The 140,242-nt window shown below is 40.6% G+C and overlaps 6 protein-coding genes and 1 long non-coding RNA gene across 9 annotated transcripts; 3 read left to right on the top strand and 4 right to left on the bottom strand.

Moving 5' to 3' along the window:
• Positions 1 to 2,174: 2,174 nt before the first annotated feature.
• gh1 (growth hormone 1) lies at positions 2,175 to 4,331 on the bottom strand. The gene is made up of 6 exons (XM_026351247.1): positions 4,211 to 4,331; positions 3,613 to 3,746; positions 3,255 to 3,371; positions 2,787 to 2,930; positions 2,553 to 2,699; positions 2,175 to 2,467 (listed from the first exon to the last, which is right to left on the bottom strand). The coding sequence occupies exons 1-6, from the start codon at positions 4,218 to 4,220 to the stop codon at positions 2,405 to 2,407; spliced, it is 615 nt and encodes a 204-aa protein (XP_026207032.1). The 5' UTR covers positions 4,221 to 4,331; the 3' UTR covers positions 2,175 to 2,404.
• A 2,134-nt stretch (positions 4,332 to 6,465) lies between these two features.
• Positions 6,466 to 27,253, bottom strand: scn4ab (sodium channel, voltage-gated, type IV, alpha, b). 2 transcript variants are annotated; one of them, XM_026351235.1, is made up of 27 exons: positions 26,726 to 27,253; positions 26,316 to 26,444; positions 25,329 to 25,420; positions 24,966 to 25,220; positions 24,828 to 24,891; positions 24,614 to 24,755; positions 23,001 to 23,201; positions 22,828 to 22,921; positions 21,683 to 21,921; positions 19,448 to 19,519; positions 19,252 to 19,353; positions 18,800 to 19,156; positions 18,204 to 18,402; positions 17,707 to 17,969; positions 17,159 to 17,267; positions 16,804 to 16,958; positions 15,838 to 16,011; positions 15,584 to 15,706; positions 14,030 to 14,314; positions 13,819 to 13,872; positions 13,431 to 13,568; positions 13,237 to 13,341; positions 12,873 to 13,143; positions 12,100 to 12,721; positions 11,767 to 11,911; positions 11,602 to 11,679; positions 6,466 to 8,374 (listed from the first exon to the last, which is right to left on the bottom strand). In XM_026351235.1, exons 1-27 carry the CDS (start codon positions 26,821 to 26,823, stop codon positions 8,000 to 8,002), a joined length of 4,941 nt encoding a protein of 1,646 aa, XP_026207020.1. In that variant the 5' UTR covers positions 26,824 to 27,253; the 3' UTR covers positions 6,466 to 7,999. The 2 variants fall into 2 exon arrangements, with proteins under 2 accessions (XP_026207020.1, XP_026207010.1); XM_026351225.1 differs by having other exon boundaries at positions 8,000 to 8,374; positions 22,828 to 22,924.
• Positions 27,254 to 41,626: 14,373 nt separating this feature from the next.
• Positions 41,627 to 44,703, top strand: myl4 (myosin, light chain 4, alkali; atrial, embryonic). The gene is made up of 7 exons (XM_026355005.1): positions 41,627 to 41,773; positions 41,969 to 41,996; positions 42,086 to 42,235; positions 42,327 to 42,400; positions 42,480 to 42,579; positions 44,414 to 44,491; positions 44,570 to 44,703. The coding sequence occupies exons 1-7, from the start codon at positions 41,675 to 41,677 to the stop codon at positions 44,596 to 44,598; spliced, it is 558 nt and encodes a 185-aa protein (XP_026210790.1). The 5' UTR covers positions 41,627 to 41,674; the 3' UTR covers positions 44,599 to 44,703.
• A 4,804-nt stretch (positions 44,704 to 49,507) lies between these two features.
• On the bottom strand, positions 49,508 to 81,392 carry crhr1 (corticotropin releasing hormone receptor 1). 2 transcript variants are annotated; one of them, XM_026369151.1, is made up of 15 exons: positions 81,062 to 81,392; positions 70,824 to 70,914; positions 70,650 to 70,700; positions 68,777 to 68,896; positions 66,203 to 66,285; positions 60,087 to 60,193; positions 58,518 to 58,638; positions 57,850 to 58,003; positions 57,704 to 57,764; positions 57,533 to 57,605; positions 57,358 to 57,443; positions 56,601 to 56,739; positions 54,172 to 54,213; positions 53,953 to 54,054; positions 49,508 to 51,006 (listed from the first exon to the last, which is right to left on the bottom strand). In XM_026369151.1, exons 1-15 carry the CDS (start codon positions 81,095 to 81,097, stop codon positions 50,974 to 50,976), a joined length of 1,299 nt encoding a protein of 432 aa, XP_026224936.1. In that variant the 5' UTR covers positions 81,098 to 81,392; the 3' UTR covers positions 49,508 to 50,973. The 2 variants fall into 2 exon arrangements, with proteins under 2 accessions (XP_026224936.1, XP_026224882.1); XM_026369097.1 differs by lacking the exon at positions 49,508 to 51,006 and having other exon boundaries at positions 51,397 to 54,054.
• A 6,659-nt stretch (positions 81,393 to 88,051) lies between these two features.
• Positions 88,052 to 96,368, top strand: LOC113152023 (secretory phospholipase A2 receptor-like). The gene is made up of 7 exons (XM_026344936.1): positions 88,052 to 88,336; positions 88,882 to 88,953; positions 89,994 to 90,058; positions 90,404 to 90,784; positions 91,118 to 91,462; positions 91,578 to 91,669; positions 95,661 to 96,368. Exons 3-7 carry the CDS (start codon positions 90,022 to 90,024, stop codon positions 95,790 to 95,792), a joined length of 987 nt encoding a protein of 328 aa, XP_026200721.1. The 5' UTR covers positions 88,052 to 88,336; positions 88,882 to 88,953; positions 89,994 to 90,021; the 3' UTR covers positions 95,793 to 96,368.
• A 4,547-nt stretch (positions 96,369 to 100,915) lies between these two features.
• On the bottom strand, positions 100,916 to 101,289 carry LOC113161880. Its single transcript, XR_003298781.2, has 2 exons — positions 101,074 to 101,289; positions 100,916 to 101,003 (listed from the first exon to the last, which is right to left on the bottom strand). It is a non-coding gene; the product is annotated as an uncharacterized LOC113161880 (long non-coding RNA).
• Positions 101,290 to 133,360: 32,071 nt separating this feature from the next.
• syngr1a (synaptogyrin 1a) lies at positions 133,361 to 136,329 on the top strand. Its single transcript, XM_026346563.1, has 4 exons — positions 133,361 to 133,529; positions 135,111 to 135,348; positions 135,468 to 135,613; positions 136,106 to 136,329. The coding sequence occupies exons 1-4, from the start codon at positions 133,428 to 133,430 to the stop codon at positions 136,193 to 136,195; spliced, it is 576 nt and encodes a 191-aa protein (XP_026202348.1). The 5' UTR covers positions 133,361 to 133,427; the 3' UTR covers positions 136,196 to 136,329.
• The last annotated feature ends 3,913 nt before the right edge of the window (positions 136,330 to 140,242 follow it).

Genomic DNA, 140,242 nt, shown 5'->3' with positions numbered 1-140,242 from the left:
ATTATTATGACCAATCAGAGAAGTGTGGAGGGGAATCAACAACTTCACTAGCTACAAAAATAGAACAAATGAGCCCCAGTTGGTGATGTTTCTGACATTTAGTGGTCACAGTGGAGTTTAGTGCTGGGAGCTGGTTGTTCTAATCTCAGCAGAGTCTCAGCGTTAGAAAGACAGGGGGCAGGTTTTATTTTGAGGATGAATATAATAATGCCACCAGCTCCAGATCCATTATGAATATGCAGTATAATGTGCCAATTGGTCAGAGGTATTGAATATTAATGTTTATTAATAAATGTTCAGAGAAGTTGTCACTGTTTTAGAAGTTATAGTGTAGATGTAAATGTAGAAAATGACTATCAAGGTTGGAAACAGCTGTTTATAGAATTGTTTTTGGAGTTGTACAAATACATTTAAAACTAATCATTAGAAAACCATTTTTCAATTATGTCAGCACAGTCAAAAAATGTTAGTAAAACTGGTCTTATTTAGACTAGTTGAGTATCAGCTTTTGTGGGTTCTACTACAGACACAAAATGTCAAGAAACAAATAACATTGTCCTGAACTTCAGACTGTTCTGTTCTGAGAAACAAAGAAACAAGGAGACCATATGATCAATACTGTATTCTCCTCCTTTCACAGCCTAGCACCAAGTGGCTATGATCCGATAAAAAGGAGTGTGAGGCCGAGGAGTGTACAACTGAGCAAGAGGACCTGAACTTCCAGGCAGAGTTGCAAAGAAAAAGCCAAATCTCAGACCGACCAAAAAAACAACAACAACAAAAAAAAAAGATAGACAAAAGAGCGCATACACTGGACAGAGGAAGAGGGGAACAATCCTGGAGGCTGACAATGTCCTCTCTTCACAGCAGTCAGGCTTTAGACCTGCTCATAGCACAGTAACAGCTTTGGCTTCTGTTGTCGATGACAGAGTTACCTCACTTGATAAAATACACCTCTTTCTACATCTGTCTTAGGCTTTTGATACTGTTGATCATTATGTTTTGTTAAATCAGTTATTTAGTATGGCTTTTGACATTTCTGCTCTTGTTGCTGATGGGTTCAAATTTAGTTCGGAGATAGTTGGTAAAGGTTCCTCAAGGATACATTTTAGGCCAACCGATTTTTACACTCCATATAAATAATTATTCACAAAACCCATCATGAATTCCTTGCATAAAAACTTAAAATAAATTTTCTCTTTTGAAAGCAGTAAAAAATATTATACAACCCACCAAACTGTCCACACTTGGTTAGGGAGATATGCTGTCTCCTCAAGCTGCCACTCTTACTCCCACGTAATGATGTCTCTCACAGAGCTGTTCAGTTTATTACTGCTGACAGCTGTTGTGCTCGCCACTGGGAGGGTATGAATGTCATAAAACATAGCTAACTTAGCAACGTGTGTTGTGTTCAATACAATCTATTTTAATTCTTGTTGTATTTGGTGTTTTCAGTCCTCCACATTATCTCACACTTCAGCTTATCAGTTCCTTATTTTGACAAACTAATCAGGAGAACTGGTTTTGTTCTGGGGCGGAGCTGGGCCCTCTACATGTTGTAGCTGAGAGAAGGATGCTGTCCAAACTCCTCTTAAACCTGGACCATACCTCCAATCCACTACAAAGTGTGCTGCTGGACAGAGGAGCATGTTCAGCCAGAATCTGATCAACATCAAGTGCTCCACAGAGAACCACAGGGGATCCTTTCTACCTGTAACCATCAAACTGTACAACTCCTCCCCCTCTGTAAGAGAGAGGGAAGCTGACTCATGGTATCACTCTGTTGGATTTTGTTGAACAACAGAAAAACTACACTCTGTAAGACTTGTTAAAGAGACCTCTGCCTTGGTGTTCGGGGGTCTTGACCTTGAATCTGTAATTTGGTCAGACTTAAATAATTAATTTAAATTGTTATTTCCATTGTGTTATGGATTAATATCAAAGTTTTTATGAGCCACAAATCTCTAATGAACCAAAAGTTTGTCCTGTGTTTACCTTCATGGAAAACTGATCTTTGTGGTTTTAGATGGTGGGTCTACAACGCCACTGTTGTTTTACAGACAAAATGTTGTTTAACTGTTTAAAGAACTGATGACCAAAAAATCCAGAACCACAACCTGGATTTTGAACAAAAAACTGATGAAAAGAAACAGAAATAAAGAGCACAGATGTGATTGTTGAGCAAAAGTTCATTTGTCAGCTTTAATGTTTATTAGACATTATCTGGATGTTAAATGGACAGCTTCAGAATCAAATCAACTGTATTTCACATGCCGACATTATAACATATTCATGTTCAGCCTGAGGCGACACACAACCAAAAAGAGGCTAATGCTAATGCTAGTTAACAGGGTGAGGGGCAGGGCTACAGAACACACAGAATGATGTCTTAGTCGAGAGATGGCTACAGAGTGCAGTTTGCCTCTGGAGAGAGTCGACATTTAGCCACCGTCAGGTACGTCTCCACCTGTCAACACAAATGTCATCATTATTCATTCATTGCCTTACTTCATCTTTACCAATACATCATCATTACATCATCACCTCCTCACCTTGTGCATGTCCTTCTTGAAGCATGCCAGGAGTTCGTAGCTGCGTCTCAGCGACTCATCTTCTCCCAGACTCTGGTAGTAGTTTCCATATGGTGCAAGCTGTGGAACCACGCCATCAGAGAACATCTCCGCTCCGTCCTGATTGGCCTGCATGGTCAGGCGGCCCATCAGACAGTACTCTGATTGGTCCGATCATATACTATGTGTGTGAGGTATATATATGTGTGTTCTCACCTTAATCAACAACTGGATTCCCCTCATCAGCTCTGATAGTTTGGGAGAAATTTGGTATCTTTGAGCAGAACCTCCATAGAGAGACCGACTGGGGAACTCCCAGGACTCGATCAACCGGTAGGAGATCGATAACAGTTTCAGAACCTGAAACAAATGAATCAATAACTGTGATGATGTTTCACTGTGCTGTTTTTTTCACATTATACACAACAGTATGATGCTACTTTGACCTGAGTGTTTCTCATATTAAACTACTTCAATCTCAGTTATCCAGGTCATGGTTCTGATGAGTGGGAGCTAGACTGGTTGGAGATCCTGGGGATGATTCAGGTTTAATACCCGGCTCTGTCAACCAGTCTGAACTGATGAACTCTTTGAGGTCTTCATTGACCTCAAACAAATCAAGATGCCACTGATACAGCACTGTTGTGATGCAGTGCAGTAGTACACTGCAGTAGTAGTACTTACAGAGCTGCGTTGGGTCTCATGCTTGTCGATGGGGCTTATTATATAATCTGAGTTACAAAAATCCTGCAGGAAGATTTTGTTGAGTTGTCGCTGCTCCTCAGTCTGCAGAGAGCTCTCCTGACAACAAACAGTAATACTTTGTAATGTTTGGTAACACACAGTAATATATAGTAACACTCAGTAATGCTTAGCAATGCACAATATTATTCAGTAGTACTCACTTTGAAATACACAATGATATTCAGTAATAGTCAATAATACACACATTAATATGTAAATGAAAGGGAGTAATAAACAGTAGTAGTCTGTAACACACTGATGAATACTGTAAGAAGTACACAGATGTGGTTGAACCTACAAAGTCAGAAAAGAGTCTCTGGGCCAGCAGGTGCAGGTGTTGGACTCTGCTCACAGCTATGGAGAATAGACGTTGGCTGTCTGTGACTGATTGAGAGGAGACGCCCAAAGATAGGACAGACAGCAGAACTACAACTGACAGACAGTTGAGAGAGACAAACAGATCAATAACCTGATCATGTATTCAGATGAAACTCTGTCCCTCTGGTTTTCCTCGTACATCATCAAACAGCTACGAGAAGACACAGACTGGCAGGACACTGTGCTTCAGTTTCAGGTCTTCAGCAGGTGAACAGAGCTGCTGTTAGTTTGTTCCTGCCGATGTTAATGTAGTCATATTGAATACAGCTGCTCAGAATGAGACTGTCTGATATGTAGAGAAACCAACAGTAACATGAAGATGTTAGAATCATACAGAGATTTGAATCATCATGTTCTGTGCCACATCAGATCTTGAATGAGTCCGTAAACTGACAGAAGTCACAGAACAGCAATGTAATAAATGTAAAATATGATATGATGACCCAAAACTGTCCTAAATCCTAAGGGTCTACTGATATAAAAAATGACTGAATAAACCTTGAGTCTTCACATCTCACCTTTTTCCATAACTTTTCTTCGGATCCAGTTCAGGTTCAGGTTCAGGTTCAGTTCTGATGTCTACACCTGAGAGTTTAGTGGTTTTATAGCATTAAAGGTGATGATTAAATTCATCAACAGAAACGTAAAACCAACAAACAACCACAGACCACAGTTTAATAAGCATATTTATAGAGCTGACACGTTTACACCTGTTAAAGGTTAAATGTTCTGTTAGTCGGGAAATGACACCATCGCATTTACACAAGTGAAAGCAATTAGAGACTGGAGCAGGAACCATGGAGGACATGGAGGATCCATGTTGTTGTACAGCAAATACTGATACCTCAGTTGTAAAAGCAGAATGTAGAAGTACTCTGATAGTATAAACAGAGTCAAAGTACAGTGAGAACTAAGTAAAATCATCAGGGAAACATTAATTAATTTATGCCCAAATGTATTCATTCTTTTATTCAGAGTCACAGGAAAGTGAATTTATTCAGCACAGCTGACACTGACACCTGGAGCCAACAGACGGGTCAACCTGGTTACACACAACAACAATCTTTTCTCTGATTTAACTTGTTAACAGGTAAATAGTGATGAGATGGTTAACTAATTCCATCACATCACTAGTCAGTAATATTTTCTGTGATGTGTTAACAGGCTATTGATATGTTGTTTAGTTAATCTTCTCTTAACTAGTTAAGAAGTACACCGGTCAGTCATAACATTAAATCATAACTACCTGGTGGTTTGATGTTGTGGCTTATTTTGTAGTTAACTAGTTTAACTCTACAGACTCTAACTTTACTGCAAATGTTGATTAAAATGTTTGTGTCCTTTCTTTGTCTCGTTCCCTGTGAACAGTCTTTAGGTCTGAGCTGTGACTGGGACCCGTGTGATCACTGAGACTGGTCTCGAAGCCCATGCAGTGTTGTCTCCACTGTCATTCCTCTGCCACCCCCTCATTCAAAGCTGGGAGAATGACAAATATAAGTCTAATTAATAAGAACGTGTCGTGTTTGATTCTGTTGTTGTTTGTTGTGATTATGTAGAAAAGTTGAATAAGTGAAGGAGTCCGATCGTTGTCTGAAGCTGTTTGTCTGTTTCTGCTGTAATATGGACATGTTGTTGTGTTAATAATAAGACACAGTGTCACTAACCCTAACCCTGACCTGTGTGTGTCATGATCTACCTGTTGTTGTTGTTGTGTATTAATGATGTGTGATAATCTGACCTTCTCTTGGTATAAATATTCACACTGTGACAGCACAAACACACCCTTCATTGTAACACACCTCCATCAGCTCTCCACCCACAGACACACACACACACACACACACACACACACACACACACACACACACACACACACACATAGACAATTCTAAGGTCTGTTAGGTAAAACAATATTATGTTTTAAATAATTTGACACCAGTGAATATGCCATAAATCATGAAGACATCGTTGGGGACATGCAGTATAAAGATAAAGATAAAGATAAACTTTATTGTCATTGCAACATCGTACGAGATTAAGGTGCCAACCAGTCCGTGCCATATATATAAATATATATAAAATGAAAAGGAATAAAAAACAAAAAAACAGAATAAATAATCAGAGACAGTCAAAAAGACAAAATAAGACACAAACAACCATCAAGTAATCAAAGAACATCACACTGTGCTCCGGACCAGCTCTCACTCCAACAAGTGAGCATACTGTCACAGTTACTGTACTAGTTTCTATAGTCCGTTCTTTACAGTGTTTAATGTAGTTATTGCTATGGGATAAAAGCTTTTCTTAAATCTGTCAGTTCTAGTTTTGATGGACCTGAACCTTCTCCCTGATGACAACAGTTCAAAGAGAGTTTGTTCAGGGTGTGTAGTGTCCTTGAGAATGGTTTGAGCTTTTTTGAGGCAGCGGGAACTGTGAAGTTCTTCTAGAGGGAGGAGTATGTTATTATGTCATTTGGAAAGGGTTAATAATATGCAGCATCTACAGGAAGCCAGTGCAGAGATCTGAAAAGTGGTGTAACTTTTTAAACATCAGTTTGGTGGAGGTAAGGTCATGGTCTGAAAGCCAGCTTCTGGAACAGACTTACTGATCTTTAATGATGATTTAAATCATGATGGAAGCAGCATGATGAATTATAAGACAAAAATACTCTCTCATTAGGAGGTAGCCAACAAATAAACTGGGCTGATCATGAGTTTACATGTTGATATACAGGACATTGTCTGTTTAAATAGCAAGAGAAGATGCACCCAGCTTCTTAATTCTGCCTCTCTAATGGGATCGAATAACTGAAAAACCAGATAACCTTATTCAGCATTACAACATCCATCATTTGATCCTGAATTTGTTTAGTGACATACAGAGAACAGATGTAAACATGTGAAGAACAACCAAGAAAACTGTTTCATGAGTTTGAAACTTTAATCACTTTGCTTTCACTACAGGTCACAGCAGGCATTCATCATCATCCTCAAACATTAAAATCAATCAATCAGCTGATGGTTTTGACAGTCATCCACCAGTCAAATAAAGCAATGATTTCTTATTAACAACAAGAAGCCACCTCTAAACAAAGTCCAATATTAGTTTAATAATACTGGTAAACCAGACTCCATACAAAAAAATTATTAAATAAAAACGGAGCTCAAGAGAGACAAAAACTAAATGTGCTGAGTGAGAATTATGTACATTAACATGTGTTAAAAATATATGTTAATGATGAGAGTTTCTGTCAAAGGCTCACTGAAGCATGGCAGAACCCGATTTACAAAATAAAATCTAGAAATCTATTGGCCTACGTGTTTACCTGTTTACATCACAGCTATGGCTTGTTCTTATTGGATGAATTCATTATCAGGCACCTGTTGCTCCCATGATCAGGTATTGAAACTGAAACTGCGGAGAAGAGTCTTTTTTAAATCAACAGATTTGTTGATTTAAAAAAGACTCTCCTTCATTTTGAATTGACCAATAAAAATTAAAATGACTGAGTGACTAAGAGTGGATCTCTGGTGTAAATAGATTAAATTCAATTTATAGGTATAGCGCCATATCACAGCAGCGTCATCTCAAATCCAACTAACAACTTATCTATTTATCACAACTCAAAGATTTCTGATACAGAATTAATCAATCAATAAATTTATTGTCCCCACAGGGCAATTATTTTTGTAGCAGCCCAGCAGAAACCACTTTTGGAACTCTGTTGATAATTTAAAATCTTTGAAGGTTTAACAATTTATTTAAATGAAATGAGTCAAAAGTTTCAGAATCAACTAAAAGAAAGAGATTTTACAGGACAGAAACCAAAAAGTCTTAAAATAATTTTTTATGATGTATTTTCTCAGTGAATTATGTTCGTGCTAGTAACTACTTAAAATACAATATTTCCCTCTAAAATGAAGGAGTAACATCAAATAAAAATACTCAAGTAAAATATAGGAACAAAAAAACTGTACTTGAGTAGATCTTTTTAGTTACTTTCCCACACACTGTCTTCTCTGTCAGTGACCACTGAAGCTTTACTGAGGAACCAGTGAGAAAACGTCCATTTGAATAAAGATTTCAATGAATTTTAGTTCCATGTGTAAAGTCAAAAGAAAAACTAAGTTCACATAAGCAGATTTTAGGCCCAGGAAGTCGTTTGCATCACTTCTGCTTTGTTTGCTTTAATTTTGAATTGTCTGCTGTGAACTGTCACTGCTCTTTACAGAAGCTGGAGCCAACAGATGTTTGCCTCCTGCTCACAAACAGGTAACACTCCAAAGGTGAGCTCACACAGGCCACTATCACACAATGGACTCTCTCAGCCTCTCCTCTTGCTGGACGTCAAGGGCATTGAGGGGAGGAGCGGCATGGAGGATAAATTCGGTCTGAAGCTCCACTCGGGCAGGTGGAGGTCTGTCCTCACCTGAAACACCTGAGCTGGTCTGCTCTACATCCCTCCCGTCTCCATACAGCTGACTAATGTGTTTATAGAGAAGTCCCTCTGTCTCTGGCGGTGACTCCTCATCTTGCCGTCCCTGTGTCTTTTCACGGTATTTGTAGGATGCCAGTTTGACCGTCCGCTGCAGGAGGTGTCTCCTATACGCTCGCTGGATCACCATCGCTGCTACCTCCTCCTGTTTTCTCCGTAGGGTGCTGCTAATTGGTTCATATGACACCTGGAAGGACCAATGTTTCTGTCACTCCATGTGTTGAATTGAAAATGTAATGACAGCACATATTGAAATAAAGAAATGTTTTAAAAGCTCATATAAGCAAAAAGGACATAAAATAAAAACATTTTGTTTTGTGGAGATGTTTTTGTTAAAAATGTAATAACTTAACAATAAATACTAATTCAGTGCTTCAAGCATATTCCCAACACAACCATTTCAGTGGGCGGAAGTGACTGAGGAGATAGAGGGGTTGTCCTCCAGTTGTGGAATCGGTGGTTCAATTCCCGGTTTCCTCTAGTTATAAATTGAAGTGTCCTAGAGCAAGACTCTGAACCTGAAGTGTGTTTGTGTGTGTGTGTGTGTGAATGGAAGCAGTTTTGAGTACCAATAAGATAGAAAATAACTATATAATAGTATAATAATTTTTCATCCAACTCTCACATCATGTCATGATCCAGATTTAAATTGTGCCCCAACTATTTTCAAGTTTAGAGACAACATGCAAATAAAAACCACAAGAAAAACTGTAAATTTCCCATATTTGTGCTGCATTCAAGTTGTCATATACTGAAAGTCTAAGATTGTACGTAAATATCTCAGAATGTAAAATTAGAGTAGACATCTACTTGTCCTTTTTTTTTCCTGTTGTTGCTCTTGTTTTTCTCTTTGGGTATTTTAGTGCTTCTGGGCTGAAATGGTTGGAAAAGTTTGGCAATTATGAATAGTAAGACTGCAAAACTGACATTTATTTATAATATTAATGAATATGTCACTTAGAGAGTATAATCATGTCATTAGGTTAAAATGTATTAATGTGGTAAAATGTTTGGGTTTACCCATTGTTACTGCAACAGAACAAAGAAGTTCTGTAAGCAGATTCATTTTTTCACCACAAGGTGTCATAAGTTTTTTTGCAGAAACTCTCTCTCTCTCTTTATATGTGTGTGTGAATAAAATATGTGAACCATTTGGAATTTTGTGGTTTTCTCTATTTATTGCCATAAAATGTGATCTGATCTTCATCTAAGTCAAGAGTATTAACAAATATAATGTGCCTAAAATAATAAAACAGAAAATTCTGATCTTTCAAGTCTTTTATTGAGATCAACCATATAAAACCTCATTGTGTAGTGTGTGGCTCTCTTCAAGTCATTCCATAGGACATCTATTAGGTTGAGGTCTGACCTGGCCACTCCAAAACGTGGATTTTGTTTTTCTGAAGTCATTCTGTTGTGTGTTTTGGGTCATTGTCCTGTTGCATCACCCAACACAGAGTTTCAGCTGTTCACCACAACCAGTCAAGGCAGATGGCCACCCACCCTAAGTCTGGTTCTGCTGGGGGTTTCATCCTCTAAAGGGAGTTTTTCCTCTCCACTGTCTAAAGCTTGCTTAAATGGGATTGTTGGGTTTTCTATAAAATTCTGTATACAATTAAACTTTGTAAAGTCTCGAACACTGTAAAGTGCCTTGAGATGACTTCTGCAGTGATTTAGTGCTCTACAAATAAAATTGAACTGAATTTAATTTGACGTTCAGACATTCTGACATTATCCTGAAGAATTTTCTGATACTTTAGGGAATTCATCTTTCCACCTAGTCACTACAAACTGGACAGGCCCTGATGCAGTAAAGCAGGCCCAAATCATGATGTTTCCTCCACCACATTTTATGACTGGGATGATGTTTTCATGATGATATGCAGTGCCCTTTTTACACCAGATGTAGTGCTGTGTGTTCTTTCCAAATAGTTAAATCTTAGTATCATCAGTCCACAAAACATTTTGCCAATAGTGCTGTGAAGTGTCAGCGTGCTCTATGGCATTCAGCAATGTTCTTTTTAGTAAGCAGGAGCTTCCTTTGTGGTGTCCTGCCATAGACACGCTGCTTGTTCAATGTTTTACCTACTGTAGGCTCATGAACATAGATGTTAGCCAGTTCCAATGATATCTTCAAATCTTTGGCTGTGTTTTTTGTGCTCTTGGGGACATTCTGACTGGCAGCCCACGTCTTGGTAAAGTAGCAGTCCCAAAGTGTCTGCATTTGTAGATGTTGTTTACCTAACTGTAGACTGGTGAATTTCTAAAATCTTTGACATAACTTTTTACCCTTTCCCAGCTTTATCTAAATCAACAATTCTTAACTGTAGATTCTGTATTATTACAGTATTATTCTTGTGTGAAGGAAACTCAAAAAGAGTGCTTTTTGTCAGTCAAAGTAGTTTCTAGTCCATACCTCCAAACTAATTTTCTCAACAAGACTCCAGGTATGCTAGCACCTGAGTAATAAGCTTTTTTGAGGTTACTATTTCAAGGGTTGGCATATTTTTTCCAATAGCTATGAGGTGTTTATGGTTGTTCTCAATAAATACATGAAAAATGGTTTTTAAAAGTTTCTTTTAATTATTATTTTAGGCTCATCATATTTGTTACTACTACTGCTAATACTCTTGACTTTGATGAAGATCAAATCACATTTTATGACAAATTGTCATAACTCAACTCAACTTAAAATTAGATTTTTTATTGACAGAAGTCGGAAACATTAGTTGTCCTGCCTTGAAGTCTTAGCTCACAATTTAATAATACATTTTTTATATTCACACCAGTTTAAACTATGTGAACCATGAAAGAAGTGGGGGTCGGATTCAGTCCCTACAACAGTATAGTTGTCACTTTTTAAAACCACATGGCAGAGCTTAACTGATTGTTATGTCATCATTAAGGATCATTCAGCAGAAGCCAGAATGTCATGTTACCTGCAGTACCTTGGTTGTAAAGAGTTATTTCTTCAAAGTAACTGACAACATTTTAGAGGTTGTTTAAGTTAACAAAATTGGGATTATTGTAAATATATTATATCTTTACATTAGCTGATTATTTCATTGCCAGTTTTTATGACTTTTTAGTATGTTATGTGCAGTGATTACATTATCAGTTTCTCCAGATAATGTGAATGGACAGACCATTGGATGAAGTCTTAATAATCTGTGATACCAGTTGTTTCCACATTTTGACCAACACTTATCATTGTGTTTTCTTCATGAACAAATGAAGGTAACAAAAAAAAGAAAACTGATAAATGTCTGAAGGTTTTTGTTTTCCCTGATGCACCTGATAATCTCATTTATAACAGTGGTCAAAATGGAAAACTGACTGAAAATGCTCTTTGTATGCAAACAGATACCGTGAGAACAAAATAAAACGCAACAGGAAAAAACATAATGATTTAACCTTAGATGGGTTGTTGGCCATGAATTTCTCCTCCATACTGGCTTTGAGAGAATCCATCGCTCCTGTATCTCCCAGCACCTGAACACCAAAATAATATAATATAATATAATACAATATAATATAATATTTCCTGACATGACGTGATACATAAACCGGTGATGCCACCTGAGCAGTGAGAGCCAGCAGAATGTCCAGACAGTGAATCTTGTCCCCAGGAACCAGAGGCAGATCCATGTGGATCAGTCTAATAGTGTTAGGTTTGGGAATCCTCAGAGGATCCTGTAGCGTGTCACAGAAGTCTGACAGCTGACTGCAGAAGACAGAAAAATCCAGTGACAGATCACTTCTAGTTACTAGAATTACCCAGATTAATGCCCAGAAAAAAACAACTTATTTAATAATAATAATAATAATAATAATAATAATAATAATAATAATAATAATAATAATAATGAATATTTTATACTTTATATATTCTTTGGTGCAAGTGGGACTCACCTGTACTGTATAAACTGAGAGGCATCTGGGTCAAACTTCTCCCAGGTTTCATAGAACATCTCAAAGTCATCCTCACACAGAGGATCGCTGCTTTCCTCTGTGGCCACATTAAAATTCTCAAGGATGATGGCGATATACATGTTGACCACCACGAGGAAGGACATGATGATGTAGGAGGTGAAGAAGACCATGCCCACAGCTGAGTTGCCACAGTTACCTCTGACCATGGATCCTGGGTTCTCAAATTCTGGATCACAGTCTGGTGGTGAATTCATGATAGGACTCAGCAAACCATCCCATCCAGCTGATGTAGTGATCATAAACAAACATATCATGCTGTTCCCAAAGTTCTCAAAGTTAAACATATCATCTATCATGGCCTCCTTCTTCACGTAGGCAAAGTTTGACATGCCAAAGATGGAGAAGATGAACATGATAAGGAAGAGGAGGAGGCCAATGTTGAAGAGGGCAGGAAGTGACATCATCAGGGCAAACAGCAGTGTCCGGATCCCCTTTGCTCCACGAATGAGACGAAGGACTCGTCCAATACGAGCCAATCGGATCACACGAAAGAGCGTGGGGGAAACAAAGTACTTCTCTATAATGTCAGCAAGGAGGAGACCTGAAGTGAGGCAACAATGGAGGAATGAGGAAAGCAGAGAGAAATGGAGGGAGTTAATGGCATTTTAAACATTGTTCTTTTCTAGGTTTAAGGGAAACAAAATAGAAAAACGTTATTTTTAATCGTGTTCTTTTCCTAGATGGCAACTGACCTACGATGGACAGGATGACGACCACAAAGTCAAAGATGTTCCAGCCGACGGCGAAGTAGTGCTGCCTGAGCGCAATAATCTTAAGAGAGCATTCAGTGGTAAAGATAATGATGAAGACGAGGTTGACCCAGTACAGGATGATTTCCTTTTCCCTGCTCTGCTCGTCCGTCTCCACCATCATGGTCACCATGTTGAGACAGATCAGCACCATGATAGAGATGTCGAAAAACTGTTTGGTTACCAGGTCGAAGACCAGACCCTGGAACTTGTTCTACAGAGCCAAGAAGTAAGAAACACCTGTAAACGCACACCTGTATTTACTGTGGGAATTTATTCTGGTCAAACAGGAAGAAAGTGAACAGACCTCAGGTCGAGGAACAGGTTTTTGAGGTTTCTTGGAGCCCAGTTTCTTCATGGCATTGTAATATTTCTTCTGCTCCTCTGTCATGAAAATATCTGTTCCTCCCAAGTAAAGACCACAAAGAACAAACAGTTAACTCACTGATAAACAGCATATTTTAACCTGACCAAGTGTGACGATGATGGGTGAAAACATATCTTGGCTTTCTGCTGGTTGAAGTTGTCGATAATGACGCCGATAAAGAGGTTGAGGGTGAAGAAGGAGCCAAAGATGATGAAGCAGACAAAGTACAGGTACATGTACAGGTTGTCCTCATACTTTGGCTGAGACTCCACCTACACAGTTGGACAGCCATAGTAACAGGAGACATTTAAAGTTACTTTGCCCAAAATGTCCCAAAATCATAGATTTTCTATACATTGTCAGAGCCTTGATGCCAGTCTGATCTTCTAGTTCTGTATTTTTATAATGGGGAAAAATGTTAACTTTCTCTCAGTGCCACTACCAGCACCAGTGCCAGTGGACAGTAGCTGTATCAACTCCAGTACTAGGAGCAGTATGTGAGATAGCAGCAGTTGTACTGACCTCTCTGGAGTCCACAGCTGCATACATTATGTCCATCCAACCTTTAAAAGTGGCCTGAAACAGACAAAACACATTTTTAACAACTGCAAACAAAGTCTAGTCATCTGCAAACAGTCAAAACTACATGAATACAGCACTGTACTGAAATTAGATTTGATTGATCCTCTGGTGTATTGATTTTGGGTTTACTAGTTGATCTTCATAGACTGACCACTTGCAGCAGTGACAGGTAGCCCATGCCCACGTTGTCATAGTTGACCTTAATGTTCTTCCAGCGAACCTCAGTGAAATTCTCCTGTATCAAAGATAAACACTGTGTCTTGTTGTCAACCTCGTCGGGGTCGAACATCTCTTCTGAGGTCTCATTGAAACAGTAATAAAATTTTCCAGCAAACAGATTGACTCCCATGATGCTAAAGATCAACCAGAAGATCAGACACACCAGCAGCACGTTAAAGATTGATGGGATTGCTCCGACCAGAGCATTAACCACCACCTGCACAAAAAGAGACAGGATGAAGGCAGGAAGATGTGGAGACAGTATAATCATATCAAACTAACTCACTCGTGTATGTATATAAGAGGGAGAATCAAAAAGTGAAAGCGAAATACATTTAATGACTTTGAAAGAAGTAACTGAGCAATTGAACATTTCACTTTGCATACAGTCCCTGATGTAATGCTGCACATTGCATGTTTATATGTATTTCACAGCAATGCACAGTAAGTTACACTGTTCACTGGTTTCCTATGTGCTTGGAAATGCACCAGAATAGGCCCCTTTCATGCCCCAAAAGAATGTCAACAGGATTTCCTTGGTGGGGGATACTGACTTTTAAATTTGTTCTTCACTGGAGGAGAATAATGTCTCCACTCTTCCCTTTGCCTTTTACTATCTGGGTTGTAATGATGCACCCATATCTTGTCATTGGTGACAGTTCTCTCCAGAATACTTTGTTCTTATTCATCCTGTCTGGAATTGGGTTGCAACCTCCCCACCACACACTGTTACTTGAGAAGATCAGTAAGCTGTTGAGGAACACATTGTGCATTGACCTTCCTGTATTCTGTGTCCTTTCCAAATGATAATGATAATGACATACTTTGTTGATCCCTTTGGGGAACTTGGGCAGCTGCCAGACATATTGTGCGCTGCTACTACTACTACTACCTCTACTATTACTACTACTACTCTTGTCTAAGGACACCTCAACAGATAGTCTGGAGGAACCAGGTTCATAGACAACTGCTCTACCACCTAAGCTACTGCTGTCCCCAAATGTGCAGCCAATTGAGAGCCCATTACCTGTCAGTCTTCTCTTATCAAAGCAACCACCCTGTTGATGTGGTCTTGTATGTGCAATGTTGATGTGCAGCTAGAACAACCTCTGTTGGTTACATTTGTTTTTACTGCTATAAAAATTTCTACCCAATTATAAACCTTTTGTTAATTGATGGTGGATGTTCATACAGTGTCAACATCTTATGGTGAATTTCCACAGGTTACGCTCCCTCCACCCAAAGACGTTGCATCCTGGTACAATCTTGCAATGAAGTGTCTGTGTTTCTGGCTGCTACTTGACTAAACACTGAGAATTGTACTGGATGTAATCAAACTATCTGACAGCAAATTAAATCTGCTGCATTGCACTAGATTCTCTCTGTTACAGTTACAACATATGTTCAAAAGTTCCTGTGCTTTTTGATTCTCCCTTGTAGATGCACCAGTTGTGTTGTTATATCTCTGTTAAAGTGCCTGTCTCACCCGCATGCCCTCAAAGCGAGACAGGGCCCTCAGGGGCCTCAAAGCCCTCAGAGTCCTCAGAGACTTGATGGCTCCCAGTTCAGAGTATCCCAGGATGTTTGCTGTTAGAGATACTAGAGAGACCTGCAAGACATAGCACACTTGTGATGACATCACATCACAGGTGATGACAAGCCTAACAGTTTAAAAAATCGTCCCCTGTGTTTTACAGCCAGACATGAAGTTGATTTACTGTTACTGATTGGTGTTCTTACATCTACAATGAGGAAGTCAAGCCAGCACCAGGCATTGGTGAAGTAGGTCTTGAATCCATAAGCGATCCACTTGAGAATCATCTCTACCACAAACACGTATGTGAACACCTGGTCTGCATACTCCAAGACTATCTTTATAACCCGACGCTGCTCCAGGTAAATGTCCTCAAAAGCCTGTTTACATAGAGACTAAAGTTAGTACCTGCACAGATGTTGTTTGTATGATAGTATCAGGCCGCAGAAGTTTTGATAACTGATGATCATAAAAAGTTTGACATAACCATTTTGTATTTTCTTTGTGGCTCACTCTGACAATCCTGTGGTTCAGGTTAGTTCAGGTACATGCGGTAAAACCTCTTGTTGAGAAATGAGTCAGGAAATCAAATAATGGCTGCACATGGTTCTTACATTGTTCTTTGCCAATAAAGACGTGGGACTGTGCTGTAAAAGACTTGAAGGTTGCTCTTGTATATCCTCATGTATCTCTCCTCAAACATAGCTCCTCAATCCTTGCTACTCACAGCTAAATAAAAGGCTTTAGAATTGAGGACTATAACAACTTCTAGAGCATTTGAGGATCAAAGAATGATTAGTTAAGGGAAATGGGATGCACCAACAGTGTCTCTATGATCAGAGTTAGATAAAGTTCCTCTCACCTGCCATGTTAGTAGCCAGAATGTCAGTCATTTTTTTAGTCCACTGTTAGCTGTCAGCCATGTTGTGTCCACAGGTTAGTAATAATACTGCACACATGCCAGGGATCCAGTTAGATTTGGCCTGCTCAATCACATGGTCAGATCAACAGACTAGCCAGGAACCACGATTATTTAACAGCAGTCAGAGTTTTAATCAAATATTACAATATTAATCAAACATTTAAGTAAAAAAGGTAAAATTAAACCTTAAATAGTGAGATAACTCACAGTTCATGACTGAACCACTGTGAGTGATTAAAGGCATGTTTACCAGAGCTCCACTACTCAGCAGGATCATAAAGATGATGAATGTCTCAAAGTAGTTGTGTTCAACAATGGAGAAACATGTTCTCCTGAAGTTAGACCAGTCCCTCCCTCTGCCCTGGGATGTGTCTATGTCCAGGAATGGACAACGATGATAACACTCTAAAATAATTACACAAAGAAATATTTTATTGGGATTCAACTCGTACAATTATATCACAAGGATTCAAATCAGACATGAAGGGTGGTGGCTGAAGGACATGTGAGCATGCAAAGCTGGTAAACATCACAGAAACATTTGTCGTCCAATCTTCATCAGAAATAACGTGTGTGTGTGTGTGTGTGTGTGTATGTGTTCATACTGTTAGTGTAGCAGTCCTCAGGTGTGTTTTCTTCATGATCTTCATCTTCTTCATCCTTCTTAATGTCAGCAAGCTTCTGTATAGTGCTGCAGACCGACGACTCATCACACTAAGCAAACAGATTATAAATATTTTACACTAAAACCAGTGGCTACTACTACTACTACTAGTACTACTACTACTCATTATTTATCATTGAGTATTATCTACTAAAACCGAGCCTAACTCTGCTTCATACGTTTATGTTCAGATGCTCTGTTTAGAGACTGAACATCAGTCATTATCCTATCATAGCTTATGTGAAAACAAATTCCCAAAAAATGCTTAATGGTTCCTTCTGGTATTAAAATAATGGGAACACATTTTTTAATATTGTTTCATTAAAAGATTTAAGGTAAGAACTTGTTGAATCAGTCAGTGTGTTATTGGCATCTGGTGATTGTCATAAAACAGTAAATGCACCTTTGCACCCACTTTCGACATGGAATAGAAAAAACTATAAAAAACAAAAAAACAAAAAAAGCAGAAGATAATACATTAGACTTTACTTGCGAGTGATTTTCATTATTCTCATCCTCTTCATCCACCTCATCCTCTTCATCATGCTCCTCTTCTTCTTCATCTTCAGGTGTCTCGAAGTCAGACTCTGCCTCAGCAATGGGGACCCTGAGAAAGGTGATGTTGTGGTAGTTGCTGGTCAGGTTGTCATGGTTATAACTGAGAGATATGACCTCTGATACTGGTTGGTCAGAGGTCACAGTGGTCAAAGCCATAATCTCCTTTGTTGTCTTGTCTTCCTCAGTGTTGATCTCTAACGATGGAACAGGAAGAATTAAAATATTTCAATCAGACATCAGTCTAACAAAAGCTGAGCTGATCTGAAGTTGTAATGAATCTAAGCAATAAAAACCACTAAACCTGGAAACAACCTGGAACACTGAATTAAAACATAGAGTAAAATAATACAAAGAAAATCACACAAAACACCCCATACTGAGTTGATAAATACATTTAATCCCTGCTATAGCTGTAGGTCTGATCCTACCTGTGGTGTCTTGATTGTCACAGTTCTTCTTGCCCAGCAAAGCCCCAGTATGTTCCAAGACCCAGGACTTGATCCAGGCCACAGCCCTGTTGATTCGGTTTATGGCGATCTGCAAATTGTTTTCTCCTTCCTCTTCTGGAGCTGCCAGATTATCACCACTGAAAGAGCTCAGCAACAACGCCAGGAACAAATTCAGGACCTGAAAAGATTTAGTTCCTGTACTTTGATTGTATTAAACAGAAACACCTTTATTTGTCATTTGTCCTCCTTGAAATTTGTCCTCTGCATTTAACCCATCCCCCTGGGGGGAGCAGTGTGCAGGGCCCGGGGAGCTAGTGTGGAGTGTCTTGCTCAAGGACACGCCTGGTGTCTGTGACAGGGTTTGAACCCCAAACCTTCTGTATCTCAGCCCAATGATCTATTCATTGAGCCACCAGGCCACTGATAAAGATATATATACAGTATATGTGTGTGTGTGTGTGTATGTATTGCATATGTATTGTATTATATAAATGCATATACTCACACATACTATATTACATATATATATATATATATATACAGTTTCTAGTCAGTGTTCACATGCAGAAACTCACCACCAGGTTTCCAATGACCAGGACCATCATAAAGATGATCAAACACATGGCCTGACCTGAGACCTCCATGCAGTCCCACATAGTCTCAATCCATTCTCCACACAAGATCCTGAAGATGATGAGGAACGAGTGGAAGAAGTCGTTCATGTGCCATCGTGGAAGCTCGCAGTCCTCTGCAATACGACAGACACAGTCTTTGTAGTTCTTCCCAAACAGCTGCATGCCAACTACAGCGAAGATGAAGACAATGATGGCCAGAACCAGAGTCAGGTTCCCTAGAGCCCCCACTGAGTTCCCAATGATCTTTATCAGCATGTTGAGGGTTGGCCATGACTTGGCCAACTTAAAGACTCGCATCTGCACACACGACAAGCGATTTACAGTTAGACAGAGAGACAGAAGGAGTGAGACAGACAGTAATATCATTCTGCTGTTGATGATATCTCACTGACCAATCGGAATGACCGCAGCACAGACAGACCCTGGACATTGGCCAGTCCCAGCTCCACGAGACTCATGGTGACAATGATGCTGTCAAAGATGTTCCAGCCCACCTGTAACCATAGCAACAGGACAGAGATATGTTACCATGGGAGCAGTGGTCAGTCATTATCACCAAGCTGGTAATAAACAAACAGTTAGTTTGACCTGGAAGTAGTAATATGGATCCATGGCCAGAAGTTTGAGGACCATCTCAGCTGTGAAGATCCCGGTAAAGACCTGCAGAAGGGGTCAAATATTAGATTAGTACCAAGAACTGACCATGTGTTTAAACTGTGCTGTAACTACTTCATGTCAAAGGTTTCTCAGTGGTTTAGTTATTGTCAGTTTTCACAGACATGGTCACTTTTACTACCAGCTGCCAGTCCTGCTATAAGCTCCACTAATTTTTGTAGTGTCTATTTTCATTAACCTGGTACTGGCACAGATCACAGATTGCAGTATCGTGTATCCTGCCTGGGCTTCAGGATTCGTGCTTAATGGCCTGACTGAAATACCCTTCACACATGCTGCTTATGTCAATGTTGCCAGTAGACCTGGGAAGTGCCTATGGATTTTTAAAACTCTGTGTAATGGCTTATGATTGGCTCATTGGTTGGAAAAATCGTTGAGGATACTATCCCCAGAAAGACCATCCGAGTTTTCCCTAACCAGAAGCTGTGGATGAATAAATCTATTCGTGATGCTTTACGTTTCCGCACCGCAGCCTCCAGGACTGCTACTGGAAACATGGAGGAATATAAAGCTGCCTCTTACAAGGTACGTAGAGCAGTTAAAGCGGCTAAACTCCAGTACGGCCATAGTCTGGAGGACTGGCTGAACCAAGCTAAACCTAGGTAACTATGGCAGGGTTTACGTGCCACACACACACCTAGCGAGTGTTGATTCCTTCCTGCCTGACGGGTTAGGGTTAGGGTTTTTCGCACGCTTTGAGTCTGGAAACCGACCACATGCTGTGTTTCCAACTGGAAGTGAGGAGGAACTCACTGTGACGGAGCACGATGTGAGGAGGGTGTTGAAATGCGTAAACACCAGGAAAGCAGCTGGGCCAAACGGCATCAGTGCTCGGGTCCTTAAAACCTGTACTGATCAGCTGGCACCTCTGTTCACAGAGATATTTAAACTTTCTTTAAAACAGTTTGTGATACCAAGTTGTTTCAGGAAGTCCATTATTATCCCTGCCCACGACTTCAGGCCCATTGTCCTCACATCCGTAGTGATGAAATGTTTTGAGAAGCTTATCAAAACATTCATCACCATTTCCTTGCCCAACACTCTGGACCCATTACAATTTGCATACAGACCAGGGAGATCCACAGAAGATGCTGTGGCCCTACATCTCCATAAGACCCTCTCCCATGTAGATACTGGCAAGGGGAACTACGTAAGATGGCTGTTTGTTGACTATAGCTTAGCATTTAATACCATAGTCCCCACCAGACTGGTCTCCACTGGTCTGAATCCATCCCTGTGCAGGTGGGTCTATAGTTTCCTGACCAACAGATCACAAATTGTTCGGTTGATGGAAAAATGAATTCCAGAGTTTATCAAGACATTTTGCAGGAAAACGTAAGACCATCTGTCCTCCAACTGAAGCTCCACAGAGGATGGGTGATGCAACAGGACAATGACCCAAAGCATACAAGTAATTCAACAAAAGAATAGCTTCAAACAGAACAAAATACACCTTCTGGAGTGGCCCACTCAGAGTCCTGACCTCAACCCGATTGAAATGCTGTGACATGACCTTAAGAGAGCCATTCACACCAGACATCCCAAGAATATTGCTACACTGAAACAGTTTTGTGAAGAGGAGTGATCCAAAATTACTCCAGATCGTCGTGCAGGTCTGATCTGCAACTACAGGAAACGTTTGGTTGAGGTTATTGCTGCCAAAGGAGAGTCAACCAGTTATTAAGTCCAAAGGTTCACATACTTCTTCCATCCTGCACTGTGAATGTTTACATGTTATGTTCAATAGAAACATGAAAACAAATAATGTTTGTGTACTATTATTTTCAGCAGACTGTGTTTTTCTATTGTTGTGACTTAGATGAAGATCACAGCACATTTTATGACAAATTAATGCAGAAAACCATGAAATTCCAAAAGGTTCACAAAGTTTTTCTTGCCACTGTAAACTGTAGCTTGACAAGATTTAACACAAAATCGTGTTGTTCCTTCTTTTATAGCAGCCTGTGTGCTGGGGTAGAATGGTCCAAAGTGTCAATTACTGTTTAATTGCAACAACACAAACAAAAGCGGGTCCATTGCTACCCAGAGGCCGCAATATATAAGCTCAGGATAAAACAATTCGCTGTTATAACAATGCATTCTGTGACCAGCGCCAAAAGAGCCACCTAGCTTCTTTCTGAAACTGACCAGATTTCCGACACTGAGTAGCTCCTCAAACTGCTCCGTCATTGGATAATGTTCCATGGCCATGAATACAGTGTTGAGGACAATACAGATGGTAATGCCAAGATCTACGAATGGGTCCATGACAATGGTGTAGAGCAACTGCTTTAACCACCGCCAGCAGCCACAACAGTTCCACTTCAGAAAGATTTTTGAAAAGGCGTACCAACACGGGGGACATGGCCTCTGGTCTTCCTCAAAGTCTGAAACACACAGCTGGTTAGTGGTCAGTTGAGAATATCGTCTTTACCAAAAAGGGTAAAGACAATATCTTGTATTTAATGTCTACAGTATGAATTCCAGAGTCCAAATAATCCACCAATGAGAATGAATACACAGATTATAAAGCTTTACACACTTTACTGTACACAAAGCTTGATTTGATTTGATACTTTGGGGTTGACCTGGTTAGCATTAATTCCAGCCATGGCTTAGTGACATAAACTACATTCAGCACATTATTTGGAAGTTGAGTCTGTTGAGGAACTGGACTTCCTTCTTGTTATGGCACAACCATTCACTACTCATCCAAGTAGCCTCTTCAGTCTGAAGATAGTTGGTTAGAGACACAAATTTAAGCTCCAGGTTTGGTTTTACTCCACCCATTGGCCTGAATAGGCTTTTTAGGTGAAACAATTGAAGGGGAGGTTGTGAAGGATGTAATAGCCACATCTCTGCCAACCCCTTTTATCCCCTAAAGTGGGTCGTTAGGTGTGTCCAACCTGGTGCACAAATTAGTGGTCTTTAACCAAGCTACGTGATGAGTAGTAAAACGCTTTGACCAAATAAAAAGGAAGTCCTGTTGCCATGACTCAACTTCCAGATAACTTCTCCTAGATGACTGAGAATCTTCAACGATAGTCACCACTTTAGAATTCTGTTGTTATGAAAAGTAATCACTAAATCAGCAACATAAAATAAAATTAAGTCGATGAAATATCCACTTACTGTTTATTGTCAAAAAGACAGACAGGCATCTGGGATGTTTTTTCTGTCTGTTGTGTATTCATTACATTTATTTTTCACTGCACCATCCTTCAAGACTGAAGAAGTTATTTAACTACTTTCACACAAACTGAAACTCTCCAGCAGTATTAGCATTTCTTTACCATCCATGGCTGTGTGGTCGTGCTCGTGGCTTTTTATGTCTGCAGATGAGTTTGTTGAGTCTTGTTTCGCTAAGAGTGCTGCCCTGCACACCGCCTGCTATAAGAACAACAGTAACAATGTTTAAATGTGTGTTTAAATAGTCATTAAATAAACTTTATCGTTCAAGTCAGACCTCCTCATTTCTCTTCTTTAACGCCTCCAGGATTTGAGCGTACTCTTCCTCCTTCTGTTTGGCCTCAGCAATAGTGGCCTCATTCTGCTCGGCATATGCCATGGCAACCACGGCCAGGATCAGGTTAATGAGGTAGAAAGAACCGAGGAAGATGACAATCACAAAAAAGATCATGTAGGTTCTACCCGCCGCTCTCAACGTCTGCAGAGAGAGAGCGAGAGAAAGACAGGTGAAGAAACAAACAAGTGAAGAAACAGACACAGAGACAGAGAGAAGCAGATAGAGTGGTTAAGTTGGGTAAAAATGTTTCTATCATCTTTCTGTCCAGAATGAAACCAGACGGCTGATATTGAACTGTTGGCTGTGGGACTTCTTCCATATTATTTGCCCAGAGAATTTTCTCTCTCCATATTAATCGCCGTTTACATTCCTCCATCCGCTAACGCCGCTGCTGCGTGTGACGTCATTCAGACGGTCACCTCCAGCCTGCAGAACAGACACCCTGACGCCTTCTCTGGAGACTTTAATCACGGCACCCTCACCAAGGCACTTCCTACCTTTCCCCAGTTTGTGAGCTGTCCCACCAGGGGGGAGAGGACATTGGACCTGATGTATGCTAAGAGAATTCCTCTTGGGTGGAAAAAGTCGTGCCTGGTTCCTGTGAATAAGACGCCACATCCCAGAGTTCTCAATGACTTCAGACCAGTGGCTCTGACATCACACATTAAGAAGGTTTTTGAGAGGCTAGTCCTGCAGTCCCTTCAACCTCTGGAGTGGTGGACAGTTTTGTTGACTGGTATGGACTCAACCATCTGCAACTCAACATCAATAAAACAAAGGAGCTGGTGATGGACTTCAGGAAATCTGGGAGTCCTGTCATCCCTCTCTCTATACAGGGGGAGGAGGTGGAGATCGTATCCGAGTACAAATACCTGGGAGTGTACTTGGACTGGACTAAGAACTCATCAGCATTGTACAAAAAGGCTCAGAGCCAGATTAACTTTCTGAGGAGACTCAGGACCTTCAACGTCTGCAGCACCATGCTACGGATCTTTTATGCTGTGGTATGCTGGGGCGGCAACATAAAGGTGGCAGACACTAACAGACTAAACAAACTGATTATGAGGGCTGGCTCTGTTCTGGGGGTGGAGCTGGACCCTCTACGTGTTGTAGCTGAGAGGAGGATGCTGTCTAAAGTCCTCTCAATCCTGGACAATACCTCCCACCCATTGCACAGTGTGTTGGCTGGACAGAGGAGCACGTTCAGCCAAAGACTTATTAAGATTAAGTGCTCCACAGAGCGCCACAGGAGATCCTTTCTACCTGTGGCCATCAATCTGTACAATTCCTCCCCCCTCTAAGTGAGTGTCTTTTCTACAGTAAGTGCATGATCTCAGTAACTGCAGCTGTGAGAGGCAGGGCTTTGAACAAGTAATCAGTAATCTGGAAACAACTGTGTGTTGGGGAGACTGAGAAGAGCAGAAGGGAATTTTGCGTGCAGGCACTGAAAGACAGCAGAGAAACACTTTGGCAAACAAAACAAAAACAAGGCAGCAGGGAAACCAGGAAGAGACCTGTGGCTCAAAACCTGTTGGGACCAGTCAGTTACTGACCAGCTGGAAGAGGTTTTCCCAGAAGTCCTGGGTCATCAGCCTGAAAAGAGCCAGGAACGCCCATCCAAAAGAGTCATAGCTGGTGTAGCCATAGTTTGGATTTCCCCCAGTCTTCAGACAGATGTAACCCTCCGGACAGACCCTAAACACATCATCATCATCATCATAGTTATCATCATCATATATTAACTGACTGACGACTGATTTGTCGTACCCAGCATCAGAGCTGTTTCCACACAGCAGAGCATCCTGCTGACCCGAAAGGTAGTAGTAGTTCTCTGTGAGACACACAGACTTATGTCAGACTTTCAGGCTGATACAGTTCCATTTCAAACATCACAACACCTCATACCTGGGTTGTTGATGTACTCAAGGAAATCAAAGTCGCTGCTTTCTGTGTTGTTACTGTGGTAACTAGCATTGGGGTTGATGTCAGATGTGTGGTTGCTAAACTGTGGGGGAATCAGGACACATTTCTGCCTCAAGTTTCCCATGAAGAGTTGCAGACCAATCAGGGCAAAGACGCTAAGGCAGAACACTGTCAGGATCATGACATCACCCAGCTTCTTCACTGATTGGATGAGCGCTCCAACAATCGTCTTTAATCCTGGGGGTAAGAGTAAAAAAACATACCAAACTATCAGATTTAAAGACATTCAGTCACTGACTTTAAAAGAGATGGTTTCAAAATCTGATTGTCCATAGACAAACTGACCAGGGATGACTGTGATTGTCTTCAGTGCTCGAAGAACTCGGAATGTCCTCAATGCAGAAACATTTCCCAAATCTACAAACTCTGTCAAATATCTGAAATAGACATCACAATCATCATGAAACATTTCAACTGATAATTAAAAAAATATTTTCTCACTGTTCATATAATCCCTCAATTTTCCCTTAATTCCACCAGGAATAACTGAAACCTGTGACACGGTCGCCAGAGCTAATTGCTGCCACAGTCGATACCTATAATTCCACCAGGGGCACAGCAGCACATTTCAGAAGCTGCTTCTGATAAAGGCCCACTTCTAGGTTTAACACAACAATAAGGTAGTTTCTCTCCACACACCTTTGTAGCCTTCTGAGTAGTAGGACAAATGTTGGGCTTCCTCCTGCTAACAGTCACTGCATGTGATATATGGATAGGAAATAATTATAGAAGATGAGGATGAATGTATTTTTTAAGAGCTAAAACACAGCCACAAATCTTTGATCCATGTCATTCAAAAATACCTTACTGAAGGTTCTGAATGTAGGATTTAGTACAACAAAGGAGGAAATAACAACGATAAAACTGCTGTCCTGCATACCAACTATTTACCCACTTTAATAGGAAAAAAAGGAAAAATTAGCAGCACAACAAGCCATGCTCCTGGTGGGGTATGAAGCTGTGCAGAGGACAGAGCCTAACCACTTTACTGACACAAGGTGGTAGATCTGCTTCTGGTGGGATTAAGGGGTTAACTGGATGTCTGGATGTTTCACTGATAAATGTAGAAAATAATTATGTAGACAATAAAACAGTAATAAAGTAATTCAACTTGTATCTCAATTCTAAACATTCAAGAGAAGAAAAAAATTAAAAAAGTGTGTTTAAATTCAACAGCTACTAACGGGAAATAAAAGTGACACATTTTAGTTTGTTTCTTTCCTGTAATTGTAAATGTAATTTCCTGAGCAAGTGAATGTTGTTGATCATTACGCCATGCTGATGACCATGAAATCCAGCCAGTTCCAGGGGTCTCTAAGGAAAGTGAAATCTCCAATGCAGAATCCTCGGGACAAAATTTTGATCATTGCTTCAAATGTGTAGATGGCTGTAAAAACATATCTGTTCAACGACAGAAAAAAAACGGATCAGTGAAATAAAAACAAAAGCAAATAAAAACTAAATCTTTTAACAAAAAAAGTGACCTCTGTTTTCTGTTTGTAGCATTTATTCTCAGTAGAAGAAATGCTACAAACAGAAACATTTAATTTCCACTGCATGAAGGTGATGAAATCTCATCAACTCAGTCATGCTCTCCTGATTCCAACCTGATTACCAAACACTGACAGATTGTTTGTTTTCAGACAAGACCTTCTCCTTCAAATTTGACTTTGTTGACTCACTCCACCACCTTGCTCCACGCTGGAGGATCACTCATCGTCATGAATACACAGTTGGTCAGAATTGTCAACATGATGAACAAACTGAATAAAGTTTTCATTTTAAGGAACAAAAAACATCAGCTGAACCTTCAACAAAAGCCTGCTAATTAAAGGTCATATTCAGACTCTCATTTGAGCCCTGTCTTCTGCTAAAACTCAACAGAAATAGGTTTTGATTGTGGATGACATCTTGGCCTTTACCCAAAACCCATTTCAGTCTATCCTTTATCTATTATCCATATTTGAGGTGTTTGGCTCACTATCATGCTGATTTAAAAATTAACTGGTCTACATGTGCTGTCATACACCTAAACAAGTTTTCTAAGAGCTTTGCTAATAACATTAACCTACCTGTTGTGAGAAGTTTTACAGACTTAGACAAAAGGTGAAGCTGTATCACAAACAAAAGTTATCAGTTTGTTTTTCCTGCTCATTCTTACATTGAAAGTTTCATGAAATAACATGAACAATAACGTGGTAACAGGTGTGACATTATGAAGGATATGAATGGATTAGAATCTGGATGGTAATGATCCTCAGACCACTGAATGGACTCAGCAGGTAACAGGCTGGCTCCGCATTAAACCTGTAGATGATGTTTCCTTTACTGAGCACGATGAATGTCTGCAGGTTAGAGACAGAGGGGTCAGTGAGAGAGACAGACAGTCACAGTTGCACTGTGCTACCACTGAAGACAGGTTAGTTCACACTTTGACTCCTGTGACCCTGACAGCACACATGGTGGTCAAGTGGGACAACAACCCATATGTAACCTCAACGATCCTGAAGGTATCACTCAGCATGTTCACCTGCATTCAAGTAATCAGGTTCCAGTCGGCTTTCACCACAAAGCTGATTTCTCAAGTGTTATGTAAACGGGAAACCCAGTTCCTGTAATTGGGTTAGTTTTTAATCAGCTTTTTGCCAGAGATCATGTTCAGGACAAACGCTGCAGACACTCACCACTACTATCAGCTGAGAGGAGCAGCTGGATGAAAGCAGAGATCATTACACAGAGTTCCCTGTAGACATGTTAATAAGTCACTTTTCAGGGTGTGTTTCTTTAATTCAGACAGTTTGTGCTGAAAATAGGAGCTCTGTCTGTCTGTCTATTGCTGTGTATCTGTCTTTCACAGCGCCATCAGTCATCTCCATGACACATGTACAAAAAAAAAATGACAGAAAAACGTGGTCAGGTAATAGCTCCATACAGTTAAGATCCGTGAACCACACTTCCAAAATCCGTCCAGGGTAGAGGAGAAATCGGATACTGTTTTACTGCATGTGCACTCTGATTTCCAGTAACCAGGTTTCTTGACTGCCGGTAACTCCGCAGAGGAGGAGGTGGATGAAACGTCTTTAAGAACCTCAAACATGTCCAGTTACCACTGATATTTTACATTGATGTTGTAAATTTACTGACATGTTTGATTCTTTTATTAATATGTGTATAATTTGTTTATTATTATAACATGTTATATTATGATTATTACTATTTTTCTTTAATCCAATATGCAGGCCACAGAGGGATTATAGTTTACTACAGAGAAAGATACCTTCTGTGATTGGTAGAAGGGGTCCAGCTCTTCCAACGGGGTGTTAATGAACTCTGTGGGTGGGTCTCCATAGATAAATGGGAGGGGCTTCCCAGCCTCCAGGTCACTGGCTGGTTTAGGGAGATCTTCCTCTGCTATCTATAAATCAGAGAAACACCCAATCAGAGAGAGGGAGACAATGAGACAGACAGACAAGTTTTCACGACAAAAGATGCACTGCATGTGTGGTTTTGGTCACCGGGGACCTCTGGAAAGTTGACCTGGGAACTGTCAAACTGGGATGGCAGCATCTATGCTCAGGTTGTTGACCTAGGGGTGGAGGCCAGGGCAGACTCAAGAAGCGCTAAAGTGTTGGTGGGAAGAGCTGACTAAGGAACATGTTCAGTAACCGGCCAGGCATCGGCTACAGAGGACGGCTCACTAACAAAAAAGAAGGAAGATGCTTTTTGGGGCCATGCTTCTTTTTAGGGGCCCCAACCACTACATGCAGTCTGCCACATGAGCCACACTACCACAGACAACAGACAGACAGAGATTACTAAGGCAGGAACTAAAACTAGAGAACTGATTAGAAAGTAGTGATCAGGGGCTTTGGGAGCCAGGGATACAAGAAAGCTGAAACTGGACAGTTGTATCGGCATTAAGGTGTTACAGTTATAACTGGTACATTCTGCAGTGGATTGATTAGTTTTTCTCATTGTATTAATTAGCTGATTTTCACAGCTGATCAATATGTTTTATACCTCAATATTCTTCTCCTTCCTCCTCTGCTGCTCCTTCTCTTCAACTTCATGTCGTCGTTGGATCTCCTCCAGTGAGGCTGGTGTGAAATGTCTGAAGATCTCTGAACCAACAGGGGGCAGGAGAGGCGCCATGCTGGCATCATGCAGCACCACCCAAACTCCACTATTACCTAGCAACCAGCACCTGCAGGGGGAAAAGATGAAAATAGGCGTGGTAACCGAAAAGCAGGTTTCACATATTTCATAAAGAGTTTAACTTGGTTTTGTGGTTAATGATGTGGCACAAGCACACATGAATGAAACGTGTGTTGTGTTTTTCTATCATGCAGCAGGTAACAGGAGGTGGAGTTAATCAATGTATAGATGGTAACACCTGGGCCCTTCCTCATTTATTTGGAGAGCTCCTCATTCCTGCCCATCTGTGTTCTTTTGTGCCATTCAACATATTTACTTTTGCCTTCAACATCCGTCTCCCTTTTTTTTGTCATGGCTTTTGAGCAAAGCTCATGACTTGCTGTCTAAGGAAATTACAAAGATGTAACATGAAAACTCGAGCCGGGACATTTACTGATGAAGTGTTGCACCTGCTTCACGTGATACGTGTTTTGTGTTCATGGGGTCTTAGAAATAGCAGGTTGGTCATGTGACCAGTAAGTTAATTAAAAATGTTTGTGTCTAGTGTGTACAAATCTCAGTCTGTCATCATAGCCCTACACCTGCCTTTCTCTTTGAAGGAATCAGGACTGGACAAATGGTGCAGAAATGTCCTCACAACAGCAGAAATACATTGTCTCACACTCTAACCCTCTCTGTTGTTTCTGGTGTCTTCGGCGTTACCATGGTTGACCCCACCCTTGTGTTGCCATGGCAGCAGCAGCTGTTGCAAGTCATCATTTTAACCCTCGAGTGTACAGTTACAGAGAGGGCGATGATCCAGCTCATTCCCACGCACACTCTCACACTCCTCATGTTCCTACACAAGTTTCTTTCAGATCCTCCTCACATCACTCTGATCAGCCGCTGACCTCCTCTCTCTGTTTCCTCTGCTCGTCTCTGCAGGGTCAACCGTAATTATACCAATTTAATGGGAGTCCGCTGTGTGTTGGCCCTAGTCAGTCCATTGTGTGTGTTTGTATGTAGGCCCAGGAGACAAATCCCATTTCATATATTTAAAATCTAATGATCTGAAATAACAAAATTCATTATTAAATTTTCTCTGTATCAATATTTAATCTGTTTGTCTGGACCCTCTGTCCTGCTTCATTTGGCTTTTGTTTTTAACACCATATTATTTACTACTGACACCACTGATGTTACCCTTCAACACAACTCATGTTCTGAATATGTCTCTTTACTATAAACTAGATCATTTGAAGGCATGTTGCATGTCAGCCGTGGTGTCTGTGACAGGTTTAGCAACTTTTTTTGCCATAACGACTTAATTTCTTTTATTTAAACTCTGTCTGTGACACAAACCAGTTGCCTTAGTGAATACTGCTGTTTTTGACTGCATTGGAGACACAGTGGTCATTACACTGTACATTTTCTGTGGCCACTTGTGAAGCAATATAAAGAATGATTTTAGGTTTTCTGGTAAGGTGAGGGTGAATGACTCAGCTGTACCAGTAACTCCATGGTACAGATAGGGGTTTTTGGAGGACCCGACTATGCCAGACACAAAGAGGTTTAAACGAAAAAAGGGTTGCTTAAGTGCAGGCACAAAACTCACAGGATAAACGCAAAGTCCATAATCCAAGGGGAGAAACAAACAAACTGGCTGCAAGCCTGATGAAACAAATAGGTCCACAGGTGAAACTGATCTGGTGATTGAGGTGAGTGAACAGAGGGAGTAAACAAGTGGAGATGATCGTAGTAATTGTGAGAGAGCGGCCGACAAAAAGGGCAGGGACAGAAAAAAAAACAACTAACTGGGGCAAGACAAGGCAGAGATAGTAACACTCCAACTGTTCTCTTTAGTCTTTACTGGTAATAGTAGCTGGTGGGGTTAAATTGGTTGTTCATTGATTCAGGGTCACCTCTTATCCTAACTCTGCTCACTCAGCGGCCTCATTCCAATTTTCAAAACACCAATAAAGACACAGCTCTTTCACAACGTCTTATAAAGTTCCTATGTGAAACTTGTGTCTCACTAAACTAAAATATTTCTTTTCATAGTACTTTGCTTTCAGTAATAAAAACATCTGACAAATGAATAAATTCAGACTGTATGGGCAGTATAGAAGAAGTTACACACATATCTGCAGAGAGTTCATGCTTCAGTTATCCAACATTCACCTGTGCACAAGAGTTAATGTCACTCTACTGAAACCAGAACTGTTCAAAGTGATATCAGGGTCAACCATGGTACCAGAAAACCAACATCATCCACCTTAATGATCTAAAACACACTAACAGCAGGTTTTACTTGATCTATAGAGAAATGACGTCAGATGCTCTGGTCAAGTTAGATGAAGAAGTTTAGCGGGTTAAACTGCGCTAAATTAATCCACACAACCATTAACTTAAGATTTGATCCTCAAACTCACTGTGTGCATGTGTGTATGTGTGTGTGTATGTGTGTGTGTCTGTATTTAGCTGTAGCCTAATATTTGTGGGAACCAACACTCACTGAGTCACTGATACATGATCTGACAGAGAGACACAGACAGAATTAAAACAGTTTAAAAGCTGGTTTATAAAGATAAAGTTGATCTGCTGTAAACTTTAATATTTAAATAAAACTTTAACTCATTGTAGTGACACTTGTGGCCAATGGGTGGCACTGAAGGAAGGTTTTATCTGTGCCTGTGTGTGAGTGATATTATATTATGTTGGGGTCAAGGCAGATGGCCGCCCACCCTGAGCCTGGCTCTGCTGGAGGTTTCTTCCTCTAAAGGGAGTTTTTCCTCTCCCCTGTCTACTGGTGCTGCTCAGTGGGGTTGTTGGGTTTTCTATATAATTCTGTATACAGTTATATTTTAACACTGTAAAGTGCCTTCAGATGACCTTCTGTTGGGATTTGGTGGCATACAAATAAAACAATATTGAATTAAATTAAATTATAATCATTAACAAATTATAACTTATCAGCAATCAGTTCATTAATGTTTATTTACACATACTGATTATCTGCAACCATCCCAGCATGCACTGTCTTCTAGAGAGTTTATCTGGTTTAAGGTCACATGATGTATAAAACTGAAGTAATCTTAGTTTGTGTTCTCTGTCCATCTCAGTGCCTGAGAACAAAAGGGTTCTAGATTTGAAACCTGACTGCGTGGATGTGGAACTGTCACATATCACAACTACCAGCCCCAGTGGAGCATCTAAATCAGCCTCAAAGCTGAAAATGTTATTATGCCACTTTATTTAGTTCATACATTGTTGTGTCTGCTCGATTAAACAGCTACTGTGTCTGTGATAAAAGGATCAACATAAATGCACACCATATTCAAACATAATAAACCCCATGGCATGAAGCACAGCATATCTTCACAGTATTTATATATATATATATTTCTCTCTCTCTCTCTCTCTCTCTCTCTCTCTCTCTCTCTCTCTCTCTATATATATATATATATATATATATATATATATATATATATATATACATACTCATAACTCATAACTCAAACTCATACAATGATAACCATGTGTGCATTGTCAAAAACTGCCTCCATCCTAAGCAGTATCACACCTGGTGCTAGTCAAACCAGGCTGGTCTAAATAAACATTATCTCCACAGCACTGCACCAAGTGGTAGTCGAAGGAGTCAACATAAATAATGGAAGTCAAGCATAAACTCAAAATGGCTCCTACACATTTTTCCATTTAGATGTAGAATTCATGCTCAGTTTATCTAAAGGTCAAAACCTTTCTGCACGGTAAGTAATGAGAGGACTGAGTACTGAAGAATTAGTCTGATCTCTGCAATGGTTTTAATACACTGCTGGCTCTGAAAAGTTCTGATGTATACTACAATTGATAATATATATATATATATGCACAATATACTACAGTCATTCTCTGTCCGCTGGACTGTATTTTACAGTCTGATCCCCTGTGACCTTTACCCTTTGACCGATTTCCAGATAATTACACCTTCATCATCATTGTCATCATCATCACATAATGAGTTACATTGAAGGCAACACGTGAATTATATCATTTAAAACATCATCAGCTGGGTTAGTCATCTGTTACTTACTGCTGTTGCTTCCTCCACTGTTTCCACCGGTGTGTGTCAGAGTTTCAGTGTGTGTGTCTGTCACTAACATGTCGTTCAGCCTCTTGTCTCTGTGATAACCGGCGCCACTCAGAGACTGTCAGACACAAACTGTATTAATGTTGCTTTTAACCAAAGGACAGTAAACAAAGAGAAATGTTGAACTGATTTTTTCAGGTGGAATTTTCTCTGGCTATAGTTTGTTGCCACACTATCAACAGACACCTTTAAAAGACATTGCTTAAAGTCAAGAAAAGCTGAGTAAAGAATCCTCCCTCATCAGAAGATGTGTGAGCATCCAAACATCTGCAGACTTATAAAAACCATGTTCAGACCAGAAGAAGCAGGAGTCCTTAAATATTGTGGTTTAAATACTCACAGAGACAAGTACATTTATTCAAATGTTGAACTGCTCCTTTAATAAAACTGGAGTCGTATCTGTCAGAGATACAAACAGGTGACTGAAGCTGTCACACTTCCTGCGCGCGCGCACACACACACACACACACACACACACACACACACACACACACACACACACACACAGCTGTTATCTGTGTTGTTGTTCCAGCACAGTGTGATGTTGTGTCACACTGATAGAGAAAAGTCGTCCTGCTCTAATGCAGCTCTCTGACACTGTGCATGAGTGTGTGTAACTGTAGACCGCAGAATGTTGTTGGACGCAGTGAGGGATGCTCGGCATTTCCTCTCTCCCTTTCAGCTCCACACGCTAAAATAAAACGATGTGAGTGTTTCTTCGTTTGTGTGAATGACAGACTACAGCTGACAGAGTCCTGCAGATTGGTGGCGCTGCAGGCACCATATACATTGTCTCATCTTTAGGAGATAAACGCCTCCACATGTTTGAAGTCTGCTGTCTTTTCACACTGCCAGGTAACAACGAGAAATTCCAGATACAGTATCTGAAATCAGCTGGTCACCTGTTATCTGGCTGTAGAAGACTAACGAGGGAATAACATGCAATATCATAATAAATTTATTTTAGACCAGACCCTTAACTTAAGCCTGTTTCCTTTCTAACCCACTGTGGGGGTGTCAGAACCAGCAACTGTGTCACTGTCCACATACTTATGGACCTGTAGCTGTACTAACACAAAGAAAAATATGAACTATATACACAGCTCATTAAATTTGGAGTTCATATATCAGCAACATGATTCCAAACTGATAAGCTCTACACAGTCATTTGTAGATTCAAATATTTTAGCCATTTTGAATATAATTCTATCACAGTTTTACAAATCTCTGAACAGAAATTGTAATATTTAACATGCTGTGTTCACCCAGAACCACTGACTGAGCTGGCAACTGGTAATTGTATGTCTAAAAGAATTTGCTTGCATCTTTCTCTTACAGTGTCACTAGGGCGAAAGACTGAATACTACCAAGACAAGCTCAACAACACCACAGACACCAGAAAGCTGTTCTCCACTTTCAAGTCACTTCTCTATCCACCCCCACCTCTGCCACCCACCTGTCTCACAGCTGACGACTTCGCTTCCTTCTTCACCAACAAGGTGGCAGCCATCAGCTCCCAGTTCTCTCCTCCTTATAATGACAATCTGCTAACTAAACCCAACGATGCATCTTCACTTCTTTTAAACACTGTCAGAGGACGATGTATCCACCCTCCTCCTCGCGAATCGCCCAACCACCTGCTCTCTGGATCCGATCCCCTCTACTCTTCTTCAAGCTATCGCACCAACACTAATATCAGCCATTACACAGATCATCAACACCTCTTTCACAACAGGCATCTTTCCCACCTCATTCAAGCAGGCCCAGATTACTCCACTGTTGAAGAAGCCTTTCTCTGGATGCCTCCCTTGTGAAGAACTACAGACCGGTCTTTCTTCTTCCATTCATGGCCAAGACCCTGGAACGTGCAGTCTTCAATCAATTCTCAGACTTTATTTTCCGGAACAACCTCCTTGATGTCAATCAGTCTGGCTTCAAGAGTGGTCACTCCACAGAAACAGCACTTCTGACTGTTGTGGAATTCCTATGGGTGGCAAAAGCTGCAGGTAACTCTTCTGTCCTTATTCTATTAGACCTATCTGCAGCCTTTGACACTGTGAACCATCAGATTTTTATGACTGCACTCTCTGACTTGGGCATCTCTGGATCAGCTCTAGCCTGGCTTCAGTCTTACTTGTCTGGACGAACCTTTAAGGTATCCTGGCAGGGGTGTGATTGTGACTCTACGGGTGTACCGCAGGGCTCAGTCTTTGGTCCTCTTCTTTTTTCAATCTTCTTCTCTAGGCTCTATCATCCATTCACATGTTTTTTCCTATCACTGCTATGCGGATGACAAACAGCTCTTCCTGTCCTTTACACCAGATGATCAACATTGGATCTGCGGTGATTGTCCCTACTAAGATGGCCAGAAATCTGGGGGTCGTAATCGATGACCTTCACGAAACACATTGCCTCAGTCTCTGGGTCATGTAGATATGCCCTCCACAACATCAGAAAGATCAGACCCTACCTATTGGAGTACACGACCCAACTCATTGTACAGGCATTGATCATATTTCGTCTTGATTACTGCAATGCACCGCTGATGGGGTTACCAGCATCCATGACTAAACCCCTACAGATGATCCAAAATGCAGCAGCACGCCTCATTTTCAAAGGTCTCATGTCACACCGCTCTTCAGATCTCTGTATTGGCTTCCTGTGGCTGCAAGAATTAAGCTCTGTCCCTTGCTTACAGAGTGATCAACTCTACAGCTCCAACTTATCTCAACTCAATAATTCAGGTCTACATCCCCTTCCGTCCACTGCGCTTGGCCAGTGCATGACGTCTGGTGGTACCAGCACTGCACAGTAGACACCCAGGAAAACGCTTCAGCTCAATGATCCCACGATGGTGGAATGAGCTGCCAAACTCTGCACGCTCAGCTACCTCACTTTCAATATTTAAAAAACTGCTGACAACCAAACTCTTCCGCATCTTCCTTTGCACTAAAAACAAACAAACAAAAAAAAAAACACTTTTCTGCTCTCTTGTTCTTGCATCTCACAAAACAGAAACACTTTTTTGATAGCACTTTGCTTTGATGTTTTTCTCCTTGACTTAGATTTTGTTTTGCTTGCCTTGTTCCTCACTTGTAAGTCACTTTGAATAAAAGCATCTGCCAAATGACTAAATGTAAATGTAAATTTAAGTACAGTCTCTTTAAGTTGTTGCTGGTTTCGATCGATAGGTGTCATAAAACCTAAGGTTTATTATTTAAAGCTTCAGGGAAATAATGAAGTAATATGGCAATAATGTCATAACTGCAAGTATTAAACAGATGCAATCACATATAACACAGTAGGCCTAATAAAACTGCAAATATAGCATAAATTACTGAAGATACTTTGGTTGACCAGCTGCAGCTGAAAGAGAAAAGCAGGTGGTGGCAGTGTTAGTGTTGGGGATTGGACACTTTGTCCTGCAGTGACTGGATGTTTTAAACCTGCAAGGACAGAAGCTTCCAGCTGAATCTGTTTCTGTGAGACTCTGATTGAGACAGAAAGTCTATGACAGTCAGCTTCAGACGTTTCTCCAGTTTCTCTTGGAAATCTCTGTAGACTGGAACCAGCTACAGTACAGATCTGTTGCCAGACCTGGATCACACACACATAGATGTTTGAGTGTATGTGCGTTTGTTGGGAGGGGGGGTTGCTGAGTGTGTGTTTTGTGTGGATCACATTGCGATTCACATGCCAAGTAACTTGTAACTCAGAAACCTCCAAATGTGCAGCCATCACATGTGTGAGTGAGCATGATACTGTGCTGCTTCATTGAGTTGTATGTCTCTGAATCAGCCCAAAACCAAACCCTGATCGTGGACCTTGAACCAAAATCTAAATGGAACAATACAACACATAAGAGGTCTGTTGCTTGGCAACACAGCATCATATAACAACAACATATGTGTATATCAGTGTGATGAAGTGAGACTTTAACAGACTTGAGGCAGCTGTATTTTTATCAAATTTCTGAAAATGTTCCAACCATAGCCTCATCCAAATGGTGCAGATCCCAGATCTGACTTCGGATCAAAGAGTGAACTTTTTGAAATGCTAAAATAAAAACATCAACAGTAAATCTAATACTGACGTGTGTACTGTGTTGAAACGTTCTGTAGTATTAGCTTACGCCACATGTTAGAAGTTTGTAGCACATGTTTAGGCTAAATAGCTTTAAACTTTGGTGTCACTCTGTCAGCTGCACAGATAACTTCAGTAACCAGAACAGTGTCACGATTCACCAATATTAACGCTTTCCTAAGTCTTATTGCAAACATGCTATCTCGAACCAGAGCTAGCAGTGCTAATCTGATTAGCTAAGTGCTGTTTTTTAGGCAGGCAGTTAACCTTTCAGTGTGACCCTGCTCAGCTAGCATTAGCCTAGACACAGCCACACTGAGCTATATTAGACTGCAGCAGTTGTTAATATCTGATCCCTGATCAGCTTCTTCAGCTGGCCTATAAATACTGAGGGAGCAGGTTTATGTTAAACCTCAACCTGGAGTCAGCATCTTGTCGTACAAAACCAAACCTGAGCCTGGGCGTCGGACTAACGAGCTGCCCAGGAACTATTCACAGCCTAAGTCACATAAACAACGTGTGTGACCAGTCTGACCTCACTTCTCCCAGTAAGTCATACTGTTCCTCAACCTGTCTCCAGTGTGTCACAGTTGCTCATTCAGACACCTGCACAGGTGAGACAGGTACGTGGACGATATGATGTTATTACTCTAGGAAGAAACTAACAGTTTAATAGCAGAAACTGATCGGCGCTCGGTATAGGGTTAAATCACTTGTCATCATTACCACCATCCACACACCATCGGTTCGACCCAAACCCAAACAAATCAACAGTTTTCATGATCAACTCCCCACCACCCAGCTCCCCTCTGTTATAAATAAATTGGTTGTTATTTACTCTTCTGTAATCTGTAAAAACAAATTCATTAAGTGATCAGAAAAATCTGAGATCATAGTTCTGAACAGGTTCTGGGTCTTGTTTAGACCTGGATCTAACTTGTGGTGCAGAACAAACTGTCCAGTCCTTGATATGAGCCTTATTAATATGAGAGCAGAATAGTCTGTGGTTCAGTCCTACCTGCTTCTGTTGGTTTGTCCAGAAAATGTCCAGTAAACATCAGAGTCTCAACAGCCTGTTTGTCTCAGACTCAGTCTGTCTGACTACCTGTCTTCCTCTCTCTCTGTCTGTGTGACTAGGTCTGTGTGGTGTCTTCTGGCCTCGCCTTGCTTCTCTCTCAGACTGAAACCTGAGAGCTCAGGTACAGTTTCATCACACACACATTTGTGAAGTCACATGCTCATTCAGGCTTTTTTTTAATGCATGTGTTAATTATAGAAATTATCTAAATGTTTAACATCAAACATATAAACTTCATTTAACTCTACTTAATTTCAATAAGATTTTTGTTCTTCATCAAGAGTTAAGAAGGCAGCAATTGTTAGAAAAATAAAACCATAAAAACTTTTTACCAGTTGGCTGAGAACCATTTACCGTAATTAACTGGAAGTTAGAATGAACTGGGGCTCAGTCACCTGAGGTCCAAGGTCCAACGGAGTCTTTGATGCCACCTGGTGGATGGTGAGAACAGGTGTGAATTAAACATTGTCTGTCCAGGTAGTGTAGCTAGAAAAAGCTCAGTGACTGAGGGGTCACAAACATAAAATGCTGAATCTAATAATACACAACAATCGTAATCTTACATGTCTTTATTGAAAACAATCAAATGTACCACAGAATGCCTTCACATCTTAATGTCTGAACATATTCAGAGTCGTGACTTCACCCCAACAGAAAAGCTTTCAAATTAGCTGTGTGAAAATCTATCTGAGCTGAACAAGCTCTGTGAGGAAAAATAGCCCAATGTTTCTCCTGAACACGTCTGATCCACAGCTATAGGAAGCTGGATGGAGATTATTGCTGCCAATTTCATTTAGTCACTTTTACATTTACATTTTAGTTATTTAGCAGACGCTTTTATCCAAAGCAACTTACAAGGGTAGGCAGGGTGAGTGTGAGGAGGTCTTGCCTAAGGACCCCTACTGGAGGTAGGCCACAACTGGGATTTTTCTCCCACATGAGAGGCGGTGATGTTACCACTACACTAACCCAGCCGTCACTTTTATCCAAAGTGACTTATGAGGTACAGGGCAAAATATCTAAGCTAGGGAAAAGAATGTGTGCTTTAGGAAGAATTGTCTCTGTTTCATGAGGTGAAAGTGCAAGTGTTTTTTTAGGTACAGAAAAAGTTGTATAAGAGTTCTGTTTTCAGAAGGTTTTTGAAAACTGAGAGGGAGGCAGCTGAGCTCACAGAGGTAGAAAAGTGAGCTGAAGAGTTTAATCTGGGATCTTTTGAGCTGAAGTGAGTGGACCACAGGATGTCATTCGCTTGCAGAGCACAGTGAGCAAAAGGGATTGTAGACCTGGATAAGGGAGTTTACGTAGGTCGGTGCTGTTGAGTTGACCAGTTTGTAGGTAAGAGTCTGGACTTTGAACCTGATGCAGCAGCTATATGGAACCAGTGCAGAGATCTGAAAAGTGGTGTAACATGTCCTGTTTACTGATCAACAATAAGATGTGCTGCTGCATTTTGGATCATCTGGAGGTTTGATGGTGCAGCTGGTAACACCGTCAGTAAGACACTGTAGTAGTCAGGACCAGATATGACCAGAGTCTGAACAATGAGTTGTGTTGTTTAGTCTAAAAGGTAGGGTCTGATCTTTGTGATGTTGATGATGAAAAGGACAAATCTGCATGATGTGGAGACAGAGGAGATGTGGTCAGTAAAGCTCCGTTGATCATCAATAATCACCCTTATTGATGTTGTGTTGTATTGAAGGTCTGGTTGGAAAGACGAGAAGTCAAATATGTCTTTCTCTCCTCCATTAGACATTAGAGGGACATGCAGAGATACGTTCAACCATCAACCATTCAACCGTCATTAAATCAAAGGGTTCACTTACTTTTTTCACCAGCACTGTAAATGGGATTTAAGGTTCACAGACATTTTTTCTGCCACTGTAGCAGAAATAAGTGTTTAGGTTACTGATTTGGATTACTGAGGAGATAACAAAAGACAGAACAGATAAAGAAAGGAACGACGAAAGAAAACGCAGATACAGGAAAAGTGTTAGAATAATTTCAGCAACAGTTTGTCAGCCATTAGTTGTAGTTGACACGTTGTTCCTGTAGTCTTCATGTGGCAAGTTGAAAGATGCATTAATGCTCATCATCAAGTCTAAAAGAAATATATGATAAGTCTGTCACTGATAAAACCACAAAATGATATTAAAACATTGCAGGATATTTAAATATACAGTTCAGAAGAAAAAAATATAAAGATCTTTGATACTGTGTTTAAAAATAGTAAAAATCTGGGGAAAAACTGTTTAAATGCAAACAGTGCATAAATGCTGTAACCATAAATTGTTATTTTTATACTTTATTATTTAACGTAAGTTTATCAGTTAGTCAGAGTTTGGTTTTGATCCGCTAGTTGGAGCTCGATTGGTTCGGTCTTCTCTCACATACCTTGGGGAAATCTCGCTGTTTTATTCATTCCAGTAAACATTTAGTTGAGGAAACACTGCACATCACTTCTGTGATTATTTCTCACAATTTCCAGGGGCGCAACACTCACTCTGTCAATCTGTCACTGACATCAATCAGATGCCCCACTTGTTATTATGAACTCGGTTCAGAAGCTTTGCGTCACTTTTTCCTTTGTCCTTTTTTTAAATAAAAACATACCTAAAATGAGGTTGAATCCATTAGAGAAGTTAGAAACTGCTTTTAATTGAAATATTAATTCTGCTTTCATCAAATAATCCTCCATCTGCAGCAGTTACAGTTCTGCAGTCACCACTCAGTTTAATGTCTCATTAAATTCCAACTTGACGTTGGCTGCGCTGCTGAGCAGCAGGTGAGCAGAAAAGGGCGGGTCAGGGGCTGCAGGTGTGAAAGGCCGAGTGGGTGTTTGACTAGTAAAGAAACGAGGACATCTGTTGGCAGAGTGAGAAGAAAGCAGTACATGTTTTCTATTTGCAGTGATCTCAGCAGTTTTCCACAGAGAGAGAGTCATAATGTTTTCTATTTAAGGTTGTGTCAGTAGACATGTGTTCAGTAGAGGATAGTAGAATTAGCTTCAGATCTATTTGCAGCAGAAACCCTGAGAGGATTCAGTCATTAGTTAATTCTCGGACCATAAATGGAGTTGATGATGGGGATTTAAACTGTCTGACACACACATCTCCTCTTATTTTTTTCGCTGCACTCGTCTTCTCTCACTCTACTCTCTGATTCTACCTTATTTGTTTCTGTTTTGCCATGGCCCCCAAGAAATCTGAACCAAAGAAGGAAGCCATGAAGCCCTCACCAGAACCAGAAGCTGCTAAAGAACTGGACTTTGACCCACACAGCATAAAGGTCTGTCTGAAACTGTCTCTGAGTATTTTTATGAATCAGATGTTTGCTTAAGCCTCACACTAGACTCACCGGTCAAGTTTAATTTTGTTGGTCACATACACGTTTAACCAACAAAGAATTTGAATTAGGAGAATTAGACGTACTGAAGATTTAAAGTACAAGTACTGAATCATCATCTTCTGTTTTCTGTTTTAGATTGAGTTCAGTGCTGATCAGATTAAAGGTAAACTTGTGCGCGCACACAAACACACACACACACACACACTTCAATTTCTTTCACAGACTAATACTCTCAGAATAACTTATGTGCAGAGTTTAAAGAAGCCTTCCAGCTGTTTGACAGAACTCCAAACAATCAGATGAAGATCTCATTCTCTCAGTGTGGTGATGTGATGAGAGCTCTGGGCCAGAATCCAACTAACGCAGAGGTCCACCGAGTGCTGGGCCGACCCAGACCTGAGGGTACACACACGCACACACAGTATATGTAGTAGATATTTATTTTTTATAAATCTATAAAACTCGTGTCTCTTTCCTTCTTTTTTCTGGATAGACATGGACAGCAAACTGATTGACTTTGAGACCTTTCTGCCAATGCTCCAACATGTGGCTCAGTCCAAAGACAAAGTAAGTGTAAACCTGCACTGGTGTTGGATTCAAATTATGTAGGGATATCGTGTCTGTTCATCACTGTGTGTCTCAACAGGGAACACATGAGGACTTTGTGGAAGGACTTCGTGTTTTTGATAAAGATGGAAATGGGACAGTGATGGGTGCTGAGTTGAGACATGTTCTGGTCACTCTGGGTATGATCAATACTTTCATTCATGTATTTACTGTATTAAACAGTTGATGACTGGATACAGTCAGCTTAAATAGTTAGTTTCTGAACAAAGCATTTGTGATCCCTTTAGAATTTTCTATACTTCTCCAAAAACATGATCTATGACCCCTATCTACCCCCCAAAATTCACAGCTCCATCAAACCAGGTCCAGATCATGAGCCTGTCACCACCATGCTCCACAGATGGGATCAGGTTCTTCTGCTGGATGCAGAGTTTGGTCATCACCAAACTCTTCTGATTTAAGACAGAAAGTTCTACTTTGGTCTCATGAGTTCACAGAACTTTCTTCTAGCAACTTCTGGTTTCTCCATGTGTCCCTGAACAAACTGTAGTCAGGCAGTAATGTTCTTTTTGGAGATTAGTGGCTTCCTGCAGCTCTGACATCAACACCACTGTTGTTTAGTGTTCTCCTGATGGTTACTCATGAACACTGATATTGTCTATGTCAGACAATATGTCAGAGAGACCTTTAGTTTCCCAGACGTTACCCTGAGGTCCCCTAGGAACTCCTGGACTATTACACACCTGCTCATGATGTGATCTTTGTCCTTGTGAAAACAGTGCTGTGCTGCAGGGCTGTTAAATTTTGTAACTGTTTCCATCCTGGTGAGCAGCAACAGCTCTTCTTCTAAGGTTTTTAGAAATCTCCTTTGTTTAAGGGCTGACTCACTCTTACAAACCTGTGTTGTCAACATCAGACTTTGATGGTCAAGACCCACAGTTGAAAGTTTGGGACCCAGGAAAATGCACTTCGTTCATGTCCTCTGCTACCCAGAGAGGACAGAGGGACATCTGTAACACAAAGTAAAGAGGTGAGAATTTAAGAACTATTAATAATGCTCTGTGGATTAGTGCAGAACGTCAGACTGGCTTGTGAGAAGGGTGGAGAGTGGGGAGATCAGCTCGGTGAGTGAGTTGACAAAACAGCAGCCGAGCCTCAATGGACAAGATGGTTTCTATTCCATTTAAACACACATAAAGTTTGCTCCACCACAACACAAAGGGAAAAAACTCAGGTCAGCTCCTTCACAGCTTACATAGACACAGGAAGTTCACCTCTCTCTCACAGGTGGATAAACACAATTTTTCTCAACAATAAAACAGCCTCTTCCACCAAGCCAATACGATTCAAAGTTCTTATCCAGAAAATCAAGTCCCCCTCCTCTTCTTAGTAACGATGTCCTCTTCATAAAGAATGTGCAACACACACCCATTCTCAAATATGTTCAACTGAAATTGTTACGTAAAATGATGAACTTAAAGCCTCTCCAGGGTTAGGCACTGGAAAAATGCTGAAAGGCTTTATCACAAGTGAAATAAAAATCAGACACTGAGCCAGTAACCTGAAGCCAGAGAGATAGACGGACCGGAATATGGACGATCAAGGGCTGGCCACAACATCAAAAAACGTTGATGGCGGCAATGTGACTGATTATCAACCCATACCTATGCCACACAGATTTTTAATATTGAAATATGAATAAACAAGTGTACTTTTGTGTCTTATTAGATTAAGATCCTACTAAATTTGTTTTAGGACTTTCAGGTAATTTTACCACTGAAACAGAGAATATTCTAAAGGGTTCAGAAACTTTCAGGCACCAGAAAACAAGCAGATGTTTGTAAGAAAGACCTGACATTTGGTCTAATTCTCATAAACCTGCTTCTTCCTATGAGCTGGTCCTTTCATCCAAACTAACTTTTGTTGTTTCTTGTTTTCTGTCCCAAACCTCTGGTCTGTGTGGGTCCCCCCTGAGCCTACAGGTTGTGACTGTGTAAAGTTTTGTGTTGTCAGGGGAGAGGATGGCAGAGGGAAATGTGGACCGGGTGCTGGCAGGACAGGAAGATGCTAACGGCTCCATTAACTATGAAGGTAACACACATGCTGCATAAAAACACAAACACAGGCGCAAGATAAATACTAACGGATGTGTGTGTTATTATCTTTCAGAGTTTGTCAAACACATCATGGCAGGTTGAAACTGTAACGTGAGTGTGTTCAACAGTAGACTCAGCAGAACCTGGATGAACCCATACAAAACCATCTGTGTCCTCTTATGCTTCCTGTCATGTTTCCTGCTTTGTTTCTGTCCAGTGATTCAATTAAATCTTTAAACTCCTCTTTCAAAGTTTCATCTGTGATTGTGTAATGTTTTTAATCATGTCATCATGTAATCACATGACACAAAACAAACAAAATGTAAATATGTTATTATATGTTTATGAAACAGAGTTTATTCTCATTTTTTGATTATGACAATAGGAAGTCACTAAAATTAACGTGTAATCGGTGTAAGCTAAAACGATGTCAAACTTCAAGTTGCTTAAAAGACATTAAGGCCCGGATGTCCTCTAATTTTCTTCTCCTCAATTGAGACAAGACAGAGGTTGTTACAGTTCCTCCCTTTGGTCCCTGTTCTGTTGGTTTGGTTTTGTTTGTCACCTGCTCTCACCCTGTTCTCCTGCCACTTCCTGTTTGCCCGTATACAGACTTCCGCTTCCTCCACTCACCAGACTCATTATTGACCGATTCATTTCACCTGTTTGTCCCCATCCCTTTATAAGCTCCTCTCAGTCTTTTGTTTGCTTGCTGGTTTGTTACACATTGGACTGCATTTTGTTAGTTTGTTGACTGGATCACTCACCTCCATTCCTGGTTTGTTTGTTCGTTGTTGTCTTTCATCTGAACTTTGCATTTTGTTTGTTTGGCCTTGTTTTGTTTGATTTGTGAGTAGGTTGCCTGTCTTCAAGCAGCATTTTTGTTTGTTTGGTACTTTGTATTTTGTATTGTATGTTGGTCCGTCCTTTTATCGGCGTTAGAGCCTTGATATCTGTTGTTATTTTGTATGACTGATGAGAGGTGAGAGAGATTGACTACAGATACTTCTGTTTCTGCTTCTTGGAGAATAACAGCGGAATTTTGAACTCTACACAACATTCTCCAACTCAGGTACGCTAAAATGACTAATATTCAGCTTTTTCAGCATGTGGAGTTCAGGATGTTTAGACAGTCTTCCTCCGTCGTTAGCGATAATTTTATGTCACAGGTGTGTGTTAGCATTCTGGCAGAGAAGATAACAGCGTTAGAGGAGTGCATCCAGACTTGAGAGAGGGTTAGAGAGCATAACAGTAGCGTTATTTCCGTAGTGGACAGTCTGGGTGCCACAGGCCGAGATAGCCAGCCCCCGACTCCGGCATTAGAGCCCTCACAGGGGGGGAGTGGGTGATGACTCGGTGGCATACTTGCTCAGCCAAGGCTAAGGCTAGCCCACCGGAGCATACCTCGTCCGCGCTTCACATGTCCAACAGGTTTGCCCCTCTCAGTGATCCACCTGCTGAGAAACCTGAAAGAGCTCTGGTTATAGGAGACTCTCTAATGAGACACGTGAAATTAGCCAGGCCTTTAGGGGCTCCAGTGGCAGTAGTCAGGTGTATCCCGTGAGCCAGGGCACCGGACATTGAAGGTAATCTCAGGGCCTTAGGACAGCATAGTTTTTCAAAGATAGTGATACATGCTGGAGCTAACGATATACGCCTTCGACAGTCTGAGGTTACGAAGAATAACTTTAAAGAGGTGTTTAAATTGGCAAAGGCGATGTCTGAAGATGTAATATTGCTACTATGAACTCGGTCTTGGCCTCGGCGGGCGTCGGAAGCCGTTTCTAGGAGGTCTTGACTCAACACTCGATAGTCCAGCACTTGAACAAGTCTACCAGAGCCAACAATAACTAACTGGACTCCACAATAGCTTAAAGACATTAACTGTTATACTGGACTGCCTGCTGCCTACACAGCATGTAATCACCCATATGAGGATGGTTCCCTGTTGAGTCTGGTTCCTCTCAAGGTTTCTTCCTGTTGCCTTCTCAGGGAGTTTTTCCTTGCCACCGTTGCCCTCGGCTTGTTCATCAGGGACAATCTGATTATTGTGATTCATACACATTCACTGTTCATGTACTGTTCTTTGCTTGTGTAAAGCTGCTTGGTGATAATGTCATTTGTAAAAAGCGCTCTACAAATAAAAATGATTTGAATTGAATTGAATTGAATTAATATGCTCTGGCCCCATCCCAATGAAACGTAGCAACATAACTTACAGCAGGTTATGGTGTGTGTGTTTATAGATAATTGGAGTACCTTTGAGGGCAAAGCGGGCCTGTTAGGGCGGGACGGTGTCCAGGACTGTTAAATATTAGATCTCTTACATCTAAAGCTCTTACTGTTAATGAAATTATCACGGATCAGGAGTTTAATATACTCTGTTTAACAGAAACCTGGATTAAACAGAACGAGTATGTAGCTTTAAATGAAGCAACTCCTCCTGGATACAGCTACATTCACCAGCCTCGTCTGACTGGTAGAGGAGGAGGTGTCGCAGTTATTTACAATGATAAACTGACTATCGTACAAAAGCATGTACACAAATTTAAAGCTTTTGAATGTCTTTATAGTAACATAACAAGTATAGATACAAATATAAAGTCTGCTCAGCCGATCCCGCTAATTATCATTTACAGACCCCCAGGGCCCTACTCTGAATTTCTTTGTGAATTTGCAGATTTCCTCTCTAACTTAGTCCAAAGCATTAACTGCTGGAGATTTTAATATTCACTTTTTGAGAATCCAGAAGACCCTCTGAGAACAGCATTTATGTCCATACTGGACTCGCTAGGAGTAGATCAGTGTGTAGTAGGACCCACTCATAAAGCGGGTCACACCTTAGATTTAATAATATCCTTCGGTTTTAAGTAAACTGTCTGAAGTTATCTCAGACCACTATCTTGTCTCAACTAAAGTGTGTCATATTAATAATGTATCGTATTAAACGTACATTCACATCAACTACCGCACAGAGCTTTATCAGTAATCTCCCAGAGATATCAACTTTGATTGGATCACCGTCTGACCCTACAGAACTTGACCAGGCGACTGAATATTTAGAGTCGTCATTCCGTTACACATTAGATAATGTAGCTCCAGTTAGAAGAAGTCATTAGAGATAAGAAACTTGCTCCCTGGTATAACGATGACGCGTGCGCTTTAAAACAGACCGGTCAAAAATTTGAACGTAAAAGGCGCCAAACTAAATTGTCAGTATTTCAGATAGCCTGGAAGGTGAGCATACTGAACTATAAAAAAGCTCTTAGTGCAGCTAGATCAACGTATCTCTTCACTCTTGTAGAAAACAACAAAAATAACCCTAGATTTTTATTTAATACAGTAGCCAAATTAACTAGAAAGAAGACCACTGCAAATATCTCCACAACAACGTTGTGCAGTAGTGAGGACTTCATTAACTTTTTCAATAACAAAATTGTAAATATAAGGCATAAAATTCAAGCTTTAAAACCAGACAATTTAGTTGACGCAGGTGATGAGCTAACCACAGCAGATCAGTACCTAGAATACTTTACTCCCCTTGAAGAGAATGAACTAATTTTACTCATCTCTTCTGCAAAATCATCAACTTGTACATTAGACCCTATAACAACACACTTTCTAAAACAGAGCCAGAAATAATAGAACCCCTGCTGAAAATAATAAATTCTTCACTTAGCTGTGGGTATGTCCCAAAGTCTTTTAAGTTAGCAATTATTAAACCGTACAGACCGATATCAAACCTCCCCTTTATCTCCAAGATTCTCGAAAAGATAGTAGCAGGGCAGCTATCCTCGTATCTTCATAGAAATAACATATACAAACTCTATCAGTCAGGATTTAGGCCTCATCACAGCACAGAGAGGGAGATCCTATTTGACTGATCGTTATCAGTATGTAGATCTAAATGGCGATTACTCCAGTTTGGTGTTTTTTTTCCACTCTACATGCTTCCTCTGGGCAAGCACTTTTGTAAGTAGATTTGCCTTAGGGAAAGACTCATGGACGTAGAGCATTATGGTGAACTGGTATGTTTAGATGCTGTCTTCCCCACTCTCACTGATCACTCAGGTTTGTCGATGGTGAAGTGTTTGGTTGCTCTACATCCCAGGGAGCCCTCATGTCTGTATTTACTTCTGGTTCACCCTTTAAGTTAGGCTGTCATAGTTAGTCCTGCCAGAGTCCCTGCTGCACTCCTCACTCTTTACTAAACATACATTCACCTCATACATTATCTGGCTGTGATCATTCCTAACTGTTATCTCTCCTCTTATGCTCTCCCCTCTCCTGTTCTCTCTTTCTCCCTCCCTCTCGCTCTTTTCCTGTCTCTCTCTTGAGCTACACGTCGTTCCACCCTTTTCTGGTCGGAGATCTCGTCGCTTGGATCCCATGTATGGCCCCGTGTGGCTACTGGGGTTGGTTACATGCCACCACGAAGTCGGTCCTGGCCTCGGCGGAGGTCGGAAGCTGTTTCTCGCAGGTCTCGACTCAATGCTCAATAGTCCAGCACTTGAACAAGTCTACCAGAGCCTACAATAACTAACTGGACTCCACAATAGCTTATAGACATTAACTGTTATACTGGACTGCCTGCTGCCTAATACATAGTATGTGATCACCCATATGAGGATGAGTTCCCTGTTGAGTCTGGTTCCTCTCAAGGTTTCTTCCTGTTGCCTTCTCAGGGAGTTTTTCCTTGCCACCGTCGCCCTCGGCTTGCTCATCAGGGACAATCTGTTTATTATGATTCATACACATTCACTGTTCATGTAAACTTCCATAGTTTCTTTGCTTGTGTAAAGCTGCTTTTTGACAATGTCAATTGTAAAAAGCACATAAAACCAGAACATAAAACAAATGCTGTTTGTCAGTAAAATGCACCCTAGGAGTTGTAGTTATCTTCTCTGCTACAGTTCTTAAGTTTCCAACAGAGCTGATGAAAAACAATATTTGTTCTGTTGTTAAATTTATTGATTATTGACCGGATATCAACAGATACAGAAAGGTCAGATGTTTAGGATAAACTCCTCATTCATTAAATGCCGTGTATTCAAGTGTCTGGTGGACAAACCAAGCACTCCTGTCAAATTATAATCAAAATCCAGTTGCCATGACTAAACTTCCAGATAACTTCACCTGGATGACTTAGAATCTTCACCAACATTATAATCTGAAGTTCGAATAAATTCTGTATTCACCAAAGTCCTGTGTTTAATTCAGAAATTTACAGTGCCTATAGAAAATATTCACCCCCTTGGATGTTTCATCCTTTTATTGACATTATAAATCAGTCATGGTCCATAAAAGTTGGCGACTTTGACAAAAAAAATTGAGAAAAATACCTCATTAATGTCAAAGTGAAAACAGATTTCTACAAAGTAATGTCAATTAAATAAAAATATATAAGGTGAAAGCAGTGTTTGCATTAATATTCGCCCCCTTTAAAATGAGTGATGATTCAACAGAGGTCCAGATATTTGGTGCTAGTGCCACAATTAGTGAAATGGGGATCACCTGAGTGCAGTGAATACGTCTCAAGTGATTGCAGTATAAAGAAACTTGTGTCTGAAAGGTTTTAGTCACTGCTTAATCAGTATTCCTGGCTACCATTACAACATGAAGACAAAAGAACACCACTGTTGAAGAAAACACATGTTAAATCACAACTTGAGTTCACCAATAGGCATGTGAAAGACTCTATGGTCAAGTGGAAGACGGTTCTTTAGGTCGCTTTCACACCTTAATTCGTTTGCTTTGGTCCAAATCAGTTGATGAGTTTGTAACATTGTAGCAGTTTCTCCTCGGTTCGTTTTCGTTTCACATCGCGAAAAAATCCAAACGAACCAAAACACGTCACTTCAAACTACGCGAAAACGTCCTCACCGCTTATTGGTCAGATCGTTTCTGCAGCGGGAAATAAAAAGTAAATACAGGAAGAAGGTGAAGGGTTGTGGAGTACTGTACGTTTGTGTGACAGGAGAGAGATTATTTTTAACTATAATATGTTAATGCAGGTTGGTCCTTGATCCCGTTGATTATTGTTTATTACGTTACATCAGACCTGGTGTCTGTGAGACACTTCACCTCCTCACGTCTCCACGTTTGTCCTCCATTAATCAGACAGCATGTTTTTGGTGGACAAACAAAAAAGAGGAAAATCTACAAACTACCCAAAGTTCGCTGGATGATGCGGATCGAGACCACCTCGTTTTGGGAGTCTCAGTGCGGTTGTTTTGGTGCGCACTCGAGTGCGATTACCGTGTTCGCACCGGACAAAACGAACCGCACTAAGAGAGAAAACAAACTTGAGTCCGATTTAATGGAACTAAATCCTGTAGGTGTGAAAGCAACATTAGTGTGATGAGACCAAAATGGAGTTTGTTAGCCATTGGACAAGACACTATGTTTGGTGCACACCAAACCCTGCACATCACCACAAACACACCATCCCTACTGTGAAACATGGTGGTGGTAGCATCATGCTGTGTGGATGATTCTTGGCACCCGGCACTGGAATACTTGTTAAGGTAGAGGGTAAGATGAATGCAACAAATTACAGGATAATCCTGGAGGACAATCTTATTCAGTCGGCAAGACAACTATCTCTCGAGGGAAGATTAGTTTTCCAGCAAGACTATGAGCCAAAGCATACAGCGAAAGCTACACAGAAATGGTTTACCGACAACAAGGTGAATGTTCTGGAGCGGCCGAGTCAAAGCCCAGCCTCAATTTAATAGATAGTTTGTGGATGGACTTGAAAAGGGCTGTTCACACCCAATCCCCACACAACTTTTGCAAAGAAAAATGGCAAAAAATTCCAGTGTCCAGATGCGCAAGCCTAATTGAGACCTATCCACACAGACTCCATGCTATGATTGCAGTTAAAGGTGCATTAACTAAATATTGACCTGAAGTGGGTGAATATTAATGCAAACACTGATTTCACCCTTTATGTATTTTTTTAATTTACATGACTTTGTTTTCACTTTGACATTAATACGAATGTAATAATGATCCGCAATAATGTTATAATGTAATAATGTGAATTTTTTTTTTGGCAAAGTCTGACCATGAGTAATTTATAATGTCAATAAAATAATGAAACATCCAAGGCGGTAAATACTTTTTTATAAGCACTGTATCAGTCTTTTCCAGCTAATAATGCCACAGATTTAAACTTGAAACTCATTTATAATCACACATTTTCAGGCACAGTAATAAAGTAATTTCATCCTGAGTGTTTTCCTCCACACAGATCTAAAACTACCTACAAACTAACTATACTACAATTACTACATTAACTGTGGTTACTATTGGTACTACTGGAGCTCCGGGTTCACAAAGACATTTCAATCCAGTCTAAATGTTGCTCTTAGTTTAGTCCAGTTTAGTCTGGATGGCAGCAAATGTTCCATAAGCTGTAGATATTGCTCAATATTATTGGAGCCTAAATGTGCTTCCTCCTCTTACACACAGTCATATGGATGCTGGCTTTTCAATTATGTTGTGAAAATAGGTTGAATGCCCCTCCTAGCCTGTAGAACAGGGCATCCATAATTTCCAAAATTAAATGTTGACTCATATAGCCACAGAGCAGTTTCCACCTCACTTCAGTTGATCTTAAATCAAAAGCAGCAGTGTTCCTGAATTTTGTTTATATAGTTTCTTGTGGGGTGATAAAGTTTTCATTTACATTTGTGCAACAAATAAATTAGGTTGTGGATCTTAGGGCGGACTTAATTTAAACTGAACCAGAGTCCAAGTGTTTGTGAAACCGGCCCCTGGTCTCTATCAGGACCAGCCTAAACCAGCCCCCGACAAGAACAAATTACAGCTTTTGGTCAAATCCAACTCTAAACCTGTACAGAGTCCATCTCATTGAAAGTGCAAATATTAATGTACAAAAGCAACAAAGTTTATGTGTTCACCAATAGTTTTATAATCTGCAAAATGACAATTCATTTTCCAGAGAAGATAAATAATTCATCGTTTTGAATGCAGCAACACATTACAAAAAGTTGGGACAGGGACACTCTAAGTGTTTGAGATCCGAGGAGACCAGTTTTGATATCAACTTTTTTGCCGATTCTTGCTTGATGTAGGATTTTAGCAGCTCAACAGTTAATAGCCTCCTTTGTCTTATTTTTTGCACCAAATGTTTTTAGTGGGTGACAGGTATGGACTGCAAACAGCACCTGGACTCTACTACAGCCTACCTATGCTGTTGTAACGTGCAGATTGCGGTTTGGTTTTGTGTTGCTGAAATAATTTACAATGAAGAATTGGCGTCTGGATGGCAGCAAATGTTGCTGCAAAAGCTGTAGATATTGCTCAGTATTATTGGAGCCTAAATGTGCTTCCTCCTCCAAATTTCCAAAAATAAATGTTGACTCATAAGGCCACAGAGCAGTTTACACTTCACCTAAGTCCATCTAAAGTCAAATGCAGCAGTGTTCCTGGATTTTGTTTATATAGTTTCTTGTGGGGTGATAAAGAGTTAATTTACATTTGTGGATACAGCAACATACTTTAAAACATATTGTTACAGATTATGAAATCCCCACTTTTTGCTTACACAGCATCTCACTCTCTCCTTACTTCTGAAAAACTCTTTTACTGATGATGCTTTTATACCCAATCGTAATCTGTTGCCAATTAACCTCATTAGTCACACCAGGGGTGTTTTTTAGGATTACACATTTCCAATCTACTTCAATCCTTTTCCCAACTTTTCGGAAATGTGTTGTACGATAATTCCCTAGAACATATTACACTTAGAACATATCTACTAATACACAAAACTTTGTGCAAACACTTTTTTATAGTATCATACTTTTTGATTTGTTTTCATTTGGAACCAGATTTAACTTGTATTATAATTATGCATTACAACTTCAAGATTAATCTTTCCTTGAAAATCAGACACTTTTACAACAGTAAATTCACATTTTCAGTTTGTGTTTAGGGTGAACCTACTGGGTTAATGTGGAACTATTTTATGTTTGTACAAATTAAAGAACATGCAGTTTTTTTTAATACAACCAGCCAATAAAAATTTCTCACTATTATTATTCGGTTCAGAAAGGTCGATAAGCTCAGCTGCAGAAAAACTAAAAATGTTTCTTAGAAAAACATTCAACAGGAGAAAGCTGGTGATCAATATGACAATATTACAGTCAATAAATAAATAAATGTATTGATTACACAACATTTCCAGCTGCCTGACAGGTCAAGTGACCCTATGAAAGCAGCTAAATGCTCAGCACATCAAGGGAAGCAGAAGGTCCTGACAGATTGAAATTTGATTAGCTACACAAATCCGTGTCCTGCGTTGCGATTAGCTAACCTGATTCGCTGACCTCCGATTGGCTGAGTGCAATTACATCCCAGATTTATACTGAATGAGTCTGTCAGAGGTCAAAGGTTGGAGGACTGTTTGATGCTGTGAAAGGATACTCTGCTTGGTGAGGTGGGCAGTGATGTGACGCGCACTGCCCGGCTGCGGATGGAGTGACGGTCCTGCCAACGAATCCACCTCTTCCTGATGGCAGAACGCACCTGCTCACAGGTAGAGAGACAGGTAGACAGACAGATAAATATACAGTGTGTTTCCATGTCAATCTGTTGATTCAGATCAATAATAAAGGGACAAACAAAATGAAGCCAATGACTTACCTCACTATTGAGAAAACAGTAGAAAACTGAGACGAAAAATCCCTGCAGACACAGAGAGAGGATGATATTTAGCTGCTAGTAGTGCTAAAAGTCTGCTACTAGAAGTAACAACTGCTAACAAGCCAATGTAATTTATCTAGAACAATGATAATCATGTTGCTTGTCTAAACATGAGGTCTTCCTGCATCCATTCTTACATTCTGCTTTTTATCTGGTTTGCTTGCAGTGGTAGAAGGTTTAGCAAGGTAGTTCAGTATTCCCTCCCCTAGCCACATTTTCCAGCATCTCCTGGGGATCCCAAGACATTCCCTGGCCAGATGAGATATGTAATCCGTCAAGAGTCTGCTGGATCTTCCCCATGGTTTCCTACTAGTTGGATGTGCCTAGTATACCTCTAAGCGAAGCTACCCCAGAGACATCCTAGTCAGATGCCTGCACTACCTCAAGTAACTCCTTTCAACATGTAAGAGCAGTGGTTCTACAATGAGCCCCTTCAGGATGTCTGAACTTGGTATCTTATCTCTAAGGCTGGTCAACATATAGAAGAAACTCATTTTGGCCACTTAAAGATATCATTCTTTGGTCACTGGCTAGGGATGTAGCATGAATGGAAAAGAGTAGAGGACCAAGAACGGAGATTTGTGTGTTACAGTTGTCTGAAGGAGAGTGGAGGGGATGGGCTCTGATCCAGAACTGGTGTTTTATTTTATGTGGATGCCATATCAACTATATCTAGCTCGGACTGCGCCACCTCGGGCAACAGTTCTGGCCCTCTCCCCAACATGTTTGATTTTCCTAGTCAAGGATATGGATGGATAAGCACACCTATGTCCTTCACTGCCTCTCCTGGAAGGTGGTGAGCCAACAGGTTGGCAGCGCCATGAGACTCCCAACTCTGGCACCTGGAGGCAGCCTCGATTTCTGTTGTCCACACAAGATGTAATTTTCACCAGGGTCAAATGAATTGTTGTCAGTCTGGTCCCTCCCCTGGAACCACTTTTGCCTTCAGGACTCCTACCGGGTCTTTATGCCCTTTAGAACACAGCTCCAAGTATTACCAGGACCCCCAAAGCCCTCCACCACAGTGATGTGGTGTTTCCTGGAAGGGTTCTAAAGAATCGAGACACAACCATGGACCTGAGTCTGGTTGGGTCCTAATCTTGCTCTGTCCTATCAGGCCCTGGTTTGTTTGTAATAGGATGTCCCAATAACTCTTTAAAGAGCCTCCAGTTAATCCAAAACGCTGCAGCCATAGTTCTGACTGGCTTTAGCAAGAGAGACCATATTTCTCATATGTTAGCTTCTCTCCATTGGCTCCCTATAAAATCCAGAATAGAGTTTAAAACACTTCTCCTTACACATAAAGCACTTCATAATCAAGCTCTATCTTTTCTTAAAGACCTCATAGTTCCATATTTTTCCAGCAGAACTCTCCGTTGTCAGGTCTAAACAGGTTTACTTGTGGTTCCTAGAGTTTCCAGATGTAGAATGGAAGGCAGTTCAGATTCTGAAGGCAGACACTCTCTCTACATTTAAGACTAGACTTAAAATTTTCTTTTTTTTTTTATAAAGCTTATAGTTAGAAATGGATCAAGTGACTCTGAACCATCTCTTAGGGCTGCTGCTATAGGTTAGTCTGCTGGGGGACCTCTACTGATACACTGAGCTCCTCTCCTCTCTCCTTTCTCCTCTATCCATTCAAATTCTACCATTTCATGTCATTAACTTTGTGTCTTCTCTCTCCTGTAGTTGTGTTTCCTCCTCTCTGTCTCCCTGTCTCTGTTCTTTTCTGCAGGTATCCTCAGCCTTGGAGCTGTTTATCTCCAGGATCCAGTTGACCTGCCCAATGTTTCTGCTGTTTGTTGTTTTTTGTTACCTGCTGTTTTTTTCTCTCTTCTCTTTCCACTCACCCAACTGATTGAGGCAGATAGCCGCCCACCCTGATCCTGGATATGCTGGAGGTTTCTTCCTCTAAAGGGAGTTGTTTCCTCTCCAGGAAATAGCATGCTCATTGGGATTGGTGGGTTTTCTATGTGATTGTCTATACAATTATACTCTGTAAGGTCTTAAACCTTAAACACTGTAAAGTGCATTTTGATTTGGTGCTATACAAATAAAATTGAATTGAACTAAATTGAAAAATATGTTAGAGGCAACTTAAAATACAGTTTAGTATAATTGTTGTTTGTCATTGTGAAAGTTTAATGTTTTGCTTATTTCATCATCCTCTACCTGGCCCATGAGCTTGGAGTATGGAGAGGAGGGGTGGGACAAAACAATGCTGTCCAGTATTTTGAATTTGGACTGTATTACCACTTTCAAATGCGGGGTGTCAGATTGTTTCTTTAATTAATACAGATTGGGTGAGGAGTTGATGTTACTTGATGCTGTGTTGACTGTAAAAGTGAAAAAATAATGAGGAGGTGCACCTGAAATGACTCGAGGATGGAGTTGAAGTAGATAAAGACAATTTGAGCAACCTCGTCTTCTCCTCCAGGATTCACAAAGAACAACATATAGGTGATTCCCAACAGAGGTAGCAGCACCAGAGTTGCCTTCACTGCCTTCCTGCAAACACAACAACAGAAACTGTAAAAAACAGTTATGGTAAAAATTAGATAAAGCTGGTATGGAAACACTCGGAGCTTACTGAATGCTGAACTATTGCCTACTCAATGACTCAGACTGATGTGTACAGGGAAATTAAGACTTTCTATGTCTATATGTCCACCAAATTCTGCATATATGTCATCTGCCAGATCCTTGGGGACCTGTGTGCACACCAAAAAATCTGGCTTGACCAGATAAGTAAACTACACACTGGTTCATGCTCTGGAGGTTGACGCTGTTCCTGTTCAGCTGTTACACAAATTGTTTCATTCTTTTTCTTTTTCATATTTTTTAACATTGTGAAAGTAGCTCTTCTTTTCTTATGAACCCGATGCCACTGGCTTACATCTACAATTTATATTTGCTGTACACTGAAGGCATTTGGGTGAGCTATATAAAGATGAATATGAAACAACTGTTATTGCTTAACATCATTGCAGCTGCACAAAATCCTAACCCTAACCCTAACCCTGCAGATCTCCATTAACACTCCAACATGTTCACATTCAAATGTTGTTCTTGTGATCTGAGACCAGTTGACCACCTGCTCTCCCATGTTAGGGTAAGGGATTATACCTGTACTGGATGGTCTCTGAGGTAGTGGATGCCCTCAGTTTGGTCATCAGGATCCGGACGATGTTAAACAAGAAGACAAAGTTTATCTGAGGAGAGTTTATACGGAGGGGTTATGTTTCCTGACACAATCCTCCATGCAGTGACTGTATTTAAAGTGGAGTAGCTGTGTTCCTACCAGCAGAACCAGGATCATAGGGCCTTGATATATGTAGTCTGTATAAACGCCTGCCCTCTTTCCAAACCAGCACCTGGCAATCAAAAGACACCCATTAATCAGACTGCTCCTCCATGATCTCTATGCAGAAACATATTTTATTTTATTTCAGTGAGACAAGAACAGACTTACTTCTCATTGTCATAGTAAAGTTTCCCTAAGGCCCAGGCCACGATAATTGGAAAAGGTATACCTGCAAACAGACACTCATGTAAAGCAGGCAGACAGGTGAAACTGACAGACACATGTGTCTCTGCAGACAGACAGGTATTGCTGACCCCAGCCAATGCAGATAAACATCCACTTGCGGAGCTTGTCAGTGGAGTAGGTGAGGACGACGGCTGTGTGCAGGTAACAACCTTCACCAAACATCCAGAAGAAGTTGGTCACATGGAAATAGTTGTAGGCTGCAGTCACCAACCTGCACCACACCTGGGGAGTGGGGAGAGGTGTCACTGTGATGTCATGGTGTTTCAACTATTGTAGTTTTACATTTTGTTGCCTTTTTAGATTATGTTACTCAATGTTCAAATGTTTTTGTGTGTAATGGCTGCTGCAACACCAACATTTTCCCTTGGGGATCAATGAAGTATCTATCTATCTATCTATCGCAGCCTTTGTTTCTGGAACAAATTGTGAGTTGTTGACAATGCATCAGTTTGTCTTGAGGTTTCTTTCTCTGTTTCCTGTTAAAGATCCTTTATATTTGTGTGTGTGTGGGGGGTCCCTATCTAATTCTTCATTTCATTCTTCTAATAAAATGAAGATCAAAGGACAAAAGGTGCTGTTGCGGAGAGGATTGTAAAGCTTACTGTGTACTTCGAAAACATTTGATTTTACAATATTGATTATTCAATATTGACTAACTAGATGGGATGGGATGTATGGGAATGTAAAGCACCATTAATTGACACAGAGTATGAAAAGAACAGTGAGTGCGAGTTACCTGGTTGCTCTCGGTAACAGCAGGGTTCATGGTTAACTGGACGATGAACCAGGTGGCGTTTCTCAGTATGAATGCTGAGATCAGGTTCCAGTGGATGATGTTCCTCAGGCAGCGGATGCTCCTGTTCACATGGATAACATATAGGCTAGACATAAGTGACATCCAGATAACACCTGGAAGTTGGAGGGGTTGGCAGTGGTGTGACTATTACATGTTTTACAACCTACGATTTAATGTTTGACCTAATGAGCCTATACAGACAATAGGTGCAGTAAAACCAAACCTGGAGCATAAATATGTGGGCTCTAATTAACTACCTTCAGCCCGAAAAAGCTATTTGTAGTTAAATGTTTTGACCTAATAAGAGGGAAGTCCAGTTGCCATGACTTAACTTCACCTGGATGACAGAAAATCTTCACCAACACTAAGTCAATTATCTTTTTTTTTTTTTTTTTAATAATTAATTCATCTAAACCATCAACATGTCACTTAGACCCCATCCCAACTAGACTGCTCAAAGATGTTTAACCTTTGATCAGCATGTCCATACTAGATCAGATCAAACTGTACATCTATCTACCTATCTGTACATAGGTTGCGTACCACAGGCTTTTAGGTTACTGCAGTCAAACCTCTACTCCTCTACTCAAAAAGCCTACTCTGCGTTTTCGTTCCTTGTCCTGTAGCATCACCCAATGTCAGTTTCAGCTAACGTACAGACATCCTCACAATATGCTGAAGAATTCTTTGATACACTTGGGAATTCCTCTTCCCCCTAGTCACTGCAAGCTGGCCAGGCCCTGATGCAGCAAAGAAGGCCCATGTCACGTTTCATCTACCAAACTTTACAGTTGGGATGATCTTTTCACAATGATATGCTGTGACCTCTTTATGCAAAAAGAAGTGCTGTGTGTTCTTTTCAAATAGTTCAATATAGTTTCTATGAACTATAGAGTGCCAATGTGCTCTTTGGCAAACATATGCAAGACATGCAAGATCAGATTTTTTATTACTTTAGGCAAATTATTTTTTTAATACTCGACTTAAATGAAGATCAGATCAAACCATGAAAAAACCAAAACCAAGAAATTCAAAAAGGTTTACATACTTTTTCTTGAGATTGTATATCTTCAGAGTCCAGTTACTGGTCCTACTGGACCTGTTCAGTGTTTTTGCTACTTGTTGTTTTTTGTTGCCTGCTGTTCCTTTCTCTCTCCTGTTACCACTCACCCCTACCGGTTGGGGCAGATGGCCACCCACCCTGAGCAAGGTGGAGGTTTCTTCCTCTAAAGGGAGTTTCTCATCTCCACTGTCTCCTGGTGCTGCTCAAGTGGAGTTGTTAGGTTTTCTATACAATTCTGTATACAGTTATGTTTTGTAAAGTAATAAACACTGTAAAGAGCCTTGAGATGACTTCTGTTGTGATTTGGTGCTATATAGTTAAACAGTATGATGCTAACAGTATGATTAGCATCATTGTCATCTGTATCAAATGGGTGAAAATAACAGACTGTACCAGAAAATGACTGTGTTTAGATGGAGAGACAGGTGGAAAGACAAACATGTTACCTGAGTCTCATGAAGAGAGTGAAGGCAAGCAGCAGAGCTCCCAGAGAGATGCAGTGACCGAGGTAATTGATGATCACAGCGACCTGATAGTGAACTTTACTCTTCCTCTGAACACAGGAAACATAAAAATAACAGAAAAGACGCAGACAAAATTCAGCAGTTAGTCTGCTTAATTTTTACACTTGGCCTGTTTCAATTCTCAAAGCCAACTCAGACATATTTCTAAAATTGTACCATATTAATATTCTGTCTTTTACTCATATTTGGATATTTCAATCATTTTTTTCCCCCAATCATTTTTTAAGGACAAATAAAGTCAAATTTAATGTGTGGTAGAGTTCTGATACAGCCAGAGGATATATGATACCTGCTGCCTTAATCGGAATCAGAATGCTTATTGGTTGGATAATTATTGTAAAATGAAAAAGGTAAAGTAGCCAAAATATTATGGAACACACAGGACAGGGCCAGCCAGACGTACAGTTCCTGAATGACACTATTCGGAACTCCACTGGTCTGGTGTCTCCTCACACTGCTCCTGTTCTCCTTCTGATTTTTCGAACCGTTTTCTGCAACATCACATGACATCACCAAGACACATACAGACCCTGTGATTCCACAAGAGAAAACCAGTATAAATTCAATAGAAATACAGCTGGTTAATTCTCCCTTAAAGACTTCTCTCTAGTTGGTGCATTAATATTTAAAATGGAGATATACCTAGTTGTTGTTATTATTATTATTATTATTATTATTATTATTATTATTATTATTATTATTATTATTATTATATTATATATATATATATATATATAATTTGTGTCTCACCATTTATGTTTTGTTGTTCTGCAAATACAGACAGGAAGGAGAAAACCAGTATCTAATCACATCTGGTCATATGTATGTCCTTCAAATGGAACATATTGTTCATACCTGAACCAAAGGGGAAGAATAAGTCCACTTAAATATAATCAAATGAAATATTTTTATCAGAAATGAGAGAAAAAGCAACAAGTATAACAAGTTTTCCTGCTGTTTGACACAACAACAGGTGGAGCTGCAGCTGCTAGTGTCACGAGCTGGAGGAAGGACTCCATGGCCAGAGATTAGACAGGACAGGACGGAGTAGTCAATCTTTATTTTTAGAAACAGAACTGTAAATCAATGAATTCAACAGTCACTAGATGGGAGGAGATGACATGGGGGGGGGGGGGGGGGGGGGGTCTGGGTGGAGACCGGAAGTGATGGCATGGTACAATTCACAAATCCCTAGCTTAAAACAGAAATCACGTAAGTTGGAAAGGAGGTGGCGTTCCACCAATTTAGATGAATATTGCCTAGCCTGGAAAGATTTAATAATATATAAAAAAGCCCTGCGTAAAGCTAGAACTTCATATTACTCCTCATTAATAGAGGCAAATAAGAACAACCCTAGGTTTCTTTTCAGCACTGTAGCCAGGCTGACAAAGAGTCATAGCTCGGTTGACCCTAGTATTCCCTCAACTCTCAGCAGCAATGACTTCATGAATTTCTTTACAAATAAAATCATAACTATTAGAGAAAAAATTGATCAGATCCTCCCTGCATATAGCATGGATTGTACAACAACTCTAGATCCACGCTCGTACTTAGACCGCTTCCTCCCCGCAGATCATTCTGAATTAATTTCAGTAATTAATTCCTCTAAACCATCAACATGTCTCTTAGATCCCATCCCGACTAGACTCCTCAAGGATGTCTTACCTTTGATCAGCACGTCCATATTAGATCAGATCAATCTGTCTTTACAAATAGGCTACGTACCACAGGCTTTTAAGGTTGCTGTAGTCAAGCCCCTACTCAAAAAGCTACTCTGGACTCAGGGGTCTTAGCGAATTATAGACCAATATCCAATCTGCCCTTTATCTCTAAAATCCTTGAAAAGATAGTTTCTAAGCAATTGTACGACCACCTGCGTAGCAATAACTTGTATAAAGATTTCCAGTCAGGATTTAGAGTACATCATAGTACAGAAACAGCACTGGTAAAGGTTACTAATGATCTTCTATTGGCATCAGACAATGGTCTACTCTCTATACTCGTCATGTTAGATCTTAGTGCTGCATTCGACACTATAGATCACAACATTTTACTACACAGACTGGAACATGTCATTGGAATCAAAGGAACAGCACTAGAGTGGTTTAAATCGTATCTATCGGATAGATTTCAGTTTGTACATGTTAATGATGAGTCTTCCATGCACAGCAAAGTCAGCTATGGAGTTCCACAGGGATCTGTGCTTGGACCGATTATTTTCACTTTATATATGTCCCCTTTAGGCAATATTATTAGGAAACACTCTATAAATTTCCATTGTTATGCAGATGATACCCAGTTATATTTATCTATGAAACCAGGAGAAACTAATCAATTAGTCAAACTTCAAGAATGCTTAAAAGACATAAAGACCTGGATGTCCTCCAATTTCCTTCTCCTAAATCCAGACAAGACAGAGGTTTTACTGTTTGGGCCTAAAAATCTCAGAGACACTATGTCTAAACACATTCTCACCATTGATGACTTAGTTCTGGCTTCAAGTAATACTGTAAGAAATCTCGGAGTTATCTTTGATCAGGATATCTCCTTCACTTCATACATCAAAGAAATCTCTAGAACTGCCTTTTTTCACCTAAGAAACATTGCTAAAATTAGGAGCATCCTGTCCCAAAGTGATGCTGAAAAACTAGTCCATGCATTTGTTACTTCCACACTGGACTATTGTAATTCCTTATTAATGGGATGTCCCAATAACTCATTAAAGAGCCTCCAGTTTATCCAAAATGCTTCAGCCAGAGTTCTGACTGGAATTAGCAAGAGAGATCATCTTTCTCCAATGTTGGCTTCTCTCCATTGGCTCCCTGTTAAATCCAGAAATGAATTTAAAATTCTTCTCCTCACTTATAAATCCCTTAATAATCAGGCTCCATCTTATCTTAAGGACCTCATAGTTCCATATCTTCCAAGCAGAACTCTCCGTTCTCAGACTGCAGGTTTACTTGTGGTTCCTAGAGTTTCCAAATGTAGAATGGGAGGCAGAGCCTTTAGCTATCAAGCCCCTCTCCTGTGGAACCAGCTCCCAGTTCAGGTTCTGGAGGCAGACACCCTCTCTACATTTAAGACCAGACTTAAAACTTTCTTTTTTTATAAAGCTTATAGTTAGAGATGGATCCGGTGACTCTGAACCATCTCTTAGTTATGCTGATATAGCTTAGTCTGCTGGGGGACCTCTACTGATAAACTGAGCTCCTCTCCTCTCTCCTTTCTCCTGTATCAATGCAAATGCCACCATTGCATGTCATTAACTTTGTGTCTTCTTTCTCTTTTAGTTGTGTTTCCTCCTCTCCGTCTCCCTCTCTCTGTACTTTTCTGCAGGTATCCTCGGCTTGGAGCTGTACATCTCCAGAATCCAGTTCATCTGCCCAATGTCCTTGATGCTTGATGTTGTCTTTATTGCCTGCTGTTCTTTTCTCTCTTCTCTTTCCACTCACCCCAACCGGTCGAGGCAGATGGCCGCCCACTATGAGCCTGGTTCTGCTGGAGGTTTCTTCCTCTCCACTGTTGCCTAAAGCTTGCTCAAATGGGATTGTTGGGTTTTCTCTATCATTTTTTGTATAAATATTTTCTGTAAGGTCTTAAACCTTAAACACTGTAAAGTGCCTTGAGATAACTTCTGTTGTAAATTGGCGCTATACAAATAAAATTGCTGACCGGAAGTGATTGCTGACCGGAAGTGATTGCTGACCGGTGAATGGAATGAAGTGAAGATGGTGAATGGCAGGAGTGGCGGCTGACAAATGGTGGAGAGTGTCCAGGAGTGCAACAAGAGTATCACAGAAGCACAATGAGAAAACTGTCACAGAATGTTATGAAATCCAATGTCCAAAACCCGGTGTGGGAAAACAGTCTGAGGTTTTGTACACAGGTAGTCCAAACAATAAATCCAACAGGCTAATATCTGAGGTCGAGGGTAATCCAGGTCATACACAGTTAGGCAGTTCAGAGATAAGTCCGGCAGGCAAAATCCACAATCCAATCCAGGTCAAAACACTAAAGAGGTCCAAACTGTCAGGGGAGGGAAGGGAAAAACGAGGGAGAAAACAGATCAGAGGAAAACACTCACAGAACCAGAAGGGTAGACGGGAAGCAGGGTCAGGTCAGGCTGGACCAGCAAGGGGAATCCGGTAGAAACAGGGTAGAAGGGATGCAGGTCCAAGAAGGGGAATCAGGCAGACACAGGTCCAGGTCTGGTACTGTGAGCAAGGGAAATAAGCAGAATTCAAGGCACCAGGGGGTCAGGCCAGAGACAGGATCCAGGGCAGGCAGAGTCCGAAAAAGCCAAAATAAGTCAGTCCAAAAGAACCGCTGGATAGTGTCCGAGAGTTGAGAACATACTATCTGGCCGGGGAGAAAGGTGAGCAGGTCTGTATATGTAGTGTGGGGGACGAGGTGCAATCAATTAGGTGAGTGAAGGTAATCAGACTGGGAGGAGGAAACAGGAAGTGGTCAAAATAAGGGCATGGGGGAAATACAGGCAGCAACGAGGGTGAAACCATGACAGCTAGAGCACAAATGGACTATGGAGTGAACCGGAAGAGGACTAAGACCCTATGTGAAGTGGATCAGAGAGAGAACTGAGTCCTCTTTCAAACGAACACATAAATAACCAAGTTCCTCAACTGAAACAATTTGAATTTCATTCAAGAAAAAGGCTACAGCTACAGCTTTCACACTGATCCACCAGCATCTCTGTTTACAAGAACCACAGTTGACCTTCTAAAATCTACAGACACGGTTTGTCTCAGAGCCTTACCTTAAAAACTTATCTCTGTTAGTTACATTGTTTGCTGACAGGTCAACTCACTGGATGATGTTTGAATATACGGTCACCTTTGAGTAGCTGCTGCTCTTTGTGTGGGTTTTTATGAATCCTGTTCGTGAGACCTTGGAACTTGTCCCTGTTTACTGTCCCAAAGAATTTGTACTAACACAGTTTATGTATTCTTCCTGTTGCCTGAAAAACTTTAAACCAGAGGAAAAAGCAACTGTGGTCAAATTTAAAAAGATCAACGCTTACGTAGATAAGTCTTGTTGTTTCTGCTTGTCTATTCTGTCTGTGCCTTTTATTTTCTTCAAACCTTAGTTTGAGGAGTCAGTAACATAGAGTTAAGATGAATGTGTAGCTGGAGTTTTATTAAGCTGTAGTTTGATGCTGCAGGTCATATCTGAAAACAAGATTTGGAATCTTAGTGGGACCAAGAGAGTCAAGAGAGCTGAAAGTAGATCATAAGCTGCAAAGTAGCTCTGGACGGTGAGGGCTGTTTTTATTAAGTTTTTATTCGAGTACAGTTAGGCGGTGTTACTGTTGCCGTGGTGATGCTGCCTTCAGATTTGTTTTTTATGAATCCAAACAACTCTCTCTCTCTCTCTCTCACACACACACACACGCACACAGACACACACACAGACACACACACACACACACACACACACACACACACACACACACAAACCTGATCCAATCAGAGAGCAGGGATGGAAACGTCAGCGTGAACAGAGATCAGTGTGAACCATCTGGACTTTTACTGTGCTTGTGTGTGTTTGTGTGTGTGTGTAGCCATATGTTGTGTCATGTCATTCTCCCACTGAGAGAATCTGTCACCTGTTTCCTGCTCTCCTCTGATTGGACAGCTAAGTTGGCTCCTGACCAATCACAGATAAGGGTCTGTGTGTGTGAGCATGTTGTTCATTTTGTGTCTTTGTGTCAGTTGCCCACAAACATGAAGGAGTTCCTGCTGTACGGGCTGTCAGGAGCAACAGCTAACATTAAAACTGGATCTGGTCTTTTCTTGTACAGGAAGGAGCAGAAACCTACTGATCCACCAGAAAACAACTGAACCCCACAGGTCCACTGAGAACTGTTATGGGGTCTCTGGACCAAAGCAAAGTGTCCAGACATCTGCAGCTAGACTAGATCTCTGTAACTAAACCCCAGATGTCTGCGACTACAATTGGCAGACAGTAGGGCAGAGACAGACAGGAGAACAGAGAGAGACAGGAGGTGAGGTTAGTCTCACCAGGACGATGATCTCGGTGCACTGACTGTAGTTTCCTCGAGAAGCCCAGCTGCCGTCAGACTGACACTCTCTGTAAACTTGGTCTGAACAAACAGGAAACAAGAAAATAAAAGATAAATATGTATTACTATTGATTGTTTCTGATAATTAACTAACTCACAACATACAGAGATGTTCCAGTCATTCAAGTCAAAAGATTAAAGGGTGAATAACTAATAGGCTGATAATAGGCAAGTAATTAAAAAGAGAACAGAGTTCTGCAACATCATCTTCTACACTGGCTCCTCATAAAATCCAGAGTAGAATTCAAAATCCTTCTGTGGAGTGAAGTGTTTCCTGGAGTTCCCAGATGTAGAATGGGAGGCAGAGCCTTTAGCTATCAAGCTCCTCTCCTCTCCAGCTCCCAGTTCAGATTCTGGAGGCAGACACCCTCTCTACATTTAAGACTAGACTTAAAACTTTCCTTTTTTATAAAGCTTATAGTTAGAGATGGATCAGGTGACTCTGAGCCATCTCTTAGTTCTGCTGAGGTTAGTCTGCTGGGGGACCTCTACTGATAAACTGAGCTCCTCTCCTCTTTCCTTTCTCCTCTATCCATTCAAATTCTACCATTTCATGTCATTAACTTTGTGTCTTCTCTCTCCTGTAGATGTGTTTCCTCCTCTCTGTCTCCCTCTCTCTGTTCTCCTCTGCAGGTATCCTCCTCCTTGGAGCTGTATATCTCCAGAGTCCAGTTACTGGTCCTACCTGGTCCAGTGTTTTTGCCGCTTGTTGTTTTTTTGTTGCCTGCTGTTCTTTTCTCTCTCCTTTTTCCACTCACCCTGACTGGTCAAGGTCGAACTCTAAAGGGAGTTTTTCCTCTCCATTGTCTCCTGGTGCTGCTCAGTAGGGTTCTTGGGTTTTCTATAGAATTCTTTTTACAGTTATATTGTTACGGTCTGTAAAGTGCCCTCATTTCATACTTGTTGTAATTTGGTGCTACATAGGTAAACTGAATCGAACTGAACTGAGCTATGGAGGGAAAACAATGTTGTCTATAGCATCAGAAACAAACTGACATTAACAAACTTTGCTTCAATGGCGACAAAGTTAGACATCACAAACATAAGTCATAAATCTGCGTTCCTGAAGCTCCTACAGTGTAACCTTGGCAACCTCCTCCTCCAGCTTTAGGGTCAATCTATCACTGCAGTCCATCTGATTGGATGACTGGATCATTGCTGATAGACAGCTAAGTTGATAGACTGTTAGCATACGGCCAGCCAATCACAGAAGATCACAGGAAAGACAGCATGGATGCAGATGATGATGATGAAGCTACAGCTGGTTTAACACAGGTGTTAGTCTTTGAGTAGCTGAGAGGACCCAAATGCCCTGAGTGGACCCAAATGAGTGTTAAAAATGTGCTCGCAAAGATGGCACAGTGCAAACATTTCTCCCTCAAAGACATAAAGACGTGAACATGCACACACAGATGACTCATGTTATTAAGTCAGATCAACAACTAAACCTCTAATTAAACAGGATCTTTCTCACCACCCACCCACATACAAACACAGTGTGGACTGCAATAATCCGTCCAGCTGGCAGCAAATAAAAGTCAGTAAATCCTTAGCGTCTTCTCAGACTGTTGTTTGACGTCAGTGAGACCACAAAATGCACAACTGTGACTGGCCAACACATAATTGGCAGCAGCTGATTGGTTAAGGACTGAGGAGGGGTAAAGATTATTGCACATGACTTGTACATCAAGTCCAAGGGACTGAGTCCCAGTCCACCATGTTTCACAGACTCATTTACATTTAAGTCATTTAGCAGACGCTTTTATCCAAAGCGACTTACAAGTCATTACAAGGTACAAAGGTAGGCAGGGTGAGCGTGAGGAGGTCTTGCCTAAGGACCCCTACTGGTGTTAGGCCACAGCTGGGATTCGAACCCCAGTCTCCCACATGGGAGGCGCTGATGTTACCACTACACTAACCAGCTGCTCTAGTATTACATAATTTAGGATAGAGTCACAAGTTGTGTTAAAATATTGCTACATATTGCAAAGACCTACCGTTCTGAAAAAAAAATAAATAATAATAATAAATAAAATTTGTATAATTTATGTTGACATGGTGTTAGATCAGTCCAATCTCTGACAAGCTTCCAGCAAAGAGGTGTCTGTCTAGTAAGCAGTCTGGTAAAAGACGGTCCTCGCTTCCCTCATCTTTTCTTCACTGTTACCTTTCCCCAGAGAAAACGATTTTTTCTTTTTCCAGGACCTGGATCTCCCTGAATGCAGCTGCCTTTGTAGAGACCTCAGTGACACACAGGTAACAGCAGCTTTACTGTGACTGACAGAAAACACTAATGTACAGTTCCAAGATCTACATTAGTAAAAAACAGTAAAGACTCTAAGTAAACCCTGTAATTAGTCTGTGAAACAGAACAGTCAGACTGAGGCTCAGCCTTTTTACTGGACTCAGAGAAACTGTGACTAAAATAGCTTTTAGTCTTTGGGTCGTGTTTTCCTGTTGGACACACACATACACTGTAGAAAGGCAGGTAGGCAGGTAGACAGGTACTCACTGGTGGTATTGTAGTGGATGCCATTGAACTGTTCAGGACAGGGTCTGGAGATGAGTTCTCCTGCTGCACTGCGAGGCCAACAGGTTCCTATACCATCTACAGACAGGTCACAGTACAGACCTGCAGGCACAGATCAGACTGTCAGACTTGTATAAACCGGGAAGATATTTGTGCGTTACGCAAAACAAACTGTTTTTGTTTGTGTTTAACCAAATTTGCTGAGAGCTCAATTTAACTATTCTTTGTGTTGTTTCTTTTTTAAACATTCCCAGGAATCTCTTGAAAAGAAGAATATTGAACTCAATGTGTCTTACTGATTCTGCTGTGCCACAACTTCTGCTATGAGGCAGCTGGAAGATGTTTATTGTGAAGCAACTGAAACAACATAAAGTACACTGAGGTGACTCTTGTGTTTGGGATTTCCACCTAATAAAAACAAACCAAACTCAACCAGCTCCACAACAGTGGGGTTGAAATGAACAAACTTGAAATGAATGGAAATGTGAAGCTTTGGTCCCCTTGTCCCTATCTCCAAGGTAGAATGAGACCTGAAAAAGATCTACTGCTTAATCAAACACCTAAACCAGGGATAACCCTGTTATTATCATTATTATTAACAATCAGTCAACACCCTGTCTCAAAATTTTAACTCTTTAAATCTAATGCAATAAAAACAGCAATTTTACTTCTACTTCTACTTCTACTTCATTCATTTGGAGAAATAAAAGTGGACAATAAATAGAGTCTCTGCTGGTGAAAATGTAATCTACTGTTAAATATATATAAATTACTAATGGCTTGGTGCACATAATACACTTTTCAGCTATTTCACTTTTAGCTCCACATGCTGGTAAATAGGGTCATGTGATCATTATAGAGCATTGTCTTTTACAAGGTCTGAAGTTAATTTGGGTAAATTCTCATACATATTTATCTTCAGGATTGAATTTAACAGAGTAAGGTAGAGCACAGATTTCAGGCCCACTTGACCATATAAATAACTGTTACTACACTAGTTTCACTTCTGATTTTACTCTGACTTCGGAAGGTGACACGGTCTAAAGATGGTAAGACAATATCAGATGAGTCCCAGACATAATTTTTTGAACCCCATATTGTTGTTTAGGTTTTTCGTGATGGCCAGGAGGAACAGGGAGATGAATCATGGATGACTGCAATACCAACCAAGCCCCTTTAAATTTTTAAACATGACTCTTGTCTAAATTTAAAAGTTTATAAGTTCAAGAAAAGTAATTTCAAGTAACATCATCTGTGGTGTAGTAGTAGAGGAAACATATAGATTTCTTATAATTATTTATTGTTACCTAAATTCTGAATGAATAGTAATCCTGAGTACTGAGGGCTACTACAATGATGCCAGCTAATTCAGTGTATTTGACACTATCCAGTTAGGGTAGTCCTGGGTACCTAAAGTAGACTCCTTAGTCTTTTGGGTATTTTCCCTTACAGTAGTCTGTAGTATGAGCAGTCCAAGTTGTTTGTTCTGACACACTAACCTACACTGCCCTCAGTTTCTTCAGGTTACTAATGTGTGGTTCTGATGCAGTGTGCTGCTGAGTAAATCTGGGTAGTCCAAGATAGCCTGGGATAGTTCAGTACAGACCAGACTAATCCACTGAAGTCAATGTACAACAGAGTACGAGGGTCTTGGCCAGTCCAGAATAATTGATCAGGGGATCCCTCTTGTGCCCCAGGTGTACCAGTAACTGGTCTGGATTTTAGATGGAAAGTACTGTACAGGCATACCAAAAAAAAAACGGTGTCACAGTAAAAATGTACACCACACGAAGGCAGTAAAAGCAGGACTTGTTTTTCAAAGTTAACAATCAAATATACAATATACTGTACTAACCTGAGGAGTTACTGATGGTGAATGTCTGGTTTAGTAAAGTTAATGTCCTTGCTAAGATAGAGACATACAGAAAGAAGAAGGAGAGAGGGGGCAGAAATGAACACGTTTCACTAGTTTATACTGTATGTTGTTTGATAGTCATATTAATTAGTAGAGCCTGAGGCAAGAAGTTACCTGTTAGATTGGTTGACAGCAGGATCAAAGTCTCACAGGTCAATTCTGCAGGAGAAACTTGTCCAGTCAGAAACACACATACACAGACCACCTGGAAAATACAGATCAAATTACATTCTTTAATAACAAAATAATTATAACACGTGCTACCTGTTGATCTGCACAATGCCCCAACACTGACTTTTCAATTCAATTTATTTATAAAGCATCACAACAGAAGTCATTTCAAGGCACTTTACAGTGTTTAAGGTTGAAGACCTTACAAAAGATAACTGTATAAAGAATTATACAGAAAACCCAACAATCCCACTGAGCATCACCAGGAGACAGTGGAGAGCAAATAACCCCCAGCAAACCCAAGGCTCAGGGCGGCCATCTGCCTTGACCGGTTGAGGTGAGTGGGAAGAGAAGAGAGAAAAGAACAGCAGGCACAAATACAAAAAGTAGCAAAAAACACTGGACAAGTTGGTAGGACCAGTAACTAGACTCTTGATTATTAAGTGCTTTATAAGTGAGGAGAAGGATTTTAAATTCAATTCTGGATTTTACAGGGAGCCAATGGAGAGAAGCTAACGTAGGAGAAATATGATCTCTCTTGCTAATTCCAGTCAGAACTTTGGCTGCAGCATTTTCTCATTCAGCATTAACTGGAGTTATTGGGGCAAACTATTAATAATGAATAACAATAGTCCAGTCTGGAAGTAACAAATGCATGGACTAGTTTTTTAGCATCACTTTGGGACAGGATGCTCCTAATTTTAACAGTTTCTCAGGTAGAAAAAAGTCAGTTCTAGAGATTACTTTTTACGTAGTAAAGCAGATATCCTAGTCAAAGATAACTCCGAGATTTCTTACAGAATTACCTGAGGCCAATGTTAAGTCATCGAGGGTAAGAATGTGATTAGACATCATGTCTCTGAGGGTTTTAGGACCTAACAATAAACCTCTGTCTTGTCTCAATTGAGGAGAAGGAAATTAGACAACATTCGGGCCTCTATGTCTTTTAAGCAGCTTGAAATTTGATTAATTGATTAGTTTCTTCTAGTTTCATAGATAAAGTAACGTTTATCTTTACACAGGAGTTTTAAATATTCAACGTTGCCTGCTCTGGCCCTGGGAATACACTGGACTATGGCCACTGGAGTCTCTAACTTCATATTTCTGACTATAGAGCTGCCAATGATCAGAGTAGGTTTCTCAGCGGTTTGTTGCTGATTGGGAAAAATCTGTGAGTGGTAGTGGTGAACGTTGGGGCGAGTGTCTGGGGTTATTCTTCCTACAAACCGTCACCCTGACTAGCTGGCTTGTTTTCCACGCAGAGCCGAGCCTTTAATTTGGTCAGCCTTGCCTCCAGTGTTGCAAATAATTTACACTCAGCATCCAATATCCAGCACCCAGCATCCAACTGGATTGGACTGAATTGAACTGAAGTGAATTATATTAAACTGTATTGAACTGGACTGAATAGAACAGATGTGAATTGAACTGAACTGAAGTGGTCTGAAATGGACTGGAGTGAACTGAACTGAATTAGACTGGACTGAGCAGGCTCTGACCAGTTACAGCATCAGGCCATTAGGACTCTTCTGTTTTACAATTCCCTCCTCCAGCCAGCTGAGGCAGGGCCCCCCGGAAGTCTCTGTGGTTTTTGTTTTCCTGTTTGTGTTTTTTCCCTTACATCCGGGGGCATGTCTCGGCTGGTTTGAGTGACATCAGGTGTGTGTTTTAGCAGGTCTCTTGTGTTACTCAATACTGTGTCTTGTATTTAAGTCCATGTCTGTTTGTTTGTCATTTGCTAGTGTGTCAACTGTCAACCTCGTTTGTTCCCTGCTTCCTCCATTTACCTTTTCCCCGACCTCTGGCTTTCATTGCCATGGTTTGTTAGTCCTGTTAGTGTAGTCAGCTTGTGTCTTTGTAGTTTGTTCCAGCGTTTAGCTGCGTTTTTGTTTCTCCTTAGTTCCAGAGTCGGCTGTGTGATTTTGATTTCCTTTAGTTTCCCGTTTACTGTGTTTCTTTGTCTGTTATTTAGACTAGTTAGTTTCTAGTTTGCCTGCCTTTTGCAGTGATCTTTAGTTTGTTCCCCCTTTTGAGTTTTTTTGTTTGCATTACATCACGTCTGTTCTGTATTTATCATCACGTATTCTGTTAATAAATCTTTTTTGGGAAATCTCACTCGCTTTTGCTGTCATTCTGCAACTGGGTCCACTAGTTAGCTCTTTCATAACACTTCTGTATATGTGCTAATGTTGAAATATCTTAACTTTCACTAAAACACCACCACTCAGCAACACCAGCCTTAATTCAAAGTAACAATATCAGAAAATAAATATAAAACTACAGTAGAGTTACGAATAGAAACTTAGGATCAGGTTTCTCAAGAACTGCTAAAACAGCATCTCTTGGGTTCAGTCTTTGTCTACCCCAGCCTTGAAATTATGTACCTGAGGCTGAAACTGATCTGGAGACAGACAGGTTGTTATTTATCCAGACTTTTCATATCTGATATTACTAATATCACAGAGAGAGGTGTCATCGCCACAGAGGAACTGAGATGAAAAAGTAATAAAGTAAAAAATGAATGAGGAAAATAAAGCACAGCCTTAGAGAGTTATGTTCTGTGAATATTTTAACATCTCCTCTCTGGGAAGAAGACATTTCCTTGTCCAATGTGCCAGATGGAGGCTTCATCATTCAACAAGGTGCTTTTTAACATGGTCTCGTTTGCAGCAGCTGTACACTGCTTGTCAAACTGCAGAACGATATTTAAGTCTCAGATCCATCAGAGGTTTTAATGCGACAGTAAGTGAGATGTCTGATTGGCATCTGGACAACAATAACTGATTCCCCCGAATCACTCGACACTAAGTAACCAATTACACTCTGTAATCAACGATTAATCAGCTGCTAAGTCTGTGGGGGTGTTTGTGCTTCTGTCAATTATTCACTAATGTCACAGGTTCACAGTCACTCAATGAGACTCCAACACACAGATGCCACAAGAGCTTCTTTCTATAGCTGCGAGGACACGGCCCAACACTAACATTCCCCGTCACAATGAAATGTCCAAACTAACTCTAACCTGATCCCTAATGCCAGGTCTGGACCATCAATTTGCCTTTTTGAGGTAGAGGGGCTGGATAACATGTCCTCACAACTATGGTGCAGCAATAAAATTTGTAAACCCTAGAAAGACACGTGCACACACACAGTCAGTAGAGATTTACTGTGGGGACGCTGCAGCTAAAATTAGACACAGCTGAGTGCAGCAGTCTCTCGGTCTTTGGCGTGTGTGGTGTAAGTGTTTCAGCTGTGGCAGCTCAGAGGGATGAGGTCTAACAGTCACAGTCCTGCATGTTTTTCTGAATTATGTTCAGTCTCCCTGAAGACACACATTCAATATTTGGATTGTTCATCAGCTGAGTCTTTGAGTTTAGAATCTTGCTCTACATATAAAATGTTCTTGTCATCTTTTCTTTTGCAGAGAACCTGAAAAAAACCTTCACAGTCAACCTACATTACATTACCGATTAAGATATTATAATTTTTAAATAGCGTTGTTTTTTGGGGTTAAATGTTTCATTACGTTACAGGACATGTTTAAACTTTAAATTTTCAATGAAGACATTATGGAACAGAATAATCTGTCATCATTGTGGTGCTCTGTGCTCTTAAAAAAATCATCACGCATTAATCACAGTCTTATGTTCATTTAGAAGGACCAGTTTTGTTGAATCACCATCTGTTTTATTTCACAGTTAAGGACAGTGAAGACAAGATTTCTAGGTTAAGTTTAATAATATTAACAATAATAGTTTATATTTTAATAAATAATCCTCTTGGGGAAATTCTTTCTATTCTAAACTCCAGATTACTTAAAAAAAAACATCCACTGTTTGCTGCTACAAAATTATTATTTATTATCCGTGGAGTGAGTGATAGTTAATGTCAGTTAGGGTCCTCACAGTTATAGAGAGCCCAGTGAGTGTTTGGCTAAGCTGTCCCAGGGGGTGTTGACCATATGGCTTAGCTCTCCAACTGATTCGCCCCCACCCTCCTCCTGCCCTCCCCCTGCCATACAGAAATCGGTAACAGTACCTGGAAGAATACTGCATCACTACTTCATTGTCTACTGGCAGTCGACATATTGTGATTGTGACATTTCAAATCCACAGTTGCTACAGAGCCACAGTGACGGTTTCACTGTCCATGTATTTCTGGGCCTGACTGTATAATTCACAAAATAAAGTTGCACAACTGAATTTCTTTGCACAAACATTTGGACCTCTAACTTGCACTATAGTGCACTAACGTAACAACTAACCATGAAATTAGGTCCTAATGGTAAAAGCAGCCACATCTGACCACCTCCATGTCACTGAGGTCACCTTTTACCTCTTATGTTTCATTCTGTTGTTTTCAGACGTTGACTTGTACTGAGGGAACTGCCGCTGATGTCTGAGTGACAGCAGAAAGAACACCGCCCTCTGTTTTTTACATACTCAAAAACACAATCAAATTAATTTGGATTCACTTATTTAATTAATTTGATACATCACCTAGACCAGGGGTCAGCAACCTTTAACACCCAAAGAGCCATTTGGACCAGGGTTCCACGGAAAAGAAAAAACTGGGAGCCGCAAATACTTTTTGACATCTAAAATTAAGATAATATAGTTTTTTTTTTACCTTTACGCTTTGTATAAACAGCTACAGTATGTTGCTTATGAAATTCATGATGTGGTACAGAGAAGACTTTATTTCATTTACGTAATAAACACATTTTGAACTCTCTGAAAAAAATTATGACAAAAATAACACGCCGAGTTGAAAGTCTCTTTGAAATTAATTAAAAAGCAGAACTTAAATTATCCATGTAGCAAATAGAAAATGCCCTGAGACTTCATCCTTATATCGCCTTCGGGCTGTCGGAGCGTGTATCGGAGCCTTGACCTGAATTTAAAAAGTAAATTGGAAAAAAGCACTGTGTCACTAAACAGTGATAAATAAATATCTGCATAAATATTTATTTTACCTGGTTAATGGGACTTCTGCTCCTGAACCTCTGCGCACAGCGTCTGCAAATCGGAGCTGTACGAAGTCACTTTCATCTTTACGCAGGACTGTAGGTGTCGTCTGTTTGTTTTTAACGTAGTTCATGATGGAGAATAGCTGCTCACATTCGTATGTGGATCCAAAGATCGACAGGACTTCAAATGCATATTTCTTTATGTTTATGTAGGTGTCAGGGATGAATTCATGTTTCAAACATGAGTTTTCCGGTCTTGGAAGGTTCTTAGTATCAGTATCACTATTTAATTAAATACTTAATAATAATTTATTTTCCCAAGCCGCGAGGAGCCGCAGTATAAGGAGTCCGGAGCCGCGGGTTGCCGACCCCTGACCTAGAGCCATATACAGTATATACATATACTTTGGTCCTGTTGGACAGTGATGGTTTTGTATAGTATCAAAGCAGATAGAACAGGCGCAGTTTAAGTTGATCTAGAGTGTGACTTCAAGCCAGGATCGGAAACTCATCAGTTTGGATAAATTTCTTTTTGTGTTCCGTGTTTGTGTTCGAAGCGAGTGTGCAGAGTGAGTCTTCATGTCAACTTCCTGTCTCAGCTGTCACAGCCCAGCTGTTTGTGCGTGGGAACACCAATGTCTGATCCGGTTCAGAGTCTGAAGCTTTGCTGACTCACATCTTAGCAGCAGTGGAGCTGAACACAGTTCTGTTTCTTTAGTTCCAGCTCAGGCCTCATTGTCAGAGGCAAAGCCTTCTTATTACTTATTACTTATTACTCACAGATAAATCATATCTCCTGAAGATCTGGACCAGTCTTCAGATTATTCACTGATGGCAGCTTGTTATTAGCTCTCTCTCCTCCATGTCTGGAAACAAACATCCTGATGACAGCAAACAGCTGTGAGGGTCTGACAATAACCTGTAAACTGTGGAGTCCCAGGTGAACATAGGGCAGTGAAGGCAGCCCAGCTGCTTATCACAGAGTCAGGGTTAAAATGAATAAAGAGAGAGAAATCAATCACATTCAACAAACTGTGGCTTTGCTGTAGTCCCCTGCTGCATAACAAACCTTAGACAAGCTCTGCCTGTCTGTCTGTATCTAGGTCTGATACTAAAGTTGTTATTGGTCAAAGTCCTGATCCTGAGCTCTTCAGATTTAGTCCTTCCACACTACATGAGGCAGTCTGGATCAGTGTTTTGATGAACTGCTGCAGAATCACGAGCCACGTGATCAACTTAAACGGCTGGACAGTGTAGTGGTAATCACATCAGCTAAAAAGGGTTATTTTATTTATTTCATTTTCATCAAGGTTCTGGTTCGTTTAAACGGCTCCTTGATAGGAATGAAAGGACCTCTGTTTTGACTAAGAGCTGGTTCCTTTAAAGGTGTCCAACAGCTTTCAGTCAGTCTATGATTTGTCCGTAGCTGTAAAAGCAGCACTAAGTTGCCCCCCCTCCGCTCAGTAAGAGCTGTGGTCGAGCGAGCTCAACAGTAAATGAACAGAGGGAGAGAGAGAATAGAATTAACTGAGAAGAAAAACATTATTTTATGTTTTGTTTTTGTTCTGAAGCTGAAATAAATGTGACCACAGCTCTGATGAAGCTGATGCTCAGGCCTCATCCTCCGGTCTGCTCAGAACCTGGATCCAGGTGATGTTTAGAACGCAGGTCACTGACAGGTCTCAACTAATATACAGTGAGGGAAAAAATTATTTGAACCCCAGCTGATTTTGTAAGTTTGCCCACTAACAAAGAAATGATCAGGCTATAATTTCAATGGTAGGTTTATTTGAACAGTGAGACACAACAATGACAAAAAAAATCCAGAAAAATGCGTTTCAAAAAGAGTTATAAATTAATTTGCATTTCCATGAAGGAAATAAGTATTTGATCCCCTATCCGTCAGCAAGATCTCTAGCTCCCAGGTGGATCTTATACAGGTAACGAGCTGACATTGGCAGCCCTCTCAGCTCGTTACCTGTATAAAAGAGACCTGTCCACAGAAGCAATCAATCAATCCAGATTCCAAACTCTTCACCATGGCCAAGACCAAAGAGCTTTCCAAGGATGTCAGGGACAAGATTGTGGACCTACACAAGACTGGAATGGGCTACAAGACCATCGCCAAGCAGCTGGGTGAGAAGGTGACAACAGTTGGTGCAATTATTCGCAAATGGAAGAAACATAAATTAACTGCCAATCTCCCTTGGTCTGGAGCTCCATGCAAGATCTCACCTCGTGGAGTTTCAATGATAATGAGAACGGTGAGGAATCAGCCAAGAACCACTCGGGAGGAACTTGTCAATGATCTCAAGGCAGCTGGGACCATAGTCACCAAAAAAACAGTTGGTAACACACTACGCCGTGAAGGACTGAAATCCTGCTGTGCCCGCAAGGTCCCCCTGCTCAAGAAAGCCCATCTACAGGCCCGTTTGAAGTTTGCCACTGAACATCTGACTGATTCAGAGGAAGACTGGGTGAAAGTGTTGTGGTCAGATAAGACCAAAATCGAGCTCTTTGGCATCAACTCAACTCGCTGTGTTTGGAGGAGGAGGAAGGCTGCCTATGACTCCAAAAACACCATCCCCACTGTCAAATATGGAGGTGGAAACATTATGCTTTGGGGGTGTTTTTCTGCCAAGGGGACAGGACAATTGCACCGCATCAAAGGGAGGATGGATGGGGCCATGTACCGTCAAATGTTGGGTGAGAACCTCCTTCCCTCAGTCAGGGCATTGAAAAGGGTCGTGGTTGGGTACTCCAGCATGACAATGATCCAAAACACACGGCTAAGGCAACAAATCACTGGCTCAAGAAGAAGCATATTAAGGTCATGGAGTGGCCTAGTCAGTCTCCAGACCTTAATCCCATAGAAAATCTGTGGAGGGAGCTGAAGGTTCGAGTTGCCAAACATTGGAGAGGATCTGCAAAGAGGAGTGGGCCAAAATCCCCCCTGAGATGTGTGCAAACCTTGTGGCCAACTACAAGAAACGGCTGACCTCTGTGATTGCCAACAAAGGTTTTGCCACCAAGTACTAAAGCACGTTTTTCGAAGGGATCAAATACTTATTTCCTTCATGGAAATGCAAATTAATTTATAACTCTTTTTGAAACGCATTTTTCTGGATTTTTTTTGTCATTGTTGTGTCTCACTGTTCAAATACACCTACCATTGAAATTATAGACTGATCATTTCTTTGTTAGTGGGCAAACTTACAAAATCAGCTGGGGTTCAAATAATTTTTTCCCTCACTGTAAGTCTTAAGTCCACACGTGTAAAAATAATGATTTGTGATTGGATTTTTAAGTTTGAATGGGACAGGGCTACAAATTCTACCTCAACTCACTTTTGAAGAATATTTAGCAAAGAACCTGGGAACCTCCACTCATAATGAAGGAAGGACAAAACAATTTTTTGTTGTTTGTTTGTTGTAAAGTTGTTTGATCCTATTGGCTGATTGGCTGCAGATGGTGATGTCACACACCCTCAGGTGTGAAGACTCCATTACCCAAAATCCCCCCCTCTCTGTCCCTGCAGTGGGATGTGAGGAGGAGGATAAAGGGAGGAGAGGACGAGGCATAAACAGAAAGTGATGGATGACTGTTTGATCGCCCCCCAGGTGCTGTCTCTCTCTCTCTGTCAGCTGAATGCCTCTCCCACCTCCACCAGTCCGCTCAGTGTGTGTGGTCTATTTATAGCCTGATGTCTGTGGAGAAACACCAACATCCTCGTCCTCCCCTCAACCCGCCAGGTCCACATTACACCTCCTAGTATCTGGTTCTGCTCAGATTCTCTCTGCTTCTTGGTTCAGGACTGTGGAAGATCCTGATTTTGTTTCATACAGAACACTTCAATTGATTTAACCAAACCCAGCAACAAAACCACACATTTCTAGAGATGCTACAGATGATCAACAACCACAGAGACCCCACCCTCCCACTGCTGCAGATGCCACATGAAGCATATGGATGAAGAATATTCAAGATCCAGTCAAGTGTAGCTCTGTATCTGTTAGTCGTTCTGAAAATGTTCTAAAGGTCCGGCAGCCATCTAGACCTGTTTGGGTTACACACCAGGGAAAACACCAAAAATCTCCTCTAACTTTAAAAAACTCCACTTTGTTTTGGCACTTGTGAAGATCACAAAGCAGGTTCTGATCACAGCCCAACCTCCAGTAGGTCACCTGGACCAGCTACCAGGCCAGAGCATCGCTCCACGTAAAGAAAACTCAAAGGACATTGGAAAAAGTCTGTGCAGTTGATCTGATTGATGGTTTGTTTTCACAAATGCTGCAAAAGTGTTCTGAGAACGTGAGAGAACGTTCTGCCAAAGTGAGAAGGGGCCGGTCAGCTGACTGTTCACACCTCAGTGATGGAACGATAGCAAAGGCGTGGGAGGTGGAGAAACAGAAAAGGAGATTTTGTTTGGTGACGTTTCCTGTGAACTGAGACTTCAGAGTCTAGAAGAGTCAGAGCCAGAATCCAGAATGAGCCACTGGGACCGGTGGGGGCCAGTTTACAATCTGTTCTCCTCCATCCATGGTTCCCTCACAAACTGATGAGCTTACGTAAGTGTGGAGGAGCTAATGATGAATCACAGCCCACACAGCTGATTCTGATGGTTTCATTACAACAGTCCAACTAATGATAATGATAACATTAAACAGGAACCAGGAATCAGCTTAGAGTCTTGGTTCTGTTCAGTTCTTCCTCCTGAAGCGGGGGTCTAGAACCTAAAACACCAGGTGGAGGGACAAGAATATTTACTGTGACGCTCATCAAGGTGCAAGAAGTGAACAAGGTGTGTTTGATTTCTACATCAGCAGCTGGGAGCTCCTTATGTTCATCCTGAACCAGAACCTATATGAATACTGGTTTGTGTGTATAAGTACAGTACATTTACACTCACACACGCAGTAAGTTTACATATGAATACTGCGTTTGTGTGTATAAGTACAGTACATTTACACTCACACACGCAGTAGGTTTACATATGAATACTGCGTTTGTGTGTATAAGTACAGTACATTTACACTCACACACGCAGTAGGTTTACATATGAATACTGCGTTTGTGTGTATAAGTACAGTACATTTACACTCACACACACCTTTACAACGACAGTATATATATATGAGTGTGTATTTGTACACGTATATAAGCAGCAGTACATCACTAAACAAACCATTAACGTGCACACGCACGCTCCTACCTGACTCAGTACTTTCTCCATCTCTCGTTCATTCATGCGCACGGTCGCGCGCGCTCTGGCACGCGGCGGTGTTTCTGTTCACAGTCTCATCCCGCACGGTCTGGTCCGATCCGTTTCAAGTCACGCGCATGTCGGTCTGAACAGGCACAGATCGACCAGACGAGGAGATCCGAGCCAAGGCGAGCACAGACGGGTTAGATCCGGAACACGGCGCAGAAACAAAACAATCAGGTGGGTCCGGACCACCAAGTCAAGGTTAGCACGGACCTATCCTGGTCCAGGTCCGAGTCTGAGCTGGTCCCGGTCTGTCATGGATGCCGTGGACTGACTTATTGCGGGTCCACACCGGTAACTAAGGGACCGGAGCGCGTGCTGCCGGTGATGAGGCTGCTGCAGAGCACGAGCCAATCAGAAAGAAGGAAGGGGGGGGGGGGGGGGGGGGGGGGGGGGGTTCAGTGTGTTCTCCACAAGTGGACCAGAGAAACCATGAAGTGGTTTTCTCTTGATTCAGTTCAGAGTGTTGACACCAGAGAGTAGCCTGTGACACGTGTTCAATGTGTGTTCCAGTCCATAGACAGAGCTGCAGAGTGGGTGTTTCCAGTAAGTGTAGTCCAATGACTGATAACTTGTCCTGCTGCACTTAGGACCAGTCTAATTCCTGCTGAAACTAAATTGAATCTGAAATACCCAAGTGTTAAATCCATTTTAGTGACTGATGTAGGAACTGCAGTGTGAAGATTCACTTTCAGACTGTGTGATGCTCTCTAAGGAAGTGGAGCAGGTGGACGTGTTACAGTACATAAAACTTTTATCCTGCTGCTGACCCACTTGCTGCAGTGCATCTGGGTAAACTGGACTACATCTCACACACACTATTTTTACTGTTTGTATGAAGACTTTTTTTGTTTTCCGCCATTTTGACAGGGGGATCAGATATTATTCATTATCCAATTACAATAAATCAGAAGCTGTAAAACGTAGTGTTCATGTATCAAAAACCTATAGAAGCAAATATCTCTCTTGCTCAAACTGTTTTGGCGGTGTGACACGTCAACATGTGTCCATAATATTATCTGTCTGTCTGTCTGTCTGTATGTCTCAACTCTACAGCTCCAACTTATCTCAGTTCAGTCATTCAGGTCTACATCCCCTCCCGTCCACTGTGTTCGGCCACCACACAGTCGACACCAAGGAAAACTGTTCAGCTCAGTGATCCCACGATGGTGGAATAAGCTGCCAAACTCTGCACACTCAGACATCTCACTTTAATATTTAAAAAACTGATGAAGACAAAACTCTTCATCATCTTCCTTTGCACTTACAAAAAAAAAACAACTTTTCTCTTGTTCTTAATCTCAGAAACACTTTTTGATAGCACTTTGCTTTGATGTTTTTTCTCCTTGACTAAGATTTTGTTTGCTTGCCTTGTTCCTCACTTGTAAGTCACTTTAAATAAAAGCGTCTGATAAATGACTAAATATAAATGTAAATGTAAATCTATCTATCTTTTTAGGACACTCCCAAAATACAAAAATGTGCTGCACTTAAATCTTAAATATTGTAAATATATAATATATAAATATTGTACTTTTATGTTTTTCTCCTTGAGATTTTTAGTCTTGTACCTCACTTGTTAGTCGCTTTGGATAAAAGCATCTGACAAATTACTTAATGTAACATATATTTTAATACATTTAATTTTCATTTGTTCGTTTTCAGTTTTAAATAATTAATTTACAATTATAACAGCATAGAGAGAAAAGATGAGCAGAGACACCTGGCAGTCAATCCCACAGCATACATGTGCTCTAGACCTGTGGCACAGCTGCAGACCTCAGTGACCTGTAGTGGTCACAGTCGTGCTTCAGACTCTCCAGTCTCTCTCCAAGGCAGTTCGACACGCTGTCAGAACTCAGTGATATGCAGTCAGTGGGTGTTGGTACAACCTCTGTTATGTAAGCTACTCTGTGCGCTGAAAAGATCTGTGATTCTGCCTGTGTGAGCGTGATGCCTGGATGATGATTACAGGTCTGACTGCAGGTGTGACTGTGGGTCTGCTGGTCCTTGTCAAATTCAGGGGTATCTAATGCTGGTCCTCGAGAGCGATGGTCCTGCTTATTTTTCTACTATCACTGCCCTACCTACTGCTTATTACTAGGATCAGGTCTGTTCAGCCAATCAGAAACTGTGCTGGGCAGGATGCCAAATAAGCGGCCATCAAGGACCATGATTGGACACCCCTGGTCTAATTGATGACTGCAAATCTTAACTGCAGACCTAAGAGCAGGATGTCTGCAGGTCTGACTAATGACTTCTTCTCTTTCGGCTTTTCCCATCAGGGGTCGCCACAGCGAATCCTCCTTTTCCACCTCACGCTATCATGGACATCTTCTACCCTAACACCAACCAGACATCCTTCTACCAATATATTCACTATCCCTCCTCTGAACATGTCCAAACCATCTCAGACTGGCCTCTCTGACTTTGTCGCTAACTCAGACAACGTGAGCCGTCCCTCTGATGTGCTCGTTCCTTATTCTGTCTAACCTAGCCTACATAGTCCATTCTCTTCTTACATCTGTCGCTTGGTAACCAGCAGGCCTGGTGCACAGGTCTTCATTGGAGTCCAGCAGCCTCTTGCACTGTGCTCTGGTTCCACAGGTATCATGGTTGCATACAGTTCTTAAACCTTACACTGTAAAGTGCCTTGAGATCACTTCTGTTGTGATTTAGCACTATACAAATAAAATTTAATTGAATTTGAATCTTAAAAAATATGTGATTTATAACGTGACCAGAAGAAACTAATCAATTATTCAAAATTTCAAGCTGCTTAAAAGACATAAAGGCCTGGATGTCCTCCAGTTTCCATCTCCTACATTCAGACAAGACAGACGTTAATTTGATTGGTCCTAAAACCCTCAGAGACACTATGTCTAATCACATTCTTAACATTTAAAATTCTTCTTTAGCAGGTCGTTGAGTTTTCGACTGAGAGACATGCTGCTGCTGACTGTCAGGTAATGGTAGAGGTTGTCTGCACTGGCCCTTAACTGCTGTGTTCTCATAGTAGTTAGTACGGAACTCAGTAAACTACTGGTGCAGGTCCTGCACATACCAAGACAGACTCCAAGACCTGACCCTATCAGACTGAGCTGAATTTTGGGTCTCAGCTCCTCCAAACCAAGTGGACCTGTGAAGCTCCCTAGTTTCCATTCCACTTCAACGCAACACCAACAATACCCCCAGCCCCATCATTGGACAGTGGTGTCATCATTATATATGTGCAGCTTTTCAAGAACACCATCCTATAGAGGTCAAAAAAGTTGGTCAAAATTACAATTTAAAAAAAGACACATAATGACTAGTAAATATTCTTGTAAACATTGCAAATATCTGTGGGCTAGTTACAGAGGTCTAAAAAGCTGCCACACAGGGTGCTGGCCTGACCCACCAGAAACAGGTACAGCAATTTATTCATTTCATTTTAAAGACTTCTCCTGAAAACTTACCAATTTCAGAGCTTTAATTTTTCACTGTCCAAAATGTTGTACTTTTCAGCTCTATCATAAAACAGTGATGTAGCATAATTAACTTTCATGCCCTACTTGCGGTATCTTTCCATAGGCTAACTTTAAGCATGATTCCTGAATCTGAAATACTGATATGCTCGATTATACGAGCCCTGGTATTTTACTCAACCAAAGACACTCACAGATGCTATTTAGTCTCCGGTTGACTTTCAGCCAATCACAGAGCTGAATCACAGTCTCAGGTTGCAATGGTTTAAATTTCTCCATATGTCTCTGTTTTACACATTCTTATTTGGATTTGTATTTCTAATAAAACCATAACTATTAGAGAGAAAAAAATGATCAGGTCCCCTCTTCATATGGCTTGAATGGACTTGTATGTACAACAGCCCTAGATTCATTTGTAAGACCTCACTGGTACTTAAACTGCTTCCTCCCTGTAGATCATTCTGAATTAATTGCAGTAACTAATTCATCTAAACCATCAACATGTCTCTTAAACCCCATCCTGACTAGACTGCTCAAAGATGTCTTACCTTTGATCGTGTTACACTTCCTCTCTTCGCCCCTGTCTGTGGGTTTTGTTTTTGTTCATTGCTCACTCTCCTGCCACACCATATATGGACTTCCTCTTCCTCCACTCTCCACTCACCGGACTAATTACTCATTAATTTTACCTGTTTGTCCCATCCCTTTATAAGCTCCCCTCAGTCTTTCGTTGGTTGCTGGTTTGTTGCACTCTATTCATGGACCTACGCCACTTGTTTGTCAGGTTGTTAGTCAGTCACTCAGCCATTTTGGATCACGCCAGACTGCACTTCAGTTTGTTGGACTTTGGTTTCGTCTGTGAGTTTATGTTTTTGTGAGTTTGTAGTTGCCTGCTTTTGCATTCTATTTTTCGTTGTTACTTTGTCTTGTTAGCTCTGTATGTTTTGTACCCGTTTAGCCTGCCTTCCACAGTGAGTTTTGTTTGTTACTTTGTATGTTTTTGTTGGATTATTGGTTTGAGTTTGTGCCTGCGTTACCACAGTGTTTTAAGTTGATACTTTGTTAGTGTTTGTTAGTTCCCTGTGTCCCCTGCCCTTCTTGTTAATAAATGTTTGTTTTATACTGGTTCTCCCTCGCTCGTTTGTTAGTTTGTAACAGATCGGCACGTCCATAATAATATCATCAGATCAATCTAGCTTTACCAACAGGCTTTTAAGGTTGCTTTTTAATTATAGACCAATATCCAATATTTTTGAAAAAGGAGTTTCAACTCACTGGTAAAGGTCACTAATGATCTTCTATTAGCATCAGACAATGAACTACTCTCTATACTCGTCTTGTTAGATCTTGTTAGTGGTGCATTTGACACTATAGATCACAACATTTTATTACAGACTGGAACATGTCATTGGGATCAAAGGAACAGCACTAGGGTGGTTTAAATCATATCTATCAGATTATGCAGGTTAATGATGAGGCCTCCATGCACATAAAAGTTAGTTACAGAGTTTCACAGGGTTCTGTGCTTGGACCAATTCTTTTTACTCTATAATGACCCCACTTAGGCAATATTATTAGTAAACACTCATAAATAAACACACATGTTCTCGTTGCCTGTTGTCATTCTTGTTGCCTGCTTTTCTTTTCTCTCTCCTCTTTCCAGATCGAGGCAGATGGCCGCCCACTATGAGCCTGGTTCTGCTGGAGGTTTCTTCCTCTAAAGGGAGTTTTTCCTCTCCGCTGTTGCCTAAAGCTTGCTCAAATGATTGTTGGGTTTTCTATATAATTTTTTGTATAATTATTCTCTGTAAGGTCTTAAACCTTAAACACTGTAAAGTGCCTTGAGATTACTTCTGTTGTGAATTGGCGCTATACAAATAAAATTGAATTGAATTGAACACTACCCAATACCCACACATACCCAGCTATATTTATCTATGAAACCAGAAGAAACTAATCAATTAATCAAACTTCAAGCTGCTTAAAAGACAAGACATTCAGACAAGACAGACGTTAATTTGATTGGTCCTAAAACCCTCAGAGACACTATGTCTAATCACATTCTTAACCTAAATGACATAACACTGGCCTCTAGTAACAGGAGAAACTAATCGATTAGTCAAACTTCAAGAATGTTTAAAAGACATAAAGGCCTGGATGTCCTCCAATTTCCTTCTCCTAAATCCAGACAAGACAGAGGTTATACTGTTTGGGCCCAAAAATCTCAGAGACACTATGTCTAATCATCTTCTCACCATTGATGACTTAGTTCTGGCCTCAAGTAATACTGTATGAAATCTCGGAGTTATCTTTGACCAGGATATCTCCTTTACTTCGTACATAAAATAAATCTCTAGAACTGCCTTCTTCCACCTGAAAAACTAGTCCATGCGTTAGTTACTTCCAGACTAGACTATTGTAATTAATTAGTCATAGTTTGTCCCAATAACTCATTAAAAAGCCTCCAGTTAATCCAAAATGCTGCAGCTCTGACTGGAATTAGCAAGAGAGATCATATTTCTTCTATGTTAGCTTCTCTCCATTGGCTCCCTGTAAAATCCAGAATAGTTTAAAACACTTCTCCTCACTTATAAATCACTTAATAATCAGGCTCCATCTTATCTTAAAGACCTCATAGTTCCTTATCTTCCAAGCAGAACTCTCCGTTCTCAGACTGCAGGTTTACTTGTGGTTCCTAGAGTTTCCAAATGTAGAATGGGAGGCAGAGCCTTTAGCTATCAAGCGCCTCTCCTGTGGAACCAGCTCCCAGTTCAGGTTCTGGAGGCAGACACCCTCTCCACATTTAAGACCAGACTTAAAACTTTCCTTTTTTATAAAGCTTATAGTTAGAGATGGATCAGGTGACTCTGAACCATCTCTTAGTTCTGCTGCTATAGGTTAGTCTGCTGGGGGACCTCTACTGATACACTGAGCTCCTCTCCTCTCTCCTTTCTCCTCTATCCATTCAAATTCTACCATTTCATGTCATTAACTTTCTGCTTTCTCTCTCCTGTAGTTGTGCTTCCTGCTCTCTGTCTCCCTCTGCATTATTATTATTATTTTTATTTTTCTTTTTAGTCTTTTCTCTTTATGTTGCAAGCTGCTGCTTGAAACTTGGTTCAAATAGGAAAATTAATAAAGTTTTGAATCTAAATCACAAGCAAATCAAGCATTGCATTGATTCAAGATTAAAACAAATTTATTAATCTCAGTGGTAATTTTTTTCCTTTTGTTCAGCTCCTCTTAGTTGGATATGGTCAGTGGTGGGCCAATTGGTTAAGCAGTCATCCTCACCACATTTTGACATGTCACTGAAAAAAGAAAAGGACCTAGTCCATGAAGTCAGTTATGTGGGTCTGCAGACTAGTCTCTCTGGACATTAATTATTAACTTTTTGGCCTTAATTCTAAGCAGTATGTGTGGACAAATCCAAGCACTGCTCATCAACTGTCCAATACAGTCCCAACAGTGAAGCATGGTGGTGGCAGCATTGTGTTGTGCTCAGGACATCAGACTGGGCCGAACGTTTACCTTCCAACAAGACAATGACCCTAAACACAGCTAAAATAACGAAGGAGTGGCTTCAGAACAACTCTGTGACTGTTCTTGAATGGCCCAGCCAGAGCCTTGACTTAAACCCAATTGAGCATCTCTGGAGAGACCTGGAGAAGGCTGTCCACCAACATTTACCATCCAACCTGACAGAACTGGAGAGAATCTGCAAGGAGAAATGACAGAGGATCCCCAAATCCAGGTGTGAAAGACTTTATGCATCTTTCCTAAAAAGACTCATGTATTAGTTCAAAAGGGTGCTTCTACTAAATACTAAGCAAAGGGTCTTTCAGTTTTTCTTTTTTAATAAATCGGCAAAAATGTCAACAATTCTGTGTTTTTCTGTCAATACGGGGTGTTGTGTGTACATTAATGAGAAAAATAATTAACTTAAATGATTTTAGCAAATGGCAGCAATATAACAAAAAGTGAAAAATTTAAGGGGTCTGAATACTTTCCGTACTCACTGTACTCGGATTTCCAGCAACCAGGTTTCTTTAGTGCATGTAAACTGGTGTCTCTTTGTCCTAAAGCTACTGAATTACTAGCTCTCTGACAATTCAAGAATTTAAAAACACTTTCACATTTAGTTGAATCATGACACTGTAATACACCAACTGTTTCTAATGTTGTTGAGCTAGACAGTTTTACTGTAGTAACTAAGTATATTACCAGGTCTATCTGAGAGAGACAGACAGGAATGGGGGTTGTCTTAACTGATCTAACTTCCTTTACATGCTAATAAAGTCAAATGTGCAGCTCCACTAGTCACTGCACCCAGAGTCGGTTGGGTCCAACACAAGGTGAAGAGAGGAAAAGGTAAGAACAACACAGACATGACTAGTAGAGTAATTTAAATTGTTTTATATCTACATATGTATTTAAATGTAAAGAACTAGTTTATTTTCCTTTTAACAGAGGGATGTAACAGGGGTTAAAAATAAGAACTCTGACAACCTCACACCTAATATTTAATATTTAGCGTGAGGAAACCCCATATGCAATCATTTTAGTGCAAAGTGTTCTTATCCAAAGGACGAATACTTGGTAAGATACTGTTATGTATCTATGGTAATGTGAATGTTTTTTTGTGTGCATCAAATGAGGTAATTAACTTTTTTTTCTGCTGTGCAAGATTGATTAAACAATCAAAGAACATAATCTGAAACAGTTCTGTTTTTGCTGAAGGCAGTCAAGGTGGGTTAACATCAAAGTGACTGCCTCCATTGTGATGGGTAGGGTTTTGGTTATGATTTTAGGTCTGCGTTTATAAGTGAGACAGGGTGGCAAGTAGAAAGGCTGATTGGGTCTTTGTTGGTGTCACAAAAGGCTGATTTCTGTGTCTTAGTATTTTGTATTTTCTGTAAAATAGTGCTGATTGATCCCTTGGTGACAAAAAAAAAAAAAAAAAACTCTAGCCATGCAGAGCATGGGGAACTCACATCTGGTTTCAGGCATGAGACCTGAGGATCACATGAATTGTTTTGGCGAAGGCACACCTCTTTCCCCTAAATAGCTTACAGTGACTTGACCACATTTTAACAAATTAAAAGTGAGTGAAGGTTTCTCTTTGTGATTCAAATCGGAATGACTTTCAACATGACAATATTACTTAAAAACAAGAAAATGTGGAACATAGCAAAATGTGAGTGTTAAACTCAAAACAAGTGTGTGACACATGGGAGTGTAAAACAAGGAGTGGGGCTGAGATGAGAAGGAATAAAAATGTATATGAGTGTGAACATGCAATGCAATGTTTGCATTAGTATGGATATACATACACAGTTTGTACAGAGATTCAATAGAGGACATGTGATCTGACCTTGACTTATTTTAACACAAACATTCTTCACTTGAAGGTGAAGGTGCTCCATTCAACAGTGCATCATGAAAAGGACTGTGGTTCTCATGATGGTCCTATCAGGTCAGTAGAAAAATATCTCTCGCACACACAAACACACACGCATGCATTTGTATGACAGTCAGTGTGAGAACACTACCTAGCACCCTACTGTTTCATAGGCCAAGTTAATCTACTCTTTATGAATTTTTTAATTTATCACATGTACTGCCTTATCGTAACTCTAACCCTAAAACTAGCCATTAGGGTTAGTTAGTCTTAACCCCCAAATTGCTCTTTAAACACCCTTCTCATTGTGAGGGCCGGCTAAAATGTCCTTACTCCAGAGGTTAGAAAATTCATGCAGCTCCTTACAATGATAGCCATCCAAACACACCACAGCTATTTTATTCTTCTTTATCATTACAGGACTGTGTTTTCTACCATCCTGTCTTCCTCGTTTCTACATCCTGGTAAAAAAAGATAAGAGCTGGGAGGAAGCTCAGAGCTATTGCAGATCTAACTACACCGACTTGGCCACTGTACTAAATGAACAAGAACTAACGGAGCTAAATAAACTTATTGGCAGTGAACTCTTTATTTGGCTTGGTCTGCGTCCTGACACTGAATGGAGGTGGTCCCTGGAAAACCAGGATTACTACGGTGTAGGAGAGGCTGAGTTCAGGATGTGGGCTGCTGGCAAACCTAGTAGTGGTCTAAGTTTCTACAAGATTTGTGTAGAGATGTTGAGTACAGGTGAATGGGCAGATGTACTCTGCAGTATCTCAATACCCTTCATTTGCTACAAAGGTAAGAAAAAGTAATGCTTCTTATGTTATGTTGTGGTTCAGTAATGACTCTGGAAACAATTTGAGCTTCTCTTGTTCAGCCGCCACATTTCTAACAGTCGGTAGTTTCCAGGTTTATTAAACTTTTGGACAAGCGTAAATACACATTTATTGTTCTTCTGCATTGTTGTCTAAACTGAAACAATATACACTGTATTGAATTTGGCTCATAAAATAACCCAAAGATGTGAATAAATGCTTCACTTTAAATAAAGGAATTAGCAGCCAAGCTAGCACAATGGAAAAAGTAGCATTACTCAGATATGCCATTCAGGATCACTGAAAATATTTTCAGGTACAGCAGGAACACAGAACACTTCAAACTTCATCTTTGTAAACCAGTCTATGACCTGGAAAGAGGCTCAGAGCTACTGCAGGGTCCACTACACTGACCTGGCGAGTGTGAGGAACCAGGCTGAGAATGATCAGATGAAGATGATAATAACCCAGAACCAAAACACATGGATCGGTCTCTACAGAAACTCATGGGCCTGGTCAGATGGGAGCCCATATTCATTCAGTAATTGGGGTACCAGTCAAACACCAAGTGGTACAGCTACAGACGCCTGTTTGAATTCATACTATGGCCAATGGATTATCCGTGACTGTACCTCCCGAAACTTCTTTGCATGTTACGCAAGTAAGTTGAATTTAGATTTACACAGGTTATAAAATTGCATCAACTGACAATTCATAAATGTTTTATTTGTTCTACATTAAATGTATGAAGATACACTCTGCTTAAAATAAAACAGTTCCTGTGAGGAAGCAGGTGGTGCGAATGGTACTGAAGAAAACAGACTCCTCCGTGAACATGGAGGAGCTCAAAGAAGACATCTTGCAGAAGGTAACGACTGAGCCTCATACTGACTGACACTTTTAGACATGTAAAATAAAAAGACCTCTTCTAACTAGTTCTCACACAACTCCATATGATGTTGATGAAGAGCAGGTTGTCACAGTGAAGTGTAATATGGGTTGGCTACTCGTAGTGATTATTAAAGAAGCAAAGGTCAGGAGATGTGGTGGGATGAATTGCAAAAGGAGGACAGCACACAGACTTTTCTTCTTTAATCAAGCAACACCATGCTGAATCACAGCCCAATTGTTTGACATTTGCCTTTGTCAAGGGCCAAACAAGAACAAAAAGTAAAAGAAAAAAAAAACAATATACTTTTCCAGCAACAAGTTACAAATGATATCCCCTGCTTTGCTCTTCTGAGTGTTCCCAATATGGCACCACGGAGAAGACAAATGACAAAACCTTCAAAAGAATGAACACGGCCAGCTAACATATTACACCCCTTTGGAACGTAAAACAGGGCCCTAGAGTCATGTAGATTATAATAAGTGGCAAATCTGAAAATGTGTAAAAATAAGGTTCACATATTGGACAGAGAAAACCAGTGGTTTGAGAGGGGTGTGAGGGAAGCTTTACATGTGCAAATCAATACCCTCAGAGTACTAAGTAAACAGAGTAAATAAACGTACTTACAGAGACCTCCTTGGTCTATATGGCTGTATATTTTATTTCTACGCTACATCTAATCAGTTGAATCTGACACAGGTGGACTCCAGACCAGATGTGGTTTGTAGTAGTTTTGCATTTCTTTGTGGTTGTTTGCATGGCCTTGTGTTTTGCATATCTTTGTGACCAATTAGCTGTTCATTAGCTTCTGAAGTTTGCAAGTGTAATGTAGTGTGTCTAACTGGCAAGTTTCAAATTTTCAATTGGAACAGAAACTAAAACAGCACTGTGGTTTTTCTCCAATGTCAGATGACTCAACTGACTAATACGTGGTGACTAATTCACACAATTTGTCATCAGATGTTGTTAACTCAACTAGTTCCCTTCAGATAGATTCTCATGGCACCTGTCCCACTGTGGTAGGACAAAAAAAAGAAATGACTGTAGACACAAGTAGGAACTGCTAAATTCAGCAGGACACAGGGGAACAAAAAGGAAAAGTGCCATAAACTAGTCTGGATCAAGAATGCAGCATCATGCATATTAGTGGACATAGATGTGCCCACTTACAGTTCTCTGCATTTTTTTTCGTGACACTGGATTTAATGATGATGAGGAAAGACAGTAAAATAAGTCCTAAGTACTAAATTCTAGAAAGTAATGAAATCAGCTGAGGAGACTAACACAGGAGCAGAAACTTGGAGTCAGGTTTTGTTGGTACTTGTTTTTGCATTGATTTGTGTTTTGCTTCTCTTTGTGACCTATTTGTTTGTCTTTGCGATTATCCTTTTGCCCATTGTGGTTGCTTTGTGTATCTAAGTCGTTAGAGTTAAACGGTCCATGTTATAACTTCAAGTCTAACTCTGCTGATCCCATCTGCAATTGGAACATGCTCTGTGACTTCATATGTTTGTGTGTAACAAAAATAATAATACATTTTATTTAAAGCGCCTTTCAAAACACTCAACGACACTGTACAATCAACAATAAATCAACACAGGACAAAACAGACTATACAAGCACAAATGCAGATTACAGTGAGTAGACGATCTTAAACAGGTAGGTTTTGAGTTTGGTTTTGAACATAGGAAGAGAGTCAGTGTTACGGATGTCCTGTGGTAATGAATTCCAAAGAGTAGGGGCAAAACAGCTAAAAGCTCTGCTCCCCATGGTGCTAAAACAGGCAGGGGGGACATTGAGGGGGATGCCGGAGGAAGATCTGAGTGAGTGAGAGAAGGTGGCAATATGGAGGAGATCGGACAGATGTGGGGCGAACGAGGTTGTGAATAGCCTTAAAGGCATACAGGAGTATTTTAAAGTCTATTCTGTATTTAACCGGAAGCCAGTGAAGTTGTTGCAGGATAGGGTTGATGTGTTCGGAAGTGGAGATTTTGGTAATGATGTGAGCAGCTGAGTTTTGGACCAGTTGGGGCCTATGAAGCAATTTTTTGGGGAGGCCGAAGAGAAGAGAATTGCAATAGTCAATTCAATTCGAGAGGTGACAAGGCTATGAACAAGGATGGAAGTGGTATGGGAGGTGAGGGAGGGACGGAGACGATTAATGTTACGTAAATGAAAGTAAACAGACCTGATGATGTTGTTGATGTGGGATTTGAATGATAATGAGCTATAAAGGCTGACACCAAGACTCTCAACTTGGGGGGTGGGGGAAACAGGAAAGCTGTCGATACACAAGGAAAAACTGTCAACTTTGGTAAGTGTGGATTTTGTGCCCACAAGAAGGAGTTCCGTTTTATCACTGTTTAATTTCAGGAAGTTTGAGGTTAACCAGAGTATAATTTCAGCAAAGCAGTCAATAAGGGAGATGGGAGGGAGTGTTGAATTTGGTTTACTAGAGAGGTAGAGTTGGATGTCATCTGCGTAGCAATGGAAGTGTATATTGTATTTGTGAAAGATATTGCCTAGGGGAATGGGCCCCAGGACAGAGCCATGGGGCACACCGGTAGCAACAGGGGTTGGCTTGGAGGTAAAGGATTTGAGGCAAACAAACTGAGTGCGGTCTGGGAGATAAGAATGAAACCAGTCGAGGGGGGTGGAGGTGATGCCAATGGAGGTTAGTCGATTGAGGAGAATTGTATGGGAGATAGTGTTGAAGGCCGCACTCAGATCAAGGAGGATGAGGACTGAAGGTAAACCAGAGTCAGCTGTAATAGGGAGATCATTTGTGATTTTTATGAGTGCAGTTTCTGTACTGTGGCGCGGATGCAAACCGGACTGGAAAGGGTCAAGAACATGTATTTCTGTGATAAAATAGTTTCATACCAACAACAGATCAAACAAGGTGTTGGTTCATGAGACACTGAGCTCCGGGCACTGAGCCTTCATCACACAGAACCAGGTGTTTGGTCACTGTGAGACAGAGGCTGTGTTCAGGTCCAGCAGATTCATTCAGTAATCCATAAGTAAGTAAGTGTGACGTTTTCAGCTCAACAAACTTTGGGTAAAGTCTGTAGTTGTTTTGTTTTTAGTAGAAACCTACTGCACAATTTGTCCCATGTGGAGAGAAACTGTCAAAACCTCCTGTGACAGACTCACAGAACAGCCTGGCAGCAGTGCAGAGACATATGAACAGCAGTGAAGCAGGGAGAGTCTCATGTTAGCACTAACTTCAATTCAATTCAATTCAATTTTATTTGTATAGCGCCAATTTACAACAGAAGTTATCTCAAGGCACTTTACAGTGTAAGGTTTAAGACCTTACAGAAAATATTTATACAAAAAATTATAGAGAAAACCCAACAATCCCATTTGAGCATGCTTTAGGCAACAGTGGAGAGGAAAAACTCCCTTTAGAGGAAGAAATCTCCAGCAGAACCAGGCTCATGGTGGGCGGCCATCTGCCTCGACCGGTTGGGGTGAGTGGAAAGAGAAGAGAGAAAAGAACAGCAGGCAATAAAGACAACAACAAGCATCAAGGACATTGGGCAGATGAACTGGATTCTGGAGATGTACAGCTCCAGGCCGAGGATACCTGCAGAGAGAGGGAGACAGAGAGGAGGAAACACAACTAAAAGAGAGAGAAGACACAAAGTTAATGACATGCAATGGTGGCATTTGCATTGATACTAACTGAAGTTACATGCTGTAGTTTTAATTTAAACAACAACTGAGTCCAGAAATCTGCATGGAGAAATGTAACTGTTGTAACCTGTAGCATGCCTGCTCAAATATTGTAGACTGGAGTCAGATATTGAACTAGAACATTAAATATTCAATAGAACACAACTCAGGGAAACAGAAGCAGCCACGAGATTCACTTTTACTGTCCAAACTTTTACAGAGGACAGACTAAAGTCCTTAATAGTTGTCTCCAGTAAAAATATTATCCCACCATCTTTGTGTTTCTCAGTTTAATGAGACACTGAAGGACCAAGGACTGCATGAAGATGTCCAGCTGAGATGGGTGGAACAGCCTGATGGACAAGTCTTCAGTAAGAAAAACACTGACTCGAAGGGAAAGGACACCTGTCCCTTAAAATGATGCTCACACCCTTTTCTCATATTGTACCACACTGCGCATGACTTTAATGATTTTTTGGTTGTTTGCTCAGCATCCACCATATACATGTCACTATAGCCTGACTCTTAAAGGAGCAGTCCACTGATTTTACACAGAGACTAATCAGCCTGTAGAAAGTGAATCTATACTAAATCCTGTTCTTCTGTGTATGTAATTTCTCTTAGTGCGCCACAGCTAGTCAAGTCAGACCCCCAGGAAGTGTAAATATAACTGACACAGTGTTCACAGATATCAGCATAGGAGCTTTTTAATGTCCACAAGGAGCTCAAATTATCTATCTGCATGAAAAATTCCTAGGTAAAGTTGATTGTAAAGAGCAGAACAAGATACACAGATGTTGACTGTCTGTGGCAACAATAAGGTTCATGATGAGTGTTCGCATTGTAAACTATTATTCTAACATAAGCAAGTCCTGGTTCATTGAACATCCTCTACTTTAATTCATCAATAATACTAAAATTGTCTTTGTATCCTTTATTTCCATGTCTGTATTCTTTTCGTTCGCAAAGCTGTAATTCATTATTATTGTTTTTAATATTTATATTTTTTAATATTAGCATGAACAGGAAATCCCTTGCATGTCTCCTTAGTCAACTTTTGATGTGAAGTAACCTGCTCCCTTTGATATTTACAGTCAGGGAAAAAATGATTTGAACCCCAGCTGATTATGTAAGTTTGCCCACGAACAAAGATATGATCAGTCTAGAATTTCATTGGTAGGTAGTTTATTTGAACAGTGAGAGACAACAATGACAAAAAAAAAATGAAAAATGCATTTCAAAAAGAGTTAAATTAATTTGCATTTTCATGAATGAAATAAGTAATTTATAAAAGATCTCACCTCGTGGAGTTTCAATGATAATGAGAATGGTGAGGAATCAGCCCAGAACTACTTGGGAGGAACTTGTCAATGACCTCAAGGCAGCTGGGACCATAGTCACCAAAAAAAACAGTTGGTAACACACTATGCCGTGAAGGACTGAAATCCTGCTGTGGCCAGAAGGTCCCCCTGCTCAAGAAAGCACATCTACAGGCCAGTTTGAAGTTTGCCACAAGTTTGAACATCTCACTGATTTGGAGGACTGGGTGAAAGTGTTGTGTCCAGATGAGACCAAAAAAAACAAAAACATTGTCTGCACCGTCAAATATGGAGGTGGAAATATGCTTTGCGGGTGTTTTTCTGCCAAGGGGACAGGACAATTGCACTGCATCAAAGGGAGGATGACGGGGCCATGTACCGTGAAATGTTGGGTGAGAACCCTGGATGGATCACAGTTGGGTATTCCAGCATGACAATTATCCAAAACACACAGCCAAGGCCACAAAGGATTGGCTCAAGAAGAAGCATATTAAAGGTCATGGAGTGGCCTAGTCAGCCTCCAGACCTTAATCCCATAGAAAATCTGTGGAGGGAGCTAAAGGCTCGAGTTGCCAAACAGCCACGAAACATTAATGACTTGGAGAGGATCTGCAAAGAGGAGTGGGCCAAATTCCCCCCTGAGATGTGTGCGTTGTGGCCAACTACATGAAACGGCTGACCTCTGTGATTGCCAACAAAGGCTTTTCCACCAAGTACTAAAGCACGTTCTGCAAAAGGATCAAATACTTATTTCATTCATGCAAATTAGTTTATAACTTTTTTTGAAATTCCATTTTTCTAGATTTTTGTTATTTTGTGTGTTGTGTCTCTGTGTCAAATAAACATACCATTGAAATTATTGACTGATCATTTCTTTGTTAGTGGTCAAACTTACAAAACCACCTGGGGTTCAAATATTTTTTCCCTGACTGTATTCTTGTCTTTACACACAAATCCATGTCAGTTTATATGAAAACTGTCACTCACACATCTGCACGACCAACAACAGTGTTCTTCTACCACAAACCTGCTCAAAATAAAGCTGCACTTCACACCTAATGCAGTCTCCATGCTTTTATTTAAAACTGAAATGTGTGGAAATTGTGGAAATCCTGACTGAAAGTGTTGAATTCTACACACAACCACCAAAACAAACCACGTCAGTCCTGCACCTGGAAACAAAGCAACAGATTGAAACCAGCATTTTGATTAGTGACTATAATTTTATTACACATTTTCATAGAAGCTGCTACATCGGGGGTAGTCAATTATGATTTAAGGATGAACAGATAGAGAACTTTTCCTCATTTATTGTTCCATACTAACATCATGTTTGAGTTGCATTATAAGATAGTGGTACATTACAATTCATTTACCTACTATAATCTACATGACTTAATTTAACTGTAAGTAACAGCTTCAGCTTCTGAAGTGTGTGACGTCAACAACTCAAGTGAAGAAAGCCAGAATTAAATGCCATTTCAACAACATTAAAAGAAATCAAAAGAAAAGCAAGGAACATTTTCAAGTGTAATTGTGTGCTTTATTTTGTAGTGGCATTGCTACTGTCTCCGAGCAGATGAGACAGTGCTTACAAGTTTCCCACAGCAAGGATGTCAGCCTCAGCTCATTTTGGGATAAAAGCCCCATTTTCTGTGTCAACTTTTTAGCACAAGCCATGACACACACTGCAGCGGTTTTCACTTGGAATTCCCATTTACTGAGCTTCTATTCAGTGAAGGCCTGCCCTACTCTGCCTCTGATTGGCTGACATTCTCACCTTGACCAATCTCTAAACCAATGGCCAAGAGTACTGACCAATCAGACAGAGGTAGGATATACTAAGTAGTGGTGTAACCCAAATGTCAGAAAAGAGCTGGTTAAAAAAAAAAAATCATTTCAGCCCAAACTGAATAAAAACTCAGATATGTCCAGACCTCGACCACTGTCCGTCTATTGTTCTAGTGACCGCTGTCCTACATAAAATCTCTGATGTGTCAAAATTAATCCAGTGCGCTCCATCACGCTACTTCAGGTATTTAACATAATGGGATTACAATAAACAAGAGGCTAGTGAGAAGGGAGGGTTTCCTTAAACATGTTGGAAGGGGCATGTTTCTGGCTCTCATAACCTCTCCACCGGTGTACTGCAGGGCTCAGTCCTCGGTCCTCTTCTTTTTTCAATCTATACTTCTTCTCTAGGCTCTATCACCCATTCTCATGGCTTTTCTCATCACTATGCGGATGACACAGCTCTTACGGTCCTTCCTGCCGGATGACTCAACTGTCTCATCTCGCATCTCTGCCCGTCTCTGAGATCTATGCCTGGATGAGAAAAAGACACCTTCAACTTAGCATTCCCAAAACTAAAGTTCTAGTCTTCCCTGCCAGACCTTCAACTCATCAACATTCGATCGGTGGTGATTGTCCCCGCTAAGTTAGCCAGAAACCTGGGGGTCATCATTAACGATCAGCTGACCTTCACGGAACACATCTCCACAGTCTGTCGTGTAGATATGCCCTCTAAAATATCAGAAAGATCAGACCCTACCTGACAGAGTACACGACCCAACTCATTGTACAGGCGTTGATCTTATCTCGTCTTGACTACTGCAATGCACTGCTGATGGGGTTACCGGCATCCACAAACCACTCCAGATGATCCAAAATGCAGCAGCACGCCTCATTTTCAATCAACCAAAAAGGTCTTATGTTACACCACTCCTCAGATCTTTGCATTGGCTTCCTGTGGTTGCAAGGATCAAGTTCAAAGCTCTGTCTCTTGCCTACAGAGTGGTCAACTCTACAGCTCCATCTTATCTAAGGTTGCTTTCACACCTACAGGATTTAGTTCGATTAAATCGCACTCAAGTTTGTTTCCCTCTTAGTGCGGTTCGTTTTGTCCGGTGCGAACACGGTAATCGCACTTGAGTGCGCACCAAAACAACCGCACCGAATCCCCCAAAATGAGGTGGTCTCGATCTGCATCATCTATCGAACTCTGGTGCGGTCCTCCTGGTGACAACGCGCGCCAAACTAAAACGGGACCAAACGCTATGATTTGAGGACTTTGGGTAGTATGTAGATTCCAATTTCTTTCGTTTGTCCATCAAAAACATGCTGTCTGATTAATGGAGGACAAATGTGGAGACTTGAGGAGGTGAAGTGTCTCACAGACATCACATCTGATGACAAGCGATGTAACGTAATAAAACAACGGGATGACAATCTGCAGTAGTTAAAAATAATCTCTCTCCTGTCACAAACATACAGTAGTCCACAACACTATCTTCTTCCTGTATTTACTTTTTATTTCCCGCAGCAGAAACAATCTGACCAATAAGCGGAGAAAACGTTCTCACGTAGTTTGCAGTGACGTGTTTTGGTTCGTTTGGATTTTTACTCAGTGTGAAACCGAACCGAAGAGAAACTGATACAATGTATAAAGTCATCAACTGATTCGGATCAAAGCAAACAAAAGGTGTGAAAGCAACCTTAGTTCAATCATTCAGGTCTACATCCCCTTCCGTCCACTGCGCTCAACCGGTGAACGGCGACTGGTGGTACCAGCACCACACAGTCGACACCAAGCAAAACTCTTCAGCTCAGCGATGCCACGATGGTGGAATGAGCTGCCTAACTCTGCACGCTCAGCCACCTCACTTTAATATTTAAAAAACTGCTGAAAACAGAACTCTTCTGCATCTTTCTTTACACTGTTCCTCACTTGTAAGTTGCTTTGGATAAAAGGCTAAATGTAAATGTAAAATGTAAATGTTTTGAGTTTGACAGCACCAAAACAAGGTAGAGAAAGTTACAAACTGTCACTTTAATAAAAAAAAAAAAAAAAAATAATAATAATAATAATAATAATAATAATAATAATAATAATAATAATAAATAAGGTTAGAAAACTTTTTTCCCTATTGGGAAAACCACAGTACTTTTCCAGCCCCTTACAAAATGTGTCACTTATGCTCTCATTCTACATGACTTGTGATACACATATCTATCTCTGTACCTGTAACAGGAGAAGCTACAGAAACAGAAGTTGCAATTTGCTGCCATCTACTGGTCACTTTATGCTCACTTTTTTTTCCTGTGAAACACAAAATCTACTAAGACCAAATCAGTCACAGTGGACTCAACATGAAGATTCTGTCAGCGGCGAGTGAAACCACCCACCGCGAGGGATGTTGAACCCAATTAAATGCCAGTACCAGAATTCGTGGTTGAACAAGCTCTTTATTATAGATTATGAATATATGGGTAGGAGTCTGATTGCAGGAACCGGGTAGCCAGAGTGCGTGGATCTGCAGGAGCGATGCAGGGTAAGAATGTGAACGAGAATGAGGGAATAATGTGCAGAAGACATGTACTGACCTATGGATAAAGAGAGGAGAGCTGATGATGAAGCAGGTGTCGGGAGCAATGGTGAGTAGCCTGTAGAGGCCCAGGGTTAGCGAAGAGGTTAGCTAGGCACAGTGTGGTGTAGCTGGTTGGATTAGGTCCTCCTCTTCGTGTGCACACAACATACAGACAATCCAAGAGAAGGCCAGAGAGAAATCCCACAGATATACAAGGTACACGTCCAGTACTCACTACAAGTCATCCACAATCCATATACAAAATACAAGGTACACGTCCAGTACTCACTACAAGTCATCCACAATCCATATACAAAAGAGGGAGATCCGGTACTCACAACAGTCGTCCTCAGTCAGTATCTTAGACAGGGGCAAGAGCTGGAGAGCAGGTCCAAACGAGAGCAGGGGTCCAAAACCAGAAAAGGCAAAGAGAATCAATTCAAGGTCTTTCTAAGGAGCAGGGAAAAACTCAGGGTAGAGAATACAGTCCAGTCTGGAAAGTCAAACACAGGGTCAGGACAATCTGGCAGCTCTCTCAGGGGACGATTCAGAATATAAAGGGAGCTGGCACCAGGTGAAATCAATGAGCACAGCTGAAAGTGATTGGATAATTAGAATCAAGCTGCCAGCAAAAGGAAAAAAAAACAGGAAGTCAGCCACCAAACTAAAAGCAGGACAGGAAGCCCTTTAGGATCATGACAGATGTCTGAAAAATGAACAACCTGATCAGGAGGGCTGGCTCTGTTCTGGGGGTGGAGGTTCACATATTGGACAAAGAGGACAAGTGGTTTAAGAGAGGGGTGAGGAAAGCCTTGCATGTGCAAATCAACACCCCCTCTCTCAACAGAGGTGGAGGACTTAAACACAACCTGTCTCCTATTTATCATGCTGCCCTTTCATCTATCCCCAAAAAGATCAGGCCCAATTCACACCTGAACCAGGTTGGACACACTTTATGACTTAATTTCAGGTGTTAAGAGGGGTTAGGCAGAGGTGTGACTATTATATCTTTTACATCCTCCCCATCCTGTTACACCTAATGAGACTATTCAGGCCAAGGGGTGGAGGGAAACTAAACCTGGAGTACAAATTTGTGAGCTCCAACCAACTATCTTCAGACTGAAGAAGCTACTTGGATGAGTAGAGAAACGTCTCAACCTAACAAGAAGGAAGTCCAGTCCTCTCAATCATGGACAATCCCTCCCACCTACTACACAGTGTAAAGTTGAACAGGGGGACCTTCAGCCAGAGACTGATCAGCATCAGAGAACGAAAGGAGAACATCAATTTATTGACTGAAATATATGACAATTTATCATAACAACACTGTTATGAGACTGAACTACAACCAAACTCAGTTTAAATATCACACAAACCAATGTTAGCATCAAAACGCTGAAGTAAATATCATCAAATCTCATACAGTTGGTCTACTCTTTTTTCCAATTGTTCAAAATCTTCCATGGCCACTTTATGGTGAAGTGACCATGGGTGTTGCATTTACCAAGCAACACCCAGTGGTGCTTGGTAAATGGTGACACTATGATGCTGGTCCTGTGAAGGGCATCAAGTTTTCCAAAATCACATCAAGGATTAAAATTGTTTAAATCTCTGAACAAAGATTGTGTGATGACTAATTCTTGTCAGAATGTGTTTTCTGTGAGGTGAGGGTTGTATTCACTGATCTACCATCTCCACATGCTAATATAACTATCAAATTTGAAGTAATTTGTGTCATTGTCTTGCTGCACGATGAAGCTCCTCAGAGGATGTGAGCAGAGTCGAGAAGTGAGGATTTAAGTGAAGCATTTCATTCCAAATAAGTAAAAAACAACTCACAATGGTAGATGTTTTTACTCAAGAGCATCCTGGGTCTGGTTTTGGCATTCCTTAGGCTTGTTTTCTAAGTTGTACCTGAGCTAAATTGGAGTGGGACATTACAGATGACGCTGCATCCCCTGCATAAGCAGACAAAATATTTCCATCCACCTCTGAATTCATCCTGCTACCATCATGCGTTAAGATCTCAAGAAGAATCAGTGAGCTGTTCCAGAATAAGCCATGCAGCCAAAGCCATAACCCTACCTTCACCATGCTGCAGATGAACTCGTATGGTTTGGATAATGAGCAGTGTAAGGAATAAAAAATTGTGTCAACCCTACTGTGTCAACCCAAGTAAACTGACAGATGCTTAAAAGAGAGGTTTATTGACAGTATGGGAAATATCATTTTGATTTTGTAATTTTTGTTAGACTCCAAAACAGCAGGTGGCACACAGAAGGAGATATGAGACAGTGAGTATAGAGCCTGGGTTGCGAGGTAATGGTTTCTAAAAGGCTGGAGGATTTACTTGGTGATGTGACTAAGCAGAGGAAGGAATCAGGAAGGAATCAGGAAATGGAAGCCTGATGGGTAATGCAGTCCTGGTTTTCAGCAGTTCAGCTTGTACAGTGGCAAGAAAAATGTTGTGAACCTTTAGGAATTTCATGGTTTTCTGCATTAATTTGTCATAAAATGTGCTCTGATCTTCATCTAACTCACAACAATAGAAAAACACAGTCTGCTTAAAATAATAGTACACAAACATTATATGTTCTCATGTTTCTATTGAACATAACATGTAAACATTCACAGTGCAGGGTGGAAAAAGTATGTGAACTTTTATAAGTTCACATACTTAATAACTGGTTGACCCTTCTTTGGCAGCAATAACCTCAACCAAACGTTTCCTGTAGTTGCAGATCAGACCTGCACAACGATCTGCAGTCATTTTGGACCACTCCTCTTCACAAAACTGTTTTTAGTGCAGCAATATTCTTGGGATGTCTGGTGTTACTGTCTCTCTTAAGGTCATGCCACAGCATTTCAATCGGGTTGAGGTAAGGACTCTGGCTGGGCCACTCCAGAAGGTGTATTTTGTTCTGTTGAAGCCATTCTTTTGTTGAATTACTTGTATGCTTTGGGTCATTGTCCTGTTGCATCACCCATCCTCTGTGGAGCTTCAGTTGGCGGACAGATGGTCTTATGTTTTCCTGCAAAATGTCTTGATAAACACTGGAATTTATTTTCCATCAATGACAACAATCCGTCCAGGTCCTGAGGCCCTGTGCTGTGCTTTTTTTTTCTCCACACATAGTGTTGTGTGTTTTTTCCAAACAACTCAATTTTGGTTTCATGTGTCCACAGAATATTTTGCCAGTAGTGCTGTGGAACATCCAGGCACTCTTTTTTGAACAGCAATGGCTTCCTCCGTGGTGTCCCCCCATGTACTCCATTCTTGTTTGATGTTGTTTGAACAATTTTTGAAACAGCCTCTAATATGCATGTTGCTAAACTGTGATTGGTTCATAGATTAAGATTTTCCAACTCAATCCATTTCAAACCAGGAAGATGAACATAGAGAACAACACAAGTAGTTGTCGCTGTGGCAGACTATTTTCTCTCCCTGTAGGTAACCAAGGCCCTAAGTGAAACAATGTGCTTGAAGAGGATTTAGGAGAGTCAGTATTTCACCACATAGTGTGTTTTAATGGCGAATTTAAACATGAATTTGAGCCTTGTTGTCTTTTGTTCAATAATAACATAGTTACATTTTTCACTCTAAAGTTCAGGTCAACTGTCCAACAGCACATTACGATCGGGACTGTGGTTATAATGGCCTTGTCAGGTCAGTATGAGTTCATATGAAATTCATGTCTCACAGTTAATTATCCTGCGACTACATCTGTCGTGGACAAAGTTTAGTAGTAGAGTTTTACTTCAACATATTCAATGCTCTGAACCATCGTACAGTCTGAGTATGACTGAGTACATCTAAAGAATTCTCTTTACTGTTTCCACAGCTCTGTGTTTTCTACCTTCCTCTTTTCCTCGTCTCTACATCCTTGTTCCAACAGCAAAAACCTGGTTGATGCTCAGAGGTACTGCAGATCCAAGTGCACTGACCTGGCCACTGTACAGAATCAACAAGAGCTGGCTCAGTTCAAACAGCTTATAGGTGGATTTTATTATATCTGGATTGGACTACACACTGACACTGAACCATGGAGGTGGTCCCTGGAAAACCAGGACTACTATGGTGTCAGACAGGCTGATTTCAGAGCATGGTATCCCAGTGAATTCGGGGGTAAAAGGAATTATGAACTTTGTGTGGTAGTCTTGTTTAACGGTAAATCAGCTATGTACTCCCAAATTTTGTGTTTAAGGTTAGACAAAGATCATTGTTTGACTTGACAGAGAAATATTTAACACTCACGTCAGACACAATGTTTTCCTCAATCCTTAAAGGGTGATATTGTGTATTTTGTGGATTGATGTTACATGTAACAGAGCAGCCGTCTACGAACCACAGGGTGAGTGGTTCAATTCCCGGTTCCTTCTGGCTACTTGCCGAGGTGTCCTTAGACAAAACATTGAAACCTCGTAGTAGAGCAGATATTTACTGTCTGGCAGCTGTTCAACTACAATTTCCCCAAGGGTATCAATAAAGTATTTCATTATTATTGTCATGCCTTTCAGTTCATAAGTAATTAATGAGGCAGCTAAAATGTATTTTGGTATTGTTCTGGAAATTAGTCAGAGTGAGATTGGTGTATGTTAGTGGAGCTTTGTTAATGTAATTAGTTGCAGAGTGAGCGCTCTTCCCACTCTCTGTGCAATAATATATCTTCAACGTATTTTCGCCGTCGGTGAACTAAGCTAGTTATGACGGTAAAGCGAAGTAGTTCATGTCCATGCTGAATGTGCTTTTTACGTTTGTGCCTCGGAAAACCTTTGTCTTTGTAAGTATGCATATGTTTGTTGTAATTAGAAGTATGTTAGTTGTTACGTGTTGCATGTTATAAATTACGTGTGTTAGTGTAATTAGCTTAATTTACGTCAAGCTAGCGTGTGCGAGTGTAACATGCGAAATGAGTAATGATGTGTATTATTGTTAATTTATTTCCTTTCTGTTTTATTTCAGTTACAAATATAAAGTTAAGATAGGATGACGTGTATTTGAGAGCAATGTACCCCTCCATACACAACTCCAGTAAAGACGAGAAAAGCAAGCCTTGTTTGGAGTCTCCTACTTTTTGTTAGCTGGCTGTCTAGCTACACCAAGTCACGTGTTGTGAGGACAGCACAATTATTATTAAAATGTTTGTGTTTGTTGGCTGACAGGGAAATGCCCAGGTTTTAGACTGGTCAATACGCTTCATTTGAGTTTTTTCAAAACCCTGTACACTGTGACATCAGGCTGTATAAGTCCATGACTTGTCATCTGTTTTAAGCTCCTACACATACAGTGCTAAATGTTGCTGCAGCGGAGGCAGCGCTTTGCTGGAAAGGCAAAAGGGAGGCCAGCACCAGCCCGAAGTAACTGGGAAGAATTACAGAAAGTGTTTTTGTTTTTTTTGGCTGTGATGGAGATTTACCTTTGTTTCTCTTCTCAAAGACGGAACCATAAAACAACAAGAGATAGGGACACAGGCCAGAAACAGACTGAGTGATGGTGTTTTGAGCTAAAACCTGTCCAATCAGAACAGGACGGAATAGGGGAAGAGCTTAAATGAGCTGTTTCACTCACATTGTCACTTTTTTAAACTTGGAAAGGATTCAATCTTCTATCATTGAAGCCTGAAAATGAAAATCACACATCACAATATAATCGTAATTTTTCAATTCAATTCAAGTTTATTTATTTAGTGCTAAATCGCAACAGAATCATCTCAAAGCACTATATAGAAGGTTAGAACCTTCTAAAGTTAGTTAACACAACAATCCCTGAGCAGTACTGTGCAACATTAGAGAGGAAAACTCCCTCTATGTCATTGGCAGGACTACACTAAAATACTGGGTTTAATAGATCATTGAGACTGAAAAACCACTCACCAACCAATTATCGGAAAGGGTACAAACTCTGCCACTAAATTAAGGTTAGAGCATAAAAATAAGTGTAAGTAGAGAGGTCGAGAGCAGGGGGTATTCCAAATTTTACGGTGGGAAAAGGCCCTAGAGCCTACAGAATTCTTTTTAACAGAAATCGACAGGCCCTACACAATTAGGTACCAAAAAATGCTGTGGTTACATTAAAAGATTTTTTGAAAGTCAACACGTCATGCTGAAATCTAAAGATATTCAAAAACAGATAAGAAACAAAGTAACTCACGTGTTTTAGTCTAGAAAAAGTTACAATTTCTAAGACAGAGACAGACAGCAGGCCTCACTGACTTGGTTAAATCAAAATCGAAAAAAAGTTACGTCACTTTATAATATCATTCTGTTTGTACAGGTTCCCTACGTCTAAATGTGTTCCATATGTCTTGTCATGTTGTGCTTAAGTCTGCTTGAAATTACACTACTGATGGGACTACATATAAAATAAGACCTTTCCTGCTTTGTAAACTTTACACACAAAAAGATTCAACATGTTGTCTTTGAACAACCTGAGTCCTGCATTCATGACACACAAGTTTAAACACAACCGTTAGTTACAACCGAAAACTGATTTAAAGCATTTTACACGACATCAGTTTCCTCTGACTGTTACTACGGTTATTTAGTTGATTTCCTCAAACCTTTCAGTTTTATAAAGACATACCATTGCTATTACGACAGGGATATATTTGAGGTACAGTTTCAACTGGGAGATGTCTTTAACGGGCTGTGACGGGGATCAGTTTCAGACACAGAGTCACATTTTGGCACGACGTCACTAATTCCTAAAGAAAAACTTAAAATGGAATACGAGTGCTTGTTATCCATTTTTTCATTTTTAATGTGGGCACAAGACCGGAAATCGAAAAAGAAAACCGTTATCTGTTTTTCCATTTTGGTTTTGAAAACGGCGCTCTCTGGTCTCTGTTAGACTCTTGAAACTGACAAAGGTAATTCTCATCCCTTTTTATTTGTGTTGGCCGGTCACCCCACTCCTTCCCGTATGTCAGCGAGGTCACTGTGACCCAGGCAGTGCTTCAACTAATTGCCCTGTTCCTGAGACATCCACTGTCTAACATTCAATTTAATTCAATTTTACTTGTATGGCGCAAAATCACAACAGCAGTCATCTCAAGGCATTTTACAGTGTTTAAGGGTTAAGACCTTAAAAAGTATAGTGGTATAAAGAATTATATAGAAAACCCAACAACCCCATTTGAGCAATTATATTGGTCTATAATTTACTAAAACCCCTGAATCCAGAGTTGCTTTTTGAGTAGGGGTTTGACTACAGCAACCTTAAAAGCCTGTGGTACATAGCCTGTTAGTAAAGAGATAGATCTGATCTAATATGGACATGCTGATCAAAGGTAAAACATCTTTGAGTAGTCTAGTTGAGATGGGGATGAATTAATTATTGAAAATCATCCAGAATGATCTACGGGGAGGAAGGAGTCTAGGTACAAGTGAAGTATGGCAAATAAATCTAGAGCTCATATACATACAAGTCCATCCATGCCGTTTGCAGGAAGGATCTGATCCATTTCAACAGTTATGATTTTATTTATAAAGAATTTCATGTAGCAGTTGCTGTTGAGAGTTAAGGGTACACTAGGCTCAGCAGAGCAATGACTCTGTCAGAAAAATTCCAGCAGGCCAAAGTAGCAACAGTTAAAACTTGGATAACTGTGTTTTATCTAAGTATGCATAACTACTTTCTGTGTGTGAATTTGAGTGTGATAAATATGCAGCCTAAAATATGTAATGTAACATGTAATGTCCAGGTTGTACAGATGCTCTTGCTCTGATTTTCCAGTCACAAGCAGATCATCCAAGTACACAAAACATACACATCTATCATAATTATAAGAAATAAGAAGCTCAAACCATTCTCAGGGACACTACACACCCTGGACACTCTCTCTTTGAACTGTTGCCATCAGGGAGAAGGTTCAGGTTTAAGACAGATTTAAGAAAAGCTTTTATCCAGTAACGGACTATAGGAACTAGTACTGTAACTGTGACAGTATGCTCACTTGTGGGAGTGAGAGCTGGTCCGGAGCACAATGTGATGTGATCTTCTTTGATTACTTGAAGGGTTGTTTGTGTCTTATTTTGTCTTTTGACTGTCTCTGATTATTTATTCAGTTTTTTGTTTGTTTTTTTATTCCTTTCATTCCATATATATATGGCACAGACTGGTTGGCACCTTAATCTCGTTGTACGATGTTGCAATGACAATAAAGTTTATCTTTATCTTTATCTTTAATTCCCATAATTCTCTGAAAAATAGAAGGTTTTGTACACAAAAAGTCTGTAGTGTGTGTTTATTGTTGCAGAGGCCAAGTCAATTTTGGGAAACACTTTTCTTCCATTCAAGGTGGCCAACACCCCCTTAATTCTTGGAAGGGGGTACATTTCTGTGTCCACCACCTCATTAAAAGTCACCTTTTAATGTCCACACAGCCTCAATGTTTTGTATTGTTTGCCTACCGGATCTACTGGAGTTGCCCACTCACTGTGTTTCACTGGTTATATAATCCCTGCTCCCCTCTCCAATTCCTTGTCTACCTGGCCTTGGATTGCAAAGGGCAGGGAACTGCTTTAAAAAACCAGCGGTCTGCGTCAGCCTTCACCTGAATGGTGTCCTCTTTAAGTGTGCTCAATTTATCCTTGAACAGGTCTGGGCGTCTCTCCAACACTTCCTGCACTGCTTTAAACTCCTGCTTCTTCTCTGTGGTTAGCTTTTTAATTTTCAGACAGTTACGACCATTGCGGACCCTTACCTCCGACCACTAGTGCTGGTCATTTGTGTTTCCGGCCTTCAGTCTTTTGTTTGGTGTATATGTGAAGCCTAACATGTTTTCCACAGTAGCTTGTCCTTGAACTGAGACTGGTACTGTGTCTCTGGGATAACGGTTCTATCTGCTCCTGTGTCTACATCTTTCACTTTCCTCCATATTGTGCACTGTAAACATCCCCTAACCATTCCCCAATCTGAGTTATGTCCTTCACTGACACATTTTGAATCACTGTTCTTAGCTGAATGGAACATTTCCATTTTGGCTTTTGTTGGCTGTTCTGTGCACTACAAGCTCATTACATTTGTCCTTTCTGGCAATTATGGCACAATTATGGCACACGTCTTTGAAAGGACACCTGTACCTGTAACAACTGTCTTGTCCTTTTAGTGGTATTTTCACTTTGTATTCTCTGAACACCATTGCATGTCATTAACTTTGTGTCTACTCTCTCCTGTAGTTGTGTTTCCTCCTCTCTGTCTCCCTCTCTCTGTTCTCCTCTGCAGGTATCCTCCTCCTTGGAGCTGTATGTCTCCAGAGTCCAGTTACTGGTCGCACCAACCTGTCCAGTGTTTTTGCTGCTTGTTGTTGTTTTTTGTTGCCTGCTGTTCTTTTCTCTCTCCTCTTTCCTCTCACCCCAACTGGTCAAGGCAGATAGCCACTGGTATTAAACACTATCAAGTGCCTTGAGATGACATCTGTTGTGATTTGGCACTTTACAAGAAATATTTTATTTAATTTAATTCAACTCCTTTGTCCTTACCATGTTTCCATGTTGAGCGCTATTTCAAACACTAGCAAATGTCAGTCTCTCCTTTGACAGCAGCTGCCTTTGACATGCCTCGTTCTGTGTTCCACTTATGAAATGATCATGAAGAGCACCAATGATAAAGTCCAGCACCAAACTCACAGTGAACGGTGTACTGTAGCCACAAACTTTGTGACAGTTTCCCCTCCCCTTGCCCTTTGCTACAGTGGTTAAAACTTAACTGTTTCACTTTGACTAAGGGCTTTAGCAAGTAATCCTTCAAAATGTCTTTACCTTCAGAATAGCCATTGCAATGTCATTAGCTTCAAAGAAAAGTTCAACACACTCTGCACGACTCACTTTCCGGGGTAAATTGGTCGACCTTTTTTGAGCAACACCATATCCCAGTTCCCCAGTTCAGTTATATACTGATGTACACACTATTACACTGACACAAGGTGCTAACTGTGAGAACTTTATTTCAAAATACCAACAACTTGTGATGTGTATGCATTTGTCTACACCTTGAAAACTGGCTCCTTAATAAGACAGTACCTTAGAGTTAAAAAGATCATAATACATTACAATCATAATTGACAGATCTCCACAGAGCTATCCAAACATAAGCTAATTCACCCCACCCTACCCTCTGTATTTCTCTTCCATAAGAAGAACATGGACAAGAAAGAAGACGAGAGCCGCTCTTTCAAATGATGCAACAGATAATTTACACTCAATGTTTTTATGTTAGAAAGGTGCTGGAAATTTGGATTCCTTTATTCAGTATGTAACTTCTCAGCTTTTCTGTAGTGAATAAAAGTTGGGGTAGGCCTTGGGTGGGTTCCAAATGCTGGTGGTCGCTATCTAATAGAAATAAAACAAACACCACATCTCTCTTCTCTTTGGCTTTTCCCATCAGGGGTCGCCACAGCGAATCATCCTTTTCCACCTCACTCTATCATGAACATCTTCTACCCTAACACTAGCCAACCTCATGTCCTCTGTTATAACATCCATATATCTCCTCTTTGGTCGTCCTCTTGTCCTCCTGCCTGGCAGCTCCATCTCCAACATCCTTCTACCAATATATTCACTATCCCTCCTCTGAACATGTCCAAACCATCTCAGTCTGGCCTCTCTGACTTTGTTGCTAACACATGCAACGTGAGCCGTCCCTCTGATGTACTCGTTCCTTATTCTGTCTAACCTGGTCACTCCTAAGGAGAAGCTCAACATCTTCATCTCTGCTACCTCCATCTCAGCCTCTCGTCTCTTTCTCACTGCTACCGTCTCTAACCCATAGAGCAGAGCTGGTCTCACCACTGTCTTGTAGACCTTTCCTTTGAGTCTTGCTGACACTCTTCTGTCACACAACACTCCTGACACTTTCCTCCACCCGCTCCAACCTGCCTGCACTCTCCTCTTCACCTCTTTTCCACACTCTCCATCACACTGAACTGTTGAACCCAAGTACTTAAACTCCTGCACCTTCTTCACCTCAGCCCCCTGTAACCTAACTCTTCTACCTTGATCCCTCTCGTTCAGACACATGCATTGTGTCTTACTACGACTGACCTTCATGCCTCTTCTTTCCAGAGCAAACCTCCACCTTTCCAGCTGTTCCTCCACCTGCTCTCTACTCTCACTGCAAATCACAATGTCATCCGCAAACATCATTGTCCAGGGAGATCCTGTCTGACCTCATCTGTCAGCCTGTCTATCAACATAGCAAACAAGAAGGGACTCAAAGCTGATCCTTGGTGTAGTCCCACCTCCACCTTGAACTCCTCTGTCTGACCTACAGCACATCTCACCACTGTCATACTTCTCTCATACATGTCCTGAACTACTCTGACGTACTTCTCTGCCACTCCCGACGACCTCATACAGTACCACAGCTCCTCCCTCGGCACCCTGTCATACGCCTTCTCTAAATCTACAAAGACACAATGCAGCTCCTTCTGACCATCTCTGTACTTTTCCATCAACATTCTCAAAGCAAAAATGGCATCAGTGGTGCTCTTACGGGGCATGAAACCATACTGCTGCTCACAAATCTCCACCTTCTTCCTAAGCCTGGCTTCCACTACTCTTTCCCACAGCTTCATTGTGTGGCTCATCAACTTTATTCCTCTATAGTTGCTGCAGTTCTGTGTGTCACCCTTGTTCTTAAAGATCGGAACCAGAACACTTCTCCTCCATTCCTCAGGCATCTTCTCACTCTCTAGAATCCTATTGAACAAGCTGGTTAGAAAATCCACTGCTGTCTCTCCTAAGCACTTCCACACCTCCATAGGTACATCATCAGGACCAACAGCCTTTCCACTCTTCATCCTTTTCAGAGCCTTCCTAACCTCATCCTTTCCAATCTCTGCTATTTCCTGCTCCACAACATCCACATCCTCCTCCCTTCTTTCCCTGTCATTTTCCTCGTTCATCAGCTCCTCAAAATACTCCTTCCATCTTTTCTGCACACTCTCCTGGGTTGTTAGCACCTTTCCATCTCTGTCCTTAATCACCCTTACCTGTTGCACATCCTTCCCATCTCTATCTCTCTGTGGGGCTAGCCTGAACAAGTCCTTCTCTCCTCCCTTTGTGTCTAACCTGTCATACAGCTCATCGTAAGCTTTCTGTTTGGCCTTTGCCACCTCCCTCTTCACTCTACGCTGCGCTTCCTTGTACTCCTGTCTACTTTCCTCAGTCCTTTCTACATCCCACTTCCTTCTAGCCAACCTCTTCCTCTGGACACTGTACTTCCTCATTCCACCACCAAGTGTCTTTACCTTCTTTCCTCTTTCCAGATGACACACCTAGCACCTTCCTACCTGTTTCCCTGATAACCTCTGCTGTAGTTTCCCAGTCATCTGGAAGCTCATCCTGACCACCCAGAACCTGTCTCAACTTCTGTCTGAATTCCTCACAAGTTTCTTCATTCTTTAACTTCCACCACTTGGTCTTCTTTTCTGTCTTCCCTCTCTTCTTCTTCCTGACCTCCAGAGTCATCTTACATACCACCATGCGGTGCTGTCTGGCTACACTCTCTCCTACCACCACTTTGCAGTCACTAACCTCTCTCAAATGACCTCGTCTACATAGGATGTAGTCCACCTGTGTACTCCTACCTCCACTTCTGTATGTCACTCTATGTTCCTCTCGCTTCTGGAAGTAGGTGTTGACTACAGCCATTTCCATCCTCTTAGCAAAGTCCACCACCATCTGTCCTTCCAGATTCCTTTCCTTCACACCAAACCTGCCCATCACCTCCTCATCACCTCTGTTGCCCTCACCAACATGCCCATTGAAGTCTGCTCCAACAACAACTCTCTCTCCTCTGGGGATACTCTCTATGACCTCATCAAACTCACTCCAGAATCTCTCCTCTTCTAACTCACAGCCAACCTGTGGAGCATACCCACTGACTACATTAACCATCACCCCTTCAATTTCTAGCTTTATGCTCATCACCCTGTCTAAGACTCTTTTCACCTCTAGAACATTGTTCACAAACTCCCCCTTCAGGATCACTCCTACCCTGTTTCTCTTCCTATCAACACCATGGTAGAACAGTTTGTATCCTCCAATGCTACGTGCCTTGTTGCCCTTCCACCTTGTCTCCTGCACACACAGAACATCTACCTTCCTTCTCTCCATCATGTCTGCCAGCTCTCTGCCTTTCCCTGTCATCGTGCCAACGTTAAGAGTCCCTATTCTCAAACCTATGCTCCTGCCTTTTCCCTTCTCTCTCTGACCACGAACCCTTCTGCCTCCCCTCGTTCTTCGACCAACAGTAGTCAAATTTCCACCGGCACCCAAAAGGTTAACAGCACCGGTGGCGGTCGTTGTTAACCCGGGCCTCGACCGATCCGGTATGAAAGTGTTGATGATTCGCATGGTTATTTTGGCAATTTTTACGCCGGCTGCCCTTCCTGACGCAACCCTCTCTATTTATCCGGGCTTGGGACTGGCACAGAAGTAACTGGCTTGCAACCCCTGTGGCTAGATTACAAAAACAAACACCACATAATGTATGAATAACCACAGGCTCCTGTTTATAAGTGCTGTTGCTGTTTATTTAATTTTTCTTCTGTACACTATAAAAGTGAAAACTTGAAATTGCTTACCATATTGTACATTTTTATTCCACTGGACAAAAAGTATTTAAACTATAACAAAGTAAGTGCTCAAACTATGTTAATTTTCTTGTTAAAAGTTGTTCTTACTTCATATCTTATGCTGGTTAAGTTCGCAAATTGAAGTTGAACTCTAGTTGGAGCCGTGGAACATGATTGTTTTGCATTTGTTGGTACATTTAGATTTAGGGTCAAACAGAAGCCAGTTCCTTATGTTAGCTGCGATACCAACTGTTTTTCTTCAAGTGAACTAAAGAAGGTGTAGATGTTGAATAAAGCCATGAGTACACAACACAAGTTAAATTATACACTGCAGTATTATAATTACTGTGTAATGTTTACAATAAACGATCGAGATGTTTTGCTATCTTAAAAATGATTTGTTTGTGCTGTTTGTAATTCTCAGTATGTTAAACTCAAATTTTAAAGTTTTTATTCATATTAAACAAGCATATACTGAACAACAGATAAAGTTAAAATTTTAAGTTATTACACATAAAAGATAAATTAACTGAACAAAACTAGATTTTATTCAAAATGTAGGAATTTGAGTTTTAAATTGCCTTGAAATTTTAAGTTTTCTCAACTTTTTCTTTCTACAGTGTAGAAATATAACCTGCAGGTGTTAACTGTTATAAAAAAAAACAACAGAATGCTGTATTTTACCACAAATCATATAATCATAAAAAATATAATATAATATATATATTCAAATAATGAACAAACAAAAAAGAAAGAAAGACTGACTTCAGACAATTTGGTGAACAGAGAGGTCAATATTTAAAATATTTATATTTACACTTTAAAATCTTTAACTCTGTGTTTGAATAAAAATCATCTCCTTTCTCCTCTTTACATTCAAATTCTACCATTTCATGACATTAACTTTTCTCTCCTGTAGTTGCGTTTCCTCCTCCTACTTTTCTGCAGGTATCCTCTGCCTTGGAACTGTATATCTCCAGAGTCTAGTTACTGGTTACCAAACTGTGTTTTTGTCTGACAATGAAATCGCCTATTACATTTTAACAAATTAAAATGCTGAGTCTAATTTGGACCCCCTGCCGAAATTACAGGGGGTCAAAAATAATGAGACAAAATGTTTCTGTGTAGCCATATTTCAATTCAGGTGATGCTCAAAGTTGACTGAAAATAACCATTTTTATTCAAGATTCTACAAGTTTTATAATCTGTTCATAATCCGTGCAATGGGCTGAAATCTAATTTCTCTGTGCCCATGAGTTACAAGCATAAAAACAGACATGCTTAAAAAGGAAGACAAAATGTCAAAGATAAATACGTGAAGATTAAAAATAATGGTAGAATAAATAATTGTGCTTACATGAGAATAATATAATAACAGAATAATCTGAAAAATGCAATCTAAGGTATATCCATAAAAATGAGGTGAGGATAAGAACATTAGAAAATGGGGATAAGCAGGTTGACTGAGGAGAACACTTTCTACTGAGTTTCAGGAGTATTGTGTTTGGTCAGATTATTTTACAATTCAGCAGCATTGTGCTGCTATTCAGCAGCACAATGATCCAAAACACAAACAAAGCAATCATCATATTCCATTTTAACATGCTGGACTCGCTGAAATCAGAACCTTCTCAGTCTGACTGAGCTCAGTTCCTCTAAATAAAGACCAGGCAAAGATTGCACAACAAAAATATGAAGAAAGAAAAAAGCTATCCAAATTCTAATGGTCTCTAATGGTCTTCCTATTGCATTTTTGTATTATTTTAATATTATTTTACTTAAGACAAATAAAGACAAAATAATACAGTGTGAAGAATAGTCAGGTAAAGCTAAAGAAAATGGATCATGATTAATTTACCATCATCATGATCCGTTAAATTAGATGATGTTGAAACATAGGGAAACAGAAATACTATCCTAAAACCCATCCCAAATTAGGACAAATGTAGCCTATGGAGAGAGTCAAACGTAACTTTATTCAAACATTTGTTTTAAACTGAGATTTGAGCCATAATTCTCTTTATCAGGAGAGGTAAGTATCCTGTGATACAGACTCACAGAAGCGGCAGAGGTTCACAGATATTCTCCTCTAAACCTATTTTAATGAGGCACTTTGTGCTTCCTTAGTACTCATTGTAGTTTCTGCTTTGTTTTTAAGTCATGATGACACCTACCTGAATGGCTATGCAGAGCAGAGGAGTGTAAACAGCAACCAAGAAAGAAAGGGATAGCCGGGTTAGTGCTCAAATTAATCTTCAAGGGTCCCAATGTTTGTACAAGACCTAAAACAGATCTTTGGAAAATAGAGCTGAACCAGATGTGCATGCATTGATTATTAATAAAGATGGCTGAGGACAGCCGAGGATGGTCGTGCGCTGTACTGAACAGACTCAAGGATCGGATCAATGAAATCAAATAAATTAAAGCGGACTATGATTCAAATACAATTGTTTATCCTCCTATTCCACCTGGTTTACAAAATGTAAAATTTTAAATAATAAACTAGGCAATAAAAGAAAAAGATGATCCATTTAATATCTGAATCCAGCATATTTAACAGCTGATTTGTGGCTCACTTTCGTGGCTCCCCATTCACAGCAAAGCTCTTGTGAAGTTCACAGTTCTCATTCTTGGGCATTGAATCTGTGTCAGACGTTCAAAAGGGAGAATCCAGGATAGACGTTTTTGTAACTGACGTTAACCAATGAAACTTACATTTAGACTAATCTAATAATGTAATTTAGACATATTGTACATAGAATGGTTCTAAATAAGACAATTGCAGGTGCAGGTGCAAACATCTGTGTGAGATATTTGCTAGTGGAAGAACCTCTTTAAAGGTCTTGTCATAATTTCTTTGTTGCGCTTTGTTGGTGGCTGTGGATCAGGAGCTGGAGCAGGTTGTGTATGGGATGAGATCACTTCTTTAATCAATAGTGCAGTTTTTCAATTTGAGAGCACACCTCAATTTCCTGTTCAGATTTGGTATGCTTTCTCTCAATACCCTTCCCTTGCATTCAAAATGTCTCTGCTGTGCTCAAATCTGTATTTGTGCTCTTAGATTTCCAGCGCTCCTGTTCAAATCTTTCTCCTTGCTCTTAGTCCCTGCTGCTCACTCTCAAAACAGCTCACGCTTATTTCTGCGTTGAACGAACTGAGAGGACCCTATTAAAATTCACCAACCAATAGGATTCCCGGGCTAGCTGACCAATGACATTATCGGTTACGTTGTGGATGAGTTACTTTTCCCATATGGAACAAAAGTCCACATGTCAAAGTTTCCTTGCATTTACATTTAGTTTTTAGATATTTTTGGCAGAAGCTTTCCTTCCACGTGACCTACAAGGGAGGTACAAAGCAAATATCTAAGCTAAGGAGGCAAACTTTGTTACAAACGGAACAACGGGACCAACGAATACCAACAAAAGTACATTTATTAACAAGAGGGCAGGGGACACAGGGAACTAACACACACCAACAAAGTATCAAATAAAAGAGACCCGAAAACACGGTGGTGAAGTACAAACAAAACCCTAAACAGACATACAAAGTGACAACTGAAAACTACGTACTAACGTGGACAAGAACTATAAGACAAACTAGATGTACAAAGTAACAAACCAAAATCACTGCAGAAGGCAGGACGGACGGAAACAAACATACAAAACTAACAGGACAAAGTAACAACAAAAACCGCTGCATGAACGCAGACCAAACAATTCAAACAAAACGTAGGTTCCTGACGGACAAACGAACAGACAGACTGACTGACCAGATTCATGGAGGAGTAGTGTGAAAGCATGAATGAATGTCATCAAACCAGCACCGACCTGACTACTGAGGGGTGCTTATAAAATGCAGGGAGTAACAGGTGAAATGAATCTGTAATTAGTCCGGTATGTGGAGAGTGGGGGAAGAGGAAGTCCATATGTGAGTGTGGCAGGAGAGTGAACAGCAGAACAAAAAAAAAAAACATAACAAACAGACAGGGGCAGAGGGAGGAACTGTAACAAACTTTAAAGTAAAGTGCTTTAGAAAGATCTGTTTCAGTTTCATGGGGTATAAGTGCAAGACTTTTTCTCAAGGTTTTAAGTGCAGAGAAAGATTTGGAAAAGTTCTGTTTTCAGCAAGTTTTCAAAAGTTGAGAGTGAGGCAGCTGAGCGCACAGTGGTAGGTAGATAGTTCCACCATCGTGAAACCACTGAGCTGAAAAGTTTTGCCTGGAATTTTTTGATGTGAGGGGACCACAAGATGTCGTTCACTTGCAGAGTGCAGTGGATTGGAGGGACTGTGGACCTGGATGAGGGAGTTCACGTACCGGTGCTGTTGAGTTGACCACTGTGTAGGTAAGAGTCAGGATGCAGCAGCTACAGGAAGACAGTGTTGAGATCTGAAAAGTGGTGTAACGGGTCCTTGTTGGCTGATCAAAAATGATCATGCTGCATTTTGGATCATCTGGAGGTTTGATGGTGCAGCTGGTAACACCGTCAGTAAGATGAGGTTGAGGTGTCGTGTTGCTCCTGGTGTAAGTGTCATTGTTACAGTGTGGAGCAGCCATGCTAATTCAGTCTAAAAGCAGCATCCTAAAAGACATCCTAAAAAGGTGCTGATGCTTTTGTTTATTGGGATTTTTTTTGTTTGCTACACATATGACTCATTTGATTATCTGTAGTAGAAATGTGTATCACACCAGACTACAGTGATTCAGCTCATTCTGATAATGAAACTAGATAGATTCCCCTGATTGTAACTATACACAGGGAGTACTAGATGCTGAATAGTACTTGAGTGAAATCAGTGGACTATGAAGGGTGCACAGATGTGAAGATGGTGAATGTGCTGTGAATTATTGTATATGTCATGTGTTGCATCATTTGAAAGGACAGGTCTCCTCTTCGTTTGTGTTGGTGTTTTTCTTACAAAAGACTTTTCCATTAGGCTGCTCCACCCACGTCATCCTGACATACTCATCCAGGTCTTTGTCCTTCAGTCTCTGATCAAACTGGAAAAATAAAGATGTGGAATATTACTGTTACTGGAGGTAAGTGAAGAGGTAATTAAGTAGTTTCCCACTTCCTTCCCTAAACATATATTTTGCTGTGGTTTAATGTACAAGACTTATTTCAGAGTGTCTGACTAACAGAAAAATAATAGATTTTTTAAAAAAATATGTTGATAACAACAAGCTAATCAGGATTGGAAAAAATATTTTCAAAACAATCAAGTTTCTTCTCAATTGACTGCAAATCTTTTGTTAAATCTGCAAACATCACACCTATTGGATGGATTGCTCAATAGGGCTGCTAAGAACTGATGCTCTCTGAACTCATGGACTCTGGTCCAAAGCCAAGAGTCAAAAGTTGAACGACTCAAAATGACTAGAAGGATACACAATAAACCACAGTGAAAAACAAAATGACCACAAAGAATGCAAACACAGACACATGCAAAACAACCACAAACAATACCTGAGTGTCCTTTGGGACACATTTTACATGTTCATGCCTTGGTGCAATTGTGTGATGATCCATGACCTTATTTACGTACCTACTTAGTACTTTACTTGTATTTCCTAAAAACCTGCATAAAGATTAACTTTAGCTCAGCTCATTCACACCTATGGTTATAGATACCACACTAAATTACAATGATGAAAAATGCAAAGCGGTGTTCTTCCTGCTCTAAATGACCACTGGCTATTTTGTTTGTATTTTATTCTGGTGAATCTACCATTTGCCTACATCTAGCTGGAGACAGTAAACTAAAGCCTGCATGTGTGGGGCACAGTGACGCCATGTACAAGTTACACTTGTTTCCTGTCCCTCATTAAGATGTTGCTGTTGGTAAAATTTGAATTCTCTTTATTTTTGGTGGAAGAAAATAGAACATATAATGTAATTCTTTACATTTATGTTTATTTAAACACTAAATTTCAAGGTGTTTCCCATGGTCTGGGTTCACATCTTGTCGTAGTAAAATTCAACTTGAATGTCTTACAGTGTAAGTGTGTTTTCTTTGTCACCTATCATCAGTAGTATCATTTAGTTAATCTTAAGTTGTCTTAACTTCAATAATATTAAATATCTGTGGGGACACACTGAGCTTTCTGTAGACTGCACAGTTGAAAACTTGCTAATTGGTCTCAAAAAATGCAAAACACAAGAACATGCAAAAGATTTGAAAGAAATGCAAAATACAAAGCAAGGCAACCTCACTACAAACTAGCTCACACACTAGCACACAAGCTCATGATCTGTTCATCACAGTATATACCTAGTTATTGTTTATTTTGTTTGTTTGTTTGTTTTTTTGTCTTTACTGCAAAATTATTTTCATTATGCACAAAAATCGTTCTCTTGTGGGAACATTTTTTTCTGTTTTCTCTTCCAGCAATTCAGCAACATGTAAATGTAAATGTAGACGGTCTAGCATGGTACAACCAACATGAACTAGTCTGTACAAAGTTTGAATTTTAAAACCTGCTTACTTTCTTCTTCTCTTTGAACAGATACAAAAAATATTAGCATAACAACCTGAGATCAGTCATCATCACGCACCTCAGCAGGTCCTCTAACATCAGCTCTCTGTGTTTATTAGGTCCTGATTCCAATAACTAAAGAGAATATGGTTCAAAGTAACCTGTAACTTAATTTATTAATTATAAATAAGGTAATTAAGGATAGAACTGTCACTAAATGTTTGCATTTTATTAGTACTCATATCATCTGGCTTCATATTAAAATATTGTTACCTTCTGTAAGATGTCTTCTTTCAGCTGTTCCATGGCCACAGAGAAGTCTGTTTGCTTCAGCACCACCCGCACCACTTGCTTCCTCACCTGAGCTGTTTAATGTGAAACACAGTGCATCTTTATTCTTTGCACAAAAGCACAAACTGAGCAGTGAAACATCGGGCAGTAATCACAGAGGTACAGTTATGGTCAGAAGTTTACACAGACTCTTTGAACCACACACACTTTAGGTTTTCATTAACACAGACTCAAAAGTATAGTTGTATTGAAAGTTCTAAAATTTCTTTTAACTTGAAAGTGTGTTGAGAAAAAGTGACTGAAGTGAGTGAATTCCAAGACTCCATCTGCTCTAGCTGTATATCTGAGCCTGCTTGTGTCTTTTTCTCACAGCGTCACCAAAACTACGGTAGTATTACCAGGACAATTTCAGCAACACCACTGACACCAGGAAGCTTTATTCCACTTTTAAGTCACTCTTCCACATCCACCTTCCTCCTCTCAACCAATCCTACCCATCCCACTCCTTCAGAAGCCTACTCTTGACCCCTCCCTTGTGGAGAATTAAATCTGTTTTACTCTTCTATTTCTGGCCAAGACCCTAGAACAGGCAGTTTTTAATCATCTGTCTGACTTCCTTTCTAGAAACAACCTTCTAGATGTCAACTAGTCTGGCTCTAAGAGTGGTCACTCCACAGAAACGTCTCCTGAAGGTCGTGGACACCCTACAGACTGCAAAAGCTGCGGCTCATTCTGCTGTCTTTATCTTAATTGATCTATCTACAGCAGGGGTGTCAAACTCAATTGCACAGGGGGCCAAAATCCAAAACGCACTTTAGGTCGCGGGCCGAACAGGATGAACATTTATTGAACACACTAAAACGAAACTTTTAAAACTTTTAAAACTTTACTTTTTTGAACATAAATATGAATAAAAACAGACAGGAATATTATTCTGGAATAAATCAACTCAAACCTTAAATAACTTAACTTAATATTTTGCTCTCCATAAATATGTATTCTGTCTAAATTATACAAGTTAGAAATAAAGTAAAAGTTAAAAGAACAAACATTCAACTTTCTTTCCTCTTATGTCATTTTACATAAAAAAATAAGCAAAAATCTTAAATATCCCAAAAGATTTTGCTATCCATAAAAAAAAAAATCCTTTTTTTGGCAGTTCTGTGTTGTGGAGATTCTCAGGATGGACTGCAGGTCCTGATCAGTGAGACGACTCCTGTGTGCCGTTTTGTTAGACTTCATCACTGAGAAGAGCTTCTCACACAGATATGTGCTACAAAACATGCACAATGTTCGAGCCGCATGTAGACGGAGCTGGGACATTTCTGCAGGAATGGAGTGAATAAACTGTGCAGGCCCTGCAGTGTCGTACTTTGTCTCCAGTGTGCCATTAAACTGCAGCTAAATCTGCTCCATCTGAATCTGCACAGGTGAAGTTGCCACATCGACTGTAAGAAAAATTCTTTTTTTGTTCTTCATTGTCACCAAAGCGTCGTGCGAACGTAGTGCACAGTGCGCTCAGTTTATCAGCAAAGTGCGTATTTGGGAACACTGTTGTGCCGACTTGATTCAATATCACTTGGCATCGTGAGGGCTAGCTTCACAATAACTTGCAGCATCATAAACTATACTTGATTAACGCGGAAAGTGTTCAGCAAGGCAGCTGAAGCGCTGCATTATGGGATCTGTAGTTTATATATAAAATGATCTTGCAGGCTGGATATAATTACTCACCGGGCTGGATGTGGCCCGCGGGCCTTGAGTTTAACACATATGATCTACAGCCTTTGACAATAAACCACCAGAACCCTCACTGCCCCTCCATATGTGTGCTGCAGGGCTCAGTTCTTGGTCCTCCACCTTTTCCATCTATACTACATCCCTGGATTCTATCATCTAGTCGCATGATTTCTTCATATCATGGCTATGCCGATGACACACAGCTCTTCCTGTCCTTTCCACTGAATGACTCCACTGTCTCTCTACGCATCTCTGCATGCCTCACTGACAATGCTGCCTAGATGAGAGGCATCTTCAGCTCAACCTCTCCAAGACAGAAGTTCTTGTCTTTCTAGCTGAGCTTTACCAACCACATCTCCTCTGTCTATACATCATGCAGATTTATTATCCTTTTCACCGTTACAAAGATCAGACCCTACCTTTCAGGCTGTACAACACAACTCATTCTTCAGACTCTGGTCACATCTTACCTTGACAGTGTCTTACTGAGGGGGTTACCAGTTGCACCATTAAACCTCCAAATGATTCAAAATGCAGCAGCACATCTCAATGTTGATCAGTAAAAAGGACATGTTACACCACTCTTCAGATCTCTGCACTGGCTTCACGTAGCTACTGCATCAGGTTCAAGCCGTGCTTCTTACCTACAGAGTGGTCAATTCAACAGCACCGTCCTACCTGAACTCCCTCATCCAGGTCCACAATCCCTCCCGCCTGCTGCACCTCAGCTCAGCTCAGCTCAGCTCAAAAGGTCCCCTGCGCTAGTCTCCAGCTCAGCGGTTCCACGATGGTGGAAGGATCTACCCACCTCTGCACGCTCAGCTGCCTCACTCTCAATTTTCAAAAACCTGCTGAAAGCAGAACTCTTCCACAACTTTCTGCAACAGTTTTGAAACAACTGTCCTAAAGTCCTGACCTTAGTCCTATTAAAAACTTGTGGAACGTGTTTTGATTACATTTTTGAAGACTGACCACAACTGTCGACTTGCATTATTGAATTGAAATTACATAACAACTTGTAATGAATAGAGTAGAAATCCACTCACCAACAAAACATAAAAAGTAGTAGTGGAAGGTACAGTCACGGTTGGTCCATTTGCTATAGAATGCAGCCACGCAGCTGTCTGTAGTTGTAGCAGTTGGTGCATGTCCAGGATACCAGTAACTAAATGAAAGTGAGCTCCCATCTGACCACTTCCATGAGTTTCTGTAGAGGCCGATCCATGCACCTTGGGTCAACATCATGCTCATCTGATCATTCTCAGCCTGATTTCTCACACTGGCCAGGTCAGTGTAGTGGATCCTGCAGTAGCTCTGGGCCTCTGTCCAGTTCTTTAGATCATTTATGAGGAAGAAGATTGATGAAGTGCTCTCTGCTCCTGCAGTGGCTGTAAAATATAATAGAGATGTTAAGTGATCCTGAATGGGAATGGACAAGTGAACAAAGCTACAGCTTTTGTTGTGCTAGTTGTGTCTCTTCCTACTCCAAAGCAGAAATATCAGATCACCCACATTCAGACATTGCTACTGCTACTGACTAAATTCACCACTAAAATAATCCAGATGAAGATAATACTGGTTTTAATCATAATAGCGGCATAGGTCTATGAGCAACCCCTTTAGTAAAATGAAATATCTTGACAGTTGTGTGATGGATTGCTTTTGAACAAAGATTCCTGATCCGAAGAGGATGAATGCTAATGATTTTGACTGTCATTAACAACGTGAATCTTTAATAGTAATTAAACCTTCCTGCCATTACTAGGTGAACAGATTAATTTCTTTAGTATTTTAGTTAATGACCAGAAGTTAGCAGCAAAGCTACTAACATTCCCACGAGCCTCATTTGTATTTCGTTTTCTATGCTATTTAGTAAATGTTGGAGTCCTAAACTAAATTCCAAAGTACACAGCATCTTGCTGAGTAGAAAGACCTTCAGCCTCGGTCTTCATATCAACTCTGGTGCTGCTCTACTACTCATCAGACATGTTGATGTGAACAACAAACAGCAAAAAGGAAACAGCAATTTATTAGTTGTGCTGCACTACCAAAGTTTAATCTCACAGTGTCAAGTGTTAGACACAGATTTATCAGAACCATCAATACATTTCTTAAACTCATGTTGAAACTGACTTTACAAAGTTAAGCTACAGAAAATAGTTTGATGACCACAACAACACATATTATAAATGTCAACAAAAAAGGTCTAAACAGAACAGAACTGAGGCATTCCAAGGTGAACATTGCAAATCAGCTTGTTTGCATTTTCAGTACACATTTTAATAATGTTATATAAGGTTACTGACATTAGCATTTAGCTCAGAGGACTGCATTGTCCACATACAGACTCAGATTGCCACAGTGTGGCCTTTCTTACCAGAGTAGCAAATGAAGGGTAGTTCCCAAGTGCACAGTCCATCTGCCCACTCACCAGCTGTAGTCATTAGCACACAGACTTGGTAATTTCCATCATCATTGGGTTCAAAAGGAGCCCACATCCTGAACCCAGCCTCTCCTAAACCATAATAGTCCTGGTTTTCCAGAGACCAACTCCATGCATCAGTGTCAGCATGCAGACCAATCCAGACATATAGCTGACTTTGTAAAAGTTGATTAAGTTTGGTCTGTTCTTGCTCAGTGTGAATAGTGGCCAGGTCAGTGTACTTTGATCTGCAGTAGTCCTGAGCAGCTTTCCAGGTTAGTCCAGTTGTAATGTAGTAATAGAGATGTGGAAAACAGGAAGGCAGGAAACACAGCCCTGTGGTAATAAGAAGACTTATTTTGATGCACCTGCTGTAGAGTTGCTGTTGCCGCCGTATCTGCTCATCAATGACAGAATAAATACATGTGAATGATCTGAATACTAACCAAAGAAGATCATCATCATAACCACAGTCCCGTTCATGATGTACTGTTGGACAGATCGCCTTCACCTTGGAGTAAGTAATTTAAATTTATTAGTGTAAAAACTTTTTCCAACATTACAGGAGCAAGAAAGAGATGTGTTTGGGGAAGGTTCCAGTAGCTGTTACCACTAGGTGGTAAACTACTGCATGGCAAAAAAAAGTTCTTACCAAATCTCTTGTTTATATTCTTTTCATCATGCATCATATATTAATAAAGCACTGGAAACTATCAGGATTGCAAAAGCTGAATAAGAACTGGGTTCAGAAAAACCATGAGGTTAAATAGAGCACAGAGAGAAGAGGAATGTGCAAAGAGAAGAACATTAGTGACATTAGTAACAAAGGAGCATTTAAATTAATTTAATTAAAAAGTCAAATGTAGGAGGAAAGGTCAAATACAGTTTATCTTCAGGCTACATCTCCATTTTTTCTTCTTCTAATAAATGACAACAATTTACAATATGTGTAATTTTTTAAATTATGGTTTATCTGTTGTAGGAAACAGACTGAAATAAATTCCTTCTTTCAAAATGAGGAGATAACAGCATACATTCATGTCACATACACAATTATAAAACACTATTACTACTGACAAGCTTTTATTGGAAACCTGTTGGTGATTGGCTGCAGCTGATAACATTGATCTAAAACTGCATCACACAACCAGCACAGTTTTAAGTAACATGACAGTAGATTCTGAACATGAGTAGAAATATAGGTCATAACAGCGCTCACTTACATACTGTATGTTTCAATTAGTTGAGCTAATTATTTGAGTTAATGAGTCATGTAGAATACTAAGAAATGTAATACAAGTAATAAATCGTGTTTGCTATTAAAAAAAAAAACAAAATGCTTAAAACATACCAAGCGCCTTTCAAAGTTAAAGTGCATACTGAAAAAATACAAACTCCAATACAACTCTAAAGTGCAACTGTCAGCTGATGCAAAGCTGAGCCACTGCCATCAACCAGGTAACAAAAACTCTCAGACTAAGGAAAAACTAGAATTGCTGCATTGCGGTTGTGCCTTCACTAACCAGTGACTATGTAGTTTACACACACGTCTGTCCAGATTTATATTCTAATAATCCACTTGAGTCCAAGTGGATGTTGTAATAACAAGCTTTTCATTAAACAAGACAACAATAGTTCTCTAACCCTAACCATGTACTTGAAGTTGCTGGAGCATAACCATAAAATTAGAATATTTTATGTCATTGAACATTTAGAATCAACATTTGTGCAAATGAGAAAATCTGATGATAAGCAAGTGTTCTCATTATGCATCTTAATATTGTATTAGTGGCAGCAAAGTATCAGGTTGTTAAAGCTAATGCATAGCAGTGTTTTAACAGTCATGATTCACCATGTTTGCAATATACTGTGTACGTAAAATACCAAAACCTCTCATTTTCAATTCTATTCAATTTTATTTGAATAGCGCAGAATCACAACAGAAGTCATCTCAAGGCACTTTACAGAGTTTAAGACCTTACAAAATATACCATACTTTCCGTGCTATAAGGCGCACTGTCATTGAATGGTCGGACTAAAAGACACATTAAGTGAAACAAAACAGGCAGATAAGTCAGTCAGTCAAACTTTATTCAACGTGTTCACCATAACTCCCAAACTTCAGTTGTAACGCGTGAAAAATAAAAACCACAATCTGAGACCGCTAAATCAAACGATAGCGTATTCACAATAACTCCTAACTATTCAGTTAACGTTAGAACAAAATACAACACAACAACAACCTTGAGTTTAAAGTCTGCGTCGTAAGCGTCTCTTGACAGGTGGGATTTTGGGGTAATATGATGGTGAAGCACAGTATGTGTTACTCTGCGATGCTCGTCACTACGGTAGCTGTAATGTTGCAAGCGGTGCGGGTTTGTAGTTTACTAAAGTCGTACTAAGTTACTTGAATAAATTCATATATAAGGCGTACTGTCGTTTTTTGAGAAGATTGAAGGCTTTTAAGTGCGCCCTATTGCGCGGAAAATATGGGAGTGGTACACAGAATTATATAGAAAGCCAAAAAATCCCATTTCACCGTGTCATCAATTACACAATGACAATTATCCCCATGAAGGTTTTAAAAATAAATAAATAAATAATAATAAAAAAAAATTAAATGAAAGAAATTAAATAAAAAAAACTACACAAGGAGAAACCAGAGAAAACTAAACAACTACCGTAAGCAAATAATAAACTACATAACACAACGGGAGTTCAAATGAGCAGAGGGGGGAATGCGGCATTTACAAAAAAACAACCAGAAATACAAAAGTCACATCAAATCCAAACTTACAACACAGCAAGACGTGGGCAAAGTCCAAAGAAAAGAGCTGGCAGCTGACGGGAGGCACAAAGATTTGGGTTGTTGATCAGACAGGGTGAGTGTGGGAAAAGAGTCTTTGTGGTTTTATTAGCAGAGTGGCTGCAGCTGGGCATGGCCATAGGTTTGGTGGGAGGGTGTGACACAGGCAACAGAGGAGGGAGCAGGGGTGGGGCCAGGAGAGTTTGTATGTGTTTGCGCAGCAGAGGATGTACTACAGAGGAAGCTGGTAATCTGTGTCAGAGAACAGATTTACCCTGTTCCAGAGTGATGCGAGCATCAGGGTAAGTAGAGAGGCAAGTGAAGTGATGCACCCATCATGACTAGTACCTACTGTACAAGCCTGTGGGGGCAGTGCTATGATCTGGGGTTGCTGCAGTTGGTCAGGTCTAGGTTCAGCAATGTTATGTGTTAACAAGTCATCCCAAGGCACTTTACAGTGTTTAAGGTTTAAGACCTTACAGAATATAACTGTGTACATAATTATATAGAAAACCCACCAACCCCACCGAGCAGTTCCAGAAGACAGTGGAGAGGAAAAACTCCCTTTAGAGGAAGAAACCTCCAGCAGAACCAGGATCAGGGTGGGTGGTCATCTGCCTCGACCAGTTGGGGTGCATGGAAAGAGAAGAGAAAAGAACAGCAGGCAATAAAGACAACAACAAGCATCAAGAACATTGGGCAGATGAACTGGATTCTGGAGATGTACAGCTCCAGGCCGAGGATACCTGCAGAAAAGTACAGAGAGCGGGAGACAGAGAGGAGGAAACACAACTACAGGAGAGAGAAGACACAAAGTTAATGACATGCAATGGTGGCATTTGCATTGATACAGGAGAAAGGAGAGAGGAGAGGAGCTCAGTTTATCAGTAGAGGTCCCCCAGCAGACTAAGCTATATCAGCATAACTAAGAGATGGTTCAGAGTCACCTGATCCATCTCTAACTATGAGCTTTATAAAAAAGGAAAGTTTTAAGTCTGGTCTTAAATGTAGAGAGGGTGTCTGCTTCCAGAACCTGAACTGGGAGCTGGTTCCACAGGAGAGGGGCTTGGTAGCTAAAGGCTCTGCCTCCCATTCTACATTTGTAAACTCTAGGAACCACAAGTAAACCTGCAGTCTGAGAACGGAGAGTTCTGCTTGGAAGATATGGAACTATGAGGTCTTTAAGATAAGATGGAGCCTGATTATTAAGGGATTTATAAGTGAGAAGAATTTTAAATTAAATTTTGGATTTAAGAGGGAGCCAATGGAGAGAAGCTAACGTTGGAGAAATATGATCTCTCTTGCTAATTCCAGTCAGAACTCTGGCTGCAGCATTTTGGATTAACTGGAGGCTCTTTAATGAGTTATTGGGACATCCCATTAATAAGGAATTACAATAGTCCAGTGTGGAAGTAACAAATGCATGGACTAGTTTTTCAGCATCACTTTGGGACAGGATGCTCCTAATTTTGCTGCTGATACTCATATTACACCGGGACAATAATCATAAACCAACTTACACAATGTACATTTCAATACTGCCATCTAGTAATATCCATATACTGTACATACTCACACTGCTACATATACTGTACTTACATGTATATATTTTATTTATTACTGAACTGTTTATACTGTCAGGTTTCATAGCCTATTTATCTCGGACTGTGCCAGTTTAGTCTTTCGTCTCCTTTGGTCAGACTGTCTTTCTGACACTCTAGTATTTAAGCTGTTGTTAAAATGCAATTTCCCCATTGTGGGACTAATAAAGGTTTTCTTATCTTATCTTATTTTAGCAATGTTTCTTAGGTGAAAAAAGGCAGTTCTAGAGATTTCAAAGTAGTGTTTGAGAATTTGGAACCACCTACGTCTCACTTACCATACTGGAAATGATTAGTCTTACATCGTGTACAAAGCATTATTCCTTTACAGAATTTTGTTTTTTTAAATGGAACAATAAGTGCGTTAGGATACCCTTCTTCTAAAAAAGGGCATGAAACCATCTATTGGCTACTGTTTTAAAGAATGTTATCTCCTGACCTTACAAATCCTACATCTCCTTCATGTTTCAACCACAAGTAACATGGTACTTGTTTAACTAGCTTTTCTTTGCTCCACTGTGACTGACATTTGTGTGTAATTGTTACTTGTAAAAATCTAAAAAAATTAAATTAAATTAATCTGATCAACTATAGAGTGAAAAGAAACACTTGTTTAAAAGTGTGATTGAAATGTAATAAAATTACACTAAACACTTTAAAAATGTAAAAAAAGTTCATGATTGGTCAAAACAAAGATCAAATATTAATATTTATTACGTTAAAAAGGTAAAACAATATGAAATATCCTATCGCGTCGATATCCACCATGTAAAGTAGTTTCACATCTCCCAATGGAAACATGACTCATTAAAACCCCTTATTCCACATCAGGCTCTCACTCAACCCCGAGTGAGACTAACATCCTCTGAGGCCTTCAACAGAAAAGAACAGGCACCACTGACCTTCACCTCTCCCGTAGACAAGTCTCCTTTCCCTTTCCTACCAAACGATCCAGTGTTTGAAGTCTGTGTTGTCCACCTGTTAGCAAAGTGCTGCAGGATTAGTCATTACAAGGGGAAATCCATTTGTAACCAGCAGCACCTGGTGGGTTGTTGCTGTCGGCTCCCTGATTGGCAGTGTAGTGGATAAAGACGACAGGTGGTGTTACTTGAGTGCATCCAGCCAAAGTCCTCCTCACTTCCGATGTGTCTGTTCGCCTTGGTCGTGTTCATGACTGAGCCTCAGGTCACCTCCTCGGTTTTGCGACGTTCAGAGCGGCTGGTTAGTGTAGTGGTAACATCACCACCTCCCATGTGGGAGAATAGGGTTCAAATCCCAGCTGTGGCCTACCACCAGTATGGGTCCTTAGGCAAGACCTCCTTACGCTCACCCTGCCTACTATTGTAGCCCTACTTGTAAGTTGCTAAATGTAAATGTTCAGGCTGCAACCTCAGTCCTCCATGCACTCTGTGTTGCCACATCCAGCTTACACACCCCATGCTTCGCCCTCACCTGATTGCTTGTCAGGTATATAAGCCTGCTCAACTACGCCTGGTGTCTCTACAGGTTAATTACTAATTCCACGCAAAGTCCATGAGCCACCTGCAGCGCCACTGCCAGGCCTGGACGTCGTAGATGCGGTTATAGCTTATAGCTAGTAGTATGGATTTAATAGTCAAGCAAGACTCTTTCTGCAGTACCAGTATGATATGTTTTAAGGACTTGGAGAGCTTCTTTGACTAACACTGTTCATGTAATTGTTGTGCATGAATCAGAATTTATTCACGGTTATGCCCCTGATTCAGCCCAATCATAGTCTGGTCATCCTGGCGTCCTGGGGTTCTACAGAAGTTCCAAAACTTCCAAAGAACAACAACAAATAACACTCAGATTTTCTATCTTTAAATTTTGTCCCAGAATTGTCAGAGAACAGTCTACACAACTCCGAGCAAAATATTTCTGATGTGCTGGTAAATCACTCATATGTCTCCCAGCCTTGATGTTTGTCCAGAGCCCAGAACATATGATCATCTTCTGACAGCATTCCTCAAAGACACATTTTCACCTATGAGTGTCTGTGTATTTTGTCAAACAACACATTGGTGGTGGTTCAGAGCGTGGTTTCAAAAAATACACTTTATAAAGGGACTTATTTAGATGTCTGCAGAGAACTTTGGGTTGGTTTCACTTGGCATTTGTGCATATGTGATGCAGGAAGGAAGAACTGTACAGTTGAATAGCCACTGGCAGAAAGGATCTCCTGGGGCACATTGTCCAGGACTAATGGGAGTTAGACATCATTCTCCAGCCTGTTAGTGTCTGCCACCCTCATGTTGGTGCCCCAGCAGACTACAGCGTAGAAGACGGCATCAGCGACCACAGATTCGGAACATCTGCAGCATAGTGCTTGCTGCAGAAAATACGACTGACTCTGTGCTTTTTTGTAGAGAGCTTGGAGAGCTGTTCAGTCCAGTTTATTGTGCAAGTAGACTTCCAGGTATCAGAGACAGTCTGAGTGCACCACCCACTCCTTGCTGACATTGAGATGGAGTTAATGAAGTCTTTTTTATCCAGAAGCCCACTGAATTGGTGAGAAGGGGCCTTTTCTTTTTAAGACGCCTTTGTCCGCTTTACACTGCACTTAGAAAAGCTGCTCTAAAGTTTAGTTTCCATAAACAGGCGTCACACGCTCTACTGTTGGTAGTCCTACACCTTACTGAAAGTCGGAGTAGGACACCTCATAAATGACTTAAAGTTGTAAATACACCTTCTGATCTCTACACATGATTCTGAAATGCCTGATAAACACAGATGCAGTAAACAAGCCTACCAACAGTATGTTTCGGAAAAGCAGAGGATAGGATGGAGGCAGATGATTCGCTGTGGTGATCTCTGAACGGGAACAGCTGAATGGTAAAGAAGAGAGTACAGTAAAAACACTGTAACAGTAAAGTGTTTATGTTCTGAATCAGTCAAAGGAAGAAGACACAAATAATGAAACTGATTTTAGAAACATAACATAGAGATAAACTTTACTTTGGTGCCTTTTTGTGTGTCTGACAGATTTAAAGAAGGAAATGGAGCTTTGTACCCTAAGTAAAGCCTCTCAGGCAACAGGAAGCATGGCCCCTCCTCGTTGGCTGTGATTGGATAACTGTAACTTCCTAATGAGTGATGTCATGAATACCAGAGCAGGACAGAGGTGGGCTCGCAGCCTGTGAGACTCAGCTTAGGGGGAACTGCAGCTCATCACCTTAGGAAGGATGAGGGGGATTAGAGCAGATTATAATTTCTAACAGCAGAGAATAAGAAGCGGGTGCACAGACCAGTAAAGAGACTCACAGAGACCAACTGGACCAAACTGAACTGGAACAGATGCTGTGAACTGAGACCAACTTGTCTGACATTAGTCTAACTGGACTGAGCTGGGAGGAGGATTTAAGTGGAGCTTGCCTTAACTAGTCCATACTGGTGTGTTCTGGTCCTTACTGGTGTGATCTGGAAGTAGTCTGATGGATGGTTTCCAGGCCTATGGAGCGGGGAAGGCGGGGGGAGCATTTGACCCCCTGACCTTTGTCAGACAACCTCAGACTGTGGTGAGGATCCTGTGTTGGGTGAGTCGATGATGCAGTGATGTTGTGATGATGTCACAGTAAGATGTGTGAAGTGTTACTTTGATGTCACTCACAGATCAACATGAACAAAAAAAAAAAAACAGCAGTGAATCCTTTGGAAAACACAGTGAAACCTGTACACATAAGAACCACTACAACTCCCAGCATGCTTGTCAGTATCATTTTATTTAGTGATGTTATGGTCTTTTCCAAGAGTGAGGACGGCAGCGTTACAGTTTCTACAGGAATATAACTGGACAGAAACAACATCTGACAGTTTAAATATGTGACAAATAAATAGTTGTTCATATTTATCGATGAACTAACAGGAGACAAAAGTAGAGGTCACAGAGACTCTCTATAGAATGAGCTAGTGAACAAAAATAAACCACCACAAACTTACAATTTGTTGGAGAGCAGATTAAAGTACGGGGGTGGACTTAATGGGTGTGGTGGGTTCAGCAGGATCCCTCTCACCGTGCTCCTAGCTGATACCACACAATAAGTTTGAGGATGTCCATCATCTGATTGGTCTGATGATGGACATAGAGTTGATCCCACTTCAAGTCACTGGTGATGATGGAGCGACAGGTGTGTTAGTGTTGGGTGGTTGAGGGCATGGGGTTGAGTGTCATCCGTCTGTGTCCAACTTCATCGTGAGAAGGTTCTGGGTTCAAATCTACCAGGGTGTTAAGTCCTAGACCTGGTTTTAGTTGAGTCTAACTCATTTCATTTTAATTTTGGTTTATTGTTAGTTTTAGTTGATTAAAGTGAAGTTAGACAAGTAAATGTTGTAGTTTGAGGTTAGTTCATGTTCGGGCTCTGGTGAATTTACTGCACAATGGTGCTTTTTTCTGGTCCAGGCCTAGTTCTGCTTCAGTGTTTTAGGGTCTGTGTGTGTTTCAGTCATGGGACTGGTCACATTCCTGAGCTCCAACACAAGACTCAAACAAAACCTCAGTGTGGAACTCTACTGCTGCTCTGATTGGATGGTTTGATGACTCAGATTCATTCTGACTTAACGAAACAGAAAGACTTCTGTTATTGTTGTTTTTTTACTTATGAGCAGATCTTGCAGCACCCTCATAGTTTGGTATATTCCTCACTTCAGTCATCAGTCTTTCCACCTCGAGTTGTTGTTATTTTAGTGGCCTTTGTGTTTCTGGTCAGTCTGCTGTCACACTTACTTACTTACAAAATAAAAAGACAAAATCTGCAGCAACAATAAAATACAGCTACAGCACAAGTAATGTTTACATTGTTTATGCTGGTACTCAGATAGTAGATGCCTGTCAGATGTGTTGACTTATAAATTGTGTTTTATTGTCCTGTCCTGTGGTCTTACAGTATTTCATGATTTAAGAATAAACCTTTGGAAGAGTAACTAAAGTAAATGTGTTTTACATGCATCCTAACTTTGTGAAACTCTGTGGTTCGTAAAAAGTTTCCATTGTGTTTGAAAAATCCCATATAGATGAAACTGACGCGAGTAATCACTGCTGCCATCTAGCATATAGCTTTTTCCACTAAGAATGAATGTGCCTCTTAGCACTGAGCTAAGTCTGACCACTGTGTTCTCAGCTTTTCTCCATTGTGGTCCTGGGATGTGTTGCCAATGAGGGCTACATTAACCGGCCTGATGAGGAGGAGGAGTACTGCATCTTTAACCGCAACCAGCATGCCTGCACCTATGCCGTCACCATGGGAACACTGTGCTTCCTCTGCAGCGCTGCTTTTCTTGCGCTAGATGTTTACTTTCCTCAGATTAGCGGTGTGAGAGACAGGAAGAAGGCCGTCATGGCCGACATTGGAGTGTCAGGTGAGATCCTGCCTTCTTCGGTTACCTTTGCATGTTTGAAAACCCCACATAACATGTTGTCCGTGTTCTAATAATCACAAAGGGAATCATTTGTAATAAGCATTGCATGTTTTCGGCAGCTCTCTGGTCTCTGGTCTGGTTTGTGGGTTTCTGTTTTCTGGCCAATCAGTGGCAGGTTTCTAAAGAAGAAGACAACCCTCTGAATGAAGGAGCAGATGCTGCTCGATCTGCCATCGTCTTTTCGTTCTTCTCAGTCTTCACCTGGGTATGTACCTGAACTCCAGCAGGTCTTGGATAGGATACAGTTAGATTAGTATAATGGTTGAATATCAGTCATCCGTGATCAGTTACCTGTCTCTACCATGTTAGAACTTGTTTCAGGTAGTTGTCATTAAAAAGGGAGAGTGTCTGGAAAACATAGGGAAAACAACAAGGTTTTAAAGGTTTCATTTGTTGGACAGTGAGTTACTATGTTCAAATGTTTCCCAACTAGACAAAAAGCTCCTAAACTGCTGTAAAGGTTCATGAACTGCAGCAGGACATCTTCTGGAGCCTCTGTGGAGTTCAGGTTTTAGAAGAACTTAAGTTACATTTCCTCAGGAAGCTTAAAGAGGTTTAGAACAATGACTGGTAACATACACATTATACCGTTCTCCTGTTTTGTGCAGTTTCGTCCTGAGAAGAGCAGCTGGCTCTCGTCATTCACTGAAACGTTTTTCTAATGATTGTTTCAATATGACAACGTGTGTGTGTGCAGGGAGGCCTCACTCTGCTGTCTTTGGAGCGTCTAAAGAGAGTCTCCTTTGAAGAGGAATACAACAAACTGTTCACCCCCCCACTCGCCTGATGCGTTAACATCACCTCTCTCCTTCAGCCTGTCAGAGACCAGCACGCTGATTGGTCAATCCAAGTGCCTTTCATCCTAAGTGCCTTTCTGTAACCATGGCAACCATGTGATGCTGGAACTGATTCATTGATATGTTGAAGATTAAAGATGTAGACAATATGTGCTAAGGATGTTAATGAGCATTATGATGTCTTCATGATGTCATCAGAGCGAGTAATCTTTATTTATGGGTGGAATTTAAATTAGAATACAAACACAGTGAATTCATCCGAACACAGAAGGAGTGGAGTGTAAAAACTCACACAAAACACCACAAACTGTGATTAGCTGTACAAACACTATAAATCATTTATAAATATTAATGGAAGGTTAAAGATGTACAGTACAGCATTCATTTAATATTGTCTGACACTGAACAAATGATTCTGAATGTGACATTAACATCAGGCAGTGTAAAGCAACATGGGTCTCATAAAAAGTATGTTTCTGTACAACTGAACCATGATCACAACGTAACTGCAACCAGATCATGTTCTCTGTTCTTATGATGAGGATAATAATACTGTATGTTGATGAAGAACAAATTCATTAAATGTACTGCACACAGGCAGTTAATACAGAAGGAAACAACTTCATACCCACAAGGGTTAGGGTCTGCATTAACATTTTAAATCATGAGCAACCACTGTTCTTTAACCCTAACCTCAGTACCAAATATGTTAATAAAAGGTACTTTATTCACAACATCAATATTATATGATTACATTTCCTACAAATAAATGTTTTCATTTACATTTTGTTGTTTAACTTTGTAGAAACTTAATTTTAGGAGACTGGTTTATTCTGAGCTGCAGAAAAAGCATTAATAGTTTCAGGAACCAAAGAATCTTTCTATCAGTACATAAAATCTTAATTATGATCACATGGAAAAGACTGAACCACCACTGAGAACAGTACAGTGAAGCAGGGAGAAAAACACCAGCAGCAGATGTCATGGTTTAGTTTGTCAAACACATAACAAGTGAAGTGTTATGTGTAGAACATTCAAATGATACCACCAGGCATAGCCGACATACATTAAGTACTGGAAATAACGAAGGGAAATATGTAACATTTAACTTCAGGAGGGAGTCAGTCAGTCAGTCAGTCTATTTTCCTCTTCATTCATTTAAAACAGACTGTTAAGAGACAGCCAGCAGGTGTCACTATTGTTTTCTTATTATGGCTCAACATGGGACATGTATCCTGATTAAGAGATGAACTGAGAAACAGGCCATAGACACAAGAATCCATCAGTAATAATGATGGAGGAACATTTCCAGTTGTATGAATCATTCTGCTGCGTCCTGAATCTCTAACCCTCTGCATCTAATTAAACAAAGGACATTCTTACTGCACAACATTTGTACCAACATTTATTCAGCTGTGTTTGATGATGATGATGATGATGATGATGATGATGATGATGATGATGATAACACACTTTATTGATCCTCTTTGGGTAATTATCTGTTGTTTGGACAGCTGCAGTAGATGACGAGGTGGGGGGGGTTTCAGTGTTTTGTCCTCAGACTCCTTGACATGTAGCCAGCGGGAACCAGGAATCAAACCACTAACTGATTTATAGACAGATAACTAGATCTACCAACTGAGCTAACTGTGTGCGTGTGGCCACGTATCATCTCCTGTTTCTTTACATCCTCTGTTTTATTTTCTGGAAGCAGGTGGGGCAGGGAGACACTGACTGTTGGGAGTTAATCCTAAAATGTGTCTGAACAGTTTCGTCTTACTGTGTGTTTACAGTAATTAACTTTTCAATCAGCAGGGAGTGATGTGTACGATATGCGTGCGATATTTGCCCCAGGTTTTGCCTCTCAAGCAACTAAGCTGCTGCTGCTCTGTACCATCTCCTGCAGCAAAAAGGAAAATACTACAGCTGCTATCAGTAACTGTTGTTGTTTATTGTCACTAATCTCCTGAAAAACACTGTCAACCAATCAGAAAAAAGACTTAACACGAGCTGGTCCAAAGAAGAGAATCTCACATAAATAAACATGAGAGGAGGAGGAGACTAACTGATGATGTTAGTCATGGTGCAACAAAGCTGCTCCTTTCCTGAGCAGTTGGACCAACAGAAACAGACTCCTCAAGCTTCTAGTTCATTCTGTACTTGGACTTCCCTCCCTGCCTCGGTCTCCTGCCATCAGTGATCCACAAACACCAGAACCTCCTCTCTTCTTCTCTCACCACAGTGAAATCACGTACCATAAACTTTCCCTTAACTCCAAGCATCTGATTCATCGTTACATTTTACATCTTTATACTGTACATAGCTATAGTGAATAGTGAATAAATTCATACTGTAAAAGACTCACAGGGTCCAGTGAGTATCTGTGAGTTTAGCATGATCATCGTCTTATACCTGGCAATAATCATGTGGTTTATATCATTCAGCCAACGGGAAACAGGTAAAACAAATTATGTGCAGACACAATTTTTGTATTAAAGTTGCACTAAAACATAAAAAACACGTTGCAGGCTTTGAAACAAACACAACATTTTAGATCCTGTTGTTTTTATCATGATTACAGAAGATGGATTTCATTTTCTTTCTGTAAATGTTAATAAAGTTTATTTGTTTGAATCCTTTTCCTCTGCAGACGGTCCAGGGTCTGCTGGGAGTCCACCGGTTCAAACTGGGAGCTGACTCGGTCACTTTCAACCAGGACTACATTGACCCAAACCTACAAGAAGCTCAAGATGCTTAAGCCCCAGTGTACTCTGGGTAGTTTGTGTTGCTGAATCACAGAATTACTGTGATGTGTTCAGGCAAACTTAAAGTTTTACAGTTTGATGATGTCAGTCTAGCTGGTGGCATGTCCCCTCTGTCAACAACACTGGATCCAAAGACTGAATTTCTGAATAGTAGTGAGAAACGGGCAACACGTTGATGCTGACAAATTGTTCCTTGACCACATCGTTGAATTGCGATAAAATAAAATAAAAAAACCACTACCCCAACTTTTCTCTCATTATCATCTGTTGGTCATGTGGATCAGGACCATACCAGTCACCTCTTTTGCGACACGCTAGTCACAGGGTTTGTTTCTTCTCTGGATGTCCACCACCAGCTGCTTGATCCCAACAACACTGAGGTTCAGTCCACAACACTCAACAAAACAGACCCTGCTGACGTAGTCCAGAGTCCAGAACCACCTGAAACCAAAATTAATTCAGCATCACTTACTCACTCTGTAAAGATAATGGAAATTTTAAATATAATGAAACGAGTGTTTCAGACAGAGACAGGTTTACTCAGCTTCTCTTTTAGCTGCTTGGGTCTCACCTGGATGAAGAATGAATCAGTGAGTGACTGATTTAACTCTGTTGTTTATATGGATTTATGTTGCTGTGACTCACTGTGTCTGTCCGACTAGTTTAAAATTAAAATGGTAAACCCTGAAACCTCAGGGCGAGTCTTTGGATAGATTCAGTGATTCACAGCAGAGGTGAATCACTGTGCTTACAGCCTGGATGAGTGAAAGTGAAAGTAAACCCTGACCAAGTTCAATCACAGATTAACTGTTTTGTACATGTGTTTTAACTAATCCAGATTGATTGAAATAATTCCATACATAAGACGTGCTTCACTGTTTGGGCTTAACTATCTCCTCTTTGATTGTTGGAGGTTTCTGATAACTCGACTCAATTTATTTATCCTGATGTCTGTGAAGTCATGCAGGTCACCAAATTTCCCAAACTGGTGCTTGTTCTGTATCTCCTTTCTTTACAGGCAGGTAAGGAGTTCCAGGTATTTAACCCCTGTGGAGTCATTCTGAGATTTCTGTCTGAATATGCAGCTTTGTCCACAAAAAGATCCAGTGAAAAGAAAACTTCTTCCACCGACAGAGAAGCACAGAAGAATAAACAGAACAGACCAGGTGACACTCAGAGACAGTAACTGTGCTCGTCTAAAACACCCAGTCATAAGCAGAGCAGTGCACTGAACAATGTACCGATGTCTCTGCTGGAGAAACAAAACAACCA

The sequence above is a fragment of the Anabas testudineus genome, chromosome 8, assembly GCF_900324465.2.
Source record: "Anabas testudineus chromosome 8, fAnaTes1.2, whole genome shotgun sequence".
NCBI lineage: Eukaryota > Metazoa > Chordata > Actinopteri > Anabantiformes > Anabantidae > Anabas > Anabas testudineus.
The sequence above is the reverse complement of the archived record's forward strand: the minus strand, read 5'-3'. Positions and strand labels throughout refer to the sequence as shown.

What these genes read in the sequence shown, in the direction of transcription:
- LOC113152023 (XM_026344936.1), top strand. Translation starts at nt 90,022, where the DNA reads ATGAAAAGGACTGTGGTTCTCATGATGGTCCTATCAG. An exon ending in ACCCTTCATTTGCTACAAAG is followed by an intron (nt 90,785 to 91,117) that starts GTAAGAAAAAGT and finishes AAATATTTTCAG; the next exon opens with GTACAGCAGGAACACAGAAC. An exon ending in CTTCTTTGCATGTTACGCAA is followed by an intron (nt 91,463 to 91,577) that starts GTAAGTTGAATT and finishes AAAATAAAACAG; the next exon opens with TTCCTGTGAGGAAGCAGGTG.
- scn4ab (XM_026351225.1), bottom strand. Translation starts at nt 26,823, where the DNA reads ATGAAAACTTTATTCAGTTTGTTCATCATGTTGACAATTCTGACCAAC. An exon ending in TAAAGAAGAGAAATGAGGAG is followed by an intron (nt 22,925 to 23,000) that starts GTCTGACTTGAA and finishes TTGTTCTTATAG; the next exon opens with CAGGCGGTGTGCAGGGCAGC. An exon ending in CTCGCTTTGAGGGCATGCGG is followed by an intron (nt 14,315 to 15,583) that starts GTGAGACAGGCA and finishes CTTTTTGTGCAG; the next exon opens with GTGGTGGTTAATGCTCTGGT.
- gh1 (XM_026351247.1), bottom strand. An exon ending in ATGAGACCCAACGCAGCTCT is followed by an intron (nt 2,931 to 3,254) that starts GTAAGTACTACT and finishes CATTTGTTTCAG; the next exon opens with GTTCTGAAACTGTTATCGAT. An exon ending in TCAAGAAGGACATGCACAAG is followed by an intron (nt 2,468 to 2,552) that starts GTGAGGAGGTGA and finishes TTGTGTTGACAG; the next exon opens with GTGGAGACGTACCTGACGGT.
- crhr1 (XM_026369097.1), bottom strand. Translation starts at nt 81,097, where the DNA reads ATGAATGAACGAGAGATGGAGAAAGTACTGAGTCAG. An exon ending in CATCCACTACAATACCACCA is followed by an intron (nt 66,286 to 68,776) that starts GTGAGTACCTGT and finishes CTGTTTGTTCAG; the next exon opens with ACCAAGTTTACAGAGAGTGT. An exon ending in CTATGATCCTGGTTCTGCTG is followed by an intron (nt 57,444 to 57,532) that starts GTAGGAACACAG and finishes AACTCTCCTCAG; the next exon opens with ATAAACTTTGTCTTCTTGTT.
- myl4 (XM_026355005.1), top strand. Translation starts at nt 41,675, where the DNA reads ATGGCCCCCAAGAAATCTGAACCAAAGAAGGAAGCCATGAAGCCCTCA. An exon ending in TGGCTCAGTCCAAAGACAAA is followed by an intron (nt 42,401 to 42,479) that starts GTAAGTGTAAAC and finishes GTGTCTCAACAG; the next exon opens with GGAACACATGAGGACTTTGT. An exon ending in CGGCTCCATTAACTATGAAG is followed by an intron (nt 44,492 to 44,569) that starts GTAACACACATG and finishes ATTATCTTTCAG; the next exon opens with AGTTTGTCAAACACATCATG.
- syngr1a (XM_026346563.1), top strand. Translation starts at nt 133,428, where the DNA reads ATGGATGGTTTCCAGGCCTATGGAGCGGGGAAGGCGGGGGGAGCATTT. An exon ending in TGGTGAGGATCCTGTGTTGG is followed by an intron (nt 133,530 to 135,110) that starts GTGAGTCGATGA and finishes CTGTGTTCTCAG; the next exon opens with CTTTTCTCCATTGTGGTCCT. An exon ending in TCTTCTCAGTCTTCACCTGG is followed by an intron (nt 135,614 to 136,105) that starts GTATGTACCTGA and finishes GTGTGTGTGCAG; the next exon opens with GGAGGCCTCACTCTGCTGTC.